This window comes from Eucalyptus grandis, chromosome 6 (genome assembly GCF_016545825.1).
Source record: "Eucalyptus grandis isolate ANBG69807.140 chromosome 6, ASM1654582v1, whole genome shotgun sequence".
Classification (NCBI taxonomy): domain Eukaryota; kingdom Viridiplantae; phylum Streptophyta; class Magnoliopsida; order Myrtales; family Myrtaceae; genus Eucalyptus; species Eucalyptus grandis.
In genome coordinates, this window is record NC_052617.1 from 53,504,595 (window position 1) to 53,631,498 (window position 126,904).

General features: G+C 39.3%; 11 protein-coding genes and 1 pseudogene across 14 annotated transcripts; 7 read left to right on the forward strand and 5 right to left on the reverse strand.

Moving 5' to 3' along the window:
* Positions 1-2,922: 2,922 nt before the first annotated feature.
* Positions 2,923-5,087, forward strand: LOC104450788 (protein PSK SIMULATOR 1-like). Its single transcript, XM_010065481.3, has 4 exons — positions 2,923-3,597; positions 3,734-3,810; positions 4,097-4,141; positions 4,231-5,087. Exons 1-4 carry the CDS (start codon positions 3,511-3,513, stop codon positions 4,778-4,780), a joined length of 759 nt encoding a protein of 252 aa, XP_010063783.3. The 5' UTR covers positions 2,923-3,510; the 3' UTR covers positions 4,781-5,087.
* Positions 5,088-9,916: 4,829 nt separating this feature from the next.
* Positions 9,917-16,490, forward strand: LOC104452287 (protein PSK SIMULATOR 1-like). The gene is made up of 11 exons (XM_039314687.1): positions 9,917-10,092; positions 10,203-10,295; positions 10,399-10,489; positions 12,009-12,105; positions 12,645-12,739; positions 13,263-13,332; positions 13,637-13,740; positions 14,944-15,060; positions 15,197-15,273; positions 15,560-15,604; positions 15,700-16,490. Exons 1-11 carry the CDS (start codon positions 9,917-9,919, stop codon positions 16,148-16,150), a joined length of 1,416 nt encoding a protein of 471 aa, XP_039170621.1. The 3' UTR covers positions 16,151-16,490.
* A 25,364-nt stretch (positions 16,491-41,854) lies between these two features.
* LOC104450795 (putative sucrose transport protein SUC6) lies at positions 41,855-45,540 on the forward strand. The gene is given in 6 exon segments (XM_010065490.3): positions 41,855-42,451; positions 43,550-44,168; positions 44,171-44,346; positions 44,703-44,766; positions 44,854-44,897; positions 45,137-45,540. Coding segments are annotated over 6 exon segments (1,656 nt in total). The 5' UTR covers positions 41,855-41,899; the 3' UTR covers positions 45,338-45,540.
* A 727-nt stretch (positions 45,541-46,267) lies between these two features.
* Positions 46,268-55,308, reverse strand: LOC104450793 (protein-tyrosine-phosphatase PTP1). The gene is given in 11 exon segments (XM_039314688.1): positions 46,268-46,489; positions 49,876-49,953; positions 50,444-50,503; positions 50,941-51,082; positions 51,171-51,319; positions 52,165-52,250; positions 52,253-52,298; positions 54,018-54,176; positions 54,258-54,340; positions 54,444-54,540; positions 54,867-55,308. Coding segments are annotated over 11 exon segments (1,323 nt in total). The 5' UTR covers positions 55,068-55,308.
* Positions 55,309-56,957: 1,649 nt separating this feature from the next.
* Positions 56,958-59,695, reverse strand: LOC104450792 (G-type lectin S-receptor-like serine/threonine-protein kinase At1g34300). The gene is given in 3 exon segments (XM_010065485.3): positions 56,958-57,700; positions 57,703-58,701; positions 58,704-59,695. Coding segments are annotated over 3 exon segments (2,409 nt in total). The 5' UTR covers positions 59,677-59,695; the 3' UTR covers positions 56,958-57,263.
* Positions 59,696-63,173: 3,478 nt separating this feature from the next.
* Positions 63,174-66,682, forward strand: LOC120294879. 3 transcript variants are annotated; one of them, XM_039315721.1, is made up of 2 exons: positions 63,174-63,329; positions 65,941-66,682. In XM_039315721.1, exon 2 carries the CDS (start codon positions 65,983-65,985, stop codon positions 66,274-66,276), a length of 294 nt encoding a protein of 97 aa, XP_039171655.1. In that variant the 5' UTR covers positions 63,174-63,329; positions 65,941-65,982; the 3' UTR covers positions 66,277-66,682. The 3 variants fall into 3 exon arrangements, with proteins under 3 accessions (XP_039171655.1, XP_039171654.1, XP_039171656.1); XM_039315720.1 differs by having other exon boundaries at positions 63,181-63,329; positions 65,893-66,682; XM_039315722.1 differs by having other exon boundaries at positions 63,188-63,329; positions 65,944-66,682.
* Positions 66,683-67,614: 932 nt separating this feature from the next.
* Positions 67,615-69,015, forward strand: LOC104450797 (ATP synthase subunit delta, chloroplastic). The gene is made up of 2 exons (XM_010065495.3): positions 67,615-68,523; positions 68,809-69,015. Exon 1 carries the CDS (start codon positions 67,759-67,761, stop codon positions 68,494-68,496), a length of 738 nt encoding a protein of 245 aa, XP_010063797.2. The 5' UTR covers positions 67,615-67,758; the 3' UTR covers positions 68,497-68,523; positions 68,809-69,015.
* A 3,515-nt stretch (positions 69,016-72,530) lies between these two features.
* Positions 72,531-77,218, forward strand: LOC104450798 (IST1 homolog). Of its 2 annotated transcripts, XM_039315524.1 has the most exons (7): positions 72,531-72,677; positions 72,825-72,936; positions 73,271-73,403; positions 73,558-73,661; positions 75,341-75,512; positions 75,604-75,744; positions 75,839-77,218. In XM_039315524.1, the coding sequence occupies exons 2-7, from the start codon at positions 72,887-72,889 to the stop codon at positions 76,931-76,933; spliced, it is 1,695 nt and encodes a 564-aa protein (XP_039171458.1). In that variant the 5' UTR covers positions 72,531-72,677; positions 72,825-72,886; the 3' UTR covers positions 76,934-77,218. The 2 variants fall into 2 exon arrangements, with proteins under 2 accessions (XP_039171458.1, XP_010063798.2); XM_010065496.3 differs by having other exon boundaries at positions 72,531-72,936.
* Positions 77,219-79,522: 2,304 nt separating this feature from the next.
* LOC104450799 (somatic embryogenesis receptor kinase 2) lies at positions 79,523-85,716 on the reverse strand. The gene is made up of 11 exons (XM_010065497.3): positions 85,171-85,716; positions 84,289-84,421; positions 84,095-84,166; positions 83,438-83,581; positions 82,421-82,492; positions 82,261-82,332; positions 82,071-82,183; positions 81,529-81,660; positions 81,100-81,441; positions 80,505-80,899; positions 79,523-80,041 (listed from the first exon to the last, which is right to left on the reverse strand). Exons 1-11 carry the CDS (start codon positions 85,241-85,243, stop codon positions 79,727-79,729), a joined length of 1,863 nt encoding a protein of 620 aa, XP_010063799.2. The 5' UTR covers positions 85,244-85,716; the 3' UTR covers positions 79,523-79,726.
* Positions 85,717-95,099: 9,383 nt separating this feature from the next.
* Positions 95,100-99,091, reverse strand: LOC104450800 (G-type lectin S-receptor-like serine/threonine-protein kinase At1g34300). The gene is made up of 2 exons (XM_039314689.1): positions 99,060-99,091; positions 95,100-98,539 (listed from the first exon to the last, which is right to left on the reverse strand). The coding sequence occupies exons 1-2, from the start codon at positions 99,089-99,091 to the stop codon at positions 95,764-95,766; spliced, it is 2,808 nt and encodes a 935-aa protein (XP_039170623.1). The 3' UTR covers positions 95,100-95,763.
* A 4,921-nt stretch (positions 99,092-104,012) lies between these two features.
* On the reverse strand, positions 104,013-105,765 carry LOC120294535 (ATP synthase subunit beta, mitochondrial-like). The gene is made up of 2 exons (XM_039314690.1): positions 105,243-105,765; positions 104,013-104,226 (listed from the first exon to the last, which is right to left on the reverse strand). Exons 1-2 carry the CDS (start codon positions 105,763-105,765, stop codon positions 104,147-104,149), a joined length of 603 nt encoding a protein of 200 aa, XP_039170624.1. The 3' UTR covers positions 104,013-104,146.
* A 6,493-nt stretch (positions 105,766-112,258) lies between these two features.
* Positions 112,259-116,286, forward strand: LOC104452288 (annotated as a pseudogene).
* The last annotated feature ends 10,618 nt before the right edge of the window (positions 116,287-126,904 follow it).

Consider the following 126,904-nt stretch of genomic DNA (forward strand, 5'->3'; position numbering starts at 1 on the left):
TGTAACCCCATACGTCAAAGAAAGAATTTCCTTGACACTCTTGCTCATCGGCTTGTTTTGGAGTCCAGGCATTTTGATTTTCAATGCGACTGGTATATCATTCTCTATGCCTTAAATGGTCTCGAGTCTTTTATATTGGTTTCTACTGTTTGTTCAATCCATCATCCTTGTTACAGTAATTCAAAATTTGCACCTTTCTTCCTCTTTACATGGGACCTGTCTAACATATTTTCAGTTGCTAGTTGAGAACTAGCACTTACTCATAATTTCGCAACTCTAATCTTGGCTTGAGCGTGGCGCGTTAGTGCTTTGATTTGAAAAGATGTATACTGGGATGCAGGAAACTATAACTCCTCGTGTTCCTCAGAGTGTGTCAAATTTAACTTTTTCCTTGTATAGTTTATTATACTCAATAAAAAAACTTGTCCTTATTGTTCACTTTGATGGTTGGAAGAGAGCCTTTCAATTCTGAGGTCATAGCTAAGGAGTCAGAGGAGGCATGTGAGAAATTTAAAGAAGAAATCACTTTGGTCAAGGGCTCCGGAAGCGGTACCTAGTTAATTCTGCTCTTTCAGCTTTTCTCTGTACTTTGTTCATGTCAATGTATTCTCAATTGCGTAGACTGACAAATTGTTTATATAGGAGGAAAAAGAAAGATTTTTCCCCAAAAAATCTCTGTATGTTCTACTCAATAAGCTTTGAACAGAAACTTCAAGAAAATTTCATCTTCTAAAGTCACAAAAAATCCTTTTCCTTGTCCAAAATCTGCTGTGGTTTTTGCAGACATAATCTCCAGATGCAAATATACTTTAGAAATAAATTGTGCTTTAGTTAGGAAAACTGCAGCGACAAGGATGATATCTCTCACAGAACTTTAACAGAAATGAGATTAAAGATAAAAATGAACTAGAGAAAACTGGTTATTAACAATATGAGACAAGCAAGCAGTTAGGCGCAGTTCACACTGTTTCAGGACTTCAGAAACCTAGCTTATAAGCATTTTGTCTTCTTACAAAAATGATAGGAACAATTGCTGATACGACATTCTTACCATTTGCTCTTACGGTGGTGGAAAGCTTGTGGATATCATCCTTTGCCTCCAAATGGAAGTTTTTAAAGCCTTTTGGTAGTGTTGGTATGCTTTTTGAAATGCAAAGATTCTCTTACCCTTAAAATCTGTCTTCTGCTGCAAAGAAGAAATACGGACAATACCAAGATGAAATCAGAATAAGATGTGCTGAAATGACTGAAATGGTGCTACTATTTTGCTGCATAAGTTTCTCTGCTTACAAATAAACTTTTGTCAAGTCCCCTGTCGTCCACCACATTTTACTTGGTTGATTATTCATCGTATCTATTTGTCCTCCTATTGATGATTAATATATTGAAGTCCATGAACGGAATACTGGTCTCTTTATTGAAACCCTTGTAACGTTTTCCATCTTTAACCATTCAGATTGTGAAAGAGAAGCAGGAGGTTCTGCCGGCAATGGCAGTAAATTGGGACCTTCTGGCCTGGCTTTGCACTATGCAAGCATTAAAACTCAAATTGATGCTATTGTGAGACCATAAATTTTTCCTATTTTGACTCTTCTGGAGTTCCTCATTTCCTAGTCTATTTTTCCCTTTCCATTTTCGTTCAATTGTGTGCATCCTAATTTGGGTTCTTGAATTAATCATGATAAAAATAAAAATAAAAACACCTGTAAGGTAGCTGTAGGATTCTTCATTACCTATCACTCCTAAGACACAAATATTGCAGTCTGCATCCATTCACTCTGGACCAGATATTTTGTGATGTGGAACGATCTGGAAAATGCAAAGACCAATTTATGCATGCATAATTTAACGACAAGTATAAAGACATAATTTGCTTACCAGTATTGTAAAGTTCTCAACCTAAATTTAACATGGACTAGAACAGGAAAGTAGCTTGAAACTTTTATGCGGTTATATACCATTAAGAAACCATTCTTAAATACACATTGATCTGTCAAGTAGGCTGACCAACCATCCAGAGATCTCTTAAGCATTGACTAGAACCTACCTGTATTAACTATAAATATGAAAAAGACATATTTGCTTGCCAGAATCCTAAAGTTTTCAACCTGAAACCAACACTGAGAAGAACAGGAAAGTGACTCGAAGCTGTTGAATCTGTCATTGAGTACATCTAATATGGTTAGTGTATACGCATCTACTTCTGCATTGGAATTTATATAGTCTCCATGTGATCTCTTGATCTTTTAGGGCCTGTTTGGTAACGTATCAAACAATGCATGATTCTGATTTTTTGTTCCCAAAATCAGTTTGGGACGAGAATTGCGTTTAATAAAAATTTTGTTCCCGGGAACAGATTGAGAAGAGAATTGAGAATAAAAAAAAAAAATGTGATTCTCTGTCCGAGAATCAAAAAAAGAATCAAAATAGTAAAAGTCTTCTTCTTCCCTTCTAACATCCCGTGATTGTCGTCCACCACCACCCGCCACTGTTCGCCGCCACCTGCTGCCGCCGTTTGTCGCCGTCCGCCGATCCGGCGAGCTTGCCAGAGGCTCGCCAGGCCAGGGCGAGGTCCGGCGAGCTCGCCGAGGCAAGCCCAACCACCGGCGAGGCTGGCCGGTGAGGCTCACCCATCTGCTGGGGAGGCTCGGTGGCAAGGTCGAGCGTCGCTGGCCAAATGAAGAAGAAGAATAGGAGAAAAGGGGAAAAAAAGAAGGAAAAAGGTAAAAAAAAAAAAAAAAAAAAAAGTATTTAAAAATTAAAAGAAATTAATTTGGAACATAATCAATTAGCACGGTATCAAACGCAATTTTATTCCAGAATAAAAAAATTTGGACAGTTACTAAATGTGTGTTTTTACTTAGAATCAGTTTTCGGGAATAAAATAAAAAATAATCATTTCTAGTCGAATCAGCTCCGGGAACAAAATCGTTACCAAACACGCTCTTAATCAATCAAACTCTTTTATTTGGAGTTTGGCCTCTGCTATAAGTGTCAACCATCTGTATGTTCTTATATTTACTCATTGTTAATTGTTGAAACGGTATGGAATATTCGTGTGATTAACAATTACTGCATAATGGTAATTAGCCTCTACAGAATAATCTGATTATCTTCCTGAAACTTGTTAAGATGATCTAATATGCTCGATTAATTTCTTTGCCCAATAAACTTCTGTTTTCTGAGTAGCATAAGAATATTGTGACTGGGAAAACTGTCAAATGGCTTGATGACATGAAGTCTATGAACACAAGGTCTTAGACATGAAGGTAGATTTTTTTTTTTTCCATGTTTACAAACCGTTAATTATCAACTCCAAGTGGCTCATATAGAATGACAATGTACTATGTACTGTTGCAAAGAAAATATTGGTGAAATAGCAAGAAAAGTGCTTGAGGAATCCATTACTGATTTCCTTTGGTGCTAAAGATGGACTTGGTATGGTCTTTTTTTGACCCATATAACTCCTATTCCAATTAGGCGGCTCATTCGGGCTCTGTAACTCCAACAATGAGAAATGAATTGTACCAAAGTCTGCCATCAGGTATAAAGTCAGCTATGTGCTTATGGTGGCGGCAAGTGCAGATTCAGGAAGAGGTGGTTAACATGTATTATGTAATCGTTTTTATAGAATGTACCTAGATATATTTATGTATATACTGCCGCGGACTATATCCTAAGCATAATGTGATTTCCTCATCTGGGGTATCCATCATGCGTGGTGTCTGCGCAGCCTACAATTCCAATTATTAAAGCTAAAATGGAGAAGACACTGTCGTGGCCTGCTCCACCTGCAGCTAACACAATCAAGTAAGTTGAGAAAGCATCTGCAAGCGTATGACAAATTGTGCTATAAACTTGAGAAATGACGTGTCTATACCATTGGTTATGTTTGAATTTGAATTGTCATCTCACACCGCTTATTTATAAAGTTTATCATGGGTTTGTACGCATGTAGTCTTCCTCCATCAAAAAATTTTAGCGCTTGGGTTGGACTTCCAATGGGAACCAGTCTTCCTCTCATACCATTGCTTTTTGAAGTTTTGATGCATGATTAACACATTACATAATTCCATTTTTCATTTGTTTGAACTAGAGCACACTATGGCTTTGCGAAACTGGGAGAATGGGCAAATATGAGGTACTTAAGCTTAGACCTTCATGTGCTCACCTTTGATGTTTTCTCGCCTTTGAACATCATCAAGATTGCCAACTGATATTCTTTTTCAGGTCCAGAGTAAACAAGAGACCCACTGGCAAGGGTGACTTCATCAGAATCAGCACTCTATATCACACTGATAAGGAGAAAACTGACCGCTACATTGTTGAACTGCTTTTCTGGCTTCACCAGCTGGTCTGCAAGAGCAGGGCAATGAACAATGGAGTTAACCGTTCACTTGATTTGACGGTTTCTTCTCTAAGCAATGAAGAGATCAGATTATCTTCTCACAGTTCGTGTAGGGATGTAAATAAGAGGGAGCTGATGCGAAGCACAAGTGAGACTCCGGAATCTGAAACAGGAAATCCCTATTCATGCTATTACCATCAACCGTGCACAGGTACTTGTGATTCTCCCACCAATACAAGTCCACGGGTTTCAGTTCTGATTCTGAAAACATTATCAATGAACCTCGGCATAGACATGATGACTGCATTGGATGTAATTGATGGAATTCACGCCCCTTGGAATTTGCGAGAAATCACCATGAGAAAAGCGATAACTACAGTTTGTACAATAATAAGTGTACATCTACCTCTTTTATACTGGGACTTGAAGTGAGATGGCGGACAGTAAGACATCATTTGGATATGTAGCGGATGCCAAAATGATATATCACATTGCCTGTTCGTCTTCTGATACGGTTAGAAGAGTATGTACGGTCTTGCAAGACCATGTGAACATCCATGTTGCATCTGACCGTAAGTGAATGTGTTGGATTCAAATAGTTATGTACGACCGTCTGCCATGCTTTGCTTTCACAGGTCGCCCGATTTGGGACAGTGTACGATCCAGGTCAACCGTTCAGGTGATGAATGTTAGGATACTAAGGTAATTACAAGTCTTGTTGTAATCTATGCCGTGATCGCCTGTGATTTCTTCCTGATCTAGTAATGCATTTTTAGTCTAAGTTCGCTTCCTATGGTCTCTGAATAATTCACTGCTCGGACATCTCATCTTCAAAAGAATCACGGGTAAGTTTTTTTGTGTCATGCTTTGAAAGATACTTTTCATTAATTGATATTTCCAGTTATGCCAACTTTTTAAAATTTAATCTAGCTGCATTATTATTATCGTTAAATATTTTCTTCTTACGTTACCATATTTAATATGTTCTACATACATTCATGTCGCAACGATAGTGGTAGTCCCATAATTTAATGTCTCAATAGAATGATAATGTTTAGAGATCATCATGAAATTTCAATGCAAAGTATCTTATAATGTGATAGAAACTATATTTTTAACTTGTCGCTATTGTAAAGATGTGTTTTCAAATAGTAATATAAGTTTGACATAAGCAATTGAAATATTGAACATCAAAAGATGATTGGAAAAAAAAAAGAATTAATGTGTCGACGAACACTATTGGATATGGTGAATGTTAATTGGTATTGTCTTGATCGCGTTACAAAACTTATCGAAATCGCCTTACTTTTCCTTCAAAGAATCCAAACACATGCTCGTTTAATGCCACTTATTGGTCAAATGACTTGTAATCTTTAGTCTCGATTCATATTGAAGTGTAATTTCTTTATTATTGGAGTTGGGCTTTATTATTAGTGATTAGTAATTTTACTGAATGTTAATCACTTTTTTTCTAAAATATATATCACATTTACAAATAAATCTTTTTTAAGTGTTCAGTTTTTTTTTTTTTTTTTCACGTGGAAGGTAATTTTTGTAATCAAATGTGAGCAACCTAAACAGTAGATTTTCATCCGTGCTCTATATAGTTGATCCAATGGTGCCCTTTGCTTTTTTGTTATTGGATGGTTGGGATTACTCACCAATAAAAATTTTGACAAGGAACCACGGAAGTCTACAATAGAAAAATGTGAAACGACTTGCCGTTTCTAACCAAAGAAAAAGAGCCGTTGCTTCTCTAAAGTCAAAATAGAAGACAACTGTTTTTTGAATTGTATCCGCCGAAGGTACAACGACGACGACCAAACCCTCAACTTCAATTTCAGCTCCTCCTCCGATCACTTCCTCAGCCGCGACGACCCCATCAACGGCGAGCATGACTACCCACTTCCCATTTCTCTTGCCGGTGGGTATCTGAAACTCGATTGCCACAATGCACAAGTCGTCATGAACAAAATTTACGAACGTGATTATGGTACAAACGTGACGAACTTCATCTATTTCCCGCTTGGATTACATGTGCGGAATCAGAGTCACCATCTCTCTTATTCAGGTGTATTAATGCTTCAAATCAAATTCAACCTCGTTAAATAGGTAGTGTTTTTATGGAAAAAAAGAAAAAAAAAATGTAGCTTTTAGACCTCAGTTGGCAGCATAGTAAAAATTAAGGCAATGACACGGATGATTCTTGAACTTCTCTATAATATTCTATGCGTGTCCTAAGCTTATTTTTTGTTTAATCTAATCACCGAATTCTCGTGTATTAATGTGGGTCGGCCTGTCTTCTTCTTCAATCAGAAAACATCTTTTCATTTCTTTTACGCGTGGAAGCCGTGTTAAAATCTAATGTCAAGTCAACATAAATTGTGATTATGTCGGCTCACGGTGGTGGATTCTTGAAAGTTGGAGGATACGGCCCGGTTCAAAAATGACTATAAGAATGTTCTTTTGAATGCAGGAAATGGGGACCATCCAAGACCTAGGAACTATCGACATTTTTTAGAAGTCTTTATATCATTTTTCAACACGGGATCAATAAGTGTCGAAAGTGTACTCTCCTAATACTTTCCGACATGTATCCGGAATTTTAACACATGATTCCGACACGCACGGGTCAATCTTTAAAAATTTCAATAAATAATGGATCAAAATATAAATATACAAAAATAATAAAATAATAAATAACAAAAAAATCTAATCTCCTCTCATTTTCTGTGACAAATAATTCACCTCCTAAATTTTTCCCCTCTTCTATTCTCATGTGATTTGACAAGCGAGTCTATAATATGTATTGTTTTTTCTTTCTCTCCAAGTTTGATGGACTATTGAAATTGAGTTGAATTTACAAATTGAAATAATTAATGATATTTGATATTTCTAATATAAATTTATTCTAGACTTTTTTTATTATTTTTATTTGTAAATTTGAACCGAATCAATTTGATTAAAGTAATCATAAAAACTAATTTATCGTATATATATAAAAATATTCATTTAATATATAACGTGTCACAACGTTTTTTTTTTTTTTTGATAAAATGTGTCACAACATTTAGAACTCTCTATTTGACAAAATAACGTGTTGGCGTGTTGTATTGTGTCATGTCGAGTGTCGCGTGTCAAATGTGGGTATTGGTATTACTTAGTCCAAGACAACCTCCCAACAATTTCCTAGACAATCGAGAGTTTGGGTGTATCAATTTCGGTTCGGGTTCCTCTTAATTTTAAAAGCTACGCGGAAGTGCTTTTGTAAGCGAGGCCAGGAGGAAGTTTCCCTCCAAGACAATCTCGTGGCCGTTTCCAGGACGACGGAGAGTCAACGGCTCTCGGTCGACTTGGAACTTAAGAAGCCAAAGTCAGGAACGAACGATCTCCCATCTCCCTCGGTTCATCCGGAGTCCCCCCGCCTCTCTACTTCCCGATGGTGTTCAAGAACTTGACGTTCATCCCCAACGATAATTACCTCAACACTCGCCCAGGCTCGCCGCCAGCCTTCACGCCATCGCCATCCGTGACTTCTCCTATTGTCTGTAGCGGTTGCGTGGGCATCATCAGTAGATTCGAGGAGCTGCAACTGTGGGATCGGTCCAGGTACAGTCCCTTCTCGGTCGTCGCTGTGAGTCCAGTCGCTAGAAACCTGGTCGTCCGTCCTAAACTCTGCTTAAAATCGTGGATTCTCTTTGGAAAGTTCACGTTTCATCTTAATTTCATGCGTCAGAGATGGAGGAGCTGTGGAGGAGGCGCAGGAGGAGAATCCCGTGGGAAGGAATGGTTCAGCGGGAAAAGCGAACCCAATTGCCGAAAAACCGGTAGAGCTTTTGGAGAGCTGTTGTTCGGATTAACATGTCCTTCATCTTTAGCGATTCATTAGCATAGCTTGGATGTCGTTGAACTTGTTCATCTTAGTTTCTGCGATGAACAAAGAAGACGAGCGTTAAAATGAATGTACATGTTGCTGATGCGTTCTCCCTGCACTTCTGGCCTTGTAATATTTCCGACAACTTGTAGCTGCTGTCCTTGCGCTTGGAGGTCTCAATATAAGTCTAATTCAAAACTGTACATATAAGTCAATCACCTTCTCCAGAATGGCTCTTCTCTTTTCTTTTCTCTACTTGTATAATTCTATCTAGGTTTTTCCCCCTAACTGTTGTGTGGTATTTTTTCCCGTAGTGATTCTGTTTTGCAGCGCGTCAAGGAGGATTTCCATAGTAAAAGCTTTCGTTTTTCAGATAAGTTTGTTGGGACTGGTCTACAAATCTCTATTTGGTATCAGAGCACCAGGATGTCTAGACGAAAATTGAGTCTCTGAGGCCCTTTCACATGTCTCCTGTTTAAATTTTATTTTCTCCCTCCAAATATGAGCCCACATTCAGCAGACGTGTAAGTTAACGGAAGCTAACTCCATGGTATAATTTCTGTTTTTTAATGCACTGCCGAACTTTAGTGACCATGAAAGTATGCTATCCGAGTGCTAAAGTGCGATCATTTCGTACAAATTCAATTGTTCATGGGACTTTCTCATGATGAAATAATTTTTTTCGCTTTGTGCTTTTGTATTAAATGTTACTAAGTTGCTTCAGAATTGCAGTCATCTGTTTGTCCACTCTTTAGACTGGCGTTTTATGAGTCAACAGATTGAACCTTGAGTTGCAGAAATCATGCTTGATCTGGAATTTTGTAATTCTAGTGTGAATTTGATCCTAGAATTCTAGTGTTCTTTCCGTGTAGTGGGATATTTAATCTTAACGATGTGTAAGAACAGAAATGGAAACTTGTTGGCCAGTGTTGGTCAGGTAGTGGCAATGTGGCGATAATTGATCTGCCTAAATTCTTGTCGTCATCATGCTTCTGCATGCCTTTACCCTCATGACCTGTCCGTTCTACTTTTTTCCCTGTAATGCAATAAATGTTGGATCTTCATCCTGCTGTCACTTAACTGAGCTTTTACCAGCTAAAAGAGAAAAGGCAAGTGAAGTAGCAAACAGGACATTGTGTCAATTTTTTTTTTATTTTTATATATTTATAATGTGTAGGGATAACCCACTTTTTTTGTTTTCTGTTAGTCCTGTTGACTGGTGCCTGAAGGCACTTCTTAAGAGCTGCTACATATAGGAAACTTGTATTTCCACAACACTGAAGTTAGTAAAAATGGAATGATTTCTTATGTTAAAGCATGAATTACATAGTGCCGGAAGATCAGCATTCTACATTTGCAAAGCACATCCTGTAGCTTAGAAAGTGCTCTAAGGGCATCCCTCAAGATTTTCTTGTGATTTTGTTGTGGACAGTCCAGGGATTATCTTTAGGTACTGATGATGTCAGGACATGGCACAGCATTTTCCTTTTAAAGATTCAAAGGACCTGTTAATTTTGTTGTTTAATATAGTTTGTTTGTCGGTAGGTCAAGGAAGTCGGCCTTATAGCCAAGGCAGTTGGAGTTCTGGATGCAATTGGTGGTACTATGACAACTTTTAACATAGACAGCAGTTTCATGTCAAGAAGTACAATGAAAGAGAAGATTATATCAGTTTTGGCCTTTGAAGGAGTGCAATGCCTCGTATCAACAGGAGTGCAAATACTATCACAAAGGGTGCCAACCTTATGCAATCCCTCTCAGAACAAAACATTATATATTTGAAAGACGAATTTCTCCCCTCAGAAGGAGTGCAATGCCTCGTATCAACAGATATGGATGAACTATTGAGAATTGCTGCTGCTGACCATAGGTAGTCCATGCAGGATTACCATTTGTTTTACCTTAAGCTACATATGGGGAAATGTGCAACTTTAAATTAGGATGTGTGGAACTTTACTATCTTGCTGTGCAATCTGACAGGGAAGAATTGCGATCTTTTAAAGAAGAGGTGGTGTGGTTAGGAAATCAATGCAAAGATCCTCAATTCTACAATTTGGACCGTTATTTCGTTAAGTAAGCAATTGAGTTGTTTTATTACTGCTTCTGCTTAAACACAGCTTTCCAGGTAATTGCCAACCTTGCACCTGCCTCTCTCTCTCTCTCTATTGTCTCACAGGATGGAGTCAACACCTCAACGAGGGACACCATCAAGGAAAGATGCATGGGTGGCAATGCTGCCATTAATGAATCTTGTTCAGTCTACATCTGTGAGTACTTCAGCTAGCCATGCATTATTACTTAGGTTAAGAGAGTGTCTGCGGCATGTCTTAGTTATTTCTTTACATTGCAAATCTGGAGTTGCACCTCATGGCAAAATTTTCTTGCTGAGAAATCACTTTCCGTATCATCTGGGTGATTTTCCAGAGCAATGTAAGGTGGACGGAGTAACCTTGTTTTGATTTTTCATCCTCTAGGAGGTTATTTCAATCAATTTTCTTTTCCCTTCTCTCGTATTTTAATCTTTCAGAGATTCTTTCAATCATATTGCTGTGTCCTTTTACCCTCTAGATGAACTTTCAGTAATTTTTCTTGTCTTCACATCATATTCGATTATTGCTATTGCGTTGTGTCAGAAATTACCACCTGTAATCAAAATGAAAAATTATGCCCTTAAAGTCTAAGTACAGCTAACCTCACCCTACCTGCCAAAGTTAATTTCCATGCATCTGGAAATTTCAATTGAGGAGGAAGGCCTTCTGGTCAAGTAGTTTGCTTACTTCTTGCGACTACTTTTGCAATCAGGGTTATCCTTGAACCTGCAGGTAGCACCCTGCTTATAAGTTCCTCAAAATATCACTTCTGTGAGGCATTATATAATGATGCTAGCAGAGATGGTACTTGGGATTCATTCAGATATTGTCAGTGTGGAAAGGCAGTACAGAAATTTAGGATCTAAGCATTCAAATACCTCAGTAATAAGTTTGGAGGTGTGTCATCAATGTGACTTGCCGCTTGCATAAATTTTCTCTCCTACAGTCTTCCAATCCAGTAAAATTATTAAGACAGGAACCATTTGCAAAGTTTTCTACACTGCATATAGAAGGCATTAATCATTAACATCAAACTTTCTGTTGGTCAAAAATGAAGGGGGAATAGAGCACTAGTTATGGATTCACCAGGAGGAGCACAACACATATTCAGAAATAAAAAGAGGTGTCTCTGGAGTCTGGACATCTTCAAAAACTGACATTAGTTAACTACAATCTCACCAACATGTAAACGCCCACCAGTGAAATTTCCTAACAAGCCTAAAATGTAGAACAAAGAGATGTAAGTAACACTTTCGTATCTAGTAACAATCTTTCACAAAATACAGCAGTCCCAAAATTATTCATTATCTCCTGTCGGTAGCAGAATGTAGTGCAAGTTTCGTCGTTTTCTTTTGAACATTCATCTGTGAAATCTAATCGTGAATTTATATTCCTGAAACGGAAATTTGAATTTGATGTAGAACAGAACCTCTAGCAGTTTACCTGTCATTATATCATTAACACTGGACATACAAGCAGTGCTGTCACCTTATTGGAAAATGTATAATGCACCCACTTTCTTTTAGTCAATTCTACTATTTAGTAAGATGGTGAATGAAAATCGTACTTACTCACGACTGAAAGAAAGAGTGCAATGAATACATTCAATGACTAGCCACTATTGTTTTTCAACCCCAGTGTGTCTGGAATGTCAGGTTATTTCATTGTAACGATTACTAGTCTTTATGAATGACAGGAGTTGTATCCCAATTTGCTTGGCTTGGACAGACTCCAGCAAGATTATGAGCATAAGCAGCAAGAACATATTAGCCTTGATGAGAAAGATAAAAACCGTGAGTTCTCAAGACATTATGTCTTGGTTACAGACTATGGTGCTTTTGTCACAGCTTCTAATTTGCTTGCATCAGTATCTCCTTGGATGGTGACCTCATATGTCAAAGATATAATTTCCTTGACACACTTGTTCATTGGCTTGTTCAGGAGTCCAGGCATTTTGATATTCAATGTGACTGGTGTATCATTCTCTGGGCCTTAAATGGTCTTGAATCATTTATATTGGTTTCTACTGCTTGCTCAATGCATCATCCTTGTAGTGATTCTAAATTTGCACCGTCTTTCCTCTTTACATGATTGGACCAGTCTAACCTATTTTTTTGTTGCTGGTTGAGAACTAGCACTTACTCATAATTTTGCAACTCTAATCTTGGGTTGAGGGAGGCATCTTAGTGCTTTGATTTGAAAATATGTATACTGGGATGGGGGAAACTGTAACTCCTCATGGTCTATAGAGTGTGTCAAATTAACTTTTTCCTTGTATAATTTATAATATTTGGTAAAAAGCTTGTCCTTATTGTTATTTGATGGGTGAAAGAGAGGCTTTCAATTCTGAGGTCAGAGCTAAGGAGTCGGTTGAGGCATGTGAGAAGTTTGAAGAAGAAATCGCTTTGGTCAAGGGCTCTGAAAGAGGTACCTAGTTAATTCTGCTCTTTCAGCTTTTCCCTAGACTTTGGTCATGTCAATATATTCTCAATTGCGTAGACTAACAAATTGTTTATATTTATGAGGAAAAAGAAAGATCTTTTCCCCGAAAGATCTCTATATTTTCTACTCAATAAGCTTCAAACAGAAACAGAAAATTTCATCTTCTAAAGTCACAAAAAATCCTTTTCCCTGTCCAATATCTACTGCGGTTTTTGCAGACTTAATTTTCAAATGATGCAACAATGCCCTAGAAAATAAATTGTGTTTTAGTTAGGAGAACTGGAGCAACAAGGATGATATTTCTTGCGGAACTTTTATGGATATGAGATCAAAGATAAAAATGAACAAGAGAAAACTGGTAAATTAATAATATGAGACAAGCTGTCAGGTGGATTTACCCATTACATTGTTTCAGGACTTGGAATGCCTAGCTTAGAAGCATTTTGTCTTCTTATCAGATATGATGGAAACAATTGCTGATACAACAGTCTTACTATTTGCTCTTAAGGTGGTGGAGAAGCTTGTGGATATTATCCTTTGCCTCCAAATGGAAGTTTCCAAAGCCTTTGGTAGTGCTGGTATGCTTTTTGAAATGCAAAGATTCTCTTCCACTTAAAATGTCTTCTGCTGCAAAGAAGAAATATGGACAATACTTAGATGAAATCAGAATAAGATGCACTGTGATGACTGAAATGGTGCTACTATTTTTCTACATAAGTTTTGGTGCTTACAAATAAACTTTGTTCCATTCCCTTGTCATCCACCACATTTTACTTGGTTCATCATTCATCATATCTATTTGTCCTCCTATTGAAGTCCAAGATAGGAATATTAATCTCTTTATCGAAACCCTTGTAATATTTTCCATCTTTAACCATTCAGATTGTGAAAGAGCAGCAGGAGATTCTGCCGGCAATGGTAGTAAATTGGGGTCTTCTGGCCTGGCTTTGCACTATGCAAGCATTATAACTCAAATTGACACTATTGTGAGTCCATAAATTTTTCCGATTTTTACTCTTCTGGAGTTCTCATTTCCTAGTCTATTTTTTCCTTTCCATTTTCGTTTAAGTGTGTGCATCATAATTTGGGTTCTTGAACTAATCATGATAAAAAAAGCACATGTATGGTAGCTGTAGGATTCTTCATTGCCTATCACTCCTAAGACACTAATATTGCAGTCTGCATCCATTCACTCTGGACCAGATATTTTGTGATGTGGAATGATCTGGAAAATGCCAAGAACAATTTATGCATGCATAATTTGACAACAAATATACAGACATCATTTGCTTATCAGAATCCTAAAGTTCTCAACCTGAATTCAACATGAACTAGAACAGGAAAGAGGCTTGAAAATTTTACGCAGTTATATACCATTAAGAAACCGCTCTTAAATACAGATTGATCTGTCAAGCAGGCTGACCAGCCATCCAAGATCTCTCAAGTATTGACTAGAACCTACCCGTATTAACTATAAATATCAAAAAGACATATTTGCTAACCACAATCCTAAAGTTTTCAACCTGAAGCCAACACTGAGAAGAACAGGAAAGTGACTCAAAGCTGTTGAATCTGTCATTGAGTACATCTAATATGGTTAGTGTATATGCATCTACTAATGCATTGGAATTAGTATAGTTCTCCGCATGATCTCTAATCAATCAGACTCTTTTTATTTGGAGTTTGGCCTCTGCTATAAGTGTCAACCATCTGTATCTTATATTTACTCAATACTGTTGATTGCTGAAACAGTGAGGAATATTCATGTGATTAACAACTATTGCATACTGGTTCTTAGCTTCTGTAGAATAATCTGATTATCTTCCTGAAACTTATTAAGATGATCTAATATGTTTAATTAATTTTTTTCCCAATAAACTTCCGTTTTCTCAGTAGCATAAGAGTACTGTGACTGGGAAAACTGTCAAATGGGTTGATGATATGAAGTCTATGATCACAAGGTCTTAGACATGAAGATAAGAATTTTTTTTTTTTCCATGTTTACAAATTGTTATTTATCAACTCCCAAGTAGCTCACATAGAATGACAATGGACTATGTATTGTTGCAAAGAAAATATTGGTGAAATAGCAAGAAAAGTGCTTGAGGAATCCATTACTGATTTCCGTTGGTGCTAAAGATGGACTTGGTACGGTCTTTCTTGACCTGTGTAACTTCTATTCCAATTAGGTTGCTCATTCGGGCTCTGTAACTCCAACAATGACAAATGAATTGTACCAAAGTCTGCCACCAGATATAAAGTCAGCTGTGAGCTTTTGGCTGCGGCAAGTTCAGATTCAGGAAGAGGTAATTAATGAGTATTATGTAATCGTTTTTACAGAATGTACCTAGATATATTTATGTATATATTTCCATAAACCAGTTCTTAAGCAGAATATGATTTCCTCATCTGGGGTAACCATCATATGTGGTGTCTGTGCAGCCTGCAATTCCAATTATTAAAGATAAAATGGAGAAGACACTGTCATGGCTTGCTCCACTTGCTGCTAACACAATCAAGTAAGTTGCGAAAACATCTGCAGGTGTATGACAAATTGTGCTATAAACTCAAGAAATGACGTGTCTTTGCCATTGGTCATTTTTGAATTTGGATTGTCATCTCACACCACTTGTTTATAAGGTTTATCACCGGTTTGTATGCATGTAGTCTTCCTCCATTGAACAATTTTAGTGCTTGGGTTGGACTTCTAGTGCGAACAATTCTGCCTCTCATACCATTTGCCTTTTGAAGTTTCGATACATGATTAACTCATATTGCATTCCATTTTTTGTTTGTTTGAACTAGAGCACACTATGGCTTTGCGAAACTGGGAGAATGGGCAAATATGAGGTACTTAAACTTAGACCTTCATGTGTTCATCTTTGATGATTTCTCGCCTTTGAACATCATGAAGATTGCCAACTGATATTCTTCTTCACTTCCAGACTAAACCAGAGACCCACTGGCAAGGGTAACTTCATCAGAATCAATACTCTTTATCATGCTGATAAGGAGAAAACTGACCCCTACATTGTTGATCTGCTGTTCTGGCTTCACCAGCTGGTCCGCAAAAGAAGGGCGATGAACAATGGAGTTACCTGTTCTCTTGATTTGACGGTTTCTTCTCTAAGCGATGGAGAGATCACATTATCTTCTCACAGTTCGCGTAGGGATGTAAATAAGAGGAAGCTGATGCGAAGCACAAGTGAGACTCTGATATCCGAAACAGGAAATCCCTATTCATGCTATTACCATCTACCGTGCGCAGGTTCTTGTGATCCTCCCACCAATACAAGTCCAGGGGTTTCAGTTCCGATTCTAAAAACATTATCGATGGACCTCGGCATAGACATGATGACTGCATTGGATGCCATCGATGGAATTCCCGCCCCTTGAAGTTTACAAGCAATCACTGTGAGAAAAGCAATAGCCACAGTTTGTACAATAATAGGTGTACGTCTACCTCTTGTATACTGGAACTTGAAGTGAGATGGTGGTCAGTAAGATATCATTTGGATATGTAGCGGATGCCAAAACGATATATCACATCGCCTGTTCGTCTTCTGATATGGTTAGAAGAGTATCTACGGTCTTGCAAGACCATGTGAACATCCGTGTTACAGCTGACCATAAGTGAATGTGTTGGATTCATATATATATGTGTACAACCGTCCGCCGTGCTTTGCTTTTTGCAGGTCCTCCAATTCGGAGACAGTGTACGATCAAGGTCAACTGTTCAGGTGATGATTGTCAAGATAGTTAATTACGAGTCTCGTTGTGATCTATGCTGTGATCACCCACGATTTCTTCCTGCTCTAGGAGCGCCTTTAGTCTAAATTCACTTCCTATGGTCTCTAAATAATTCACTGGACATCTCATCTTCAACACAATTATGGGTAAGTTTTCTGCCTCATGCTTTGTAAGATAATGGCTTCAGGCTTCTACCGTGTTGGTAGTTCTCGTGCACCTTATTCCTAGCCTCTCTTCTTTGACCTAAACAAGTTCGCTGTATAAGAAAATCTCAATTAAACCATAGGGCAGGTTTGGAACCCTCAGCCGAGTTTGTTGACTGAGTAACCTAAGCCGAAAAAGTGGAGCGACCAACTCTTATTATATGATATTATTAAAGGTCCCTAGCCTATCTATCCAACAGGCCTTGCTCGTTAGCGCTAACCTTTGATTGCAGTTTAGGCTTGACTAAGAACATAGAAAGGGCTTTTTCAGCTTACTTTGCTACAGCGGACCATTAGTAGGGTGCCTCTTTGTAGGCTTGAAGGACTTCGCACCGTGACAAGTGGTATCAGAGCCAAAGGCTAGGCCTGGCCATAGCCAAGGAGAAGAACCCGTAGGCTGGTGCCATCGAAGAGGCTCGACGGGAGTGGACTCCTTATCGTGTGGATTGCCTTGTTACACAACTGGAGGGAGAGATTTCGAGCGGTTGCTTCTCTGGAGAAAGACGGGCTGGTTATGCGAACCATGATGGAAGGCCAAGAGCAAGGGCCTAAAGTTTCGTCTCTCAGAAGCAAGGACTCGAAGAAGAAGCCTTAGGCCAATAACTACGAGCTCAAGATCAGGAGCCAAAGCGGACCGAGAAGAAAGAAGGCAGGCTTCATCTACTCCAAGCCCTTGAAGAAGTCAAGGTTTGGAACCCCAAAAAAGGAATGTAAATGGAATTAGTTTGTTTCTTCCTCAAATTGGATTAATGGATTGTCCGTCCAACTCTAAATGATAACAGAATGCGTATGTCATTAAAAGGAATTCCAATAAGGCGATAAATATAGTATACCACAAACCTTATTTCCTATATGAGGGAGGAAGCAAATTGAAGAACCCGAGGACATGGGAAAAACTCAAATTTATTATTAGCCAAGGAAAATGACTTTATATATATAACTGGTATGTCTTACTCATAGAAGGGCCAACCTTATCCCCTCAGGCACTAGGCGATCTTCTTTTTCATTTAACCCCTTGCCCTTGAAGGTGGCGAGGAAGAAAAATGCTTTGAATAGAATGCAAACGACTGACAATAGCAAGCTGCTAGTTAGGCCGCAAGGAAGAATAAATCCCCCCTGCTTGAGAATCCGCGAAAGAAGATGCCCACTTCTGTTTTTGCAGAATAAGGGCTGGTGCTGTAATATGCTAGATGTCGGTGAAAGGAAGGGAATGAAAGTTAGACATTGGTATGATCTGATCTCTTTCTTTATCATTTCATTCTGGAAATATGCTCATAAAGGACTAGCCTGAATGACCGATTCCTATTCCTACTTATAAGCTTTCGGCTAATCCTATACGACTTTTTTAGGCAAATTTGCTTTTTATTGTGAAACTAGGCTAGTCGTCCAAAATGAATTAGTCAATGCGCTAAGTAATCTCCTTGCCTACCCGCGTCAGGAGAAGGTAAAAGTCATTGCTGCCGACTCACATGCTACTTTGAATCCTTACAAGACAAGAACAGAAATCAAATTTATAGCGTCATGTGACTGAGTAACTGAACTCAATAAAAATAGAAATCTCATGATCAAGACAAACAGTTGATTGACAGGGACTCTTTTACTGGTTTGATAAAGAGAACTTACTGGACCAAAACGCCTATATAATTTTAATACTTATTGCCAAAAAGATATATATTCTTTTATTTATGGATGAAATAACCTCATCTTCAAGGTTTAAGCTTTTTTTGTATGTAATGGTTGAGGCTTATGGCGTGACCGAGGGAAAGATCTCACCGGGATAGAACTTCTTCTCGCATAAAGATTACTTGATAGATTAAGCACTTCACTTCTTTCAAAATAGGAAGAAAAGGCGTAGCTCTCTTTCTGCTGTTAGCAGAATTCGTTACTATATTCTAGCTTAGATAGCTTAGATTGAAGAGTTGTAGCTTTGCTTTATGAAATAGTCATTTTCTCGTTATTAGAGAGAAGCGGAAGCCTTAGAAGGGACATACACCGGTTACAACTGAAGAAATCTCCAAAGCGACCATTCTTAATGCAGTGTCCTGTCCATCGAGAAATGGAAGGCATCCCATTATTCGATATTGTTTCCCATCAAATTCAATCCCCGTTTCGACTTGCGTTTGAAGGAAACGTCAGCTTCCTCCCTTCCTTGCAACTCGTGGGTAGACACTTGGATCCACGCCTTCTTGAGCAGAAAGACCTGAAGGAAAAGGTCCCGTCGTGTACTTATTCGTTCTGTTTCCCTCACTAGAGCATGGGTTTACTTTGTTGTTTAGCTTAGGACACGTTCCAGAATCACCTACTGATAATGTTTATCCCTTGCTTCAGCACACATATCCTAGGTTAAAAGAAAAACAATCTCTAGGTTTTTTATTACTAAACCATATAGCAGCCTCATCTTTTAGTTTTAGATGGAGAAAGAGATTTAATCAACCCTAATGGATGCCCTCATCACTAGACAAATATCGGCTGGAAATATTACTTAATTAGTTCTAAAACTATTACATGGATGTCAATTTAACCAAAAACTTCCCAAGTTTGTCCCTAACAAATGCATATTTAGAATTGCCTCGGTTTATTTTCAAAATAAATTCGCATATTTCTTCCTTTCTTGTGAAAATTTCATTGCCAACAGTTGTCTTTTTTAAATGTTTTGCATTAATTGATAATTCATGTTAATTATTTTTCCATACTTTTTTAAATTTAACCTGGCTGTTTTATTATTATTATCATTTAATATTTTCTACTTATGTTACCATATTTAATATGTTTAGTAGACATTCATGTCACAACAATAGTTGTTAGTCCCATACTTTAACGTCGCTGCAATGATAATGTTCAGAGATCATGAATTTACATTATCATGAAATTTCAATGAAAAGCATCTTATAATGTGAGAGAAACTATACTTTAAGATATTTTTTCAAATAGTAATGTTAGTTAGACAAAAGCAATTGAAGTGTATAACGTCAAAAGATGATTAAAAAAAAGAAAAAGAATTAATGTGTTAAAGAACTCTGTTGGATACATTGAATGTTGATTGGTATTGTCTTGATCGTGTTACAAAGCTCATCGAAATCACTTTACTTTTACTCTGAAGAATCCAAACACATGCTTGTTTAATACCATTTATTCTTCCAATGAGGTGTAAACTTTAGTCTCAATTGTAATATTTGTAAAAAAGACATTTTACTTTGAGCCTTGCTAGCATAAAAGTCTATTGTGAACCACAAATTCAAAAACGGGTCTCACAACAATTTATAATTATCTGCAATTTGATTTTTTGTGATCTAGAATGGATTATTATTTTTACACTACATCAAAGACTGTCATGTAATCCCTTTTCTTTTACTTTTTAACATTCATACCCCGCCACGCGAGATGGGTGGGCCTAGCTCAGGCCCAAACAGGCTGGGCCCATCGTTATAGTTATAGACTTTGGGCTCTCATGGCGGGGGTAGTGCCCATAGGGGCGCTAAGCCATAATAAGTATTGAGCTGTCTAACCATAATAGGCTACTCCAGTTAATGTATATGATATAGCTATATGCGTTTGTCAAACACCTTACAAAATTTATAACACGTCTTTTTACAATTGAAACTGCTGCGAGATAATTGTACCAAATTACTTCTTATTAATGACAAGTACGACCCTAAACGTAGACAGCATATCATATCAATTTACGCATAAAAAAAAACATAAGGTTTCAAAATATCATACTTTAAATGAGCCATAAGTTAGTCAATCAGTCTTGTAAGTCATTTTGTTCAAGTTCATCTTGCGAAAAAATTTCTTCTTAAGTTAAGCGTGGGCGACCTCAAGCTCCACTCAGGAAAAAGCTTAAGTAGATCGAGTTTGACTACAAATTAAACTAGTTGTTAATGAGTCAAGTCCAAACTACTTACAAATAGCTTGACTTAATCTCACAGTAATCAAATAGCACATAACGATGGTTGCGAATCTCTCATGCTCCGTGCTTCTAGAGGAATGGTCAACACCGTGTTGCAATTGCGATTCTTATGCATATGAGATGGTCCACTCCCCCCTCCCCACTCTCCCTTCCCTCTCTGATCATGTAGATCTAGATAAACGATTTGGGTGTCAGCCATGGCGAGGCAGTCGCCGGCCTCTAGCCAAGGGGATGTTGACCTCGTCGGACTTTGGTATTTCTTCTTTTCCATTCCAGTTCTCTAGTTTTTTTTGTTTTTTTCACAACTTGTTAATTTTCAAGTCTGTTTTGATGAAATCTATCTAAATTTGCTAATTTATCTTCCGAACCGGGAGAGAGGATCATGTTGCTGTTATCGCTGTCACCGCCCAAAAATTGGATGAGGGAGTGGTGATGCTGCGTTTCTTCTTTTTCTTTTGTCACTCGCCATGAGGATCCGCCGTGAGATCAGCGAAGACATATTCCGATCTTAGCAGACAAGAAGGAAAGCACCGCTGCTGGAGATTCTCCTTTCCTTTCCGTTCCTCTTTCTCCTTTTGAGTTTCAACGTATGTACCATGCATGTTTCTGGAGTTCACACCGGGTGCAAGGCTCTGGTTACCCAGTTGCACAGACAGTAAAATCAATAAGACTTGATAAAAAATGAGACGGAAAATCAACCAATTTATTTCGGTTTTTAGAGTCTAAGCTAATCCCTCGAGAAAAAGTTTAAAATGAATAGATACTTTCTCAAAAGACATTGTTATAGGATCGAGTCTACTTAGCTCATTGTTTACAATTGTAATGTTAGAGGATTTCCGCACATAAATATTGCCCCACACACTCCAATTTTCCTACGTGGAACAAGGCACTCCCATTGTTCTACAAACAACTTTCTAACAATTGCATCTCGAAACGGGGCAAGGTGTGACAGGCTGACCTTGACCTAATGTTTTTATTAGTTGATTGACTAATGTACGGTCGTAGTAACGTCATTCAGGTAATTAATACTTTAACTCAGTGGCACGGTGCGATATTGTTGATTTGTTATTCGTCGTTATTCGAATCTTGTGTTTTTCAAAAGACGCGACAGCCCAAATTATTTTGTTTGTGCCGAAGGAATTGTGCTCTCACTTTCGTGACATTTACTTGCACACGGGTATCTACGGACATGACTCTTGTAGGTTCACGAGAACGCATTATCTTTCTAGTGACGCTAGACTAACAGTTACTGTTACTCTCGAGAATAACAGTGAGCGTCCGGCCATATACCACATTTAGCAAGAGGGGCAACCGAAAGTACAAGTATGGTCATTTTTGTCTTATTTTAGCCAATTTTTTCTGCTTAAAAATTTGGTTGCGACACCCATTTTAAACCAAAAAAGAAAAAGAAAATGAAAATGAGACACACCTCATATAGATATTGCTCTCTATAAGAGAACTCCTCCGACCAAAAAATGAAAGATTCTGCATGTTTTCTATAATATTTGAACTTATGAATATATATAGTTAATATATAATGCAGAATTTTATTTCATAAGATATAAGCTACAGCTACTAGAGGCAATTCTTGTTCTGGGTTCCACAGCGTGCTAAGCTCATTTCAAAATTAAATAAGCCCATGAAAGCTTGCCTACTGAAATATGCTGCAGAGTTTTACTGCATAAGATATAAGCTACAACTTCTAGAGGCAAATTCTTGCTCAGGATTCCACGCCGTGTTAAGTTAATTTCAAAATTAAATAGGCCCATTAAAGCTTGCCTACTGTAATCAATCATATCGGAATGATCAAACTAGAGCGAAGCACATTGATTATCTAGTAAATAATACAGCACATTGCAAATTTCTTATCCTATTAAATTATACATCAGGTCACTCCAATCAGTGCATGATCCGCCATTTGTGTTATGTTTGTGACAACACCGAATTTATAAAAAGTCTCCAAACAAAAAATAAATCATATGATTTATTGGACAATTACGTAAAATTCAATAGTCGGGTCAGTGGGCGATAACCTAATATACTTGCATTAGATGTGTAATTGAAGAATATGTTTTCATGTGTTTGGGAATATTTAAAAAAGAAAACTAGCACTTGAAAATTTTCGATGAATGAAAGGATGAAAATATCATTGTAAAAATTGTTTAGACATCCGCTACGTAACAAGTTTGTAGACTTCAAGTGGAAAAAAGAATTTTCAGAGAGATTACTTCCAAATAAGAGGTTTGTAGCACCAAAAACGATCGTGTAAAAGGCAGGCGCAGAATTGAGAGGGGAAACCGGACAAATAAGTGTACAAGTTTCCTCGAAGAAATTTGTGGCCAGTAGATTTCCCACCATTACTTCATCACTTCTCTTTCCTGTCAAGAGTTACCATATTGTCTTATTGCGTAGATTTTTTATTTTTTATTTTTTTTCATTTTTTGGTTTAGCGAGTTAGACAATATGTGCAAATGTTGTTGGCGCACACTATCCACCTCTCTAGGCAATCTTAAGATTGTCTTTGATCTTATGGATTTTTAGTTGAGATAAGACCAAATATGATAAGATAAGAAATTCAGGGATTTTGTTACATCACATCCACTATTTTGTAAGTCATAATAATAGAGCTGAAAACTTTCGCATCCTATACTATCACTATTTAGTATGAATGGCATATTACTATAAATAAATCTGAAAATGCACAAATAAATATCGTAAGAATCTAATCTTAAATAGCAAAGGAGCTCATTGTAGTATTTTAGAACCACAAGTTCGACTATGATAAGAAATGTACACGAGCACCAACAATATCAATGAGGTTGATCAGCCAACGAATGCTAAATTTAGTAAGAAAGAGAAAATATTATCATTCACCTTCTCCATACTAAAAAATATAGTGCTTCAACTCTCTCGCTAGTTTCATGAAGTGTCAATGTAAATCACATAACTATGGAGGAGAGGAGCATCGGTCTCTTGTTATAGGACCATAAAGTTATGGAGGAGAAGGAATTTCAACTCTCTCACTGTTTATGTGAAGCTTTAACATGAAAAAAAAAAATTACGAAGGAGTCTTGAAACTTCAATATGAACTAGGGATATGGAGGAGAATGAGACGAAGAGTGAACAAGTTTTTTTCAAAGAAATCTCATTATCCCCTCATTCTTCGAGGATCGAAAAGATCATTTTCAAGTTTGAAATTTGTTCATTTAAAATCTGGATTCTTCCACATTAATCTTATTTATTTATTCTATACTTATTCTTATTTATTTATATTATATTATTTTTAACTATTTTTTAATTTATTTTCATTTTTTATTCTTTTATATACCCTTTTATCATTCCTTGAAATAATTTTGTTAAATCATAAATTATAATAATATACCTAAGATATAGAACAAATATAAATAGTAAATTATATATATAGTATATATTGTATGAAAAAAGAAATTGATGTATATATAAATATGGATGATTAAATAAAAATTGTTCTAATTTTTTTTTAACATTTTATATTAGAATTGAAATATTATTTTTATTTTTAAAATTTATAAAGCTTGTAATTTGAAAAAAAAAAATTAAAATACCATGGATATAAGAAATGACATCCATATCTCACATCCTATGTGATATTTTTATCCATGTTACATCCCTAATATATTCGATCTTATCCTTCCTTGGGCAAAAATCAACACAAAATAGAATATGTTTATCCTACTCCGAGGCACTCCTCCGTATTAACCATGTTGATTTAGTATTTTACTCTTGAGGTCCTCTGAACAAGGCTTGAATTGAAGACTGCAAGGAGGGAAGCAAACTCTATTATCATTTTGGCCAATACTTTGTTGGTAAATTTGAAAACTTCCAAATTTTTTAAAGATCATTTTGATGTTGTCGTGTTGATTTGAACAAAATTGGGTTACTTTCATTAGATGATCATTTTAGTGGGTTTGTGATGGGCTCGAGAAATTTCGATTGGGCTCACCCAATATACTATAGTCTCAATTTCTTTCACTCTAGTTGACCGAATACGGGCAATTCTTGTTGTGGATGCACTATTGGGAGCATTCAAGACGTTTTCACATCACTGCTATATGACAATGATGTAATTGGGCATAAATTCTAAAGTAAAAAAAAAGGTTTAGTGCACTAGGTAATAACAAAAAAAGAAAATGCAACAATGTGATTGCAAAATCATTAAAAGTTTAGCGAACTCCCGATGGAGTCTATTCGAACCACATGGACTGTTTATTCTCTTCACCTTAAATATATTCGAGCAAAGCCAAACTAATCGATGATCATCTCCAACGACAGCAAAAATCCTCACACATGTTAAAAAAGGCATCATGAAAAAGAAGCACCTCAGCTTCACCACCGGACATCAATCGCTCACCCCAATTACTTCCCTTTTTTCTTGTGAAAAGATTAGGGACGGTGGGAACCCATAAGACCGAGGAGCGTCAATCTCTTATTATAGGATTGGAAAGTTACATATGAGAAAGAGTTTCGACTTTCTCACCGTTTCATGGAGTTTTGACATGAATCAAAGAATTATGAAAAAGTCTTGAAACTTTAGTATGAATTAAGGGTACAAAGAAGGAGATAAAGAGTGTAGAGTTTTTTTTTTTTTCTTTTAAATCTCATTGCCCCCTTTATTCTTCAAGAATTAGAAGATGCTTTTTCAAGTTTTTTTTTTTTTTCATTTAAAATATGAGTTCTTCTACTTTTTGCTTACTTATTTATTTTATATTTAACTCTCTTTTTAAATTTCTTTTCTTTTTAATTCTTTTATATGCCCTTCTATCATTGCTTAAAATAATTTTATTAAATCATAAATTATACTAGTATACCTAAAATGTAGAACAAATATAAATAGTAATTTATATATAGAATACATAGAATAAAACATGAGATAGGATATTTTTACTCATGTTACGTCCCTCTCACATTCAATTTTATCCTATATTGGGCAAAGATCAAACATGAGATAGGATAAATTTATCATATCCTGACTTTTATTCTAATTACCAAATGTAGTCCAAGGGTTTACTCCTCCATATCAACCAGGCTCATTTAGTACTTTACACCTAAGGTCCTCCTGACAAGGATGGAATTGAAGACCACAAGGAGAGGAGCAAACTCTTTTACCATTAAGGCCAACACTTTGTTGGTAAATTTGAAAACTTCTAAATTTTTGAAAGATCATTTTGATGTTGTTGTGTTGGTTTAAGCATAATTGGGAAATCTCATTAGACAGTCACTTAATGGATTTTGAAATTGGGTAGAGAAATTCCATTTGGGATCACCCAATTCACTACTGTTTCAATTTCTTTTTCTCTAATTGATCAGAATACAAGCAGTTCTTGTTGTGGATACACGTGGGAGCGTTTGGGACATTGTCACGTCACCATCATATGCTCATAATGTGATTGGGCATAGATTCTAAAGAAAATAAAGTTTAGTGCACTAGGTACAACAAAAAAATGCAACAATCCAATTGCGGAATCCGTTAACAGTTCAATGAAATCGCGTCGACAGGGTCTATTCAAACCGAATAGAATGTTTATTATCTTCATTTTAAATAGATCCGAGCCGAGCCAAACTAATTGATGATCGTCTCCAACAACAGCAAAATCCTCCCATGTGTTAAAAAGGCATCATGAAAAAGAAGCACCTCGGCTCCACCACTAGACATCAATTGCTTGCCTTAGCTACTTCCCTTTTTACTATGAAAAGATTAGGGACGGTGGGAACCGATAAGATTGAAGAGCATCAGTCTCTTATTATAGGACCAAAGAGTTACGGATGAGAAAGAGTTTCGACTTTCTCACCATTTCATGGAGTTTTAACATAAATCAAAGAATTACAAAAAAGTCGTGAAACTTTAGTATGAATTAAAGGTACGAAGAAGAAGGAGATAAAGAGTGTAGAGGCTTTTCTTTTTTTCTTTTCTTTTTTAAGAAATCGCCGTTGCCCCCTTTATTCTTCAAGAATTAGAAAGATGCTTTTCAAATTTTTGTTCATTTAAAATATGGGTTCTTCTACTTTATGCTTGTTTATTTATTTTATATTATCTTTAAATATCTTTTTTAAAATTATTTTCTTTTTAATTCTTTTATATGCCTTTCTATCATTGCTTAAAATAATTTTATTAAATCATAAATTATGCTAATATACCTAAAATATAACAAATATAAATAGTAATTTATATGTAGAATATACATTATAGAATAAAACACGAGATAGGATATTTTTATTCATGCTTCATTCATCTTATATTCAATTTTATCTTATATTGGACAATGATCAAACATGAGACAGAGTACATTTATCATATCCTGATTTTTGTCTTAACTACTAAACGTAGTCCAAGGGTTTATTCCTCTATATCAACCAGGTTCATTTAGTACTTTACACCCAAGGTCCTCCCAACAAGGATTGAACTGTAGACCACAAGGAGGGGAGCAAACTCTTTTACCATTTAGGCCAACACTTTGTTGGTAAATTTGAAAACTTCTAAATTTTTGAAAGATCATTTCGATGTTGTTGTATTCATTTAAACATAATTCAGAAAATTTTGATTAGACAGTCACTTAACAGATTGTGTAATCGAGTGGAGAAATTTCATTTAGGATCACCCAATTTACTAGAGTTTCAATTTTTCTTTTCTCTAGTTGACCAAAATATGGGCAATTCTTATTGTGGATACATTAATGGAAGCGTTCAGGACGTTGTCACATCGCTGTCACTCATAATGTGATTGGGCATAGATTCTAAAGAAAAGAAAGTTTTAGTGCACTAGGTACAACAATTAAAAATCCAACAATTTGATTGCGGAATCCATTAACAGTTCAACAAACTCCCGATGGGGTCAAATCTGAACCAAATAGAATGTTTAATATCTTTGATTTAAATATATCCGAGCTAAGCCAAACTAATCAATGATCAACATCAGCAAAATCCTCGCAAATGATGCGAAGGTATCATGAAAAGAAGCACCTTAGCTCCCTCTGTGGACATCAATCGGTCGGATCAGTTACTTCCTATTTTACCCGTAAGAAGATGAGGGACAGTGGGAACCGACAAAACTGAGAAGGAGCGGTTGCTGCAGTGACACTCTTCTTTCTGTGTCGAACCACATTTTCCAACGCCTCGGCAGAAAATCCTCGCCACCCAATGCCCAGCAACTTCTTCCCTTTTCCTCGTCAAGCCAAATGTCGACGAAGGCCCTGTGGATAACGTTGCATTTAGTGATCATACACGAGTCAATGCCAAGCAAATATTATTACAGTCGCTCCAAAAGAAAAATATTTAGATGCATCGAGACGCGTGTGATCCCCCATGTATTACGACCGTTGATTTTGGTTACGATCGTGCCATGATGTGGGCCGGGATGCACTGAGCTCGCGTGGTGTGCGCCCGTCGTGCTCGGGAATGGCTTTAATCGCTCGAGATAAAATTAGACTCGCTGCAATTTTCGAGCTAAGATTTGTTTACACGCTCCTATGGAATTGTATTGAATTGTATCCCCCTACGCAACAAGCCAAATACCGAGTGGTTGTATATCTCACATTTTCATGAACTGTTTGGAGTTTATAAATACGACTACAATTTAGAAGGAAAATGTTGAAGAGCATCAAAATGGCACTTGTCAAGTAAGAGCATGTTTGGTCAACTAGAGAAAAAAAGAGTTTGCTATTGAAATATTAAAAAATTAAAAGAAAAAAAATTATACAAGTTATCAAACGTGTTTCTATTCCTGAAGTAGAAATTTTTTACGGTTACCAAATGTGTTCTTATATTAAAAAATTATTCCCTGAAACAAAAAAAAAAAAAACTATTTATGTTCAAAAATTGTTCTCTAGAGCAGGAACTCTTGCTCATCGGCTTGTGTATTTCCTTGACACTCTTGCTCATAGGCTTGTGTTAGAGTCCAGGCATTTTTATTTTTGATGCCACTGGTGTATCATTCTTTATGCCTAAAATGGTCTTGAGTCTTTTATATTGGTTTCTACCGCTTGTTCAGTCCATCATCCCTGTAGTGATTCAAAATTTGCACTTTTTTGCTCTTTACATAATTGGACCGGTCTAACCTATTTTGCTAGTTGCGAACAATTTTGCAATACTAATCTTGGCTTGAGGTTGGCAGGTTAGTGCTTTGATTTGAAAAGATGTATACCGGGATTTGGGAAACTGTTATCCCTCATGTTCCTCAGAGTGTGTCGGATTTAACTTTTTCCTTGTATAGTTTATTATACTCGGTAAAAAGCTTGTCCTTATTGTTCACTTTGATGGTTGGAAGAGAGCCTTTCCATTCTGAGGTCAGACCTACGGAGTCAGAAGAGGCATGTGAAAATTTTAATGAAGAAATCACTTTGGTCAAGGGCTCTGGAAGAAGTACCTAGTTAATTCTGCTCTTTCAGCTTTTCCCTAGACTTTGTTCACGTCAATGTATTCTCAATTGCGTATACGAACAAATTGTTTATATTTAGGAGTAAAAAGAAAGATTTTTCCCGAAAATTCTCTGTATGTTCTTCTCAATAAGCTTTGAACAGAAACTTCAAGATAATTTCATCTTCTAAGGTCACAAAAAATCCTTTTCCTTGTCCAATATCTACTGCGGTTTTTGCAGACTTAATCTGCATATGATGCAAATATACTTTAGAAATAAATTGTGCTTTAGTTAGAAAACTTGCAGCGATGAGGATGACATCTCTTGCAGAACTTTAATGGAAATGAGATTAAAGATAAAAATGAACTAGAGAAAACTAGTAAATTAACAATATGAACCAAGTTGTTAGGCGGAGTTCACACTGTTTCAGGTTCGAACCCTAGCTTATAAGCATTTTGTCTTTTTAGAAATATGGTAGAAAAAATTGCCGATACAACAGTCTTACTATTTGCTCTTAAGGTGGTGAAGAAGCTTGCGGATATTATTCTTTGCCTCCAAATGGAAGTTCTTAAAGCCTTTGGTAGTGCTGGTATGCTTTTTGAAATGCAAAGATCCTGTTCTCCTTAAAATCTGTCTTCTGCTGCTAAGAAGAAATATGGACAATACCAGGATGAAATCAGAATAAGATGCACTAAGATGACTGAAATGGTGCTACTATTTTGCTGCACGAGTTTTTGTGCTAACAAATAAAATTTTATCAAGTCCCTTGTCGTCCACCACATTTTACTCGGTTGATCATTCGTGGTAGCTATCGGTCCTCCTATTGATGATTAATATATTGAAGTCCATGAACGGAATACTGGTCTCTTTATTGCCCTAGTAATGTTTTCCATCTTTAGCCATTCAGATTGGGAAAGAGCAGCAGGAGGTTCTGCCAGCAATGGTAGTAAACTGGGATCTTCTGGCCTGGCTTTGCACTATGCAAGCATTATAACTAAAATTGACACTATTGTGAATCCATAAATTTTACTGATTTTGACTCTTCTGGAGTTCTCATTTTCCAGTCTATTTTTTCCTTTCATTTTTGTTCAATTGTGTGCATCCTAATTTGGGTTCTTGATCTAATCATGATAAGAAATGCACATGTATGGTAGCTGTAGGATTCTCCATTACATATCACTCCTAAGACACTACTATTGTAGTCTGCGTCCATTAACTCTGGACCAGATATCTTGTGATGTGGAAAGATCTGAAAATGCAAAGACCAATTTATGCATGCATAATTTAACAACAAATATAAAGACATCATTTGCTTTCCAGAATCCTAAAGTTCTCGACCTGAATTCAACATGGAGTTGAACAGGAAAGTGGATTGAAACTTTTATGCAGTTATATACAATTAAGAAACCATTCTTAAATACAGATTGATCTGACGAGCAGGCTGACCAGCCATCTAAAGATATCTCAAGTATTGACTAGAGCATGCCCGTATTAACTACAAATGTGAAAAACGCATATTTCCTTACCAGAATCCTAAAGTTTTTAACCTGAAACCAACACTGAGAAAAACAGGAAAGTGACTTGAAGTTGTTGAATCTGCCATCAAGTACATCTAATATGGTTAGTGTATACGCATCTACTACTGCATTGGCATTTATATGGTTCTCCACGTGATCTCTTGAGCTTTTATTCAATCAGACTCTTTTTATTTGGAGTTTGGCCTCTGCTGGAAGTGTCTACCATCTGTATCTTCTTATATTTACTCATATTGTTAATTGTTGAAACAGCGAGGAACTTTCATGTGATTAACAACTATTGTTACTGGTACTTAGCCTCTATAGAGTAATCTGATCTTCGTGAAATTTGTTGAGATAATCTAATATGCTTAATCAACTTCTTTTCCCAATAAACTTCCGTTTTCTCAGTAGCATAAGAGTACTGTGACTGGGAAAACTGTCAAATGGCTTGATGATATGAAGTCTATGATCACAAGGCCTCAGACATGAAGATAAGATTTTTTTTTTTTTTTACCATTTTTACAAACTGTTATTTATCCACTCCACATAGCTCACATAGAATGACAATGGACTATTTACTGTTGCAAAGAAAATATTGGTGTAATAGAAAGAAAAGTGCTTGAGGAATTCATTACTGATTTCCTTTTGTGCTAAAGATGGACTTGGTATGGTCTTCTTTGACCCACGCAACTTCTATTCCAATTAGGTGGCTCGTTCAGGCTCCGTAACTCCAACAATGACAAATGAATTGTACCAAAGTCTGCCACCAGATATAAAGTCAGCTACGTTCTTTTGGCTGTGGCAAGTTCAGATTCAGGAAGAGGTGGTCAATATGTATCATGTAATCATTTTTACAGAATGTACCTAGATATATTTATGTATATATTGCTGCGGACCTGTTCTTAAGCAGAAGATGATTTCCTCATCTGGGGTATCCACCATGTTTGGTGTCTGTGCAGCCCACAATTCCAATTGTTAAAGCTAAAATGGAGAAGACACTGTTGTGGCTTGCTCCACTTGCTGCTAGCAAAATCAAGTAAGTTGAAAAAACATCTGCGGGTGAATGACAAATTGTGCTATAAACTTGAAAAATGACATGTCTTGACCATTGGTTATGTTTGAATTTGGATTGTCATCTCACACCACTTGTTTATGAGGTTTATCATGGGTTTGTATGCATGTAGTCTTCCTCCATCAAACAATTTCAGCACTTGTTTTGGACTTCTAATGCGAACAATTCTGCCTCTCATACCATTTGATCTTTGAAGTTTCGATGCATATTAACTTATTGCATAATTCCATTTTTTTATTTGTTTTAACTAGAGCACACTGGCTCTGCGAAACTGGGAGAAAGGGCAAAAATGAGGTACTTAAGCTTAGACCTTCATGTGCTCATCTTTGATGTTTTCTTGCCTTTGAACATCATCAAGATTGCCAACTGATATTCTTTTTCAGGTCCAGAGTAAACCACAGACCTACTGGCAAGGGTGACTTCATCAGAATCAATACTCTAAATCATGCTGATAAGGAGAAAAGTGACGCCTATATCGTTGAACTTCTGTTCTGGGTTCACCAGCTGGTCTGCAAGAGAAGGACAATGAACAATGGAGTTAACTGTTCACTTGATTTGACGGTTTCTTCTCTAAGCAATGAAGAGATCAGATTATCTTCTCATGGTTCTCGTAAGGATTTAAATAAGAGGAAGCTGATGCGAAGCACAAGCGAAACTCTGGAATCCGAAACAGGAAATCTCTATTCATGCTATTACCATCTACCGTGCACAGGTATTTGTGATTCTCCCACCGATACAAGTCCGGGGGTTTCAGTTCCAATTCTGAAAACATGATGTATGGACTTCAGCATAGACACGATGACTGCATTGGATGTCATTGATGGCATTCCCGCCTATTTAAGTTTACGAGCAATCACTGTGAGAAAAGCGATAACTACAGTTTGTGCAATAACGGGTGTACATCTACCTCATGTATACTGGAACCCAAAGGGAGATAGAGGACAGTAAGACATCATCTGGATATGTAGCGGATGCCAAAACAATATATCACGGTGCCTGTTCATCTTCTGATACGGTTAGAAGAGTATCTACGGTCTTGCAAAACCATGTGAACATCAATGTTGCAGCTGACCGTAAGTGAATGTGTTGGATTCATATATATATTTATGTACGACCGTCTGCCATGCTTAGCTTTTTTCCGGTTGCCCGATTTGGGGCAGTGTACGATCAAGGTCAAGTGTTCGGTTGATGATTGTCAAGATGGTTAATTGTGAGTCTCGTTGTGATCTATGCTGTGATTGCCCATGATTTCTTCCTGCTCTAGCAGCACCTTTAGTCTGAATTCGCTTCCTATGGTCTCTAAATAATTCACTGCTCGGACATCTCTTCTTCAACACAATTATAGGTAAGTTTTCCTGCCTCATGCTTTGTAAGATAATGGCTTCAGGCTTCTACCGTGTCGGTAGTTCTCGTGCACCTTAGACATACACCGGTTACAACTGAAGAAATCTCGAAAGCGACCATTCTGAATGCAGTGTCTTGTCCATCGAGAAATGGAAGGCATTTCGTGATTCGATATTGTTTCCCATTAAATTCAATCCCCGTTTCGACTTGCGTCTGAAGGAAACGTGCTTCCTCCCTTTCTTTCAACTCGCGGGTACACTTAGATCCATGCCTTGAGCAGAAAGACCTGAAGGAAGAGTCCCGTCGTGTTCTTCTCCTTTGTTTCCCTCACCAGAGCATGGGTTTACTTTGTTGTTTAGCTCACGTTCCAAATCACTAACTGACAATGTTGTATCCCTTGCTTCAAAACACATACTCTAGGTTAAAAGAAAGACAAGTCTCTAGATTTTTTTATTACTACCCTATATATCAGCCTTTTAGTTTAAGATGGAGTAAGATATTTAATCAACCCTAGTGGATGCCTTGGTCACTAGACAATAATTGACTGGAAAAATTACTTAATAAGTTCTAAAACCATTGCATGGATGTCAATTTAATCATGAACTTCCCAAGTTTGTCCTCAACAAATGCATATTTAGAATTACCTCGATTTAATTTCAAAATAAATTCACATATTTCTTCCTTTTCTTGTGAAAATTTCATTACCAACAGTCTTTTTTTAAATACCTTGCATTAATTAATATCTAACGTTAATCATCTCTCCCAACTTTTTGAATGTAATCTGGTTTTATTATTATTATCATTTAATATTTTCTATTTACGTTACCACATTTAATATGTTCAAAAGACATTCATGTGACAAAGCAAGTTGTTAGTCCCATATTTTAACATCTCTACAATGATAATGTTCAAAGATTATCATGAAATTTCAATGAAAAGCATCTTATAATGTGATAGAAACTATACTTTAAGATATGTTTTCAAATAGTAATGATAGTTAGACAAAAGCAATTGAAATATAGAACGCCAAAAGATGACAGAAAAAAAAAATAATGTGTCAAATGGACTCTATTAAAAAATATCAATTGGTATTGTCTTGATCGCGTTACAAAGCTCATCGAAATCACTTTACTTTTCCTCTAAAGAATCCAAACACACGCTAGTTTAATGCCATTTATTCGTCCGACAACATGTAAACTTTAGTCTTGATTATTATATTTGTAAAAATGACATTTTACTTTTTAACATTCATACCCCGCCACGCGTCCTTGTAAATATGGCCTTTGGGCTCTCGTGGCGCTGGTAGGGCCTACTGGGGCGCCAAGCCCATGATAAGTATTTTGCTGTCTAACCATATTACTTCTTATTACTGACGAGTACAAGCCTAAGTCCCGAAACATAGACAGTATATCATAGCAATTTACGTCCAAAAAAACATGAAGTTTCAGAATATCATACTTTCAATGATGCATAAGTCAGTCACTCGGTTTTGTAAGTCATTTTATTTGAGTTGATCTTGTGAAAAAATTTCTTCTTAACTTGAGCATGAGCAACCTCAAGCTCCACTCAAAAGAAGCTCAAGTAGCTCGAGTTCGACTTAGTTGTTACGAGTAATTAATGAGTCAAGTCCAAACTACTTGCAAATAGCCTGATTTAATTTCACAGTAATCAAGTAGCACATCGCGATGGTCGCGAATCTCTCATGCTCCATGCTTCAAGAGGAATGGCCAACACCTTGTCGCAACCGCGATTCTTACGCATGTAGATCTAGATCTACGATGTGGGTGGAAGCCCCTCTAGCCAAGGCAACGTGGACCTTGTTGGACCTTGGTTTTTCTTATTTTCCATTCCAGTTCTCTAGTTTTTTTTTCACAAACTTGTTAATTTTCAAGTCTGTTTTGATGAAATCTATCTAAATTTGCTAATTTATCTTCCGAACCGGGAGAGAGGATCATGTTGCAGTTATTGCTTTAGAGAGAGAGAGAGAAAGAGAGAGGATCATATTGCTGTTATGGCTTTCACCGCCCAAAAATTGGATGAGGGAGTAATGATGCTGCGTTTCTTCTTTTTCTTCCATGAGAATCCACCGTGAGATCAGGGAAGACACATTCCGACATTAGCAGACAACAAGGAAAGCACCGCTGCTGGAGATTCTCCTTTCCTTGCCTCTTTCTCCTTTTTTTTTCCTTCCCTTTCCTTTCCTCTTTCTCCTTTTGAGTTTCAACGTATGTACCGTGCATGTTTCTTGAGTTCACACCGGGTGCAAGGCTCTAATTATCCAGTTGCACCGACAGTAAAATCAACAAGACTTGCTAAATAAATAAAATGAGACGGAAAATCCACAAATTTATTCCGGTCTTTAGAGTCGAAGCTGATCCCACAAAAAAAGTTAAAAGTGAATAGATGCTTCCTCAAAAAACATATTATCATAGGGTCAAGCCTACTTAACTCATTCTCTACAATTGTAATGTTAGAAGATTTTCGCACATAAATATTGGCCCAAACACTCCAACTTTTCTATGCGGAACAAACACTTTCGTTTGTTTTATAAACAACTTTCTAACAATTGCATGTCGAAATGGGCAAGGTGTATGAACCCTCGATTGCCAAGCCCCTGCAGAGGGCTGACCTTGACCTAATGTTTTTATCCGTTGATCCACTAATGTACGGTCGTAGTAACGTCATTCGGGTAATTAATACTTTGACTCGGCGGCATCGTGCGATATTGTTGATTTTTGATTCGTTGCTGTTTGAATCTTGTGTTATTCAAAAGACACGACAGCCCAAATCGTTTTGTTTGTGCCGAGGGAATTGTGCTCTCACTCTCGGGACATTTATTTGCACATCTACAGACATAACTCGTGTAGGTTCACGGAAACGCATTATCTTTCTTGTGACGCTAGGCAAGTAGTCACTGTTATTCTCGAGAATAACAGTGACTGCTTATTTAGCGTCCTGCCGTATACCAAATTTAGCAAGAGGGGCAACCGAAAGTACAAGTATGGTCATTTTTGTCTTATTTTAGCCAATTTTTTCTGCTTAAAAAATTAGTTGCGATACCCATTTTAAACCAAAAAAGAAAAAGAAAAAGAAAAAGAAAATGAGACCTCATATAGATATTGCTCTCAATAAGAGAACTCCCCGACCCAAAAAAAAAAAAATATGAAAGATTCTGCTTGTTTTTATAATATTTGAATTTATAAATATATATAGTTAATATATAATGCAGAATTTCATCTCATAAGATATAAGCTACAGCTACTAGACGCAATTCTTGTTCTGGGTTCCACACCGTGCTAGGTTCATTTAAAATTAAATAGGCCCTTAAAGCTTGCCTACTGAAATATACTGCGAGTTTTATTGCATAAGATAGAAGCTATAACTTCTAGAGGCAAATTCTTGCTCAGGGTTCCACGCTGTGTTAAGTTAATTTCAAAATTAATTAGGCCTATTAAAGCTTGCCTACTGTAATCAATCATGTCGGAATGATCAAATTAGAGTAGAACACATTGATTATCTAGTGAATAATATGGCACATTCCAAATTTCTTATCTTATTAGATAATACATCTGGTCACTCCAATCAGTGTATGACCCGCCATTTGTGTTGTGTTTGTGACACCACCGAATTTATAAAAAAGTCTCCAAACAAAAAATAAATCATATGATTTATTGGACAATTACGTAAAATTCAATAGAGTTGGGTCAGTGGGTGATAAACGAATATGTAATTGAAGAATATGTTTTCATGTGTTTGGGAATATTTAAAAAGAAAACTAGCATACAAAAATTTCGATGAATGAAAGGATGAAAATATCATTGTAAAAATTGTTCAGACATTCGCTACGTAACAAGTTTGTAGACTTCAAGGGAAAAAAATAATTTTTCAGAGAGATTACTTCCAAAGAAGAGGTTTGTAGCACCAAAAACGATCATATAAAAGGAAGGTATAGAATTGAGAGGGGAAACCGGACAAATAAGTGTACAAGTTTCCTCGAAGAAATTTGCGGCCAGTAGACTTCCCACCATTATATATTAGAATTGAAATATTATTTTTATTTTATTAATTTATAAAGCTTGTTATTCAAAAAAAAAATTTACTGTGGATATAAAAAATCATATCCATATCTCACCTCCTACGTGATATTATCCATGCTACATCCCTAATATATTCAATTTTATCCTTTGTTGGGCAAAAATCAACACAAAATAGAAAATACTTATCCTACTCTGAGGCACTCCTCCATATTAACCAGGTTGATTTGGTATTTTATTCTTGAGGTCCTCTGAACAAGGCTTCAATTGAAAACCACAAGGAGGGGAGCAAACTCTATTATCATTTTGGCCAACACTTTGTTGGTAAATTTGAAAACTTCCAAAATTTTTAAAGATCATTTTCATGTTGGCATGTTGATTTGACCAGAATTGGGTTAATTTCTTTAGATGATCATTTTAGTGATTTGTGATGGGCTCGACAAATTTCGATTGGGCTCACCCAATACATTATAGTCTCAATTTCTTTCACTCTAGTTGATTGCAATACCAGGAGTTCTTGTTGTGGATGCATTATTTGGAGCATTTAAAACGTTATCACATCACCGCTATATGCCAATGATGTAATTGGGCATAAATTCTAAAGAAAAAAATGTTTAGTGCACTAGATGATTAAAAAGAAAATGCAACAATGTGATTGCGGAATCATTAAAAGTTTAGCGAACTCCCAGTGGAGTCTATTCGAACCACATGGAATGTTTATTCTCTTTAGCTTAAACATATTCGAGCAAAGCCAAACTAATCAATTGTCATCTCCAACGATAGCAAAAATCCTCACACATGTTAGATTGGCATCATGAGAACGATCACCTCAACTCCACCACCGGACATCAATCACTCACCCCAATTACCTCCCTTTTTTCCTATGAAAAGATTAGGGACAGTGCGAACCCATAAGACTGAGGAGCATTAATCTCTTATTATAGGATTGAAGAATTACATATGAGAAAGAGTTTCGACTCTCACCGTTTCATGGAGTTTTAACATAAATCAAAGAATTATGAAAATGTCTCAAAACTTTAGTATGAATTAAGGGTACGAAGAAGAAGGAGATAAAGAGTGTAGAGTTTTCTTTTCTTTTCTTTTTTTATAGAAATCTCATTGCCCCCTTTATTCTTCAAGAATTTAGAATGATGCTTTTCAAATTTTTGTTCATTTAAAATATGAGTTCTTCTACTTTATGCTTATTTATTTTATATTATCTTTAACTCTCTTTTTAAATTTCTTTTCTTTTTATATGCCCTTCTATCATTGCTTAAAATAATTTTATCAAATCATAAATTAGAGTAATATACCTAAAATGTAGAAAAAATATAAATAGTAATTTATATATAGAACACATAGAATAAAATGTGAGATAGGATATTTTTATTCATGCTACACCCTCTCATATTCAATTTTATCCTATATTGGGCAAAGATCAAACACAAGATATGGTAAATTTATCATATCCTGACTTTTATCATAACTACCAAACATAATCCTCCTCCATATCAATTGGGCTCATTTGGTACGTTACACTTGAGGTCCTCCCAACAAGGATTGAAATGAAGACCACAATGAGGGGAACAAACTCTTTTACCATTAAGGCCAACACTTTGTTGGTAAATTTGAAAACTTCTAAATTTTTTAAAGATCATTTTGATGTTGTCGTGTCGGTTTAAACATAATTGGGAAAATATCATTAGATAGTCACTTAATGAATTTTGAAATTGGGTTGAGAAATTTCATTTGGGATCACCCAATTCACTAGAGTTTCAATTTCTTTTTCAGGACATTGTCACATCACCGTCATATGCTCATGACATGATTGGGCATAGATTCTAAAGAAAAGAAAGTTTAGTGCACTAGGTAGAACAAAAAAATTCAACAATCTGATTGTGGAATCCATTAATAGTTCAACGGAATCGCACTGATGGGGTGTATTCAAACCAAATAGAATGTTTATTATCTTCCTTTTAAATAGATCTGACCTAAGCCAAACTAATTGATGATCATCTCGAACAACAGTAAAATCCTCCCGTGTGTTAAAAAGGCATCATGAAAGAGAAGCACCTTGGCTCCACCACTAGACATCAATTGCTTGCTCTAGTTACTTCCCTTTTTACCTGTGAAAAGATTAAGGACGGCGGGAACCGATAAGATTGAGGAGCATCGGTCTCTTATTATAGGACCAAAGGGTTACGGATGAGAAAGAGTTTCGACTCTCCCACCATTTTGTGGAATTTTAGCATAAATCAAAGAGTACAAAAAAGTCTTGAAACTTTAGTATGAATTAAGGGTACGAAGAAGAAGGAGATAAAGAGTGTAGAGGTTTTTTTTTTTTTTTTTTAAAAGAAAAAAGAAATCTCATTGGCCCCTTTATTCTTCAAGAATTAGAAAGATGCTTTTCAAGTTTTTGTTCATTTAAAATATTGGCTCTTCTACTTTATGCTTATTTATTTTATATTATCTTTAACTCACTTTTATAAAATTATTTTCTTTTTAATTCTTTTATATGCCCTTCTATCATTGCTTAAAATAATTTTATTAAATCATAAATTATACTAATATACCTAAAATAGAACAAATATAAATAGTAATTAATATAAAGAGTATACATTATAGAATAAAACACGAGATAGGATATTTTTATTCATGCTACGTTCCTTTTATATTCAATTTTATCTTATATTAGATAGAGATCAAACATGAGATAGAATAAATTTGTCATATCTTGATTTTTATCTTAACTACCAAACGTGTTCCAAGGGTTTACTCCTCCATATCAGCTAGGCTTATTTAGTACTTTACACTTGAGGTCCTCCCAATAAGGATTGAACTAAAGACCACAAGGAGGGGAGCAAACTCTTTTTCCATTTAGGCCAACACTTGTTAGTAAATTTGAAAACTTCTAAATTTTTGAAAGATCATTTCGATGTTGTCGTATTCGTTTAAACATAATTCAGAAAATTTTGATTAGACAGTCACTTAATAGATTTTGTAACCGGGTCAAGAAATTTCATTTAGGATCAACCAATTTACTAGAGTTTCAATTTCTTTTTCTCTAGTTGACCAGAATATGGGCAGTTCTTATTGTGGACATCCGTCATATGCTCATAATGTAATTGAGAATAAATTCTAAAGGAAAAGAAAGTTTAATGCACTAGGTACAACAGTAGAAAATCTAACAATCCGGAATCTGGTAATAGTTGAATGAAATTCTGATGTGATCAATTCCAACCGAATAAAATGTTTATTATCTTTAATGTAAATAGATCCGAGCTAAGCCAAACTAATCAACGATCAACGTCAGCAAAATCCTCACAAAGGATGAAAAGAAGCACCTCGGCTCCATCTGTGGACATCAATCGGTCGCATCAGTTACTTCCTTTTTTTACCCGTAAAAAGATGAGGGACGGTGGGAACCGACAAAACTGAGAAAGAGCGGTTGCAGTGAAACTCTTCTTTCTTTCTGTGTCGAACACGGTTTCCAACGCCTCGGGAGAAAATCCTCGCCACCCAATGCCCAGCAACTTCTCCCCCACTTTGACATTGCTCGTCAAGTCAAATGTCAACGAAGGCCCTTGTGGATAACGTCGCATTTAGTGGTCTGACCGGACGAGTCAATACCCAGCAGACATCATTACAATCCCGCCAAAAGAAAATATTTAGGTGCATCCAGACGTGCATGATCCCCGTGTGTTGCGACCGTTGATTTTGGTTACGACCGTACATGATCTAGGCCAGGATGCACTGAGCTCCAGTGTTTGTCCACAGGCTCGATAATGGATTTAATCGCTTGAGATAAAATTTTGAGTCACTGCACTCTTCGCACTGAGATTTGCTGACACGCTCTTATGGTGCGCAACAAACCATGAGTGATAATATCTCTCACATTTTTCACATACTCATTTGGAGTTTACAAATACGACTACAATTAAGGAAAATGTCAAACAACATCGTAACGGCACTTATTAAGTAACCGGTTCATAAAGCTTTGCAGTTTTCAAGAAATCAACTTTTCTTCATTATAGATAGTCAATATTTTGAAAATATAATCCGTATGTCTTATAAGTGCGTGAAGGCACTCATCGACCATCCCCCATTAGGTAATTGGTAACCCTTAATCTAAGTTCAAATATTCACATAGATGTTCTCGGAAATAATAGTGGTAGAGCTTTATATGATAACAAACGCACATAATCGCCTCATTGTCTGCTAAGTATCATACAGTTTAGGTTCCATTTGTTTCGAAAAAATTTCGCATGAACTCTACTTATTTCCTTTCTCCTTTCGAGTAAATCCATGCCACCTTGTAATCGTTCTTTGACAAAATCGACATAACAAGCGCACATTGTCGCCTCATCATCTGCTAAGCATATGATGAAGCTTAGGTTTCATGTGTTTCGAGGAAACTTCGTGTGAACTTCTACTTATTTCACTCTCTCCTTTTGACGTAAAACCATGAGTGACCCTTTAATCTGCAATGGTCAAACGCCTTCTTCTCTTTTTACCCGCTTTTGATAAGCGGAAATGGACAAGTGCATTGAAGTTCGCCCTATCTCATTATCTTATAAGGAACAGAAAATCGTATTTATGCATACCTTGGGAAGAGCGATGTTTAAAACTGGATAATAATGTGGGGCTGAGTTTTGTGAGAGAGAGAGAGAGAGGGAGAGAGAGAACTTCACTCGAGTGCTTGCGTTCATTAATGGCGTCCTCTTACACTTGGTGGAGTAGCTCTGTCGAGCATCCACACCTGGCATGGACAACATCGGATTCGGTGAGACCCCACGCGAACGGGTTTTCAAAGCCATAACCAATCTGGATAAAGCCTAAAAGCCGAAGGTGAAAGGGGATTCGAGGCCTGTAGCTGGTGGCCAACCCCCGCTCCGTCCCTCCTTGCCTCCACTATAAAACCCTCCCATGCAAACAGAGCCAGACAATGCAAAGGAGGTGAAGAAAGTGATCAAGAAAGGTTTAAACACAGTGACAGAAACACAGAAAGAGAGAGAGAGAGAGAGAATGGAGATGGACGCAGCAAACAAAGAGGAGCAGCAGCGTCAGCAGCAGCCTCGTCCCAGCCCGATGAGGAAGATGGTGACGGTGGCGGCCATCGCCGCCGGCGTGCAGTTCGGGTGGGCTCTGCAGCTGTCGCTGCTGACGCCGTACGTGCAGCTGCTCGGCATCCCGCACAAGTGGGCCGCCTTCATCTGGCTCTGCGGGCCCGTCTCCGGCATGATCGTCCAGCCCGTCGTCGGCTACCACAGCGACCGCTGCTCCTCCCGCTTCGGCCGCCGCCGCCCCTTCATCGCCGCCGGCTCCGCCCATGTCGCCCTCGCCGTCTTCCTCATCGGCTACGCGGCCGACCTGGGCCACCTCCTCGGCGACCACCACGACCGGACCTCGAAGCCCCGCGCCATCGCGGTGTTCGTCGTCGGGTTCTGGATCCTCGACGTGGCCAACAACATGTTGCAGGTGAAAATACGCCCCCTCCTTCCACATCTTCGGTCATAAGGTTTTTTCATAGGAGAGTGAAAGATAAAATCAGAAATGCGAAACGTCTGCATGACCGTATCGTAGAATATAAATACTCTTATACTTAACATTTCTTTATAAAGCGGCTTCGTTCTAAAGCGGCTTTGTTCTAAAGCGGATATCATTGTTATAAGTGCATGTGCAATTTCACGGTACATATACATAAACACTTAAATACATACACACGTGGCAACACCGTACCCGTTCGAATTTCCATTGGTAATTTATATTTTGAAGAAAATATAGGAATCCTTGTGTTCTCCGATGAAAACCAACATGGGGTGCCCTGTCTTTTCAGGAAGTGATTAATGTGGTCTGATGAATTGGGTGTGGTCCATTTCTACCCTATTACTTTTCCTTAAAGACATTGACTAAGCTCCTTTAAATAGAAAACATATGTCTTGTTTTTTTTAACAAAAAGTAATGACTTGTGTCCTGTATGTAGGGACCACTTCAGGAAATTATTATATAAATGTAAAACGAGTATTAAATTAATTATAAGCCTTTGAAATTAGTGGATCTTATATGAATTTGTACCCGTTTGAATTCAACCACTGGAGTTTGCCCACATGAGAAGATGGAGGATGAGAAGGGAGAGGTTAGGGATGACTTAGCCTGTATTTCGATCTCATGTCCTGCAATAAAATAAGACAAGTTTATAAGAATAAAAGTTAAAGTAGAATTGACTTTACCAAAAAAAAAAAAAAAATTAAAGTAGAATTGATAAAAAAAATAGTAATAATTTAGTAGTTATAGTAGTTGACTAAACAATTCCATAATTTTCCAGCATTCAACCGGCTCAAGATTATGGAGAAGATCCGAATTGGCTAAGCCATGTTTTCCTTTAAATCATTCTAATCACCACACCCCCCCCACCCAAAAGATAAACTTTTTAATGATCAGATTATTATTCAGCTTCTGCTCTTGTTAAATGTACTGAAATTCAAAATAATTGTCTTAATAAAATATACTTAACAAAGCACTTCTTAATAAGACCCTTTTTAATTATGAATTAATAGTGTTTAACCGATTTAACAGGGACCATGCCGGGCGCTCTTGGCCGACCTCTCGGCCGGGAACCAGAAGAAGACCCGGGCGGCGAACGCCTTGTACTCCTTCTTCATGGGAGTCGGCAACGTCCTCGGCTACGCCGCCGGCTCCTACACGCACCTCCACGACCTCTTCCCCTTCACCAGCACCGCCGCCTGCGACGTCTACTGCTCCAACCTCAAGTCCTGCTTCTTCATCTCCATCGCCCTCCTCCTCGGCGTCACCGCCTTCGCCCTCGCCACCGTCCACGAGACTCCCTTGTCGGAGCTCCGCAGCGACGCGGTCAGCGAGTCGGAGTGCAGCGAGCGCGAGCGCGAGCCGTTCCTAGGGGAGATACTCGGCGCGCTGCGCAGCCTGCAGAGGCCGATGTGGACGCTACTCATCGTGACATGCCTCAACTGGATCGCGTGGTTCCCTTTCCTGCTGTTCGACACGGATTGGATGGGACGGGAGATCTACGGAGGGAAGGTCAACAAGGGGCGGTTGTACGCGATGGGGGTGAGGGCCGGCTCGCTGGGATTGATGCTGAACTCCGTCGTCTCGGGGTTCATGTCGCTGGCCCTCGAGTACTTGGTGCGCGGCCCTGGCGGCGTGAAGAGGCTCTGGGGGTGGTGAATTTCCTGTTGGCTCTGTGCCTGGGCTTGACCGTTTTGGTCACCAAGCTGGCCCAGTCGGAGCGGACGTTCGCGACCGCCACGCCCGGAAATGGCGAAGCCTTGCCTCCGTCCGCGGGGATAAAGGCCGGCGCTTTGCTGCTTTTCGCAGTGCTAGGCATTCCGCTCGCCGTAAGTTATTTCACCTTTGTAATTTTTTTCATGCATTTTATATCACGATGGATCAATTGGACGAGGAATAACGATAGCATAGATAGGCAATAACTCCATAGAATCTATAATCCTTTAAAGCAAGATCTTAGACATTTCATAGGATTTCGCACTCAAACTCCTAAGAACAAAAGCTACCACAGACAACCCGGATCAAACCGGGTCAGGCGCTAAGGTCGGGTCTAACTTATTGCCCAAGCTTGCACAAATACCATTCGTAATTCATCAAGCCTAGGCTTTCTAGCTCGATAGCCCAAACATCAACGGCGCCGTTCGATCAAGCTAACCAAGGAGTCGCAATGGTTTTGAAATTGCAGGTCACTTACAGCGTTCCTTTTGCTCTGGCATCCATATTCTCCAATAGTGCCGGTGCAGGTCAAGGTACAGAGCCCCGCATGGTAACCCGACGTACTTTGGATTAAGCCGGAGTTCATGCATGATCTAATTTCATCAAATGATCAATTTCAGGGCTGTCTTTGGGGGTGCTAAATCTCGCCATCGTCGTTCCACAGGTATCATCTGTAATTTCCTAGTATCAATAGTTGGAGAATCCATGTGATGTATGTGATTAAAGAGGACTTGCGACAAAGTGGTGGTATATAGATACCATCCTCATGAAAAACTGAAATCAAACTGATTTCGTGGATACTGAACTTCTTTGGGAACTTGCTATGTTTGAATTCACTAACTGAGAACACCTTAGTTACTGCTAGGGATGATTGATTATTGATTATGTTAAGTTATTCAACAGATGGTGATATCGGTGACGAGCGGACCATTCGATGCTCTATTCGGAGGAGGCAACTTGCCAGCGTTCATCGTCGGAGCAGTTGCGGCAGCTGTGAGCGGCATTCTTGCCCTAACCCTGCTTCCATCTCCAGCTCCTGACCCCTCTCCAGCTCCTGAGCTCTCACCTTCATCCAAGCCGGCAAACGTCTCGGGCTCCAAGTGACGTTCACAATCAACTCTCTACCATCTCTCTCTCTCTCTCTCTCTCTCTCTCTCTCTCTCTCTCATGTAAAAAGGAAAAAAACTCTGGCATGATGACGACTCCTCGGCCACAAAAGGATGGCGGAAATAGCCCATTTTTGGGGCCATATCAGATGCAAGTACAAATGAAATTAGCTATGTTCCATCCACTGGAATATAGATAAACTCGTGCCTCTTTTAGAAGTCAAACAACTTTGTTCCTAGTTTTTTTTTTTTTTTTTTTTTTTTGGTCAGAAAACTTTGTTCCTAGTTGAAACCATTGTTTTGCAATGGTTTTATGTAAAAAAAACCGTTCGGCATCTTACACGGCATCTCACTCGGCTTGCTTTTAAATTTTAACCTCTGAAACTTGAGGGAGGGAAGTTAAAAAGTGGTCTGCAATGGGAATCATCTAAGGGTGAGTGATCCCCGGCAAAAGCTTTAACAAAGGCCATTAACGTCCCATCCGCAATTCCACGCCCTTGTAGATTTGTATCTTGCAAATGCGAAAATGATGACGATATGATGCAAAGAAGTCGCTCCCTTTCCGGAACATAAAAGAAGGTTTTATGAGTTTCAAATATAGTTTTCTATACTTTACCCATATAAAAAAAAAATTGATGATTTAAAAAATATTTCCCAAAGAACAATTACTTGAGATACTTAGGGCCTGCATGGTTTTTTGTTTTTCCTTAAAGAATGCAAAATTTCTATTCTTTTTGTTCCTGGGAAAAAAGAAACGCGTTTGTGTGCTTTTTCCTTTTTTCTTTTTCGTTCAGGAACACGAAATGCAAAAAAAGCTGTTTGAAACAAAAAACTTCGTTCTTGTTTCTTCAAACACAAATCAGAAACAAAAAAGGAACAAAATTGTGTTCCTTTTTTATTTCTTCGATCGTGCTCGAACAGGGCTTCCTCACCCCCCCGCGACGAGCTTCCTCCTGCGACCTGCAACAAGCGACGAGCGACGGGCGAAGAGCTTCTCCTCCGGCGACCTGCGACGAGCGACGAGCTTCTCCTCCTCCGACCTGCGACGAGCGTCTCCTGCGACGAGCGTCTCCTCCTGCGACGAGCGCCTCCTCCTGCGAGCAGAGAATTCCATCGTCTTCTCCGGCGCCTGTCTCGACAGCCGCTGCTCCTTCACCAGGTAAACGTCGTCACTGCTCCTCCTTCACTGATTGTCTTCACTTCGGCGAGAGCTCGAGTGTTAGGGCTCGCTCGAGGCAGCGCTTGCCCAGATCTGCGAGCCGCTTGCTCGAGCGACTCTCGCAGATCTGGGCGAGCGTTGCTCCCCAGATCTGCGACAGCAGCTCGTCTGCTCGCTCGAGATCTGGGCGAGCGAGCAGAGCAGCGAGCTTCGCTGCTGCTCGGGCTCGGCTCGAGCGAGCAGAGCAGCGAGCGTCGCTGCTGCTCGGGCTCGGCTCGAGCGAGCAGAGCAGCGAGCGTCGCTGCTGCTCGGGCTCGGCTCGAGCGAGCAGAGCAGCGAGCGTCGCTGCTGCTCAGGCGTCATGGTGATCCATTCATGCCTGACCAACCGTTGAACTTGCTGGGGTTCTCTTAGGTCAAGATAGTAATTGGAAGTGTCATTTTTGCGACAATTGAACACACTCTGCAGTCATGTTTGGGATATAGCATATGGTTCCATGTCCAAGTTGTTGAACTTGGGTACAACTGAGCCGGCTTTGAAGGAGAATGAGTATTGGACAAAGTTCTATGTAATGCCATGTTGAATGATGTGGAACCTTTTTGGATGCGTCTAGAAAATTGTCATGGTTGATGGCCTGAGTGCCTTCTGGGAAAAAAATGGGATGACTAAGGAATCCATAGATATCTTGACAAGCAATTCAATTCGACCTGCACCGACATAATTTATGGTTTTGATCAGTAATTTGCACACTGTTTTTCAGTTTTAGGCATTCTGAATTATTTCCTATTTGTTTAATCCTTGCATTGTTTTATGCTATCGTCATCTGCCTTCAAGCACTTGCTTTCTAGAATTCTTTAGGAGCTCTGAATAACTTTACATGTAGGTCTACACACTTTGTCATGTTTCTTGTTTACTTGCATCGACGGAATCCTTTAACAAACATTCTCCATGGATAGTTGATTCAGATGTATGATCGGTGCAACTTCGGTCATATCTCGTGAAGATGCAAGTTCTGTCTAATGTTGATGGCGAGTTGTTAACTCATATTATTATTGTTCGAATCCTTTGAAAGACCCGCTTTGCGTACTCTCGAGATGTTTCGAGTCTATGCGTTCTCCCTTCGAGCAACTCGTTTGATACCCGTGAACTTCCCTTGTAAGATGTGTTCAGCTAATATTCATATACACCATCTGGATGTTGTCTGATAAACTTGAAATTTGGGAGAGAGTGCCATTAAGATGTTAGGGTTGTCTAAAATCTTGATATCGGAGCTTAGAGGTTCTTTTGTAAACTTAACATATGGATATAGGGATTAAATGTGGCTTTTGGTTCTTCACATTTTAGAAATTGCATTCTCCTTTACCATATGGATAGCTAGGCTGCTTATAGATTGCTTAAAATAGGAAATGATGTGGCTTATTTCATGATGCTTAGGCACACGATCTCACATCATGCATCCGATTTCATTCCAAAGATACTAATGGAAAATATACACTTCGTCCTCCATCATGAAATTCCAATAAGTCTTCTTCACAAAGAGTTTAATAAAGTTGATGACCGAGTGATCGACCATGTTTATATTGTGAGGACTCCAATACCATGATTGAGATCCCATGCTATATAATACATAAATCGGCATGTGTCCTGTTGATGATAACATAACTTGTGTACAAGGTCTCACCCATATCAAGGAAAGTGAACTACAACAAGAGATGGATGTTCAGTAATAATTATAGCTCATATCTCTTGAGTCGAGCCCATTGGTTTGCTCAACTTTAATGGGTATTTGTAATTTTATTTTTTCCATTTTGGCTCCTGTGGATTGTTTTGTCAAAAGTTCAAACAGAATCCTTCCTTTTTATTAGTAGTTTTCTAATCAAGTTTGTGCATCCAATTGTTGCATTGACAGTGTCGCCTTGGACAATAACATTGACAGGAATGTTAGCGATCACCTTAGGTAGAGTCGGCTAATTTTGCATTCAATGTTGGTAACGACAATTATATCTTTGCTAATATGCTCATGGTGGTACATCTTCCTTTACTCTTACCCTAAGGTATGGCCATAGCCCCGTCACACATCCCGCATTAAGGGAAGGGGATAGATTGGTTACGCAAGATTTGCTTTTCCCTGTTTCGCATACACGGACATGATCGAGAGAAGAAAGAGGGTAAGAAGTGGCATCGAAGATATATTTGGTTCGACAAAGGCCGACGGTATAGACCAAACGTCAACTGATCATTAGTGGAAGGGAAGAAGAAGGATGAAGGGTGCAAAGTGCCGGTATCTTGCGACTGATGAGGAATTTTGAATGTCAAAAGCATCTCATGGAATGAAAAGATCCGTATTTAACGTGAGCAGAAAACGTTCTTCGCCTTTATAGTCGGTAGTATTGTATAATTGTGTTGCAATGAAGAAAATACATTTTATGTCTCGAGAAAATGTTGAAGAATGTCCTGAGTTGGAAGACAGCGTGAAATGCAAGAACTGCAAGATTCTTCAGAGTATGCACTTATAACTATGTTAAGAATGTTTGACTTTACTCACCATGAACAAAATTAAATTGATGAACATTTTATGATAATGAGAATTCAAAGTCAAGTTTACACTTTATTTAAAAAAAAAACAAACTGGAAAATTTTGGTACGAACTTAAAATATTTATTCCGTTCAAAGCAAATATGATCAAGTTTAGAATGTTTGTTTTCACTTAATATGAACAAAATTAAATTGATAAGCATTTCATGAGAATGATAATTCAATACTAAGTTCACATTTTATTAAAAAAACAATTGGAAAAAATTGGAATGTAAATTTTGCATAACCAAACGTGTTTATTCTCTTTTTCTATTCCGGAAACGTAATTTTTTTACGATTCTGCAAACGTGTTTACGTTCTTTTTCTATTCCGAAGCAGAAATTTTATACGATTCTGAAACGCATTTTTTTGTTTTAAATTGTTAAAAGGGGAATGTAAATACTTTTTCTATTTCGTTTCCCTAACAATTTTTAAAACGTAAACAAAACAAACGCCCTTAATAGATGAAAATTTGTGTCTGAATATTACAGGAATAATGAAAAGCATATTTCGTTCATTCATTTTAATTATTTTTTAAAAAATATTTTCCAAATTATCCATTTCCCACAACAACAAAAAAAAAAAAAAAAAAAAAAAAAAGCTTATGATACAATTTTATTTTTATACTTCTTTGTGACCATACCCTGAATCAAATACTCGTCACTAGTGCTAGATCACAAGCACTAAATATCACCAAATACGATGCACAGACACGGCATTTGGAGTACTTAAAATGGTCCTGACCCCTCTACTTCTGATTTTCATATCGACAACAATAAGCCATTGGCTTTGAAAGTCTGTACCTTTGGTACATTACCAGCTAAGCACGCTCCAGAGACCACTGAAGTAACAGAAGACATATGCCTTACACTATGAATATGCTGCATAATACAGTAAAATCTAACTCGCAGCAGACAATGGCACAGTAATTCTAAAATCTGCCAGGAAGTTAGTACGACATAACAATGTAGCCAACAAGTTAATTCGACTGCCTTCGAGATCACTGAGCAAGGGACCATGAGAAAGGAATGAAAATGGCTCTACTACCAGCAGATAGTGCTTTAACCGATTCACAAGATGTTGTAGAATGCGTTCTATTGTAGGAGAAAAGCAGATTGAGATCTGAACTGCCTTCAACTTCTTGAGAAACCAGCAAGCAGTTGACCATCTTCCGAGTGACTGTCTCAAAAAAGCAAAATTGATGAATTTAGACAATAAAAAAAAGTAAATATATAGTTAACAATGCTAATGAACAACAATTTGGTGAAAATCAATCTGGAAATATTCAGTAAATGCACAGTTGGTGAAAAACACAAAGTTATGACATGTACGTTATGCATACCATACCACTTTCAGCTACTTGTAGCTGACCTAGGAGATCAAATCTTCCAATTCATCAACGATAGCTTGGTAGCAGAACACATATTGCTCCTAAAATCAAAGCAATTACACAACATGATCAACCAAAATGAGACGGGGATAAAATTTGGCACATACAACACCTTCAACTGTCCAAACATAAAAAAAAAAAGGAATAAAGAAATAAAATCAGGATAAGTAGCCCTTTCTTCTTGAGAAAAACACAAGATTGCCATACAAATTAATAAGAAAATAAAGCAGAAAGATTTGATTCATGGTTGTAGTGTCAATCAGAAACAATTTCATTACTGTAGGTACTAATTGAGTGTATAAAGATTGAACAATGTCTTTACATGCTTTTTACTGTCAACTCATCACAACTTGAGCTTTGTACACAAATAGGTGTATGATAACTAATAAGAGATGAATACAAGACCTAAAGCAGGACACCAGCTTGTGTACAAAGCATAAAAGATGATAAGAGTTCAGAGTCAAGATTAATAATCTACCAGTGTTTGAACCATTCCAATTCGCTGAGACCTAAAAATGGTTATGGTATTGACTAGATCTAAGGAAGACATGTCACCAACAAGAATTCTTTGCACAGTATTGTGAATTGTGCAGTATGTTCCAGTCCTCCCTATGCCTGCACTGAGAAAGAGAAAGAAAAGGAGGAAAATTGGATCAGATAAAGGCAGCAATTGAAATTGGAGTACTCTGAATCAAACATGACCGCAACCTGCAGTGCACGACTATTGGGCCAAGACTTGGTGATATCTCATTTGTTCTCTTAAAAATTTCACGAACAGCGATTGTATCTGCCGGAACTCCATGATCAGGCCAATCAGGGTATAGAATATGAAGAACAGACATAGGTGGCTCCTCGGTCTACAACAATAAGTAATAACACCAAAGCGCAAAAGACATTAGAACCAAACCTCAAAGGAGATCGCTTCAAAAATTAGAGCAGACATACTGTTACTATGGTCCTGATAATAGCGTACCAGGGCAAACAATTGTTCATGTAAGAATTGTGCATTCCTTTCAAAGGTATCTATTTTAACAAAAATTATGAGCTTATTTGGAATGCACTTAAAAAGGTGGAGTTGCACAATAATTAAATAAGAATGATACCATGTGGCCTACTAGCCTCTATAGACCTTAAATCTGAACCAAACTCACACGATAATACTCAAGAGAATTCACAGTGGACAGACCCAAAAGCAGTCGGATATAACACACTTTTAAGTAATCTAAGACAACCACCAAACTTGGTAACATGGGCTTCTACTCAAGTGGAACGTTACAACGGTTGAAGGTCATTGGAAGCTTGGACCAAGCCCCTTTCAAAGTTACTGACTTTATGTATCCTCTGTTAATAACAAAAGGGACCCCAACCACCATCTGTTAGTTTTATGCCCAAAATTCAAAGTCATGGATAGATAACCAAAAATAAAGGGAGAAGAAGTAATCCAAGCTAAAATATTGAAATGAGATGATATCTTCCCGTGGTGATAGTAGTAAAAATTGAGCAGACTACCATTCAAAACAAAGGCTTGTGAAACAGCTGTCATAAATAGGGTATATAAGTTCAAAATGGAACTATTCTTCCAAAATTTCATCAGGATTTGAAAAAGCAATGCATTACTGGATCATAGCCTAGTCCCACTGCAGCATGACTTGATCGTCACCTCAAATTGGTTCAGCAAATTCATTCAAAAAATTTGTCCTACCTCTTTGTAATTCACCTCCAAATGACGCAACACCAATGAAGTATCAGTGTTCTTTATCCATTTAGTTGAGATACAAATATTTCCAAGTCTCTCGGACCATCTTCTGCCTGAAAATAATCTCCACATTTGACCATCTGCAAATTGATTAAAACAAAGGTACCCTATATCAGAATTATGTGATGTTAGCAAAAGCATAATACCCATCACAAGGAGATAATAAAAAGAAAGGCACATTCCATAATTTTAAACTTTCAATATGATAAGACACATGCAATAAAATTTATGAATGCCACCTGAAATATAGAATTTAGGAGTTACATGCAGAAGCCTTTCCTTTTTCTTTTTCTTTTTTTTTTCTTTGGCTAAATGAAGCCTTTCCCATTTGCCACAACATAAAGGCAATAAGTCACATATCCGAAGCAAAACTACTTTTCTTACACTTGTTAAAGAACATTTTAAGAAGTTATAAGTTGAAACTAGCTATGGTAATTATTTGTCAGTAATGTTTTCTTTCTACCATAGCATTATAATAAACACAAGCAATTATGATCATCTAGATTGCACTCCAAATCAATTAATCAACGTTCCAAATTCTTTCTTGAAAGAAATGAAGGCAAGTGCTGTTAAGGTATCCCACTTAGCTTGTCTACAAGGTTTCAATAGGCCTTACATCTATGTGATCTTCCTTCACCTATTAATTTAATCTCTTGAATCAGTTATTATAACACAGTTTCAAAGCCAGATTCCACCCTGGTTTATTTTGCGTGAGCAGGCTCTCATTTGTCAATTTCACGTATCATTTCTTCTCCGACCTGTACATAAGAGGGGTTGTTACAATATCCACATCACATCTCTACAGGATTTCAGTAGACCTTACATTCATGTAGCCTCCCTACACCTTTTAACTTAAGGTTTTAGGTCAGACATTCTAACAAGTACATCCACTAGTGAGTATGTTTGAACTAAAAGAATCTAAATCTCGCCGCACAGAAAGGTTTTTGGAATTGCACGTTCTTGAATTTAATTTCAGAACAGTCCATAACTAATAGAAAACACTAATAGATTAGAATCATTATCTCTAATTAAAATTGAATTTCTGTTGAGTAACACTCCATTGATACCCCTCCCTTGAATAATTATACTCTTTCGACTTTTCAACTCCATGATATGTCATGTATTTGCATCAATCGTTGTCAAGAGAACTTGAACCAGCTCATATGGATATCGGGTGGATGTGGGTGTGAACATTCTAAAATAGTGATGAATAAAATGGAAAATAGCGATGGTCCCTAAAGTTTGGCCCATGAGGCTTTAGTCCCTTATACTTTACTGTGCGATTTTGGTCCCTAGTTTGCATCTACTCCAGTCTTTGAGGCATAATTCAGGCATTTGACCTAAATTTCAAGTGTACTTTTGGGTCATGTTCAGACTCTCGATTATTTAGCTAGGGAAATAGGACCAAGAATGCAGAGCAATGAAAACTTACACTCTGAAGCCCGGATTTTAAAGCTCATTGGCTAAACTAAAAAATGTTCAGACTTTTTGGGACTGGAGATGCAATCTTCCTAAAATTTAAATAAAAAGTATCACTATGGCTACAAAATCAATGGGAAAAGCCAAAAAGAAGATAGATTTGCTGATTTCTGTCGTCAATCATGATTTCATTTTTCAAAAATAAAATAAACACGAACCTTGATTCTCTCTTGAAATTGCAAAAGGCATGGATAACTTTTACGGCTACTGGGTTTAAGGCCTCTTGATAGTAGACAAAACCCAGCACACATGATACACGTAAAGAACATAAGAAAAGCAATCGGTGCATAGCTAGCATAGCAAAACCAAACTACCTCGACACCTGCGGAATTAAATGTCTTGTAGCTGTCAACCAACCGAGTAAGCATAACAATTGCCGGGCAACGATGCTGGAGTATCATCTCCCAAAAGTCCTCATAGGTATGCGGCAATGGGCCTTGCGTGGCTATGAATCGACTAACATTTTCGCTCGAGGAAGCCTAAAACAAAGAGTCATAAAAATTTGAAATATGAAAAGACTGTTCAATCATTCTGATGGACTTTCCTGAACACCAACTCACCTTGATGAAGCTCGCATTAATGTAACCCCTCGCAGCAGGTCTGTAATCCTTACATGGGTTCAGAACAACTCTAGTCTTGTCATCTGAAATCAAGGCACCAGAAAGCAACATAAAAACCCAAACACGTTGCAAAGGACATGCAATAAATCCACGACCGTGTGTTCAGATCAAAGGGCTGATACTTGCATGGCACAACATCCGTATAGCGATTCTTGCTCGAATTGACGTCGTCCAGAGCGACGGTACAGCTCCTCGCCATCTCAGACGGCCTAATTCTGTTCGCCTGCCGCCATCAAATTACATGAATCGCTAAATTCTAGGAGAGCAAACGCAATAACAAGCTCAACAATCAGCTCCAGGAAATGAATAAACAGCTTCAGTTTAGCTTCTGAACATACAGCAGGACCACATTCGGAAACCAGTAAATAGTTCGACTCGACAATTTCCAGAAAGCGCATAACCTAGCCATACAAACTGGAAATCGCAACCGAAGAGTCTTTCAATTCGACACTTCTCCAAACTTCTTCATCCCAAAGCAAGAGGAATCGGACGAAACAAAACGACCGCGACGACGATCGTGACGAAAGAAAAAGGAAGTAGAAACCGAACCTGCAAGCGACCGAACTCCTGCTTCATCCTGTCGGGCATCTGGAGCTTCTCTTTGAGCGCCCGCAGCGCCTCGGCGCAGAACCTGCGCTGATCGGGCGAGAGAGCGGGCTTCGGAGGCGGATCGGGCGAGAAATCGAGACGCCTGGGCGGAGACACCGCGGCGGCGGCGGCGGCGGCGGCGGCGGCGGAGGGCTCGGCCATGGCGAGCTGCCGGCGGCGGAGGGAGCGGCGGGAGACGGAGTTCCCCAGTTGCGCGTCGTGGGAGCGGGTCCGGATCGATGCCGACGAACTTTTCCGCCCGATTCCGGGGGCTGCGGTTTTTTATGGGGCCGATTTTGTGGCGTTCGCTGATTGGCGAATGGTTTCGGATTCAGCTCCGCACGGAGGGGATTCGATTCGGTTGTTGAGATCGTGTGAGTCGGGTCTGCCGGAACTTAACCCTTCCGGCAATTATGGGTCGACGATGTCGTTTCTTCGCATTCGAGCCAGCTGGGTCATGTCGTTTTATGCGGCCTTTTCTTTAATTTTTCTAAATTTTTTAACTCTCGGCGCACTCGTTAATCATAGCCAATTTATGAAGTGACTTCCTTTTCAATGCGATGACTATGATTAACGCACGCGCGACGAGACAATGCATCGAAAACGACAAACTTTTCATGATCAGGCATTTGAACATAGTCCCCGTAAGTTTTTCCCCATTTTGAGATGTTGTTTAAGGTGATTGGTGCATGTTTATTGCTAATTTCTCAGTTTAAGGATCCATCTATCAACCGACAAAATAGTATCGAATTCTATTCTTTTATTTATAAAAAAAAAAGAAATTCCGTTTGATAATTTTTTTGTTTCTAAAAACAAATTTGTTCTTAGTAATAGATTTAAAACAAAATCAAGAAGTAGAAAAAAAAAGTTACTTATTTATTTCTAAAACAACTCCAAAATCAAGTCCATTTTCCTTTTTTTCCCTCTTTTCTTTTGTTCTTTTTTTCTTCCTTTTTTTTTCTTCCCTTCTTCCTCTTTGGCAAGTTACTGCCCTGGTTGTCACTGGCGACCAACCAAACGAGCCGACAACCTCATTGGAGCATCGTTGGTCAGCCTCGCCTAATCACTAGGGAGGCTTGGCGGACAAGGTCATTGGTCCCTTATCTAGTCGATTGCAGGCAACTAGCTAAAGAGGAAGAAGGAGAAGAATAAAAGGAAAATACAAAAAAAAAAAAGAGAGAAAATTTATAATCAAATTACTTTAAAAATTCAAAGAAATTCTAAATCACAAAAAAAAAAAATGAGATTTTAAAAATGCATTTCTATTCAAGAATATAAATTTTGGACCATTATCAAAGGCATTTAAATGTTCAAAAATTCTTCAAGAAAATATAATAAAAAAATTATTTATAAATAGAAATTGTTTTCAAAACATAATCATTACCAAATAAGTCCATAATTTTCCTTATCTAATTTTGGAGGGATTTTAATGCAAAGATCTATCTTGCTTTGTCCTTATAGACAAACCAAGGTCACACGTGAGCCTGTTTTCTTGTCGTTTTCAACTGCGGGTGTCAACGGCCAAAATTACATACAACATAGAAAGGAAATTGTACCATCCATCATGTGTAGGCAAAGAGATAATAATTTTATAGAAACTAGGATGAAGAACAACTTAGATCTAAAACTAGTATGAGAATTTGTCAAAACTTGCATCAAGCATCAAGTGGCCAGAGCCAATCTCATCGACACCACTAGACTCCCAGTCTCGAGGGGTTGAGAATCTAACCACAGGGAAGTCCGTTCTAATATTAGGTAGCAACCGTCGAATTTACACTTATACTTTCAACCCCGACTTATAACTCTGCCACCCCATTTTGCTCGAATTGAAGGGGTGGTCCAGACTAATGTTAAGTTTAAGCACGGTTGCTTTCCATCACTTAAAAGGCCGGACTCGAAACGTCGTATGTTCTATTTTTTTCCTCAACGGATCGAATTGACATACTACTCGAGTGCTCTCTTGAAGAATACGAGCAGATTGATTTATTGTAAATTGACGATTACACCCTACGCGCGAAACGAGGAAATCATCACGCGGATTCGAGACTGGTCAGTGACTCAGTCACACGTTCCCACAACAACGCCATTATTATAGTGGTTTCCCCTGGATTAGCGAGTGATTTGCGCCTAGATTAGCCCACGCTCGCGGCGAGCTGACTTCACGTCAGGACTTTACGAAAGACGGAATCATTGTTTAATACAACATGGAATCTCGATAGCATGTACACGCGGTAAGTTACCAAGTGATGCGACGCGGATCGACCGATCGGTCGTCCATGCAATTGCTGACAAAACGTCTGGTGCGAGCTGTTCCGCAGCAGTAGAGTGGTCCATCCTCACCTGCAGAGCTTTACATACTTAGAAAAAGACGAATTCTTCAGCAGATTTTGGAGACAGCGGTGGCCTCTCAACGTCCGCGACTCCCTCCAGCATCTGCACTGCTCTTCCCATCGCCGGCCTCAACGAAGGTCGCTCTTGAGTGCACCAGAAGCTCACCGCCATGACTCTTCTCACTAGGTGAAAATCCACCCCGTTCCGATCATCCTCGAGAAGCCTCATGTCCATGATTCCTCTCGCATTGCCGCCCTTCTCGTGCTCTTCCCGAGCCCATTCGGAGAACTTCCTCCCGTTCGTCTCGGCCGAGGCTTCGAAGTTCCGCTTGCCGCCCACCATCTCCAACAGCAGCAATCCGAAGCTGTAGACGTCCGACTTCAACGTCGCGGGCTGGTTGGCGAGCTGCTCGGGGGCTAAGTATCCTCTCGTCCTCTGAAGCTGGGTGAATCCGGGCCGGCGTCATCGCCGAAATTCAAAAGCTTTGTGACGCCGAAATCCGATACCCTGGCATTGTAGGTCTCGTCCAAAAGGATGTTCTCCGGCTTTATGTCGCCGTGAATGATGGGTTCTTGGCACTCCTCGTGAAGGTACCTGATTCCCTTGGCAATGCCGACGGCGATGTCGAATCTCCGATTCCAACTCAGTAGCTTGCCCGAATTTTCCTTCGCACTGAACAGAAAGCTATCAAGGGAACCGTTTTTCATGAACTCATAGACCAGTAGCCTGTTAGTCCTTTCGGAGCAAAAGCCAATCAATCTGACCAAATTCAAATGGTGGGTACAACAGATTTTCGCGACCTCAGCCCTGAACTCTTTCTCCCCCGGCTTGATTCCTTCGAGCCGCTTCACCGCAACGACAGTTCCATCTACGAGAGTCCCTTTATAGTAAATACCCAATCCTCCTCCTGCTCCTATTCTGTGCTTGAAACCATTCGTGGCTCTCCATATGTCCTTGAAACAAAATTGTACCGGCACGTTGGACGCGTACTCCAGAAGAGCATAATGCGGCCCAAACTTGGCACCATTACCACGACACAACAGCCATAATCCACCTTGGAACATAAGAAACCCGAGAAGGGAAGCCATAACGATAATAATCAAGACACTCACACGAGATCTCGAGGGATCGCTCTTGCTGTTATCTGGCGGGTTCCTGAGCACAGGTCCGCAGACCTTCACGTATGACGTGCTGGGGAGCATCAAAGCACGGTACCCGCTGAGGAAACCGAGTGATTTAGTGTAGCAGTCGCGCGTTCCATCGTTCATGGAAGTCGATGCGACGCAAGAATTGCTTCCAAGACAGTTCATCCGGCAAGACGACAGGTTAGCCGCAAAAACTTCTTGTGATCCACTCGCTTGAGTAGGGTACTGCAGGAACTGGGTATGATTCAACTCCAACATGGTGTAATTGCCAGGACAATCTCGGATTTCCACCTTCCTCTTGCACCCTTTTCTGCTATCCTTTTGTCGATTGGCTCGAAATTCCCAGATGGGCACTCACAGGAAGACTGGAATTCATGATCTCTATAGTAGCAAATCCCCATGTGTCCACAGTAACCAGGCACTTGACACTGATCAAGCACGGCTGCCCAAGTCATGGTGGTCGTTCCGCTCCCTCTGGCAGAGCTGTAAATCCTCAAATTCCCATCCACGTCCAGCCGCAGAAACCTGTATATGTCGCTTCCTTGTACATAATCGTTACTGTAAGCCATAATCGCGGGATTCTCGAGCATCGGATCGGAGACCGACAGAATCCCTATCGATTGCAGTCCTAGACTAGGCGACCTCAAATTGACAGAGAAATTCTGAACCTGTTTCGGGGTCGCGGTCTTCCACGGGTCTCCGTCGACCGACGAGTTCACGCCGCGGTTCCAGTACACGGTGGTGTCGTTCCACGTCAGGGTGAGATTGCCGGTCCTGAGAAGGGTGAACGAATGCGACCCAGATCTCAGGACCATGCCTGCTGAGAAGTTTTGACCCGGCAAGACGGTATCGGTGGGATTCCGGAACGAGGACCAGATGGAGACATCGCCCGTCTTGAGGGACAAGTCCCCGGAATCATCGAGAGATGCAGAGGAGACTCCTCGGTCGGCTGTGTTGGACTCCCAAAAGACAGCTCCGGAGCCATTGACGAGGCGAAGATTGCCCGAGGGAAGGAACTGGAGGGACCCGGCGGAGTCCACAGCCGCGCCGTGGCCTGCCGACCAGACAATGACTCCTCCGGAGTATGCGATGGCCGCGACGAACGTGGGCGGATTCGTCGCGGGTTCGGCAGGTGCGAAGCCGAGAGAGAAGGTGCTGCTCGGGGACGGCCAGGCTTGAGCTGGCTCGGATGCGCGGAGAGTGGATCCCGGCAGGATGTCTGACGAGGCAATTGCGATCGTGCAGAGAAAGAGGAGAGCTTGGAGTTGGATTTGCTTCGTATGCCCTGTTTCCATTGCTCATGTAACCTCTCCCTCCCTCTCTCCCTCCCTCTCTCCTGCGGTTCGGACGGCTATATGAAGAGAAAATATTTGGCAGGTGAAATACTTCCTCCTGTATGAATGGAAATTGGGGCCAGAGGACGGAAAGTGGGACTGGCAAAGACTTTGAACGTTGAATTCCAAAGGAGCGTTTTTCTCTTCAAAGAAAGCTCTCTCTCTTAAAGCAAGTCCTTAAACTGCTCCGTCTGGTCGGAAACAGTCCATAGACGTAAAATGTGGGCAATGTTAACCGCGGGGGACCGGACTACCCTGGGCAAGATCCACCCTGGTCAAAACAGTCCATGGACGTAAAATGATTCCCGCGATGCAAATATCTTCTTCTCCTAAAGATACTTGGGGCAGACAGGAAAATGACGAGCAGATATGGAGCGTGAATGTAGCAGATATGGACATACTATGGAACGCGGTTCTCGTTCAATGAAAGATTTGCCCCTCCGTAAACTAAACATATATGGCGAAAATCAGCGAGGAGATGGAGGAGACAGTGTAGCGCTTTTGCATATCTAATTGTCAATAATTCAATTCTCCTACTTACGTTAATCATTACTAAAATTGCGATTTAATAATCCATATGATAAATGATCATGAGACGTAAAATAATCGTATTACTAACTTTGATTTTGAGATAGAGATTTGTGTAGAATAACTACTCTCGTCAAACTCTTTAGTTGAATAGAATAGAAGTCATTGTATCGAGAGAGTGCTGCGTCTTGAATGCGCTAATTGACTTTATTGACCTAATGAAATTTTGCAAGAAAATATCAGTGGCTTTCGTGTATAATCCTATAGATTGACTTTCTCCTCTTGGAATAGGACTTCAAGGTTTTCAATGCACTTTGAAATGGGGATACATGAAGACTATAAAATAGGATTTCAAGAATTCAATCATCTTTATTGAACAATCGAACTAAGGATTGGGAAATTTTTTAGATCTCTAGGATACAAAAGGTTTGGTTAATGGTCCAAGGAAAATTTAGGGATAATTTATGAAAATTCGTGGTTGAACAACCGACTGCTATAAAAAAAAAAAATGAAGTCATTAATGAAGGCATCATTTAATATTTAGATAAAATAATCCTCCTCACACGTGGCTAGACTTTGGTCTGTGATTAATGCGTGGAAACGTATGATAGCAATGGGGGGTACGATTAATATGTGGAAACACATAATGGGTGAGATAAATAAGAGGTTTGGAAATAGTTAAAGTCACAACATTTCTGCTCAATTGCCATGTGAAATTGTGTGAACCAAAATCAAGTGCTGCAAAAAGTTTAAATTATTAGACGAATATGCGATTTAATATTTAGATACTTAATTATCAAATTCTATCTCATTTTGTGTCATGAAAAATGAATGATTTGAAAACTATTTTTTTAAATGATTGTTTGTATCATTTCAATTTATTAGTCAATGAAAATTTTTTCATTAGAGAAATTAATTTTTGTGTGAACCTTTTTTAGTATGGTGAAAATATCTTTCATTTATTTATTTATATTAGTGATATAATTAATTATTTTTTGGAAAATATTCTAAAAATATTCATTTTCAATGGAATAATTGTACCCTATTCCTCATGCCACCGCCCAAGTGTTCCAAATCCACTAGAACTGGATAAGATTATCTGGGCACACGCCACCCGCGAAGATTTATGGGATGATGGCTTTTTGCTCAATCTATCATTTATGAAAAAAGATGATATTTCACTTTATGAAATAAACATTAAATTTATGAAACATATCAGATATGCAGTACCAACAATAGTTCCTCATATTTTTAAAATTTTAAATAATCTATTTTTATTTTGGTATTTTGGAGGTCGAATCATATGTGCAGATATATGAAAATTGCTCAAAAAGGAAAAGTTCATGATGTGCGCTTAAATAGAAGTTCATTTAGAATAGATGAGGCATTTCATATTGTAGTTCTGAAATGTCGAAAAATGAATAATGAAAACAATAGATTTTCGAATTTGAAAGTGAATAGACATAAATGTTTTCGAGTTAATTGATTTAAAATTTTATTATAATCTTTTATATATTAAAGTCAAAGCGCTATTTTGTCTCACTTTTTATTCCTTTCAAAACTATCCTTCGTAAATTTATATGAGATTAAAATCATATTTCATCCACCACTCAAGCACCCATTTACTCCACTTAAAAGCATAACTATTCTCACTTATTTCATCTACTAAAAAAATACGATCCTTTTTCTTTTTTTTTGAATAGCTATCAATCTATTTTTTTTTTTTTACAATATATTCAACTTTGTGCGGGTGCCTGATACTAGTATACGTATCTAAGGCAAAACACCCTTTTTGTCTCTTTCTTAAATTTCCCATTTTACCATTATTTGCTTGTTACTTTAAGAAAAAATTACACAAATAATCCATGAACCCAATGTTTAATGCGATCCATAAATTTGTAATTTATTTAATATGTATGATTTTTTAATTTTAACTCAATATGTAATTCTTGTATTTTTAATTTGTGTCAATATAGTCCATGAACTTTTAGTACATGTTTGATTATCCGTTTTTTATGATAAACATTTTCATATAATTCATAGACTACATCGCACATATATAAAAATTTAAGGACTATATTGAACAAATTAAAAGTTTACGGATCACATTGAATATTATGCTGTAATTTACATACTACATTGAACAAAATTAAAAGTTCATAACTCATATTGCACATTGAACTAAATTTTAGGGACTATTTGTGTAATTATTCCTTTCTCTAATAGTAATTGTTAAATGAGAAAAAGGCCACAATATTTGCCCAAGAAAAAGTATGAAATGATAAGAGCAATAAGTAAATCACCTCCTTTCCACAAAAAGTGCACTCCACGAAACTCCTTAATCCCGGCGGCCACGATCATCAATTTCGTTTTCCTTAATTTTCGAATAATAAACGATTTCTTCAATTATAGAAGAAATAGTAAGATTGTTTATTTAGTGCTTGCTATGCTTTCTCGAATAAATTCACATAGTGTTAAAAAGAATTTTAAAAAAAAGAATTAGTTCCATCACGTTGTTACATAAGGCAATCGGAATAATGAGCGTGTGCATGGAAGCCACAGTCAATAAGCTCATCACCATTATTATTGAGGCGACGTGGGAAGAGACGATTGGCCAGCAGCACGATGAGATCAATCCCCCACGCCATCGTACGTGGGAACTCCTTCTCCATCCCCCGTTCTGCGCCAGAGAATCATCTCCCTCTCCTTATCCTTTTTTTCTTTAAGGCATCGACACAAATAGCCTCTCGATGTATATTTTTAATCCATAATTTTTTAATTTATTTAATATATAATGTAATCTTTAATTTTGAATAAATTAAAAAATTACCGGTTAAATTGTATTTTAGGTTAAAATTCAAAAATATTTGTGTCATTTTCTTTTATCTTTTCAATTTTTCATTTACGAGAGAAAAAGTTGAAATTGAAATATTCTCCCACGTGTTTCTGCAATTAAGTCCGATCACTAAAGAAATCGGGAGAGTTTCTCAGTTCGCAGAGCTCACTTCCGCAGATCCTCTTTCCACGACGCGTTGAATCCCCGGCGAGCGGCGGCTGACTCCCATCGAATCGAGAGGATCGCGAGCGTAAGTTCTTCCCCCGCCACCATCCCCGCTCCGGATCTCAGTCTCCGGTTCCTCGTTTCCTCCGATCATTGGCCACGTTGGGCGTTCGATCTTTCCGAAATTAAGAATTGGAATCGGAATTTTCGGGCGTGGTTTCTTCGGTTCTCGATTTTTCGCTCGCGAGACGCGCAATGCGGTCGTTTCTATGTCCGATTCGATTCTCGTCGAAGGCTTCGGCTGTTTGTTGCCTCGTTTCCGTGTTGCATCATGGGGCGTCACGGTTGCTCGCGAGGCGCGTTCTTGATTCGTGCCGGAGGCACCATGGGCACGGTCGTGCGATCCCCGATGGTTTCCTTAATTTTGGTACTCTCTGATTGTCTCAGTCCGTGAACTTTGGTAAAGATGCGAGCGATGTACCGAATGGTAGGAGAGGCCGTTCGTGCTCCCGACTGAGCCTCTTGAAAAAGGGCTACGTAGAGGGTTAGATTACAATGCTGGCATACTTAGGACGATAGAACCATTACCTGTAATTTCGAGCTTGTGGGTAAGAGTAAGATGCAGATAAATTTCGAGGGAGGACTTATGGTTGGGCCGTCCCCTTGAAGTGCATCTATCGTAGGAAGGGCGGCCTTAAAATACATTAGAATTACTGGTAGGCTTCGAAAGGTGGAAGACAGCTAGATTAGGATGGAGCCTTTGAGTGCATTGATAAGATCTTGCGTCCTCTCATCCTAATGACCAGTTTCTAGTGGTGAGTTTTACCGAGACTAGTTTCAGATGGTGCGAATTCCCGGTGTGTAACATAAATCATTTTGGATATCCATGATTTGGAAAGTACGAGTCTGAACCTCAATCCATAAGTCAATGAATATGTTTGCCTATGCCTATCAGGAATGGCCCGAATGGGAAAGCGTTTGTTGCTTTTGCTGGGTTGGCTTTGTTTTGGCTTTGTGGTGTTGAAGCTTTTAGTGAATTGAGGTTTGCTAATCTTAGAGTGTTTGAGTTGGATAATGTGCTTTTGTGTAAGCAGATGATATCGCCAAAATTTATATGTCTAGTACTGTGTGAGTAGTATTGACATGTGCCCCTCTTTTGTTTTAGCCCATGATCAAAATCTCAACTCAAAACTACACCGACTTTTAGAGGGTTCCAATTTTTCATTTTTAGTTCCTGTCAAACAATCTGCCAACCAACAAAAGCAAACAGCTTAGAAGAAGTAGAAGGGACAGTGGCAACCAACAGCCTACAGGGCTTTCTTTTTGATAACTCAAATGTTGAAACTTTACCAGGTCGTGTTTGCGATAGAACATTTCTGCCAAGCAGCAAACAAAAGATAAAAACATGGGATGCTGGTGCTGTTTAGATTATTTGAGATAAGCAAGGTTTCCAGTTCTGTCAGCTAATTGAAATCATAGGGCCGTTTTTCTTACTTTTTTGGCATGAGAAATCATAGGGCCTTGCCCATTTCAGTTCTTCTTGTGATCCTTCTCTGTCAATGCTTGAGTTGTCTAATACTCAGGGCCTTGATTCGCTGTTTAGGTGGGCAGTTACATGTATGAATGTTCAAACATTCTGACGTAGGACAATCTATTGGATAGAAATAAGATCTGGAGGTACTGTTTCTTGGCTGTGAAGAATACCATTGGACAGTTGGGGGTAAATATTGATGGATCAATTCTGAGAGTTCATCAATTTTTTAGAAAAGGTTGCTTGAAGGTATCTGAGATGGAGTAAGGTGATTTTGAGGAATAAAAGTTAAAAATCTTTAGGCTCACCCCAAAACTTCAGAATGTGCAGGGAACTTTTCTCTTGATCAAAATAATGTCATCGGACTGTGTGATCTCCAAATTAATTTCCTCATGTGTGCATGTTTTGTGATGTTGGCCTGGCTTAGCTCCCTGATTCTCATTTTCATTTTTATATTTCGACAAGATCATCATCAACATGGCAGTACATTAGGAAGTCTATTTAGCTGGGTTAATTCTTTCAAGCAAGTGGATTTTCTTATCTTAAATGATGCATGACGCAGACTAGCCCACATTAATATTACTTCTTGTTAAACTCAACATTGTTGCAGTTCTTCGATCTTCAACCTTTGCTTAGACCAAATAAGACTCTTCATTGACTGAGGGGGTTAGTCATAATTCTTTGCATGAAATGAATGAAGACATTCATAGATGTCCAAATGTGGTAGAAGGAGAAGTATTAACAGTACTCAGTGCGACTACTTTAATAGGCATTGCAATTATGCAGGAATTTAACCTTTTCATGCAATGCAATAGATAATAATATGGAACTCCAAATATCGTTTGCAGAATATGAAGAGAAGCTTTTGCTTCTAAGCATTTTAACATTTTGACATTTCATATTCCACAAACATCTGCTTGTCAGTCTTTCATTATTTCGTGTCCTCTTCTTGCTCCTAAATATAATGTCTTGACCTTTTAACATCTGGTATCCTACAAACATCTGCTTGTTAGTCTTCCATTTTCTGTGCTCTCTCTCTCTCTCTCTCTCTCTCTCTCTCCCCGTGTGTGTTTCTGTGTGCAAAAGAGTGATTTTCGTTTTTCTGCTATTTGTGCAGGAATCTTTTATCAATCTATTCTCATATCTTGACTTCTTGCTACTTCAGCAGTAATTTTTCTGGGTTTTGGTACTGCTGCAACTCCCAAGTATGAGTCTGGCATGCCTTGTGTGCCACAGTGCTGAAAGTCCATCGCATTCTTTTAGGAGTTATTCTGTTTCTAGCTCAGAAAATGATGGAAGATGCTCCGCGATTGCCAATTGCTTGGCCATGAAGCCGTCTCTTCCTTTGCCTCCGACAAGATCTGCCATATCGACATCCAAAGTGACACCTCAGCCTGCTGGAATTACTGGTCCACCACGGCTTGTACGGAGTCATGCCGTCAGAAGGGATCTCGTGAGGGATTGGAACTTCGATGAGGTTGTGACTAGGATGGAACGCTAGATACTTGGCGTCAAATTCAGTATAGCAGGTGCTCTTTATCTTGGAACTGTGTTATACTACTTATTTTCCACGTAGATTAGCTACGGATAACTAAGTGAATTTTCTGTGGGGAGGGTCTTCAGATTTGCTAGTTGTAACGTTGTGACGGAAGTAAATGCCCAACTTTATCTACATCTCTTGGCTTTCCTATCTGGATAGGTTTAATTGTGATTAATAGTATTCTATTTTCCAAAAATTGCTTATGTAGATGTCTCAGAGTAGTTGCAAGCAAGTAATTGTCATTGGGATAAAAGGATCATCCTTCATAGGAGTACTCATCTTGTGAGTATGGCAGTTTTCAAGCTAATGACGCCTAAGAATTTGCCTTGTGTATTGTATGTATTCATGAACTTGCAGTATTCTTGGATCCAATTGACCAATTGAAAGTTCAAGATGACAAATACACATCAAGCAAAAGCTTATAGATTAGCAGTGTCATCATCCCTAAAAATTTCCCTATCTTCCTCTGTTTCCCATTTGCTTCAGAGCAGTTCCTTGTGAATTCTGTGCGTATGTTTGTATGCACAACTGTGCTTTTTTGGGGTTCAAGATGGGATCGGGATATCTGTCAGATTGTATTATTGTGTTACCAATAAGCTTTTGCTTATTTTAGGTGGTATTGGACTGGTAACTTTGCTTGAGGATGTCTGGTTGATTGACAGTTCTTGGCATTGACTATTAAGTGCAACTATAAATCCCCAGGACTAGTATTCTCTGGGAAAAGGTATTAGGTACAAAACGAGCTTAAAAATTTGTTGAAAGTCGGGAAGTTTTTCAATATGTCAATGCTATTGTGATGTAATCGTACGGGCTCCATTGAGCTTGAATGTTCTGAGAACCCTTGTCGGGCGTCGAAAGTGCTCTTATTAGAACGTGTTACTTCTATGTCGATGGTTAACTGATCGAACATTTTTTTCTCTCCTCTCGAGTTATTCTCCCTGACCAGAATCCTCGGCGGCATTTTAGCCACAAGCACTGTGGCCGCCGAGGTTTGAACCATGAGCGTTGGGGTTGCTCAAAGAAAGACTGCATTTTTGGGTTCCCCCGTTCGTTCGCACCGTCACTCCGTTTTCCTGAGGCCCTGAGGAGCCAAGGCGAGAATAGACGACACAATCTCGCACTGACATTGCCGAAGCCATTTCGAATGATAGATAAAACAAACGAATGGTGGCAACTACGCAAAAGGAAAATGAAAAAAATTTATGAAGCTGAAAAAGATGGAAAATCCACTTGGCAACCCCTTATCCCACGTAGACAAAACCAGCCCTCTCTCCTCCCTCCTCCTCCACTAGAAACCCCAACAAGAGAAGATAAGATGAAATCGATTCGCTCGCTCTCTCCCTCAAATCCCCAATCCACTTCCTCCCCCTCCATCTCCATCTCCTCCTCCTCCCACGAAATCGCTCTCTCTCTTTCGCCCTCCGGACGAGCGAGCGAGCGAAAATGGCGGCTCTGCAACAGATACCCATCTCCCTCCAGTCCAAAATCCCGTCCCTGAAGACCCAATTCCTCCATAAACCCTCCAACCTCTCCTTCTCCGCCACCTTCCCCTCCCTCAAGCTCGCCCCCACCCACCTCCACCTCCGCCCCTCCTCCGCGGCATCGGGCGCCCGGATGTCCGCCACGGCGGGCGGGAGCTACGCGGCGGCCCTCGCCGACGTGGCCAAGTCGAACAACACCCTGGACGCCACGAGCGCCGACGTGGAGAAGATCGAGAAGATCTTCTCCGACGAGGGGGTGTTCAAGTTCTTCTCGAACCCGACGGTGGACCTGGAGAAGAAGCGCGGGATGGTGGACGAGATCTCGGCCTCCTCGGGGCTGCAGCCCCACACGGCCAACTTCCTCAACATCCTCATCGAGGCGAAGCGGATCGACCTCATCAAGGACATCGTGAAGGAGTTCGAGATGGTGTACAACCGGCTGACGGAGACGGAGCTGGCGCTGGTGAGCTCGGTGGTGAAGCTGGAGCCGCAGCACCTGGCGCAGATCGCTAAGCAGGTGCAGAAGCTGACCGGCGCGAAGAACGTGCGGATCAAGACGGCCATCGACCCCAGCCTCGTCGCCGGCTTCACCATCCGGTACGGCAGCTCCGGGTCCAAGCTGATCGACATGAGCGTGAAGAAGCAGCTCGAGGACATCGCCGAGCAGCTCGACCTGGGCGACATCCAGTTGGCTGTATGATGACGGCGCCGGCGCCGGCGGCCGATGGTATTTTCATTTTTCATTTTTCATTTTTTTTTTCTAGTTTTATATATTTTTCGTCGATTTTTTTTTTTTTTTCGAATATCTTGGTTCTCGAATTTTCAGTTCTTACGTAATGGGACTAATGTTTGGAAATGGAAGTGGCGTGCGCCAATTGTCCGAACGGACAAGGAGTTATTAAATACATGTCTATGTCGGTATAGTTATTTAAAATGGAGGAGATTTTATGTCTTGTATTTCACATGCCTTTTTCCGGTTTATAGCTCTAATTGCCGACGGTGTGATTACCAGGTCCGGCCTAACTCAGGAATTCAACCGAACTGGCCTAGACCTACCAGTTCAGGGGCAATTATGGTGAGAATCGGTTTAGTTACCAATTTCACGAACCTTTATTCGGTTCTAAATCCTGCTTTAGGGAAAAAGAAATACTTTTATTGTCATCGGTAATCGAACTAGAATTTTCTCCGTGAATAAATAATAGTACGATCACTTGACGAACATAAAATGGTGTTACTTTTCTATCTTTTTCTTGTGAAGAATTAATTTTTACTAAAATCGACGGTTTCACAGCTGGTGTTGGAATTGTTCGCGTCTAGTATTATCCGGGAGGTCTCTTAGTTAGTGACCAAATTTCATTATATCTATCCAATTCATGGCTCTTAACGTTCAACTCAGCCTTGTGAAAGCAATTTAACCGAAAAATCGTCGGTGAATCATCGTAAAAAGTATGAGAATGATTTGAATTTCAAGTGAGATTAGAGGCATGACATAATCCGTCATTTAATATTACGGTGAAGTTTCGCTATGGACTGGTCTATGGATTTGGGTTCCTCACTTTCTTGGTTATTGATTAGAATTTAGGCCATTTAACATCTAAGCATTGGTGCAAGAAAGATGGAGAACTTATGAAGTGGTTCCATCATCCATGTGTGCTTGCCATTCAAACTTCAAGATTGTCTTCGTCCTTCCATCTGGTTCAAAACATGCACCGCATGTGCTTCGTCCTTTCCGACCATGGACAGATGCTTCTGGTTCCGTTCTCATGTTAGATGAACGGGCTAGGTCCATCACAAGTCTGCCGACAAGGCAATGAGGCGACGCAGCAAAGTAATTATCCAAATGTCAAAATGTATCGAACCAAAAATTGCTCTCAGAATATAGAAAAATATATCATAAGTATCATAATTTTTATATGTCACTCACTTGGATGTCGTAACTTTTTCTCCAATTACTTAAATGTTATATAACTTTTCAATCGATCACTTAAATATCATAATTTTTTGAAAACATGTGTTTGTCACGTCAAACTTCCGATATTCAAGTATTCAATTGAAAATTATGGCACTCAATGAAGCGTTTTTTTGTTTTTTTAAGTAATGGTACTCAAGTGGTCGAAAAAAAAAAACTATAACATTCAAGTGAATACTGCATGAATATTATTGCACTTGTAGTGTCTTTATCTAATGTTTGTGATCCAAATCAATTTGGTACCATTGCAATGGCTGCATAACTTGGACGAAAGTTATCAGCAATTATGCGCCACATTACTCATTGAAAAGATGAGTGGTGGAACTACGTAGTCCACATGCTTATTGCCATCTATATAGACCATGTGGAGTCATGGCTAACTTGAGCTTCCCCGCAGAATTGACTCTATTTTAATTTCTGATATGTCCATGATCTCCGTATCCACAATAGAATTATGTTCATGATCCTAATCCAACCACCTCTCTTCTCGAGCACCTTTGATATATCTTAGTACATGAATCATTGCACCCCGATGCATCGGTGAATCTATGACCTGGGCTAACTGAACACTTTTGACATCTGGTTGATTTGGGATAAACTTCACATCTAGGTCCCCAGGACTACCCAAGAGTATCCATCTCTTCTTGCAAATCTTGACAGACATGGATACCCTAATGAGAGAACATTCAACCTTAATCCTAGAAAATGTCTAACTGGCTCATATTCTTAGCCAGAAATTGTTGATGCATATGCGTTTTTTATCCAAGCGACACTATCTACCCATTTTCTGCACTAACTTACGTCATCTAGGTAGACTAAGATTAGAATACGTTTACTAGATGGAGAGGACTAATAGGATACTTGATCATATGAATCGCTCTGAATCATTCCCAACTTAAGAATTGTGCTTACGGTGCTCCGAAAGATTGCTTTGAAGTATAAAAGGGCTCTTTTCTTTTCTTCTTTTCTTTTTCTCAATTTGCACGCCATGCTAGACACTAACTTTGTTGAAGACGTTCTGAGGTTCGGAGACGATTCATGTACTTCAGAATGAATGATTTGCAACAGTCTAAACTGCATTTGTCTTTGAAAACGATTTTGATGAAGTTGGCAGAGAAGCATCAATTGAACCAGAAATGGTTGAACGGTAAGAACTTGCAGTTGCCTCACCACCTAAATGAACCGACAAAACCATATGATTAATGAGAACCCAAACGCACAATTAGTTAACATGACTTGCGAGCGTCGATCGGTATTATCAAAGAATGAGTTAAAGAGCTAAATGAGCTTTAATCAGATAGATTCTCTTATTTTTTTTATTTTTTTGGGGTAACATCTTATGTTCAATAAAATTTAAGCCCTTATCTACAATTAAACTTGCGGATTCGGGAGAAATAACATTTCCATTACTTTGACGCGAGAAATTTACGAGACAAGGAATCAAGATGAGATCTTGCGAATTTTGTATTCTAGTAAAAGTCGTCCCAACCCCAGGTGAAATGGACCGATGGATCCTCCAAGAGTAAAATTTATTTGGTACCTGGGAATAGTCCCAATCACCAAATGAGACTCGCTTCAGCAATAAGATCGATTATAAAAAAGCCAAAAACCAGTTTGACTTTTGAACAAGATCCCAAGACCTTACCATGCATAACGCAATCATGGACCATTTTGCCTTATCACCGAATCAATTTTGCCGACAAAAAGTGCTTCCGCTTCGTGATTTCTTCGTCACCTAACCCACTTTAAATTCTCCGAGAACATTTTATTTTGGAGTTGCATTCCAAGCACGATATGCTTATCTATCTAATCCACCTCGGGCCCGTAAAATGTCTCCTCTTTGAAGATCAAAGACGAAATGACAATGAGGATTTGTCCTAAGTGATTGGCTGCGCTTGCATAGATGACACCGAAGCATTCAAAGGTCCATCCTCATGGAAACTCCACTCCATGCATGATAAATTTTATCTTGTTGAAAGTTTTGAGTTCTCACTTTGAGCCGTCGTTTTTTGTACCAACTTTTTTAGGTACATTAGGTTCATGAGCCATTTAACTTCCCGTAATTATCACTCTATGTGTGTAACAACGAGACATGCCATATTCCATAAATGTTAGGTCGCGAGATTGAAATCGCTTGCGAGACCAATGCATTGTCCTAGCTTTATGCCAATGAAACCTAGATCTCCACTGGACCGACTCAATGGCGTGATTAAATATTTTGAGACACCATCAACCGATATTCTTAAAGCTTAAATGGTTGGAAAAGTTGCATTGTTTTTTTTTTTTTTTTTTGGAAAAGATAATATATTGTTTTTTGGAAAAGTTGTATTGTTTAATACGTAAGTTTTCTAACTTATCCGTTCCAACCTAGCCTTGAATTAGGCAAAAGAGTGAAGCAAGGACTATGGTGCTTGGAGGGATTTAAGCATTGAATCTCCTAATGCCGTGAAAAATGATAACTGCCATTTCTATTGGTCTAACACCAAGCATAAAAATTATTGCCCAAGCTAGACGGGCATGAGCTGAATTGGGTATCCGTCACTAGATTTGCTATTCCAAGCTCGTCCAGATTTATCCTCTGGGCTGATTGAGCTTGGGCGAGCTCAATAGGCTTTCAAGCCCCCGATTAGTCCTACATCGGCTACTCCAAAATTTAGAACTCTAATCAATTTGGGTTTATTCTGATCGGATCATTTTCGACCCGATCCGACCCGTCCGTATCCCGTGGAGAAAAGAAAATAAATGAACAGCCAAATTTTCTTTCGCAGCTTCTCACAGCGACGCTGCGCTCGATAATTGATAGTGGTGTTCTACGATCCGAAAGTGCCCCCCGAAGCCTTGACGCGGCTTCCGGAGGAACCTTCTGGCCTAAGGAAACTGGCGCGCCCTGCGCGTCAATTAAGCGTCGGCAGGTTTCCATCCTTGGTCGTTCTATCGTCACCCTTCTCTCCCCCGACCCCCTTTAAGCGATCGATTTTCGCTTTCGCGTCGGCCGATACCTCTCGATTTCTGGGTATTTGTTTATAAACAGCGGCCCGTTGAAGATCTTTTTCCCGCAGTTCGTGGCGTGTCTCGACTGATCCTTTCTTCTGGGTCTCTGCGGTGATCCGGGTTCTCGGCCATGTCGATAATGGATTCTTTCTTCGCGAAGGGCTTCAAAGCCGCGAAATGGTAAAATTCGATCTCTCGGGCTGGTCCGAATTCCGTCTCCTCCTTTTGGCGTTCCTGCGTCTGGGTCACGTGTGCTGTGACGGTCTTTCGACCTTTGTTTTGTGTTTTCTTTGTTTTTCGATTAGATGGGGAGTTTGCATTTTTAGGTGGGTTGATCGGATTCTGGTTTCGGGTGATTTGGGATTCGGATGATGCCGACCTCTTTTTCTTTTCTGGCTGAATTCCTCATCTGCCCTCTGTGATGCTGAGTTTCGAGATTCTATCGGTGTGGAGACATGTCTTTGGTTTATTGATAGTTTATTAATGTTTGTACTTCGTGCTCTGTTTCTTGCAGTAAAACCCTTTTGAAATTGACCATTCCTCGGATAAAGTTGCTGAGGAACAGGAGGGAGATTCAGTTGAAGCAGATGCGCCGTGACATCGCGAAGCTGCTCGAAACCGGTCAAGAAGCTACAGCTCGTATTCGGGTATTTTCTTGTTTTGCTAAACCTGTGACTTTCAGTTACTAAACTCTTGGTCCTAATTTCGCGATATGCCTGTTGTCCATGGATGGAAAGACTTTGAAAGTTCCGTTCATACTTGAAAGTTCATTTTTTTTCCCCTATATTTGTCATTTTTCAGGTGGAGCATATCATAAGAGAAGAGAAAATGATGGCAGCTCAAGAGGTCTTAGAGCTCTTCTGTGAACTCATTTCTGTTCGCCTTCCAGTCATTGAGGCACAGAGGTTGTGATGTCAATAAATTGTGCTCTTTTTACTTTGTTGAGACTGATTAGAATGAGTGGCTAGCCTAGTTATCTCTGGACTATCTGGAGGAAGCTTCACTTGTGGTTCAATCTTTTGCTGTGTGAAAGATAACATGTAGAACAGCGATGGATGCTAAGATACTATCTAAAGTCTAACCTGTGAGAAAGTATAGTCAATGGCAATATTTCATTTAGTTACTTAAGCTTAATGAAACTTCCTGTGGTTTGGCTTGGTCATTCCTCACCTCATGCGTAGCTTGATGTGTAAGGGCGTGATGGCAATGGTTCACTATGTTAAAAAGTTCATTTAGCTAACTGGAAGGCTAGAATCAAAGTGTGCATTGCTCATTAGTAGTTCTCCAATTGAACAGTATGCCAGAGGATGTTTTTCAATATGGCTTCTGCTTGTCCCTTTTTACTTTATTTCTAAAGCCCCCTCCACACAATCCCCCACAAAAGGGGGAAAAAACTAGGGGTGTGCAACGGAAACCGCTCGAACCGGGACCGGACCGGACCGGCCGGTTTTGGGTGGTTTCCACGGTCGGCGGTCCGGTTCCCAGTTCCTAATCTTGGAACCGGCGGCCAATTGGTCCGGTTCCCGGTTCCAAGGTGGGAACTGGACCGACCGGACCGACCGGACCGGACCAATTTTTTTTATATATAATTTATATACATATAATATATAAACACATATAATATATGAATATTATATATGAAACTTATTGCAATTACAATTGCAATTGAGGTAACAATCTTCTATGTGGCCAAGAGACCACCAAAGCTTTGTTGTTACTCTTTATTTATAGAGAAAACTTACTTGTTAGTTTCATTTTCTATTCAATGTGAGACAAGGCTCTAGGAGTTCCTTGTGCTCACACTCTCTCTCTTGCTCCCCTCACTTGCAAACAACAAGGCACTTCAAGCCTCAAAGAGTCTAATATCGACTAAACATTCAAAGCATAGAAGAGAGATTGTCAATAAAACCTAAACTAAACACAACCTTTAATTAAATTGTTCATGGCTTTTATGCTTAAAATTAAGCGTGAAACACATAAACTGTGATTGATATTCACGCAAGTGAAGTGTAAATATTTTGCACGTGGCGCATGGATGTGTGAATAGTTTTATTAGAACGCCTGGGAACTAAATTGGATTGATCGGTCCGGAGCATGGTTTTTCTTTAGTGAAAAAGGAAAATGCCGATTTTGTTGGACCGGACCGGACCGGACCGGACCGGAACCGATGGTCGGGTCCGGTTCCCGGTTCCACCTTGGAATCAGACCGAACCGGGAACCGAATCACCCCTAGAAAAAACAACAAAAAAACAAAAGGCTATGTTACATGAGATATATGTATGGTCAGTATAGAATTTGAATGGACAACTCAATGCTTCGAGTCCGAAAACTCTGTATATTTTTTTCTTTTGTCTTTCCTTGTTTTAGTTGGTGGTTCACTATTAACTTTGGATCATTTAAGTGAATTTTCACTAGCCTGGATGTCAAATTTTGTAGTTAGCCTTTACATTTTCTTGTGGCTTGTTTTGTAGCTTGCCATGCTGTAGTGTTACTGTGTTAGTAGTAGCATCTATGGCCCTAACTGATCTTTTTCTTTTCTCGGCCAATAGGGCTTAACTGATCTTTGAATTTGGTCTTTTTAAAGGGAATGTCCTATTGACCTAAAAGAAGCAATATCCAGTGTGTGCTTTGCTGCCCCTAGATGTGCCGATCTACCCGAGCTGATACAGGTTCAGATGTTATTTGCGTCAAAGTATGGGAAAGAATTTGTAGCAGCTGCTAGTGAACTCATGCCAGATTGTGGCGTTAATCGACAGGTTCTTTAAACTCTCTGTTCATTTTGCTAATAACAAAGAATCTGTAGCTTTTCCAGTTGGTTAATCTTGAAATGCATATCTTTTGCTGTAGTTAATTGAGCTACTATCAGTTCGCGCCCCTTCCCCTGAAGCCAAACTCAAGCTTCTTAAAGAAATTGCTGAAGAGCATGAGTTAGAATGGGATCCTGCTGCCTCAGAATCTGAGCTTTTCAAATCCCATGAAGATTTGCTGGTGAACAGCGGTTTTCCATTTTTGTTTTTTTTTTTTTTTTTCCTGGCATTGCTTATATTAGCTTGGCGTCTCATATATAACCTCTTTATTGCAGAATGGATCTACGCAGTTTGGAAGTGGATCTAAATTACCCCTGCCTAAAGAGAAGCATGATGATTCGCTGTATTCAAGACCAGATCATGCCCTTGATGAACAGCCTGATTCTGATACAGGCTTTGAGTCATTGGATTTTCCTGAGGTTCCCCAGATTTCAGTACGGCCAAATTCAAGTGCAGTCTCTGCACCAGAGATTATTCCACCTAATCCAGTTGCTGCAAGCCCTGCCGACCACAAAGTTGGTGATGAAATTTCACAGCTCTCTGGAACTGTGGAAACTTTGTCCCTTCACAAGCATGTGGATCCCAAGGAAGTAGTGGAAGAGCATCTTATAGACCACAAAGATGAAACTGCTAAAAGTTCTGTTGATGTCAAGGAAGATAAACAGTTCCTGCCATTTATAGCTCCCCCATCACTTTCATCTGTGTCGTTCTCTGTGAGAGAATCATTCCCTGCAAGAGAAAGTGCTCCTCCATCCTCTCTTCGAAGGACAAAGAGCAACGCACAGGATGTGGATTCACAAGATGTGTTTGCAGCTGCTCAATCCTCTCTTCCAAGGACAAAGAACAACACACAGGATGTGGATTTACAAGACGTGCTTGCAGCTGCTCAAGCTGCTGCTGAAAGTGCTGAGCGTGCCGCATCTGCCGCCCGTTCTGCAGCTAGTCTCGCACAAGTCAGAATCACCGAGCTTACCAGGAAAAAATCAGCAGTCCTGGATGATTCTGATAACCCATTTTATGCAGCCACACCTGAGTCTACTAATGCTCCAACTCCTGAACTTGAACATAAAAGATCTTTGGAGAATTCTGATCAGAGGTTTGATTCAATGGACGATCAAGTGTTTCATAAAGACCTGAAGGAGTCCGGTGTGTCAAATCAGCCACCGCCTGAGGAGGTTAAGTTTGATTCTGAGGCATCAGAGTCCAGTCACAAAGTTCACGATTATAACTCTGAATATCACCAGCCTGAGAGATCCACCTCAATGGACGAACCATATTTTTCATACCCAAACTTGTTCTCTTCGCAGAGCATCAATGTCGGATCTGGTTCCCAGTCATCAGATAATTCCCGGCCCCACTATGATCCATGAGTGAATTTGTCTCTTAAAGGTTTGATGAGACATAACAATATGCTACTGTGTTGAGTTTGCTCGTTGTTGCATATTCTTTCTCATTTTAGCTTTCATCGGTCTTTTGTATAGGGAGGTATTTGAGGATTGTCTGAATTTGTTGCTGTATAATGATAGTCGATCCTTTAAACTCATCCATGCAGACTGCCAAACAGAGTGTATCGTTCGATTTCGGATCCACATGGATAGATTAATGTATTATAACTATGTTACTGCTTTACTGGACATAGAATCGCGGTTCTTCTACCAGCGTTCAGTTGTCTGACAGTTAGTACTCTATATGCCATGGCTAAAACTACATCTTATCTAATGCTTGTGAAAGGCCTTTATTAGTGTTACCAATCCTTAGCTCCCCAGTTTTTTATTTTTTTTAGAAGGGTTATTTTTGTTTCATCTCTTTTCTTATCAAAGAAGCAACGAAAGCAGACCCCCCTGATGCAAGCTCACTTGACATCAGGCGAGTTGCCGCCTGCGGAAAGAACTTAAGGAAAATTGAGCAGTATGTGGTTGTGTAATGTGTATGGCCAAAAGGAAGAAAAGGGAACAAAAAAGAAAGGGAGAATGGACCGATTGCATAGTGTAGGGCATGGCAGGGCTGATTCCTGGTAGTAACTAATGTTTAGAGGGAACTAAGGTGGTGTCACACCCCCTCCTTGCTTGAATCAGCTGCTTGCTACCTGAGTGGTGTTAGTTATGGCTGATGCTAATAGGATCTTGATCGTTACATCGATTCTTTTGACTGTCTCGGCTGAATCAACGCCAAAGATCGTTCGGTGGACTTCATTTCGCTACAAATCTGGGTATCGGTCTGAAGGGCCGTGATGAACAAAGAAACTCTTTTAAGCTCTTCTACTCCTTGATTGACGATTGCACAAGCTCTGTTCATATGCTTCATCGTGTGGATGTGCAAGCCAGGTTCATGCTTAATCGCTTTAATCGAAACTGATGTTCACCATTTCAGTTTTGCTTACCTGACTCCTTTGCATACTGACGACCCACGAGTCCCAGTAGCCTTGTACAAACACTTACAAGTTGGTGGTCCATTGTAACCATCCTAAATTTGTATATCTAAAAGCCTATTTGGTAACCATTCTATTCCCGAAAATCATTTTTATTAAGAAATGATTTTTTTTATTCTATTTCTTGGACGAATTTCTAAGCATTTGAAAGTGTTTGATAATTTTTCAAAATTTCTATTTCCGGAATAGAATTACATTTGGCATCACCTTTAAAATTTCTAATTCAAACTATTTTATTTAATTTTTAATAATTTTATAATCTTTTTTTCTTTCTTTTTCTTCAAACTTTGGCTGATCACCAGCCACGGGATGATCGGCGATCGGCCAGATGAAGGCTAACGACCTTGTCAAAGCATTACCGACCCCTAGCGAGGCCGCTCGTCGTCAGTCAAGCCTCATTGTGGCCCAACAAAGTTGGGCCTCGGTGATGGTTGGGCAAGCTTAGCTTTACCAGATCTAGGCGACGTCAACCTACCTAGCCAAGGCTCACTTGGCCACCGACAAGCTCACCGAATCTCACTCTAGCCTAGCGAGCTTATCAGACCTCATCCAATTGGTCGCCAACAACCGGCAACGGTGGACGATGACAGCAATGGAAGAAGAAGCGAGAAGAGAAAAGAAATTTGAATTGGCTTAATTTTGAAATTGTTCTTGAAAACAAAAAAGTAACATTTGTTTAATTTTATTTTAAATCTATTATCGAGAATAAAAAATTTACCAAAAAAATATCTATTTTTATTATGCTCCCAAGAACAGATGGATAAAATCGGGTACTATTTGATTGATTGCCCAACAGACGCTGAGATGTCATCCTAGAAACCCAAAATTGGATTACACGATCTTTTCCTGGCGTCATTAGAGAACCAGAGGGGTTATCCCACTTGCCAGCTGATTCACCAAATGGTAGGAAGAAAGTTCCACCCACAGCTTAAAAACTTTAATACCAATTATGGTTAACCATGTGACAGCACGGAAGTTCATATCTTTTGCCCGATTAATGATGGGGCGCAGTCGACCCGGAGTTCAAAAAGTCGTCAACATCAAAATTTTTAGATACTTCGTCCAATCCATTTATGTGTCGATGACATTTCTTCATCCCTTTGAGATATAAATTTGTACGACAATCCACACTTCAGAGCTGGGAAACAGCGTTGGCATGGGATGATATCGTCCTAAATCGTGGTCCGCAACATCCTAGAATCCGGGAAGCCACTTTCCTGCAAAGTTTTCTTGAAGAAATGCTTACGGATTGTCCCAATGAGGGACCCCTTCTGAACCAAAATTCTGGCCAAAACAGGTTGAAGAAGCTATTTGCTTTTACAAATCCAAGTCAGGCAGCATTGCTAGCCACGTTCGACCACAAAATATGATATGACACCAGAAACATTGCCCAGTTCTAAGTGCGATTATAAGTACAAATTAGGACCATCTCTCTAAGCTTACCATGCCATCCCACCCATGAAAATATGGGAGTTCGACTAGTCTCCCAAGTGGCAAAACCGCTCGTGTAGATCACAATCACATCAGCAGATTAGCAGCAGATGAGATGATGCAAATGCACCTCAAACAAGATAAGCTCATATGCACAAGTTTGTAATGAATACAACGCCCCTGGGCTTACACAGACAAATCAGCACATGGTTGTTAAGCAGGTAAAAGAAAAACTTTCAAACTAAGAAAAAAATAATAATAAAGTAGTAAGTAATTTGCCTTCTTTACTTGAACTATGCATGGGTCACCTTGGACCAGACAACTCAACCGCATGTAGATTCTCCGTTGAGTCGATGATCCAGTCAGAACTAGGATGTGGAGCCAAATCCACTTCCTGACGAAGGACTTCCACCTTTTGCCACTCGTCCCACTTCTCGGCCAAGCCATCGCCTTCGAGCATTCTTACCACTTCAGACATCTTGGGACGGTCGCCAGGAGAGCCTTGAGTGCATAGAAGAGCAACCTGGATTAGTTGTTCCACCTCCGATTCCACGTAATTGTTCTGGAGATCAGGATCGACCAGCATCTCTAACTTCTTCTCTTTGAGAAGTCCTTTCACCTGGAAGGATCATCAAACTTTTAAGGATGGGAGGCTGAAAAAAGACAGCAGAAACTAAACAAAAGACATGGCTCAATGTTACTTGTGTACCCTTCATGGGAAATGGCCAACACAAATCGAAATCAGTATCTTTTGTTAGTTCATCTGTATACAGAAAAACATATTCCTAATCTATTTATATTCCTTACAGAAAAAAGGAAAGAGAAAATTCCCTGTGGCTCCACATAACCAGTCAACTAATTAAAGAAGCTGATATAACAGTCATAAAGATCTGGCTTATTCAAGGAGTGCAGCTAACTTTAACTTCCACAGATCCTTTGAAGTTGCAAAAATAGGATATCTCTCTCAAACGGGATGGTTACTAAGGAAAATTTCAATATTGAAAATTGAAACAGAAAGATTATAACAATGTTGGCCCAATGAAAAAAGATAATCAAGGAAAGTACAGATATCCAACACATACCCAATCAAGCAACATGACATCATCATCATTTGCAAGTCGAGCAAGATCAAATGCCCTCTGCCCTGTGATCAGCTCAAGAAGCATGATACCATATCCAAAGACATCAGTTTTCTCTGAAGACTTCCCTGTAGAGAGGTATTCTGGAGCTATATGCCCTATAGTTCCACGGACTGCAGTTGTAACATGGGTGTCCTTGTAGTCCATAAGTTTAGCTAACCCAAAGTCACCTACTACAGCCTCAAACTCCTCATCCAGCAAGATATTAGCAGCCTTTACATCACGATGGATGATTTTAGGGTCGCAGTGATCATGTAAATATGAAAGGCCCCTTGCAGATCCCAATGCTATTCGCTTACGAGTTTTCCAATCAAGAGGTGGCTGAGATGGAGGCCGTTCTACAAAGAAACAAACAAAAGTAATATTGACATTGTTCAAGTTGTCCAATTAACTGCAGCCTGTGATAACAATGCATACTAAGGTTATAAATGCAAGACTGCAGAGAAGGCACTCCCCGACAACACCATATATTCTGAAGGTCTACAGGGAAAAAAACTTTAAACCCTTAGATCTTTTAAGAACGTTGTATGAATGCTACCTCTTAAACACGATGCGACGCTTCCGTTAGCCATGTAGGGATAAACAAGAAGTCTCTCGGTAGGAGTCATGCAAAACCCACGTAACCGCAGAAGATTACGATGGACTGCCATACTAATCATCTCTACTTCTGTTTGAAACTGCAACTCTCCCCCAGGCGTGCGCTCTTCTTTCAGCCGTTTTACAGCCACAAGAGAACCATCAGCTAGACGTCCTTTGTAAACCTTACCAAATCCACCACGGCCTAGGATGTTCTTGTTACTAAAACTATCTGTTGCAACTTGCAGTTCTCGCAGTGAAAATCTTTTTAGTTGTCCTAAATGGACTTCTGGATCCTCTTCAGCTGTTAAAATAAAAATTCAGAGGCAAGTAATGAGAACCCTGCTCATCCATTTAAAGGAAAATAATGACCTCCTTCCGAATCACTAACCCGGTACATCAAAGAAAAATTCTTGGGGCTTCCTTCGGCGCCACCATGCAAAGGCAATTGCTGGGGCGGCGAAGAGTAAGGCAGCACCTGCAGCAACTCCCCCAGCAATTGCTCCAGTGGCACTGTTCCCTCCTGCAGCATTCTAAGAATATGAGTATAACCATTCAAAGCATGTATATCTCATTAAGCAATGCCAAACAAATGAAAATTCCCAAATGATATAATCAAGAATCATATCCAAGATGAACCTATGATTCCATTGTTGAATTCAAGACTTCAAATAAGGTACATCAAACAATAGTGAGGACCTATCCGGTATTAAACTAATGGTAAGAAGATTAGTCAGAGAAGGAACAAATTATTACACAAAAATTCATAAGGCAGTTAAATGGGTAACTTTGCACCAGTAAATTGGTCCACTGTAGCTCTGAGAGATGCCAACTATACTATTACGGGAATATTCATGGCAAGCTGCATCTATACAAATGAAAATGGCTTCATGATTTGAGAGAAATTTGAAGAACCAATAACAGGACAATCACCTGGAGAAGAAACTGGTGGCGGTTGTACAAATGGAGGAGGAGGCGAGAATGGTGGAGAACCCGGACAAGGGTGCCCCGTGACCGGCCCACATAAGTTCAAATTATTGGCGAAACTGCATAAACAAAATCAAGTTCAAAATGGATCTTAAATAATCCTTATAACAGCTCAAATCAAATTTCATTCAGTAACCTGATAGGAGTGAATAAGGAGAAAGAACCATTATCTGGAACTTCTCCTGACAGATGGTTATTTGATAGATCCCTGCAAAGAGTCGTAAAAGAAGCATTATTCTTTAGCGCATGTCAAGCATTCTTCGCGCTACTGATTCACAAGTATTAGGATCACTTACAGCACTTGCAGGGTAGAGATATTAGTCAAAGACATCGGAATTGGACCTGTCAGGCTGTTGTTGTTAAGCCGCCTATCATTTCACAAATGTTTTCTCAGCACATTGTTAAATCCAGAAAAAGAAACCTTTTAAATAAATAAAAAAGAGAAAAGAATAACAGATCATTGGATCCAGGATGTGCTCCTCGTTTAGAAAGCATTAAAGCCAAAAAACCAGTTATCACATAGTCCACATGCTTGGAGCGGACTAAGCAACCAAGGAGAATTTAAGAATGCATTCTGCAGTTCAATGACTTTTCACGATTCAATTTTCAAGTAATGATGTGCAATCTTCAGAAACACCACTAGTTCTACTCAAAGAGAATAAAACAAGTACCAATTTCCACTTTCCTTTCCTGATGCCTCGCTATGGTTATCTTAAAGATCAGCAAACAGTTATAAAAGTATATAAGAAAATGTAAAGCTGCGACAGCAACTTCCCTCATGGAGATAGGTGGAACTGAGCGTTGGGTCAAATGAAAATCCTTCTCATTTTATTAGCAGCAAGAGGAAAACTGTAAAGCACAGTCTTGCATCGATCAAAGTTCATACTAAAGTTCTGACAAATCTCTTGCTAGAAAGGGTTGCCATAGCTAATATACATATATGCCTTGTTGAACCTAATATCTTAGCTTTAGAGTGACTCCTACATGGAATCTGAGCCAAATTTCAATTCCTTCATCCCCCTTCAAAATATCCATTCTGCTTGCATGCTGATTTTACCCGAGATAGCTTAAACTTTCAGATTCTAATCATTTAACAGGCATTAACTTCCTTAATGAACAACAGAAATTTCTTTTCATCACCTACCAATTCAATCCTCTGATTGTCCAGCGGCATATAAAACAAAATTCAATAAGAATAAAAGACAAGTTAACAAGAGCAAAAGCACAAAAATTAAAGCGCCAAGACTTAGAAGCTAATAATTTATTGTTGCTTCTATACTTCAGAAAATTGTGGGGAGAAGATGAAAACTCACAAGAAGCGCAGCTTCGATAGCTTGCCCAATGTATCTGGGATGGGACCAGTAAAACCGTTCATATAAAGATCCAAACTCACCAAGCTGGTCAAATTACCAAGGTCACTAGGAATAGGTCCACTCAAATTATTACTGTAGAGTTCCCTGTCAAAAGCAAATTGGATTAGTGATCAGAAGTCTATGAAGTATCTAGGCAGCACAAGTACAAAAGGCAGTGAAGTGCAAATGCAAGAGTTTTAACTGAGACTCTTGCCCTTGACAACATCAAAACCCAAGCCCAAATGCTTTCAGACTAAAATTTCTTTTTGCTACTTGTGACAAGCATCTAGTCTATAAGAAAGTTTGCAATTATACAAGTAACAACCACCAAATTATTGCTTATACAGGAAATTTATCTCAAGAAAATCCTTTTAATCAACTCATATTATGTTTCAGTTGTATGATGACCTACAGAAACCAAATAGAGGTAATTGTATACATCAACAGCATGCTAAATTGGCAGTCAACAACTTGGCAAAAATAGCAAGAAGTGAAAAAACTCAAACAAATTGATGAAAAAAGAAGCTCCTAACAAATTTTTTTTTTTTTAAATTTTATCACGGCTGTATGAACTTCAGGTGTAAAATTTAGTCTTTTCAAGGCTCAAACAAAACTCACAAGTACTGCAAATTCTTAAGAAGACCGAGCTGAGGGACTAGCTGACCAGATAAAGCTGCATTTCCAAGATCACTGTCAAAATGAATAAACCTCATCAATAACTTCCCACAGGATAAAGCTTTAAAAAATTACTCCACCGGTATGTATGACAAAGCCATATGAAAAGAGAAAAGGTAAATTAGGAGAGAACATACACTCTTATAACACTATTTTCATTGTTACATGTCACGTGAAACCATGTGCAAGGGTTGACAAGGGTGGGATCCCAACTTTGCAAGACATTGCTGGGATCGGCTAAGCTTGACCTCAGGCTATGCAAAGCGTCACCTGCCAATTGAATGTCAGACAGTCACCATTAGCATGAAAAATGTACTTTTTTTTCCACAAGAGGGAGTTTCCTTTCCAATTTCCAAGATCACTGTAATGAAAAGTGGGCAGTTCACAGTTACCCAAGGAAGAGGGCACCATGCACTGTGAAGCGACTAGCATACCAAACCTCTCAAAGGCAATAAGATTACTCCAGAAAACAACTTCTGCATTACTTGCACTAGTTCATGAATCATGTCAACCTGAAACTGGCAGTGGCTGGCCTGATACAACTTTTGGACACAACAAGACCTCAAATTATCCCCCGAACATGCAACCGGCATCATAAAGAGAAAGCATTCCGTGATAGCATTGCTTCAAGTAGTCCTTTAGACATTACCAAAAGTACTTCAACTAAATGAGGGCGACGAAATTGCACTAAACAGAGACTATCAAGCCAGCAAACTCGTCCATATTCCCCCTAAAGTCCACGATTAAAAGGTTACTCAAGGGAAAAACTAAGCAAGATTTCCAGAAAAGCATAAGCACAGGTATCACAGTCTTGGAGGAATATCCTCAACAGTGACCACAAAAGTCTGTTCACTCATTCGCAAACCTCCAAATCTCAGGAGGCGCAAGATTGAAAAAAAAGATAAAAGTAAAAAAGAAAAAGAAAAGCCACATACATTATCACAAACGAACCCAGAAGAACAAGAAAAAGATCAAAGGTTTGCCGAAGCACAAAAGATCGAACTCAAAAAGCAGCCAACCTTCCATGTTGGCGTGCGCCACCCATGAGGAGCAAAGCACCAAGAAGAGCGAAATGCAAAACTCCCTCCCCATTTTCCCAGAACTAACACCGGAGCAGCGATCTTGCCAGATCCAAGAACCAAACCCGCGTCCAACACACCATCACCAAGAACCACCCCGCCAGGAAGCTCCACCCGCCAACCCAAATCTCCGCCGGCGGTGGGGGGGGAATCACTCAGCGCGGACCACCCACCGTCGGAAAGCCGAGAACCCACGAGAATCCCCAGGCGGAACTTCGATCCAGAAGCATCACATTACAGGCCAAAAGCACTGCCGAGAGGAGGGGGCCAAAAAGTGAGGGGGGGGGGGCCAAGACTGAAAATTTACTGGAGAAATCCCAGAAAAATCGCGTTTTTTCCGCTTTCCATTTCGAATGAGCCCAACCCCTTTTCGATCCCTCGCTCCCTCTCTTCTCCCCGTGCAACTTTTTCGCCTGCGCGATGAGTGTTCTTGTGGGGAAGAGGGTCTCTCTCTCTCTCTCTCTCTCTCTCTCTCTGCCTCCCGGTGTGCTGTGTTGTTATCTTTTGTTTTTAAGAACCCTTTTTCTCTCTCTACTCTACTCTACTCTCTCTTTTTTTTTTTTTTTTTTTTTTGAGTGAGTGTGCTGAAGGCGTGCTGTGGAAGAGGGAGAGAGAGAGAGAGAGAGGCTGCCCGAGCGGGCGGGGGGGCGCTGCCCGCTGCCCGGACGCAGTCAAAACGCGCCCCCCCTCCCGCTATATCGTGGAAAGTGACGTGACCGGGAGATAAACCCCGTTTTCGGTCAAGCGGTGGGCGGGCCCCACCGGGCGCCATGTCAGATTCGGCCCGAAAACAAATTTACATCTCTCTCTCTCTCTCCCTTTCGCATTTCGTATCCCATCTCTCTCTCTCTCTCTCTCGCTCGCCATAAATTCCTCTCCCCCCCGTTTTTGGCTTTTCTTAGGAGCCATACCCACCCACCCACCCATCCATGTCACTCCCAAAATTGATCTCTTGTACACATCTTATATATACATATACGTGTGTGCACACACATATATATGAAACATTGGAGATTTTCAGTTCGGAAATTGAAAGCCCCACATTATTATCTCACCGAGAAGGCCATTTATACAAATGAAATGTTCGAAGTTAACCGGTTTATGAATAATGTGAGGCATTCCGTGACAATTCAATTAACTCGATCGTTGCATTTCTTGTGCTCATGATAGTTGATGAATATGAATTAAATTTGAAAAAAAAAGTTCAGGAAACTTAGGAATTGAAGTGCTGTTTTTCATGATGTCCTTATGAGTCTTTTATTAGGTTATTCTTAGTTCTAGTTTAACTTGTATATTCTGGGTTATATACAATTGCATCTTCTCACAAAAGCATCCCGTTGTGGCATCAGATTACGAAGTCAAAACCCTACATCGAAATTAAAAAAATACAAAACGGAGATGAAGAAATCGGAGAAACGTAGATTGAAGCAAGGCGCTGCCAAAAAACTTTCCTTTAAGATAGGACTTATTTTTGGAATACAAATACCTCTATAAAGAAACATTTTATTGTTCCACTTCAAAGCACCTTTTTTGGAACAAAATTATTCACATATAGTCTTTGCTCCCTCTCGTGCAACATAAACAGTATTTCGCTTGACGGTCAATTGGGTTAATTTGACTAACTTATTGTTTTTTTTTTACTCCTCCGCCGAAATCATGTGTACATAAATACAACTTTCAAATATAAAAATCAATCATAGATCGTCTCATTAGTTAATATTAAATTCACCAAAATCCTCCGCTTTTTTACTACTAATAATTTCACATGAATAATACGCACCCACTTAAGAGATACAAATAATATGATTTCTTAATTCAATGCATGCTTAGAGGTGGATTTTGCCTTGAACCTTTAGATTAAATAAACTAGAAGATTTTCATTCACGCTATACATGAGTTCATAGCACTATCAATTACTAACACTTCTAATGAAGCCTATAACTTATTATATAGATATCGATCGAGTTTTAAGCTTTTCATAATTTTGTCAATTTAATTATAAACATTTGCACAAAATTTCAACGAGGTCATTCTTGTCAATTTTTTGCTAGAAATTGCTAACACGGCGACGCGGAGTTTCGGTGAAAATTAGTCAAAATGACTATATTGAAATTTCACGCAAGGTTTACCTAATCAAGAGTGTTTATTCAAAATCGCTTGGTCACTCCAGTTTATAAGCCGTGAGCACTATTTTGATCGAAAATCCAGCCTATCCCGTTATCAATTGAAAATGCAATGACCGGACGTGGGACTCCATCATTTGTGCTGATACCCACTATTCCCGCAACCCACAATGCACCCGAATGCAACCCACGTCCTACATTTCTTGAATGGTCCATGATAGAGTCAACCTTTATACTCTCAAAACATGATCATGAAAGAAACAATAAGAGGCTTTGACCGACACCATTATAATAGAGTAGGAATTTATTCAGATCATCTCTATAAACCAGCAAGAGTCTTCTTCTCTCCCATGATTATCTGCAGGCACTTGATTGGTACCTAAGTGTAATGAATCACAGCATCTTTCTTACTCATATTAACGCGTGACCCTAAACCTTAAATCCTCCACAGTGTTGTTTCGTAGCAAAAAAGAAGAAGAAGTAATCAGTCATCAGAAGAGGCGTCACAATTCATGGAGTACAACTTCGGAAATTCTAAGCTTACCTTATGATTTTACTCGTCAAAATAACAAGAATAAAGGTGATATGCCATGAAAAGATGATGTAACGCGTACTCGTCTCTTAAAAGACCAAGCAAGATAGCACCACCAAGCTCATATAAGAAACCATTAATTGAGGAAATGGATGAATTCGGTCAAATCATCTCCCGTGTGCCATGAGCATTTACTATCAAGATATTACTTATACTCTTTGTTAATTTTCTCCGTCTTGAAACATACAGGATAGATCAAATTCGCTATGTCCTTGGTACTACCACAAACCTCGGCCCTTTGTTGTTAGAGGCAAAGGACGAGACAACCTCGTTCACGAAAGGATGTTTCGCCAATTTCTTGTTCCTAATTAGAAAAAGGGCATAGAGGACGAATATTGGGCACCTTTAGACTTAGGAGGACGAGAATGACAACGAGTTTTGCATTTTTGAAATCGAATTTATTCCCTTCTTTTGCTTTGGTCAAAGGTTCTCGCTTTTTGTCGGTACGAAACCTGAACGACTTTTGTTACACAAAGGAATTCGATGACTCGAAATCCCTCTCAAAGTTCCTCAGCCAATGGAGAATCTTTCGGTTGTCCCTTTATAGAAGATGTATGGCTCTGCGACAGAGAATCTCGTTCTCTCTATTGGATTTTCAGTTTCAAACGAATTTGCGTTTTTATACTCATATTTCTTTTCCTTGTTTTTCTCATATCAGCAAACATCTTCTTAAGCATTTCGTGCATATTATTGTATGTAAGTTCATAATATACCTCATTTTCATCTAAACCCACTTCTGCCACGAAACAAATATTTGCTTAGTTTGTATCCTGATGACTAGATTCACATCCCGAGTCACTCTTTGCTTTTAAAGTTTTCTTCCTCTTCCATTGTTTACACACAAAAATTATCAATTCTTTATAATCAACATGAAGTCAATTTGGTTGATTATGGAGCTTGATGGTGAGATCGATATAGCAATGGACGAGTAATGTGACAGTCACCTATGGTTATATAATGCAATTATTGACATATGGTAAGACTGATAGATGACTATGAATAATGATTATTGATGATTATAAAATATAGCTATCAACACACGATGGTGAATGATCGACTAACATTTTGATTCAATGATGAAACCAAGATGGTCAATGTCATAGTGAATTTGGCTAAGTGCTAGAACCTAGATGTAGGGAAATGAAAAAAAAAAAAAAAAGGAGATAAAGTGAGGGAAAATTGTCCAAAAAGTCTTAAACCTTTTCATTTTTTGGCAATTGAGTTCAACCAGCCAATTTTGGCTGGAATTTGCTGATATGGATGTCAGCGATGCCACGTGGCATTGCTTGCACTAACTTAGACAAATTTTAATAATATTTCAATATTTTTGATCTTCTTCTTCCTCATTAAGTTTTTAAATTTTTTGAGAATGAATATATTCAAAGTACTAAAACTTATCATGAAAGTGCAATTGAGTTCTAAAAATTTCAAAAAATATCATTAAGTTCTTTCGTTAACTCCATCTAACTTAGTTATTGATGTGACTTTTTTTTTGTGGTTATTTTCTCTTTTTTACGTGGCGTGAACGTAACTAAAGCATGAAGCTTAATGCTAAAAAAAATGTTGTGCTGGTCTGAATTTGATATTTTAACCCACATTTTATTTTAATTAGATTAATGACTAAGCCAAATTAAAAGGAAAAAAATGCAAGCAAGGGGCCTTGCTACCGATGCCAGCCCTTGCCAAGATCTGGCCGCTCCCACTTGTGGTCAACCAGGGTTGTTAGCCACTGGCTAGGGCCTCGTAGTGAGAGTTGCTTGATTTTTCCTTTTTTATTTTATTCTTTCAAAATTTAGCTTATTTTTTATTTTAATTTAAATAAAACTTGGGTTTAAAAAAAAATTGGACCAAAACAACATCATTTTTGCCACTTCAAGTTTTAGCCACATCATGCTACATAAGGGTGAGAATGATCCAAGTGGGTGGTTTCCACCTTAGATTCGAGAACAACTCATTAGAAACTGGTTCTGAAAAATTGAAATCGGAAACTACCTATTAGATCAATGGATCCACTTGGGAACTAAACCACCTAGGTGGGTTTATGGAACCAGTCCAACCAAGTTTCACGCACTCAGTACAACATTTTCCAGTGAGCCAAATTAAAGCAAAAAAAAAATTCTTCCCTATCCTTAATTAAAAGACTAATAAAAAGATTGGACTCATATTAAAAGTTGAGAGTTAATGGGCATTGAGCTTGAGAGTCAAGGTCATGAGTGAGAGATACAAAGACAACTCAAACAAGGCTAGAGTGAAAAAAAGGCAAGCACTTAGTTAATGGATGTTGAGCATCACATTGAGGAATTTAGGGTTTTTATTTTTCTTAAATTTTTTGGTTGGAAATTTTTCTTAAAATTTGGATATATATTTATATATTATCGATCTAATCTGGATGAGTAGGCGGGCAATTCAGCACCTAAAATTGAAAATTGATTAATACCCACAGGTTTCCGAGCGATTCTCGGTTCTTTTGCACACCTCTAATTTTACAAATGAGAAAAATATTAAAAAAAACTATATCGGCATGTTCTGTTAGTCAAGTTGGACCCAAAGCTAACAGAAATACTTGACTGCACCAGCTTGACAAATTTTAAGATTTGATTGTACTTTTGAAAATTTTAAAAATATAATTATACATTTGGGATAATTTTTAGCATTTTTAGTGCATTTATCCCTATTTTTTCTTTTACCAACATTGGTATTTCTTTGTTTTGCTTGTTAAGATTTAATTGCATATTCATGACACTTTTTAGGATTTTCAGTATACTTATCTTTTTTTTTTTTTTTACTAATGTTGGCATTTTCTCGTCATGCTCTTCTTCAGATGAAGTTTTATCGACGATAAAAGCAATAAACATTTTATCTTTCTTATTTTCTTTTTCATTGTCGAGTTCTACCGCCTAAGCCACCGTTTCCCTACTAGTTCCTACAAAACCATCGGCTAAATCCCATGGCTTCTTTTTCATTATGCCCAGGGAGGAGAGCCCACTCATAATGTCGGCGAACCGAGGGTGACTTGCCCTTTCTCCCGCCTTCATCTGGAACGATTCATATTGCTCAACAATGCGTACATCTTTGTTTCTCGCATAGGACCCGTTCCTTCATAAGCGGGCTCCAAGCGATCTCGAATCTCCCGAACTATGGCACAAGGACCCCGTTTGATTCAGTTTTTCCAAGGAACTTTAGGAAAAATATAAAGTATTTGGTTAGTGTTTTAGGGATCTCATTGGCAAATGTCAGCATTGGGAAGGCTGAAACCTAGGCGAGATTGCCTGAGTTTTAGGGATCTCAAATCTCGTTACCTGAGGTTGACCTAGGTGGTGATCGAGGTCGAGCAACCCAGGCGAGGTTGCCACTTGGGTCGCTAGACCCAGGTGGTGCTCGAGGTGGCACGACTTCAGGCCGCCTCGCCTGAGGTCGGGCAATCGGAGGTGAGGCTATCCCTAGGGTTGAGCTTTGCCGGATTAATTTTGATTTAAAAAATTTAATAAAGCCTTTTTGCAAATGCAGGTTTTACCAAACAACATTTAAGTCAAAGTTATATTCCAATGCACTTTAGAGTTACAATTTCTTGAATATGATAGCATTTCGGAAAATTTCTTTAGCTCGAAGGTATATGCATTTTCTCAAACTCATATTTCTCCAAGCCGAACTAAATGGGATCAAGATGAGACTCTATTAGACCGAGCAGGAGAGAGGGCAATACGTTAAAAATGGAATAGCTTTAGCATTTAAAGTAAATCATCTCGTTTGCTCTTTTTGTGAAATCTCGTGTTTGAGAGATGGGAAGTTGAATTTAACACCTCGACAGTATAGTGCCATAAATATCATAGATATAATACCCATTTCCTTAGTTTAGGTTGATGTCACTTGCTAAGCAAAAGGACAAGCCAGTAAAACATTATGTTTGGAAATTAATTTAGCTTCCATCTGTATGGTGTCATCATCAAAACACGGTGCACTTTGTCTAATCTTCATGTCTCGGCCACTCCCGCATCCCTTAGTCTCTCGAGTTTGTCTCGTTCCTGTTCTTACATGTGCTGGCCTCGGACGTGCCCCTTTTATTGCATCGTCCAGTCAATATCTCATCGAAAGGCGCCATTTTTATCCATGAAAATTTAATAAAAGCTTTTAATGTCATCGCCAGCCCAACTTGTCCCTTTGCCGATTTCCATTCTCAGATAACATGATTGCAGTTATTGATGTTGGCGTTGACGAGTCCCCCACTTAAGTCCACGATCAGGATTGAAAAAGGACGGCGAAACGAGCTTGTTATCGTTGCTCATCTTGAAAATACTCATATCTTAAATAACGCGATAATTCACAATTTATTTCTTCTCCTTAAATTTGTTCTATGGATGACCTACATCGTAACTCGCTATGAATGGCGATTATCACCACAAGATTTACGCAAGAAATTGAAATGTTTGATCGGTAGACTAAGCGGTTGGAAACCGCCTAATTTTCATTGCCAAAGGTCACCAATGAAAAGCATAGAATCCTTTCGTTTTCGAAGGTGGGGGCAACCATTGGCATGTCCAGTTCCTCACACACGTGCGTTTCAGTGTCCCCAGGAGTCAAATCCTGATAGTTAGGTATAAATAAATACAACGAAAAAGGGTGTATGTCAAATTCAATACCAATCAAACCAGCATTTTTGGTTTACCCTTTTTATTTTCATTTGTAAATATTTAAACTATTTATTGTTTAGTTTATAAGAGTATTCGGTAGTAACATGCCGAAACTTTTCCTTAGATTCAGTTTGTTTCGTAAAAAAAGAACGATTTGAATAACATATTTCTAAAAATGTTCATTTATAATGTTAGAAAAAATTAATCAATAAAAAATATTTTCATCTTTGATAATTAATTATGTATAAAATTCATTCATTTTTATAAGTAATACAAAAAATAATTCTTAGAAAATTTCTTTATATCCATTTTTGTTCCCGTTTGTATTAAATTATGGATATATGAGAATGCTAGGAGACAATTTAGTAGGTACTGTCCGGGCTAGTCACCCCAAAGCCATTGGGCACTCTCTGCTATTTCGGCCACTGTACAAGAGATATTTCTATTGACGGGAGGCTCTTGTGTCATTGCCCTAGAGGTCCAATCTCAAACTAATTGGGAAAATTCATTTATCTTTTCGAAATAAAAATAAATAAATAAAAGAGAGAGAGAGAAGGAAGAAGAAAAAAAATTAAGGGAATAAAAATGCCAACGAGTCACAATCCTCATACATTGGTGGAGGGACCCAATTGAAAAGTTAATGGCCTTTTGCAATGATGGGAAGTACCACAAATGTGGAAAGTGGCATTTCTTGGGTCAAAGGAACTTTATGCATGTGCACCAATCTTGCCGGGCTACATCGCCTGCGCACTGTGTTGACTGGAGTCCCCTTTTGTGCGGTGGGGGAATGAAAAGTGGGCTTTGATTTTCTAGAAGAATTATAGCGTTTGGTGTGTATTTTCACTTGCATTTTTGATATAGATTATTCCCTTTTTTTTCTCCTCTCTAGTCCCTCGTGGTCGGTTTTGGCACAAGATTAGCCCCCCTGACATCGGGCATTCTTTCATTTTGGTCCCTGGCGATCGAAAACAGATGGGGAGCACATCAAGCTCATCACTTTCTTTCTTTTTATCCATTGAATTTTGCCCCCTGAAGAGTAGAATATTGCATCAACAAAAGCTACCATTAGAATGCAACTGATGTCTCTTTCCACAACGGTCCAAGGAACAGTACGAGGGGCGACAGACAAGGTGACAAAACCAGAAACAGTTCGGTTGCAATAGCTGTGAACCTAGTACATGATGGATGGATGACTCGGATATCCTTCACGACCTGTCCCATCAAGAGAGCCCAAAACAAAAATGCAACTATAGATGCCATTTTCATGTCGTAGCTGGGGGGAAACCATGGACCTATTTAGCAATTTCTCAGGGAAGTATCAGCTTGGCTTATGGAGCGTATCGATGGATTGCAGAGTAAGCCCTTCAGATTTAACCTTGTCCTGCACAATCACAAATCGTCGCCAACTCAAAGACGAGCAAATACTGCAGAATCGATTTAGGTATTGGACGATGCCCAGTTGAACCCTTCCTTAACCCTCTGGAACTGTTTTCTGAGATCAATGGCATACAAAAGCATGCTAACTTGATCCCAGAGGGTCCGTTTTAAAGTGAAGAAACCTGTTGTAAGAGATGATCCATGTAGACAACCTTCGTTCTCCTCCGAGCAAGGTTTAGCAAGCCTCCTAAATTCTCTCTTTGATCCAACTAAACGAATACAAAGAAGAAACCAGCAAAGCTGCAGTGCTAGAACTTGGATTATAATGCATTTTTATTTTTACTTTTTTTTTATGGTATGCTCAAAATGAATGCAATCGATTAAGGTAGCACTAATATTAGCAGCCCTAATCATGCTAATTCAACGCAAAAACTAAAAAGAAAACTACATAACCTCGACAAAATTGTGCCGAACAAACCATTTGAAGTTTGAAGATTACCAAAGCAACCCCATATATAGTCTAAGAGAAAGTAGTTACTAGTCAAAGTATAGTAGACTACAGTACGAGTTATAAAAGCATTGAAAAGCAATTTTCCTGGAGCCATCTCACGCGTTTGAATGGCATGAGATTGCATCATCTTACTGAAGATCAGGAGTCATCAAAGAACTGGAGGAAAAGGCTCGGCATAAAACAGAACATCTTTCATTTGCTCTACGAAGCATCTAACAGGATCAAAGAAAACACAGCCCTATCAGACATTATCAGATGACGACTTGACATCCATGTCATCGCGTGTTCTCATCATAAGCAAAATGACACGAGCATGCATCCAGATTGAAGCAGGCCTAAACGGTTCACAAGATAGACTCACGTATAACTGTATACGCAACACCAGGTATGTGAGGGAGGGACAACAGTTGGTTTATGGCAACAGGTTGTCAATCGTGTAGAAAACCAATGACCACATGTAAAATTAAGCGTGAATGCAACGGCGACATCCAAAGAATTACCAATATTGTGGAAAAAAAGGATAAATTGACAGCTGTGGTCTTATGGCCAATTATAACAATCAAGATGATATGATCGAAGAACAGTCAAGTTACACCATTAAAAAGAAACAATGAATAGCAGCGCAAACATTTTAGAACTAATAAAATTTATGGATCATATATTTAAAAGAAATTTCTGGTCCTGATCCAACAGCGTTACATGAGATCAACTAACATCACATTGGATAGGCAGCAGCAACTAGCCTTTGCCTAATTGTAACTAGAAAGGAAATCGAATTATCAAGTATCTACTCAACACAGTACCCTCTATTTACCTGAAAAAAGGCACACTCCTATGGTTTTCTTTAATAAATAGAGCGACTGTAATGAGCATTTCTGGTGCTGTTGTGTTTCTACTCATTTCATTATTCTGCAGCAGTTTTAGTGTCAATCTGCGAAACACTTCCATTAGCACTTTTCTTACCAAAGCTGCTTCCTGCTGCAAGTTCCCAACATCCTCCTTTTGAGTAACAGCGCTTCCCTTTAAAATCTTCTTCAGCACAGGGCTATCATAGTGGCCCTTCACCATCTGAGACTATGGCCTTTTGGGAAGAAACAAATGCCCAAATGTTTTATAGCTATCAATGTGGAATACACAGTTCCAGGTGATGAAGAAAATATACATACACAAGACTTAAGATGCTCATCCACCCACAGCCAGCTTTGCTGGTATAACAAGACATTTTACAAATAGGCAGTGTACAGCTAATATACAGATTGGATATAAATTCCTTCCAGAGCTCACTCCATCTTATAAAAATTATCACATGCTATGAGTGCTTCGCTTTGAATCTGAGTTAGGATTGGATGATGATGCCTTTTCTACATTTCTGCCTGAAGCAACAGGCGAAACTCCAGAAGTTTGGTGAGATGAAGATGAAAGAGGAGGAGCTGAAGGTGCCAATGTCGAGAGTGCGCTAATATTACTACTGACATTGATGCTGCTTCCACCATGGGACCCATCAACTGCTGCCTTCGGAGGAGGTGGCCTCTCAATCTCCATAATCCCTTCAAGCATCTGCACAATTTTCCCCATAGTTGGCCTATGCGATGGGTGTTCCTGGATGCACCAGAAACTAATCTGGATTGCTCTCATTACTTGCTCCATGTTTAAATCTTGATCAGCGCCAAACAGCCTCTTGTCTATAATGTTCTCAGCATTGCTCTTCTCAAACTCCTCATAAGCCCAAATGGAGAATTTCTTATTGTTGGTTTCCATGGAAACATAAAAATTCCTCCTCCCACTCACTATTTCCAACAAGACCATCCCATAACTGTAGACATCTGACTTGGAAGTTATCGGGAGATTTGCAAGCCACTCAGGTGCCAAATACCCTCTTGTGCCTCTCACGCTTGTCAAGGTGCGGTACCGGTGATCCTTCGCGTTTATGAGCTTTGCAAGGCCGAAATCCGACACTTTAGCATTGTGATTTTCATCTAAAAGAATATTCTCAGGTTTTATGTCGCAATGAACAATGCAGTCTCGACATTCCTCATGAAGATATGTGATTCCCCTTGCAGTCCCAAGGGCAATATTAAACCGTTGCTCCCAATTCAAAAACTTCCCCGAATTTTGTTCACTAGTAAAGAGGAAATCATCCAGAGAACCATTTTTCATGAACTCATAGACTAAGAGCCTGTGACGTCCCTCCGAGCAAAAGCCGATCAACCGCACCAAATTCAAATGGTGCGTGCTACTTATGGTTGCCACCTCCATCCTGAATTGCTTCTCCCCTTGTTCAATTCCCTCTAGCTGCTTAACTGCGACGACTGTTCTATTAGTAAGGACTCCTCTATAAACAGCCCCAAATCCTCCGGCACCCAGTTTCTCCTTGAACCCTTTGGTTGCTCTTTGAAGCTCTTTGTATGTGAACTGGACTGGAGCCCCGGAGGCATATTCGAGGAGTGTATACTGAGATGACAATCCGCCAAACTTGGTACTATTTCTAAAACACGACCACCACAGACCACCCTCCAAGAGGATTAAACCAAGAACTGTAGCCAAAATCACAACCACTACCACCCAAGCATGAAGTCTCCATCCCTTGTTTTTGCCGGTTCCTTCCAGAGACGATGGGTTCGGAACTACTGGGCCACAAACTTTGACATACGACGTGCTCGGCAGCGATGGATTCTCATAACCGCTGACAAAATCCACAGTTTTCAAGTAACAAAGCCCTGTCCCATCGGACAATGAAGTTGAAGCCACACAAGAACCACTCACAAGGCAATTCAACCTACATGCCGATATACCCACAAAGAAAACTTGTGAGGACACCTCAGGCGCGTAGGTCAAGAACGAAGCATGATCTAGTTCCAACATCGTCGCACTCCCCGGACAATCCTCTATGTTTACTTTCCTTTTACACCCTTTTCTGCTATCTTTCGGATCGATCGGCTCAAAATTCTGGCTCGGGCACCCGCACGTCGCGCTCGAGTTGTCGTAACTGCAAATGCCCAGATTCCCGCAGAACCCATAGACCTTACACTGATCAAGAGCTTCCCACCTCGAGGTCGTAGTCCTACTATTCCTCGCCGAGCTATAAATCCTCAAATTCCCATCAGAATCCAACCTCAGAAACCTCAAAATATCGCTCCCTTCCGCGTAATCACTACTGTAAACTACGATTGCATTACTAGTCAAAGAAGGGGAAGATATGGACAGAATCCCTGTAGACTGCAATACCAGGGTGGGATCTGTCAGATTCGCCTGGGTCGACGAATTCACCCCTTGATTCCAATACTGAATACTATTATTCCACCAGAGGGACAAATTCCCCATGCTCGAGATATTAAAGGAGTAGAGCCCACTACGCAGGGTCTGACCGACCGTGAAATTCTGCGAGGGGACGATCGTATCCGTCGGGTGATCGAACGACGACCAGACCGAAGCCGTGTTGTTCCCGAGCACCAGGTTGCCGGAATCATCAAGAGCAGCCGAGGTCACCCCCTTGCCGGCCGTGTTGGACTGCCACACGGTGGAGCCCGACCCGTTGACGAGCCGGAGGTTGCCGTCGGAGAGGAACTGGAGAGACCCGGAGGAGTCGACGGTGGAGACGGTGGACCAGACGGCGGCGGCGGGGCCCCCGCCGCCGTAGGTGATGGCGGCGACGAAGGCGGAAGGGTCGGCGGGGGCGGCGACGAAGCCGAGGGCGAAGGTCTGGTTGGGGGACAGCCAGGACCGGTTGAGGTTGGAGGCGGAGAGGGTCGAGCCGGGGGAGACCTGGGCAGAGACCGACGACGGACGGAGGAAGAGGAGCGGGAGGAGCAGGAAGAGGAGGAGGGGAAACTGAGCCGCGGCGGCGGCGGCGGCGGCGGGGAGGACATCGGTCGCCGCGCTCCGGTCATCGGACGGGGCGGCGGAGGAGCATGCGCAAGTGGTGCTCTCGTTGGTGGGCTGCGGGTCGTCTCTGCTCTTCTGCGGCTTCTGCGGAAGGGAAGACAGTGGACGAGGTAAGACGGGCGGACAGGGGAAGGACGTGGTCCAACTTCGTCCGCCCCGGCTGTCACGGCACGAGAAAAGTCCACCGGCGACTTTTCTATTGCTTTCTTTGTTTTGTTTCTTAATTTTCTTTTTTGTCCTTTTTTTTACCTAAAAATGATTAGATAAATTGAACTTTGTATTTCATTAGATTAAAGTTGGTCTTGCAACTATTTATTTAAGCATTGGTCAGGTCTCATATGTGTCGTATTGCTCCGTCAAATTTGGGGATTCGAATTTGAGTTGAATGATTTCTTATGAGTATTTAATATTCGAAGATTTGAATTCCCTTAATAATGAAAAAAAGTGTATCATGCTTGAATCTGACTGGATTTTAAGGGAAAATCTCAAATAAGGACCCAAAGCTGAAATTTATTTTCTCAAATAAGACCCAAAATAGTCGTTGTCCCAAATAAGGATGCGAGTGCTAATAAGTCCAATAAGGGCCCCACCAAATGGCGAGCGTGTAATATTTCCATGGCCGGAGTATGGGCAATTTTGTCCACAAAAATATTAATAGAATTTGACAAACCCTAAAAACAAACCCCCAAACTCTTCACGTCTTTTGACCTAAAAACCTCTTCACGTTCTCCTTTCTTCTTCTCTTCATCTTCTCCGTTCTTTGTCCTCTTTTGCTTGGAGCACTGAAATTTTCTGTTAATGGAACACGAATTGAAACACAAAACAAAATCCCTACCTTCGTTTCTTCACATCTTCTTCTTTTTTTTCTGTCTTCGTTTCTTTCCAACGAAGAAAAAAATCTCGAGTAAAGCCACCTTTTTGTTATTGAGACACTCATGTGTAACACAAGGATCTCGATTCTTCATTATCCTTTCCTAGTTTTGCCATACACTTTGATTCACACTCCAGTTTCGTTCAAATTGGTGCAATCGATCCTTCGTTCGTTCAAAGTGGTTGTAACTTGTCGAAGCAACATGTCGACAGGGCGCGGCATGTGGTGGAATATCACACAGATGGCAGCGAGGATGGTGATGGTAGGACGAATTCTTTTGTTTTATGGTGTTCTTTTTGCTTGTTTTGTTGGATTTCTGAGTTTATGTCTCTTTTGTCCGACAAAATGCATATGAGTTGTGTCCACGATGGATTTCTAATTAGATATTACTGCTGTTGGGGTCCTACATGTTGCGATGGTGGTCCCTGTTTTGCGATTTTTTTATACTCTCTTTTTGTCTTTTTCTGGTTTATATTTTGTCGTTGATGGTTGGAACTCACGGCCTATCATGGAATTTAAAAGCCCACATAGATTCTCATAGGGAAAGTAGATAGACATTTAAAAAAAAAGCTATAATTACTCTGATATGGGTACTCTTATAGAAAGTATTTAGAGGACGAAATTTGGTGGAAAAACGTTGAGACAAAATCAATTTGAGTCTATGTGCGCATGAGTTTACCGTTAGAGCATGAGGGCATCTTGTTTCCAATAATTTTTGTGCGCACTACTTATTAGGAACTAGAGGTGTCTTGTTTTCTGCATTTTTTGTGCACTGGATGTAACTTCTAAAGCAGCAATTTGTTAGATTACTTGTTAGAAGTTCCTTCTTCTCAAGTTATTAATATGAAGACTATTTAATCTTTGTGTCAAGATGCATTGCAATTAAGTCTTCTTTATAGGATTGTGTTTTCAGCCTTGTTTGTTGAACGAGAAAGAGAGAATTCGACAAAAGTTGAGTCGACTAAACTTAGTAGTCGTTTCCATAATTTTCAAGCCGATAACATATGAGCCTAAGAAATGCTTTGAATGGGATCAGTTTTCTTTTCCTTATGGTATATATCTCTAAGTTTGGTTCTCGGGTCACCATGGTTGGCTCGCCTAGGGAGAAATTTATGGCAACATCGAAAACATTTTAACTCCATAATGCACAATATTTTGACAAACGGTATCCAATAAAAGAGTGGTATATAGTCACTAGTGTGCCTAGTTTTCTTTCATTAATCAAAGCATGGTACAATTTTATTGCAATTGTTTACTATTTTTGTTTTGTTTTTTTTCCCGGTGTACGTTTTGCATGGAAATATATTGACTTTATTTTTGCTTCATTTTGCACCAGTTGAGGGATGTGAAGAACTAAACTATTCAATATATGACGGTGGGTATGATGGCGTTGCTAGAGAAGATGGGTTCGCCTTTGTTGATCTTGATGAGTTATACATGAGAAATGTAAGTTGTGCTAACAGTGATGGTTCAATGGAGAGGGATATGGAGGTTGGAGACATCAGTCAGTATGTAGATGTGTTAGCTGACAATGTAGATTTCTTGAATATGAATGGCGAAAATGAGTATACACATCCCGAGTTTAATGCTGAGGTTGATATGGAAAATCCTGTCTTCAAGTTAGGAATGTGCTTTAGCAATGCTGAGGAGTTTAGAAAGGCCGTTAGGAACCATGCCATAAAAAATGGGAGAAAGGTGAGGTTTGTTAAGAATACACCTAATAAATTGAGGGCAGTGTGTTCTGATGGTTGTGATTGGCTTATATATGCTTCCAAAGTGCAAAGGGAGCATACTTTACAAGTCAAAACCTTTAACTCCATACATACATGTAATAGAGCTCTACATGTTCCTCAAATAAGCACTAAATGGTTGGCAAACAAGTACTGTGATAGGTTGAGAAACAATCCTACATGGCCAGGTGCTTCAATGAAAAAACAATGGAGTCTCGAGAATGTTTTAAAGTTGTCGAGGACAATGGTTTATAGAGCTAGGGCAACGGCAATGAGTATGATTACTGGGAATGAGGAAGAGCAATTTCGGATGCTTAGGAGCTATTGTCAAGCACTTCTTGATGCCAACCCGGGATCCACGTGTATAATCAAAACCGAGCAATATCAAGACCAATACAAGTTTAAGGCAGTCTATATTTGTCTGGATGCATTAAGGAGGGGCTTTGTAGAAGGATGTAGGCGCTTTGTAGGTTTTGATGGTTGCCATTTGTCATCAGGCTACAGGGGTATACTTCTAGCAATGGTGGGCATAGATGGCAACAATCAAATGTATCCTTTGCATGGGCAGTTGTCGGACAAGAAACATATAAGACATGGCATTGGTTTATTAGTTTGATTATAGAAGACTTGGGGATTACCGACCCTGAAAATTCAAAGTACTGGACTTTCTTATGTGACAAACAGAAGGGATTGGTGCAAGCACTAGCAAATCTAATGCCTGAAGCGGAACATAGATTTTGCTTAAGGCATCTTTATGAAAACTTCAAGCTACATCACAGAGGGGTAGAACTTAAAAAGCTCCTTTGGAAGGCTGCCATGGCGACTAGAGTATGTGATTTTGACTTGGCAATGGAAGAGCTGAAGGCAATTAATAAGAAAGCTTATGAATGGTTGTCTCAAAGGCCTCCTGCAATGGAGCAAGTCCTACTTCAGGACAAGCTCAAAATGTGATATTTCATTGAATAATTGGTGTGAAAGTTTCAACAAAAGCATCATTGACGCAAGGGACAAACCTATCATCACAATGCTTGAAGCTATAAGAGTGCAGCTCATGGAAAGAATTCATAAGCAAAGAGATGGGATGGCTAAGTACACTGGTATGATATGTCCTAATATCCAAAAGATATTAGATCTTCAAAAACAATTTTCAGCATCATGGATTCCTAGCTGGAATGGGGAGGATGAATTTGAATTGAGTGGCCCATATGGTGACAAGAGAGTTGTTAATATTAGACATAGATCTTGTAGTTGTAGAAGATGGGACATCAAAGTGGAATCCCTTGCTGTCATGCTGTGGCAGCTCTTATATACATGAGAGAAGATCCTGAAAATGGGTTCACACAAGTTTTAGTAAGGAAACGTTCATGCAAACTTATAGCCATGTTGTGCATGTTGTAGATTCTATGGACACATGGCCTGCTAGAGAGCCATTACTCCCACTGATGTGCCCAAGCAAGTTGGCGTAAAGAAGAAACAAAGAACAAAATCAGTGAATGAAACAACTGATAAAAATTTGAAGACAAGAAAGAAGAAAGTTGTGCAAGAGCCCGAGGAACAAAATTGAAGAGACAAAATACTACAATCACTTGTGGGAAATGTGGCGACATAGGCCATAACAGTATCATTGCAATAATCCATCAATAGTATCGATGACAAAGAAAGAACGACAACGGTAGCATCGGCATCTTCAGCCCTTGTAGCATCTTCAGCTCCTTTAGCCCCATTAGAATCACAACCTGAGATAGTTGAATTTCTTGCTTCAACTTTTGGTAACATCTCAAGCTCGTCAACATCTATAGGAAGGACAAAGATGCAAGTATCCATTTACCCTTGACTTTGTCCTAGAAGTGTTCTTATTTGCACCTTACTTCTTTTGACTAATTAATTTATTTTTTGATTCAATCGTAGGTAAAGAGGAGGATGTAAGGATCTCAACTTGAAAGCAAAGTGGTAGACGAGCAATTTTTTTTTGGAGAAACGCAGGACCAACAACACAATTTCTCTTCTTGTTAGTTGATGTGGATGGGTCTATTTTGGTCTATTAGGGAGCATTTTAAAGTATAAATATGTATAGGTCTACTTCGTTAGGAAGATTTCTTTCGTGGGATATTTATTTTTTCCATCATATAGGGGGGCCGTGTTTCATGGTCTTCAAGGAGGACCACACATCTTGTAGTCTCGTGGTTGATGTATCTAAGTTTTACGTTCCTAATATCTATTATGCTTTTACCCTTTGCTGCATATCTATCTATTTGATAGAATTATGGAATCTATTGATATCATTTGACTCCATTTAGCGCGCGCTGGAAACACGACTTCCTTGTTGCTTGAACTTTGGCTAAACTGGGTTCCCAAACTCAAATTGAAGTAATACCCCTGGCTATGTTTTTCCAAGTTAGAAATACCATTATGTTCTTAGAGAATAAGTCGAAGCTCATTAGTCCAACTCAAATTGAAGTAATACCCCTGGCTATGTTTTTCCAAGTTAGAAATACCATTATGTTCTTAGAGAATAAGTCGAAGCTCATTAGTCCAACTCAAATTGAAGTAATACCCCTGGCTATGTTTTTCCAAGTTAGAAACACCATTATGTTCTTAGAGAATAAGTCGAAGCTCATTAGTCCATGGACGCGCCCGCCCACCGAACTTGATCTCGTTAATGGCCATTTAGACATCACGTCCAAGCTTTAGACAACATAATTTTGCACCTTTTTCATTTTTTTTCGTACATCCCTTGCATCATGTATGAAATCAAAGCCTTGCATGATAATCATTTAATTGTAGAATATAGACTATGTCACTAGACTGGGCTGTTTTGGGGAATCTTTTGATATTAGTGCTTCATCGCCTTATCATATAAGACTCATCACCGTAGCGAAATAAACTTCTCTGTCCATTGAAGCCCAAGGAAATGCGGGTGTACAACTTGAGTTTCTCGGTTAACATGTTCTCATGGTGCAATAAGGAAAGAGAGAATTACAAATTTCCATCTTTACAGTATCCTTTTAGTTTCACATAGGGAGATCACGATACGACTTTCTTGACATCGAAATTTGTATCTCGCAGCAGCACTTCTACATCATAATTGATTTTGTACCACACTAATCCATGATTTGTCCCTCTATTCTTGTACTTCATTGCCATTTTCTCGAACTCGATTGTAGGAAATTGCTTTGCATACTACTCAACATCGTGGCGAAGTTTAGGACCCAGTTGTAGCAATCTTTGATTGAAAGTGAGGGGAAGACCTCATTGTGGCCAAGAAGTCCTTCAACTTTGTTCCTGCTAGACAAATTTTTTTAACATCAAATAAAGAAAGCGTGAACAAAAAAGAGGAAGCAGTAGAGAAAAAGCATTAAGCATGCTTGAATGCAAGAGGTGATTTGAACCATCTATAATTGGCAAACAAAAAAATGAATTTGGTAGAATCATTCATCTTTGGTTATGACCTTGATTTTCACTACCCAACTGATGACAGCATCAAAGAACTCACTACTTCCACAAAGTCCTCTTCGACAAGAAAGCAACAAGATGGACAAATTTATAAGTAACCAACATAAAAACCCTGAATATGAAAGCACAATCTAGTCCACAAGAAGCCTCTACCATCAGGAGCCATGGCGGATGCATCTCGTGCAACATAGCAATATGAACAGATTCCGTCACAATTTCAATTCCGTCACAATTTCAACTCTGGAACCATCAATTCCTTACAGAGATTTGAAAGCAAAAAAGAGGGATAAATTGATTCCTATTTTTGATGGGTTAACGGTAGTACAATTAAAGTGCCTACATTACCTACAAGTAAAGGGTAGATGAACTATAAGATTTGCGTAAGTTCTTCAAGGTATATCTAGCAGACTCGTAGAAAGGAGAGAATGTGAAGTTTTTGCATTACCTTTTTCTTCAAGTTTACTAGAACCGAATGACTTCAGTCCCCCAGAAACAAGTTCAATAAAAAAAGGAAACAGAGGTAAGAAAGTAATACAGAGTATTTCACAAACATCTCAATCTCGAGCACAATTCGAATCCACCCAAGACAGAGGACATCTCCATCTCATCTCAAGTACCCACATCTCGAGCATAATTCGAATCCACTTTCACGGACCCAACCATGAGAGAAAGAACATCTCCATCTCGAGTATCCACATCTCGGGCGCAATTCGAATCCACTTCCACGGACTCAACCATGAGACAAAGAACATCTCCATCTCGAGTACCCACATCTTGGGCACAATTCAAATCCACTTCCACGAACCCAACTGAGAGAGAGATAGAGAGAAAAGGAGGGCACGTACCTTTGGAACTCAGGGAGCCAGTACTGAGCACGCGCTGACCACGCACCAGCCCTTCGGTTCCGTCCATGGCGATGGTCCTCACCATGTTCTCGCCCAGGTGTTGGGCCACCTCCAACACGAGCCTGATCGAGTTGTCGAACACCTCCAGGGCCGTCAAGATCGGGGGCAAGCCCTTGTCGAACCGCACGTCGACCACGGCGCTGATCACCTGGCACACCTGCTCGATCGCGCCGGGGCCGGTGAACTCATCGGTGATCCTACCCTTCCCGGCGCCCTTGGCCGCGGCGACGGGGAGGAGGGGGATGCGGCGGCGGCGGCGGAGGTGGAGTAGTGGGCAGTGCGGGTGAGGAGGTAGCCGTGGGGGAGGGGCGGTGGTGGTAGTGGTGGTGGCGGGGGCGGAGGAGGGGGTGAAGAAGGGGGCGGATTTGGGGTTGGAGGAGGAGGTGGGCCGCGACGGCGATCGGCGGAGGCCGGCGGAGCGGAGGAGGGTCGGCAGGAGCCGGCGCGAAGACGGCGACGCCATGAAGGAGGGGTGGGGGTTGAGAGTGAGAAGGGAGGAGTGAGAAGAGTACGAAGGGTTTTGTTTTTTAGGGTTTGTCAAATTCTATCAATACTTTTTGTGGACAAAATTGCCCATGCTCCGGCAACCGGAAATACCACACGCTCACCGGCCGGCGGGTTCGGGTCCTATTTGAGACTTATTAAACTTCCAGATCCTTATTTGGACAACGACTACTTTTGCCTTTATTTGAAAATGAAATTTCACTTTGGTCCTTATTTGAAATTTTCCCTGATTTTAATGATCATTCGCTGAAGGTCAAGCGGCTTGACCATTCAACCACTATGACTTTGCGAATCATAGAGAATACTAGGTTTTGGCAAACAAGCTGTGCTTCATTAATTGAAGAAAATATTAGGTTTTAGCAAACAAGCTGGGCTTCTAAAAAAGCATTTCTTGTTTTAACTTACAAGTGCCTACATGCCTTATTTTCTCAATTGGTATAGTATTTTCTTTTCTTGCTAACGGTAATGCCCACTAGTTTTTTTATATCTAAGTGATTTCGAGATTTAGACGAGAATTCAAATGAAACCTTTTAAGAACTTACTTAAGTTAGAAAAGTCATTATGATTAGGAAACCATGGTCACTATCATTGATAATCTTTTGAGTTTTCTCTCTTTAATAGCGAATCAAGCTTGAACAAAAGGGTTTTTAAGGCTTACAGCCGGACCATGCCCCTTTGAACATTCTCCTCCACGCTATGCTTGGGAAATGAGGGGAAATGAGGAATGGAAATTTAGACGGAAAGTGAACAAATATTACATTTAAAAAAAAAATTAGTATTTCTTTTGAATTTTTTCCCCTTCTACACCCAAAACGAAGCTTTACAAGTTCAACACAAGTCGATCGAGGCCCTTAGCCATTAAAGGCATGTATGATAATCCTTTTATTTCTTTATTTTTCTATCTTTATCTTCTCGGGAATAGATTTGAAATATAAATTTGTTTGATAACATAATTATATTTTTCTATTTTCGAGGTGAATTTTGTGCATAGAGATAGATTTATAATAGAAATGATAAATAAATTTTTATATTTTTCCATTTCTAGAAAATAAATAAAAATTAGAGCTTTTTCTGATTGCTCGCTCCCGCTCTTTCGCATGTGATCCCCATGAGAAGACTACCCTTCTTCTCGTGCCCAAGACTCTCCTTGTCCCAGACCCCTAAATTGGCCCCCACCTCTTCTGATCCCTTCGCCTTCGCCCATTCCACCGGCGGCTATTACGGGTCTGCATGATAACATTTCCATTTCTCCCAATTTCTGTTCTTCTATTTTTCGAAACAAAAAAAGAATGTAAACTGTTGATAAAAATTTTGTTCCTAACAATTTATCTATTTTTTGTTCACAGAATAATTTTGGAACATAAATAAGAAAAAAAAATAACATTTTATTCCCGGGAACAATTTCTAGAATAAGTCAATTTTCTTTTTTATTTTTCTTTTGTTCCTTTCTCTTACTGTGGCCACCTCCAATCGCCCAGAGCCACCGCCGACCACTGCCTGCCGCTGCCCACCGCTTGCTGCCGACCGCCCGGTGCCGCGCTCCAGTCATTGGACAGGGCGGCGAAGGAGCATGCAAAGTGGTGCTTTCGTTGGTGGGCTGCGGGTCGTCTCTGCGGCTTCTGCGGCTTTTGCGGAAGGGAAGACAATGGACGAGGAAAGACGGGCGGACAGGGGAAGGACGTGGTCCAACTTTGGCTTGGTGTTCGGTCCGCCTCGGCTGTCGCGGTCTATTGCATTCTTTATTTTGTTTCTTAATTTTGTTTTTTGTTCTTGTTTTTTGTTTTTTTAAATTTTACCTGCAAATGATTAGATAAATTGAACTTTGTATTTCATTAGATTAAAGTTGGTCTTGCAACTATTTATTTAAGCATTGGCCAGGTGTCATATGTGTCGTATTGCTCCGTAAAATTTTGGGAGTCGAATTTGAGTTGAATGATTTCTTATGAATATTTAATATTTGAAGACTTGGATTTCCTTAATAATGAAAAAAAATGTATTATGCTTGAATCTGATTATATTTTAATAATGGTTTGTTGAAGGTCAAGCGCCTTGACCATTCAACCACCATGACTTAGCGAATTGTAGAGAATACTAGGTTTTTGACAAACAAGCTGTGCTTCATTAATTGAAGAAAATATTAGGTTTTAGCAAACAAGCTGTGCTTCATTGACTGTTTAGTTACATGTGCAACCTCACCGTGGATTAGAAGTCAGAGCTCCCAAAGGTGTCCTCTGTGTTTTGTCTGTTTGTTTATAGTGACGGTGGATTCTATGGAAGCATTCATTGTTTTAACTTACGAGTGCCTGCATGCCTTATTCTCTCAATTGGTATAGTATTTTTTTTTTCTTGCTAACGGTAAGCCCACTAGTTATTTTATATCTAGGTGATTTCGAGATTCAGATGAGAATTCAAACGAAACATTTTAAGAACTTACTTAAGTTAGAAAAGTCATTATGATTAGGAAGTCACGGTCACTATCATCGATAATCTTTTGAATTTTCTCTCTTTAATAGCGAATCAAGCTCGAACAAAAGGGTTTTTAAGGCTTACAGCCGGACCATGCCCCTTTGAACTTTCTCCTCCACGCTATGCTTGGGAAACGAGGGGAAGTGAGGAATGAAAATTTAGACGGAAAGTGAACAAATATTTACATTTTTCGTCATCTGCACTTCTCCAAGCTCCGCTTTGCCACCAACTCGCCAAGCCTTGCTACTCCTCATCCTGGTGCTGCCCCCTCCGCGACGAGGGCATCGTCATCTTCTAGCGCAAGTTTATGCACAAGATCGGCATGGCCTGCCGGGGCCACCTAATTAACATCGCAAAGCCACTTGGTGCCTTCGCCTCTCCGGCGACAACATCTACTTGGTCTATGAGTTTGTTGACGGCGCTAGCCTCTCCGGTCGCATGTGGAACCCTTTAATGCCCAATTTCACTGTCCTCCGGACTTTGATATTAAGGATGCAAATTGCCGCCTATGTTGCGCACGGCCTCAATTACGTTCACAGCAACACCGACTTTGATATGATCCTTGTCCATAACCACATCAAGAGTAACGGCATTGTGATGACGGAGTCATCATTTGAAGCCAAGATCTGCCACTTTGGGACTGCTTAGCTGTGCGACCAGGTGGATGAGAACGATGTGATTTTTGAGAGCAGGTGGGTTTGGCAAGGGCCTCGACAAGATCAAGGAGGAGGGGTTGGAAATTTTATGTTGTTATCAAATGATTTTTTTATTCTGGAAACAAAAATTCTGTTTTGTTATCCAACACGATTAAATGTTTAGAAACTCGTCTAGGAAATAGAAAAAGAAAAATATATTTCTAGCTATAAATTCTTCTTAGGAACAGGATGATTATCATTTGCGATCTAAGTATTTGGCCTTTTAGAATGCGAAGAGTTTTCAAATTCCTTTTTTTTAATAGATATTTTAGAATGTGTTTTTTTTTTTTATAATGAAATTGATCAAGATTTCTCGCAATTATTTTCGAGTTTGCTATAAAGAAAAAGCTATCTCAAAATTGTTTTTATTATTTTTTTGTTTTTAATTTAAACCTCATTTTGTAATCTTATATCCTGAAATTACTAGAGCGCATAAATTCAGTTAGATCTAAGCGTTGCCTTAAAATTCACACAATTGCACCACTTCTTTTAACTATTTTCCCTTCTTTTTTTCTCGTTCTTTAATTTTGTAAATGTACCGTATTTTCATTGCACTTTTTATATTTAAATATTAATAGAATAACGTGTCTCTTCGTTTATATTAATTAATTGATATTTATTTAACTATATAATTTGAGACAAAAATTCCAAATAAGGATTCAAGCTATTTTTTCAAATAAGGATTTGAAATAGACATTGTTTCACATAAAGACTAAAAGTTGCTAGCTCAATCTCAAAATTAAGGACCTCAGCTTGCTAGCCAAGCCAAATGTTCTCTGGTTGGTGAGCAACATTTCAAGCGACTAGAACTTATGATGCCTTTATTTATTTGAAACTTACTTGATGTTTGTTTCTCAAGAATTTGTGGTGTGGTCTTGTTGCTGGGAGAGTTGAGCACGACTCATTATGCCTTTGTTTTGCTGCTCGATCAAATGAATGTGATGCATTCGGCGAAATGCTTAGTGGCATGATTAAAAAACCGAAAACATGTCAACATAGATTGCTTGTTTTCAATTGATTTGTTAAGAATTTAGATCTGATTCCAGTCACGTTTTGTTGTATTCGAATCCACATGTCGATTTTTTCTGGTGTTTTCATTGTCTGTTTTGCATATTTCTCATGACGTTTCTATGATACTCACTACATAGGAAATGGTTGAGATCAATGTCATGCTTATGGATTCTCTGGAAACATGATGGTTTCCTTTTGCATCTTCATCTCGGGATTATGTTAGTATGTCGTGGTCATAGGTTAACATTCGAAAAATGGTAATAGCCAGAGTTGAAGGCTGCTGGCCATGTTCTTGTGATCGGTGATGATCGGAGGTTGACGATGACGATAAAAATGGCACTTACAAAATCATATCCACTGTTAATGCTAGCCACGTCGAGTCTAATTTCTTATTTAGTGGTTTGTCCGAGTTTTCCCGACCATAAACCTTCCGATCATCGCATCCGAACATCGAATAGCACGAATTTCTAGTTCCTGTTGAGCCATTGACCTTCATTTTTTCTGTTATTCCCTAAAAGAACATGTTAAATTGAAGTACCGAATCTCGCCATCACGGAAGTTTCAGTTGTCTACATTCGCTTTATCGTTTGAAGCCTTGCTCAATGCACAAGGACGAAGAGAGGATTACAAGTGTTTATGAGAATGCGAAGGGGAAATGTAAAACTATATTGAACATCTAATGGGCCCCGCCCAAGGGCCCAAATATTTGGGCCCGATATCTGCATTAGCCAACTTCAAGTGCTCAATTTTCAGCCCAGACCGATGATGACCAACTACGAGCGAGATAGGATGATTCTGAACTCTTGGAGCTCCAGTGAAGCTTCTCCCTGCTTGGCACGATCACTTGGTGAGCTCGATGGTCGATTTAATTTATGTGGGTTCATTGAATTTAGCAGATTTTCTCGTGGGTCCCTCGTCAATCGATCAAATGGTCCGTATCCTTTGTCTTTTGGTATTTTTTTTTTTTTTTTTTGGGCCATCTTTACGGTTCATTTTGCGCTCGAATCATCGGAGTCGAGGCGTAGACAATGAATGCGTGCACGGGCTCCAGGTGTAATGGAATGCCGGGGCTTTTCTTTTTTTCTTTTTGTGGGATATTCGAAGAGATGGGCATTCTTGAAATGCAGTAAATGGTTGGGCATGCCGGCATTGAGGCAGATGGGAATTGGAAGTTGCGGAGCGTGATATCTTAGGGATGCCATCGCTAGTTTGGCTTCAGTTTTTTGCACATAATGTCGTCTAGTTGTTACAAGCTCACCAACTCCTCCGTGGTTTGTCCTCGATCCATAAACCTACTAGGGGAGGTGGGGTATACCACTCAAATATCATGTCGTGACATCTTAAATTAACTCACTCAATTATTGTTCGCTTTGCTCTATCCCATTTCGAGTTTCGCGATTTTGTCTTTTGGCATACATGCAGACATTTCCCGAGAAGGTTAATTATTCTAGTAGGTCCAAAGTAAAGTTTGCCGTTATATCAAAAGGTGCATTCATAGTTAATTTTAGTATTCACATAGATATTTTAGAATCGTTCTCTTCTCTTCTCGTTTGATGCACAATTTGGTCCATTTCTACTCCATTTGCCATCCTTGATGGAAGCCGCTCCTTATCTAGGCCTTTTGGAGGCCGCAATCACCTCCATATTGAACTGGATCCTTAAAAATCAACTATTGGAAAAGCTCATCCTGCTTCGGTGCTTCCATCCGTAGCTCCAGGCCAGTGATGTGAAGCTTGCAAAGTCAAAGATATCCACGTCAGTCTACACGTCATCCGGCAACACACTACGGATTGATCTCGGTCGCATCCATTTACTCTGGTCACCTGGCTCTCTAATAGGTGTGGTTGGCTATGGTTATGGAAAGACATTGTTGCCAGGACACAAGGTTGGTGTTGGTGCGAGGAATTACAAGTTTTCGTTTACGATGTTTATGCATGTGTATCAAATTCGATTCATAACTAATCAATCGGGATTATGGCATAGTCAATGCTGCTACGTAGAACCAGGCTTGAATAGAACCTAGACCAAGTAAGAGGATAAACAATAATTCTTCCTATGCGGATATTTGTGGATTCAAAAGGGGTTAATGGGTCCCGCAAGCTGCAGCTGCACTCCTCTTCTTCCACATTCTTCTAGGTGTAAAAAGTTTGCTTAGGAAATAGAGACGAGCACTATAAATACACAATGACCCGAGTAGTTTCGACATCGAAGTCACGAGACAGAGAGAGAGAGAGGACCTCCATCGCACTTGAGTTGAGAAGGCAAAGAAACAAAACTGAAATGGGGTCGCAGGAAAGTATTATGATGTTACTTTGCTTGGTTCTTGAGAGTAGAGAGCTCCTCTGCAATGCTCAAGGCAAGGTCCACTATTACGATTTCGTAGCAAGACTCTTTATCGTTCACCTTTCTTTTAGCTTTTATTTTAACAGTTTTTTAGCCTCAAATCATAATCAAGAGATGCCACATTTTTTAAAGCTCTTTTAGATAAAAGATGATTTTTTTTTTTCTGAAAAAGATGTCATATCTGTAGAGATGGTGTGTATAGACTATTGTAATCTACTTAATCAATCCGAACACTCAAAATACACGTGGCATATTCAAATAGGACAATGACGAAAGTAAAATGATTGATTCATCAAGTTGATTCAAAAAGAGATTTGATATGCTTTTGTTGTGTGTTCATATGATTCGTCGGTTGGCTTCGTCACATCGCTTTTCAAATGAATTTTGTACTTTCATGTCTATATTTATGGATAGATCAGTCTATCATAAGATTTTGGCTTTTCGTAACTGTTTCAATATCTTAAGTTTTAAATTTTCAATGATGTCCCAAGAAAATCTCTCAAAAATTCATTTAGAGCAGCTATTATTCCAAAACTTTCAGAAGTTTTGCTCCATATTGAAGACTCTTTATTTGGCAAACCTAGGGTCGTCAACACGTCATTGGGGTAAAAAAAAAATCTATTCAATACTATACTAACGAATATTATTTATAAAATTAGTAAAAAACTCTCAGTTTAGTGTCTTAATATAATTATCGGAATAAGCCAAAACCCAACTTGGAATTCAAATTGACAACTTTTCTTCCATAGTGCCTTTCAATCTCAAATGGTCAAGTCACATGAAAACCCATGTTGCTAAAAAGGGGAAATGAATAATTTTCATAAAAAGGAGAAGTGCCGCTTTCTGTCCAATTTGTTGTTCCAAGTTTGATTCCTAAAAAACTTAAGACATATTTTTCATGGACTAATGAAAATGGTAGAAAAAGAAATTCGAATGTGGAGTAGTTTGGATTCATTTGCAGACGTATATTACTATATCTGTTAAACCCTAATCGGTTGAACTATGGGATGAAAACATGTAGCTGAAGGAGGCCAACTTCGCGAGGCCATGTAGAACGAAGAGCGTGTTGACAGTCAATGGCAGCTTTCCTGGGCCGGAGATTCGAGTTCACAAGGGAGACACCGTCTTTGTCAATGTTCGCAACCGTGGAGAATACGGCATCACCATTCATTGGTACGTGAAATTGACTTATTCGATTCTACCAACCTGCGAATCAATCACACACGGAACCATTCATGGAAATTTTCTTTGGACAGTCAAACTAATTGATCATGGATGACATAATCACTTTTGATCTATTTCTTCTCTGTCATCTTGGTCCAGATCAGGTGACCTGACTTTTGTATTTTGAGATTGATTCTAACATTAGCCCGTGAAGTAATTGCTCATCTATTGTCATATTCGTCTCAAATTTTCACGGTTATTTCATCACATAGAAAGATCTAGCACATTCTTGTGTGATTAATATCAATTTTAGGTAGGATCCACTTGGTTTGAGGGTTTGTCAATGATGAAATTACATGTATATGTTGCACTCAGGATTATTTTTATTGACCGTTAAAGAAACTGTCACTATTTGTTCTCGAAATGGAGTTTTGATGTCCAGCTACATTGGCTTGATCAAGGGTTTTGTATGGGTCATCCACCGAGACTCCCCACGAGGAAAACCAAACAGATCAAACAGCCAGCACATAATTGTCGAATGGGACCTGGTTAAGTGTTAGCTGTGACTGCAAATGGGTGAATTTATTTACCGCTATTAAAGGTTGCTTCTCTCTAACTTCGTTTACCAGGCATGGAGTCAGGGAACCGAGAAATCCGTGGTCCGATGGACTAGAAAACATCAGAGTACCCTATCCAGCACAGAACTGGCTTTCTGCAGTAAATCAATTTTACGACCGATGAAGAAAGATTGTGGTGGCATGCTTACAGTGACTGGTCACAAGCCACTGTCCACGATGCCATCATCATTTTACAGCTATTGGTACCTCTTATCCGTATCCCAGGCCTCATGCTGAAGATACCATAGTTCTTGGTATACCCCTTTTACCTTGTTCTTTCATAACTTAGTCTATCTCTACCACAGTAGTTAACACTCAAATCCAGGTTTAAGCCACGAGTAAATAGTCATGGTACTTCGGGGCACACTTTCATTTGGGTCCCCTGAATTTCAATTTTTTGTCCTCCAGTCGATTCTCGAGCGAATTATCGATAGAAAATTTAGTGTTCTGGTTGATAGAAACTGAAGTTCAGTGACCCTAAAATACATCGATGACCCACCAAGCAAGTCACCTTGCTCAATTTTCACTTTCTTATGATTTTTTCTTCGATGGAATGGCGAAGACATAACACATTTACAATCAATGGATGTTGGCAGCATCATGGTTCAAAGGCGATGTTATGGCTATAATCGAGGAGGCCATCGCAACTGGTGGGGATCCTAATACATCGGATGCTTTTACAAACAATGGCCAACCTGGAGATCTCTATAATTGTTCTAGCAGTAAGAAATTATTGTCTATTGATTTCTCCAGGAGTATTAAAAGTGTTTACTAATTTCATACTGACTGCAAATGGATTTACATAGCTAGTCCTTTTCTTCATTTGTAGATAGCATGTTTCGTCTAATGGTCAATTATGGTAAGACATAGCTCCTTCGAATAGTTAATGTTGTGATGAACGAAGAGATGTTTTTGGGGATTGCGAACCACAGTCTTACGGTTGTTGGGATGGATGCTGCACAGTTGAAGCCCATAAAGACTAGCTACATTATGATCACTCCGGGGCAGACGATGGATGTCCTACCGACGGCGAACTAGGAGCAAAGCCACTATTACAAGGCCGGAAGCCCGTTTGCCGATACCACGGCCTCATTTGACAACACCACAACCACAGCGATTCTTCAATACAGAGGCAACTACACACCCCTGCCGTTTCCTTTTTTCGGGCGCTACCAGCCTAGAACGACAAGTACGCTGCCATGAACTTCACAGTCCGGTTCCGGAGCCTGGCAAGCGGAGCTCATCCGGTCAATGTCCTGAAGGAGATCAACAAGAGGATTTTCATTACCGTCTCCGTGAATCAGATAAATTGCTGTAATGCATCGTGTGCAGGACCAAATGGGAATAGACTAGCTGCAAGCTTGAACAACATAAGTTTCCAGACACCAAAGATGGACATACTTCAAGCCTACTACTGGTGTTGACTAACTTGATTAGGGCTAATTGTGCTTGTCTTTTGAGAATAACTACTCAACCATCTTTCTGGTAATTAGTTGATAATTATTGTATTGGATTATCGAGCAGGAGCTTGCCTGGAGTTTACAATGCTACCTTCCCGGACAAACCACATACTTCTTCAATTTCACAGAAGATGTCAGCAACATCTCGCTGTACCCATATCTGGATACGACGGTGAAGATGATAGATTACTGTGCCGCCGTTGAAATCATATTCCAAGGGACTAACCTTGGCGCTCCTGAGAACCATCCGAGGCACCATCACGGCTACAGCTTCTACGTGGTCGGGATGGGATGGGGGAATTTCGACAATAATACCGATCTGAAGACGTATAACCTCGTCGACCCACCTAAGGTGAACACGTTCGGAGTTCCTAAAAGTGGACGGCTTATGATTAGATTCATCGCGGACAATCCTGGTAAGCTCACGATCCTTTCGATAATACTATCCATAAGATCTCCGTCTTGTATTTTCGTGCATTGACGTTGTCTGTTCGTACCGATTGGTGCGGCTATAACGTGAGGAATTGAATTCGCAGGCGTATGGTTCCAACACTGTCATCTGGAAAGACATACGACCTGGGGGATGGACACCGTGCTCGTCGTGAACAACGGCAACACCGTGGTGATCTGCACGTGGCTGCCGCCTCAATATATGCCTCCTTTTATCAACGCCCCTTTTGATTTCCCTGTAAATTTAACAGCAAAAGAACGCCCAAAGTGCTAAAACTTGACACAAAGATATACTTGCCAAAACTTACGAAATGGATATTTAAGTGCCACTTTTTATGAAAATTAGGATACTTGAGTGTCACATCCGGCGAATCCCGTCGGAAATTCTATGTGGCAATTTTTTTTATTAATTTTCTCGCTTATGTGGCTTGTCGGAAGGCTAACTCAGCAAAAACATACACAAAAATAACGTCATTTTTGTATAATTCGAATTTTAATATAAAAATTAATTTAATTAAATTTAAAACAAATTAATTAATTTAAAAAAAAAAAAACAGGAGGTGGGGAGGAAGAGGAGGCGGCCGGCGGCTGAGGGCTCAACTCTTGCCGCCGCGCCGCCTCCCCACCATCGTCGAAAAGGTGGGGGAGCGTTGGTCGGGCCGTCAAGCCATGGTCGGGGCTCGGTGACCCTAGCTAACGGTGGTGAGGGCTAACGACCCTCACCGGATCTTGGGAAGTGGCGGCGGCCCTTGGCCTAGTCGCGAGGGCCGGCAACCCTCGCCGGATCTGGGGAGGGCATGCAAGCCCTCGTCATTGGTCACCGGGGTTGCTGGGCCCTAGCTAGGGCTCGACGGCTCGGCCTAGACTCGGCGACCTCGACCGACCCTCCCCACCTTTCCAGCGACGGGCCGCCGACTTCCTCCCTCCCCCTCCCCCTCCCCCTCCCCCTCCTTTTTTAATAAATAAATTAAATATATAAATTAACTAATAAATTTGTTTTTAATTTAATTCAATTAATTATTATTTTAATTATTTACTACGTCAACATAAAAAAGACGTCGTTTTGGCACGTTTAGTCACATTAGCATATAAAACGACGTTGTTTTGCATTAAGCTCGTTGGAAAATTGTCATATCAGCGTTTTGGCTGGATTTTCTTGCCGTTGGCACCTAATTGATCAATTTTGCTTCAATTTTGATACTTAAATGTCATTTTCATAACTTTTGGCACTTAAGTGTCCCTTTATGCCAATTTTTAGCGCTCCAAGTGTCCTAGTGTCAAATTTAATCCCTATTAAGTTTATCATGCATTCAGTATGGTTAAGAGGGTGTTCTCCTCTTTGCGATGTCACTAGGATTTTCTTGGGAATTGATGGTTGCTTAAATACAGCTCTCCATGGTCTCATTGTGAAATTTGCTTACTATAAAGCCTAATTTCCTGGATTTTTAAACAAGCAAGACTCACGAGAGCCACTAGATTGAGCACCGGTGATGTCGTATCAGGTCAAATCTGGGTAATGGATTGGTGGGTAGCCCTGGACCAATGGTAGGTAGGCCCAACTACCACACTACACGTATAGGCGCAAACCCCTTGTTACCGTTCGTGGGACTCTCATCCACATACGACTCTCACAGACTCCTAAATCTATGCCGAGCCTTTTCTTTAACCTCAGTCGACCCTCGACAAACCATGGACTGGGCTGATCCTGATGTAGTTTTAGCTGCATCTTGTCTGGACCACCGGTTGGCAATCGGATAATGAATGGGGCTATGTCCTCCGTCGGTTCATCGCCATTTCTGGTCGACGGGTAATTAAGATTGAGCAGCAACTTATGCTACTACATAGACCAGGATTCTGTACTTTCGAAAGGTAAATTAAAGCCTCACTGTATTGTGCCTCCTTATCGTTAGCATAGTTATTTATATGATACACCTTTGTTATGAGATCAAAGTAATTTGAACAACGTTTTCCCCTTCTTTTTTACGATTTCACTCTTTTCTTGTCAGTAGATAGGAGATTTCATTAAAAATGAAGCTTAAAATGGAATCCACAAAACGTCGCAGTCGGCTGCCAAAACCCTGTCACAGGAACTACAAACAAAATACCATTTTGCTACCACCATAAAGGAAAAAGAATGTTTAAAAAAAGGTCATAAACTTATTATATGTTGATCAATTCAATTCTAAACTTTTTAATTCAGTCAATTGAGACATAATTTGTTTACGAAGACAAACAATCATTGCTTACTAAAATAAATTAACTAAAAATATTCTTATCATCCACAAAAAAATAAGATATAAATTATTGTCGATAATGAAAATAAATTTCATTATCTAATTATTTTAAGCAATATAAATAATTACTTTTAGAGAAATATTCCCTAATAATATAAATATTTTCATATGAAGTGTGCCGCTTCCTTGAAACATGTCCTTTTTCAATATTCAAAAAAATTTAATAGGCACTTTTTACCATTTTTAGTGATTTTAGCTAGCGTTGCTCATGCACCAAGAGTTCAACATGCATGTGGCCGTACCTAATAGTCTTGAACTCGTTACCCGTACCATGCATGGATCTGGAAACGTCCACAAAAGTGTTAAGATATGAAATCTTTTTCGATATTATTTTTTGAATATGAAATCTTTTTGATATCTTTTTAAATTTCATATTAGCATACCAACTATAGATAAGTTGGTATTCCATAATTCTTGGTCTGTCAAAGATTGTATTTTTTATTCTCTTTATAAGCATGTACAATCTGTAAATTAAGTAATATGAAAAATCATTCATAAAATTGTGAGCTCTTTTAGGAAGATCCTTCAATATCTATGGTATTAATATTGGGATAAATTTCAAAAAGGACTTGAAGTACATTCATTTTCTTAAATAAAAGCTTAAACAATATTTCAAATAATGACTGACCTTGCTAGTGGTTGGTTGGCTAAATATTCCGACCGATCAAAGATATTTTTGTCAAAAGACAACTTTAATTTTATTTATTTTTATTTTTCCTTTCTCTATTCTTTTATTTTTTTCTTTAGTCTTTTTGGTGATCCTTGCCTAGATCTAGTGAGATGACCCTAGCCTAGATTTGCCAAGGGTCAGCCCTCTCTTGTGGATTTAAAGGCGGCCTTAGCCAGGTGAGGCCATCCCTTGCTAGCTGTTGGCAACGGCCTCGCTTATGGCCAATGAGGGCAGCCTCGCCTAGGGCAAGGGCGACCCTTGTTCAGCTCTCTTTGGGCATCGCTGGTGATTGGGACTAGCCATCAATGAAGAAGAAAGAGAAAACCAAAAAAAAAAAAAAAAAAAAAAACAAAAAAACAAAAGAATGAAAGGAATTAAGAAAGAAAGAAATTCAAAAAGGTAAATAATAAAAATGTCATCGATCAATTGAAAAGCTAATGCCTTCTTTAAAATCAATATAACCACTTCAAATCCTTAATTGAAATAAAATTCACTTAGGGTTCTTATATAAGAAAATGATGGGACTTCAGGTTTTTATTTGAAACAAAGGTTTATTTTAAGCCTTTATTTGAGAATATGAGGGTACTTTAGGCCCTTGTTTGAAACTTTTCTTTAATATTTTTATCATACCTCAAAATGCCCTCATATATGTGTGTGTGTGTGTGAGAGAGAGAGAGAGAGAGTTATGAAGGAGCGAGCCGTTTCTGTACCTGACGTAGTTCGATATCAGTGACAGAGTAGGGATTGAAACGCGAGGGGGCAAAATGGGTCCTTCTCTATGCGAGCTCCGATGGCTTCTTACTCTGCTGGGTGCATTGTTGTTGCTCCTCCCTCTGGCTCAAGGCGAGGACCATTACTACACCTTCGTCGTAAGTTTGGACGTTTCGCTTGTTCTTTACTCGTCCTTTTTGCAGCTTGTTTTCGGTGTGATCATTGTCATTTGTTCTGCTTTTGTCTATTGGGGATGTTTAATGATGTTTGTGCGCGTGTGTAGCTGAGAGAGACCAACTTCACGAGGCTGTGCACAATGAAGAAGAGCATGTTGACGGTGAACGACAGCTTTCTGGGGCCGGCATTGTCCGTCCGTACGGGAGACACGGCCTACGTGAATGTCACCAGTGAAAGGTACTATGGAGTATCAATCTCTCTTGCGCGTGCGCGCACACAGAGAAACATAATATATATTATTTTATCGAATATGGAAAATCAGGCCTTGTTCTGTTTTACAAGTCAAATGCAAATGTGTTGAGAGCTTGGTGGTACAAGGATTTCTCTTTGGTCTAGTGTGCTAAGTATTATGATGAACATGTAAATTATCTTAGAGAACTTTCACATCGAAAAAATTGATGTGGTATTGAGTAATTTATATATCATAGTTGGCAATAACTCATTGACTTAAGCTTTCGAGAGAAGATGAGTTCAATTGGATATATTGATGGGTTCAGACTTGAACTCTCTTATGACGATCCTTTCGAATGAAAGTATTGGATTTTTACTACGCTTATAACAATAACCATGTGAGTGTTGCAGTATAGCAACGTAGGCCTGATGACAAACTTCATGGTTTGGTCCAAAAAAAGAGAGAGGATGAAGTTCAACGTCAGAGATGTCATGGTTTGGTCCAAAAAATGTGATAGAGGATGAAGGTCAACATTAGAGATTTAACAAAAAATAAATTGATAGAGAACGATACTTAAATTGATGGGTCTAACTCAAATTTTTCATGGGCTAGAGTAAATACCGTGAGGAAAAGTTTAATTGATCTTGAAGGTAAAGCAGTCGATTATAGTTCTTCAATATTTCAATGCATAATCATGATTATTGTCTTTAGAGCATAACTCGACTCATTTTTCATAATAGTGGATTTGTATGTGATTATTTATCTTATCCTTCTATCATAAAACTTCTCGGCTCTATCTGATTTTATCCATTTCCCTTCTTAGGATTTTCACCCCTTATCTGTTTTTCGTTAAACATTTCTCCCTTGTCTAACACAGATGTGTATCTAATCTTCTCCCCCTTTTTGGTATAATAAACAAAGCAATAAAGAAGTGAGTGAGAGAAACAAACGGGGACCATTTGCATGTGCGTAATATTTAAAGAAACAAAGCTATTGATATTGAAGGAAAATAAATTTATAGTTACTAAATTAAAAGGTTTAGAACTAAATTGACACCAATAAAATGTTTAAACTAAATTTGAAAAAAATGCAATAAATTTAAGACTTTTTCTAAACTTTGCTCAACAAATGAGTGAAGTGATGCGAAGACAAACCCTACAATCCCCAAACACAAAAAAAATGAAATTCACTACTCGCAGAAATAGCATGACCATTTCCAGTAAATTTGTTGTTTGTGGACAGACTTGTTCAATACCTGCTCCGATGAAGCAATCCTTGAGATTAAAGGGTTTGAGAATGTAAGATTTTTAGAAAGCTTTTAGGATGATAGAGGAGTTAGGATAAGACTACATCACATTTGAATCGATGGAGTATCACTTAGGGGTAAGCAAAAAGAACCGTATGGACCGGCCGGTTTAGGCGATTCTCGAAGGCATCGGGTCCCTTCAGGTTTCCTAAAAATGAAATTGATGAATTTCTATTTGGTTTACAGTTTCAAGTGTGGAATGCCCCCGAACTACTTGGACCGGACCTTTAAAAAAAAAAAAAAAATTATTTCTTAAAAATTTGTAAAAAAAGCCTAATTTATTTCTCATTTTAGACTTCACTCATGTATGCAGACATGCACGAGTCACATGACTCCTATTTCACTCATGCACCTGAGTAAGATGACTAGAACAAATCAAAACATAATGGAAGTTTCTCATTTCAACCAAATTTTGCCATAAATTGAAAAATTTTCTGTAAAACCCACACATGTAACTCATTGATTGTAGAAAGATCCTTGATAGTCGGGAACATCTTCATTTTCATCTTGAACATTAACCTCATATAAAAAATACTGAACATGCTATTGATTTCATAATCCACTTGGGAACCAAACTGAATTGGTTAGCTCAGTTCTTGGGGCAGTAGTTCGATTAGCAGTTCTTGGGTGAGAACCGGATCGCTCAGGAAATGATCACCCCTAATATCACTAGGTAATGTTGGCAAATGTTGATGAAAATTTCAGTTAAGTGGGGAAGTTCATAACGTTCTAAAATCTCACATTTGACGGGATTGGCTTTGTAAATGGTTCATAACTATGAAATATTGTCAAATGGCCACCTTTAAATGAGGAGATTGTAACATCCCAAAATTCCAAATTGGATGGAAGAGCCCTTGTAAAGTGATTCATAAATAAAACCCGTCGCCAAATGGTCAACTTCATATACGGTTACTTGAAAGCGTTCCTCTTCGAGGCTTTTGCTCCAGTGAATCGAGTCGGATCACTGCAATGTCATTCTCATTCTTGTCCTAATGAACGCGGACATTCTTGGAGTGTCTTCACCTGCAAAATCAACTTGAAATTGACACGGGAGAAGGTTTCTGGTATAATCATTCACTGTGACATGAAATTGACTCTAGATATAACAAATCATTTCGCCGTTAGAAAAGGCCGGCCTCTCCAATTAATTTAATTACTTGCGCATGGTGATACTTCACTGAATTCGCCATGACATCTCTCTCAAAAACGTAAGCAACAGGATTCATACGAAGAACCCCGCCCTTTCGGAGAAGACAGCTTTCTCAAAAACCATTAAAAAAAGAAGAAGACGAAATGGCTTCTCATGTTTGACACAACAATCACAAGTGTCTCGTCATGCTAAGCCAAAGACAATCAATGCAAAAAGAAGACTAATCATGCCCGTCTTCTCTCTCACGCGATGACTCGGGAGCGAAATCCATTTTGCGGAGGTCTGCTCAACATTCGACAGATTCATACAATCGAAGATGTCTCTTCTGTGTTCTCCAAATGAACTCAGCATTCGGTTTCGTTGTTTCGTTAAAGAGGAAACAGGTCATCACGGGCCAAAAGCTGACATTAGTTTATACCGAAAAACTAGGTCATATGATGTCCCGATCCAGCATTTAATTATGCGAAGTCGGCAAGTGCAGTAGTGGTGCCCTCTCGTTCAATCTGTTGTGCACGCGACGGCTTCGATTTCGGGGGCCCAAATGGTCTCCCAGCTTTAAAAGAAGCACGTGAATTTCATATCAGCGGTTAACACGACATCAGTCTTGCGTAGTTTACTGTATTCAAATGGCATACGACTGACAGTTCTTTTACGTCATTAATTGGTAATCTCTTTCGTGTCATCTCCTTCCAATTGCTTTTGTGTTCGCAAGAGTTCTTGAAGGTCCAAAAGTTTGATTCCGAGTTGTTGCTTCTCTGTCTAACTTCAATCTGATCAAGTAACCCGCTTATCGTTTTCGGCTTCATAGTCAACCCAACAATGGAAATTAAGGGTGCATAGAATTAAGGCGAGGTTTCCTTAATCAACAGCTGATGAACATGTGTTAAACACATCCGTGTGAGGAATTCCTTCGGCAAGTGGAATGAGTGACAATCAGGATCAAGTGAAACGCCATCAACTTCGCACGAGTCCGTGCTTGGATAAAATTCCCTCCACATTCTTCTATGCACTTGAGGAATTACTAATTATGGTAAAATTCGTGAATCAATGATCCAAATCAATACCAAGAGTAGGTTAGCCTACTGGGTATAGCAAAACCAGCTCAATTTCTCAATGATATGACGTTCATTTGTATCCTCTTCACATCACCCTCACGGAAAATTAAATTGCACGAGCCACGTATGGTTGATGACTTTTGATGGAATTCAACCGCGCATGCATACCATCACGCTAAATCACTTTCGAACTTGGCCGGAATCACGACATTTTACCAGTGGGTTGTAGGGACCGGTATATCTCATGCCATGATTCTTTTGAAAAGAATTGACAAGTCCATATAGAGAAGACCAAAGGCACAACCTGATATGAACGACCACTATTCTGACCACACAAAACCGTGTGAGGAATTCCTTCGGCAAGTGGAACGAGTGACAATCAGGATCAAGTGAAACGCCATCGAGTTCGCACGAGTCCGTGCTTGAATAAATTTCCCTCCATATTCTTCTATGCACTTGAGGAATTACTAATTATGGTAACATTCGTGAATCAATGATCCAAATCAATACCAAGAGTAGGTTAGCCTACTGGGGATAGCAAAACCAGCTCAATTTCTCAATGAAACGACGTTCATTTGTATCCTCTTCACATCACCCGCGCAGAAAATTAAATTGCACGAGCCACGTATGGTTGATGACTTTTGATGGAATTCAACCGCGCATGCATACTATCACGCTAAATCACTTTCGAACTTGGCCGGAATCACGACATTTTCTTTTCACAAGTATTTACCAGTGGGTTGTAGGGACTGGTATATCTCATGCCATGATTCTTTTGAAAAGAATTGACAAGTCCATATAGAGAAGACCAAAGGCACAACCTGATGTGAACGACCACTATTCTGACCACATAAAACCGCACAATGCGTCTTTCCCCGAGAAAGCTTATCGCGTCCTCATGCTTGAGAGGAACCTGCCTAGCTACCTAGCTACCTAAGGAGTAGATAATGGATTGAGAGCACGCTTAAGCTTGACAAAATCTTGCAGTCATCTTGAAAATCATTAAGGCCCCAGTGGAATCTCTCTTTGCCTCTATAAGAACATCAGACAGAACGTTCTCTTGCGTAATGTCCAGGGACAATTTTATCACGGGACATATCTAAATTAACTCATTTCGAGATACTATTCCGCTTTGACTTGTTTCATTTTGAATCTTACGGTTTTGTCTTTTAACATATAGGTATTTTCTCAAAAAGTCACCCATTTTAATAATGTTTTAGCTTGAACATGCTTAACTTTGTGGTTCTAAGGCAAAGCTTGTCATTACGTTAAAAAGTATTTCCATGAGTTAATAATAATTTTCACATATATCCCCAAATCACCATCCTCTCATTTGGTGTACAGTTCGGTTCATTTCTGGCCCATTTGCCATCCTAAAAGCCTGCCATAACCTACTTCTTGTCCAAACCTTTGGGTCCCAACAACCACTCCCGCTTTCGTCCGACTAGATTGTTACAAGAATACTAAAATGTAGCAAATGTTCGAGTGAGACTTTTATGCAACAAAAATGCAATTTCATTACAAATATTATATTTAATCCATATCACTTTTGAACTCGAAGAAAATATATCACCATCTACCTAAAAACGCCTAAAACCAAACTAGGAAGGTAACTCAAACTATCAAATTTGCAATCTTATCAAATAAATGAGAAACAACATCAGTAAAATGCTACATCAATTACAGATTGGTCAAACCGAGCTTACTTACTAAGAAAACTACTCCTACATGCTAACAAAACTCTCTTCCAAAATAGATGCTCAAAGCTATTTGCATGAAACTTTAGATATTAAGACATTTTTCATTTGAGAGTGTTGGACATTTGAAGTGTCAAAATTTGGCATGGGAGGATACTTAAATGTCCAAAATTAGGAAAATGACACTTAAGCGCCCGAAGTTAGGAAAGTGACACTTAAGTGCCCAAACTTAGAAAAGTGACACTTAAGTGCCAAAATCGGAACAAAATGGATCAGTTAAGTAGCAACGGCAAAAAAATCACGTCAAAATGCTGACGTGGCTATTTTTCGACGAGGCAAGTGCAAAACGATGTTGTTTTGCATGTTAACGTGTCTAGACAAATGCAAAAATAATGTTATTTTGCTGTTGATTTGGGTAAATAATTAACATAATAATTAATTAATTTAATACCATTTAAATATTCCTTCATGCCAACTTTTGGCAATTAGGATGTACTTTTGCTTTTGTCTCACGTATTGTCTGCTTTGTCCCATCCCACTTCAAGCTTCACAATTTTTTCATTTGGCACACAATCAAAAACTTTCCTAGGAGATCACCTATCTTAATAGTTTTCTAGCCTAAGCATGCTTAACTATGGAGTTTCATAGCAAAACTTGTCGTTACGTCAAAAAATGCTTCCGTGAGTTTATTCTAATTTTCACATATATTTTCCGGACTCGCGTTCCCCTTATTCGATATATAATTCCATTCATTTCTGCTCCTTTTACCATCCTAGAAGTTTGCCAAGAGCCGTTTTTTGTCTAGAACCTCAAACCTAGGAAAGCACTTCCCACTATCATTGGACCAAGTTGTTACAAGATCATTAAATAGTAAATGCTAGATCCAAATTTTTATGTGACAAAAATACAATTTCATAACTCATTATGTATTTAATCCATATTACTTTTGAAATATGAGTGCACAAAGTAAAAGAAGAGATAGCATTACTTACCTTGATATACCTAAAACCAAACTACGAAGATTACTTGAATAATTGAACTTGCAATCCTATCAAATAAGCATGAAACAACATCAAAATCGAGGAAAATGCTACCTCAATTACAAATCGACTAAATTGAACTTACTGACTTACAAAATGACTATAAAGCTTCAGATATTCCCTAGATTAACTTACTCGAAGTATTGTCTACTTTAACCCCTTCCATTATGAGCCTTACGGTTTTGTTTTGCGTGTATAGGCAAGCAATTTTCTAGGATGTCATCCATCCTTGTAGTGCTTGAGCCTAAGCATGCTCAATTTTGGAGTTCCTTAGTAAAGTTTGCTATTATATCAAAAGGCGCATCTGTAAGTTTATTCTAGTTCACACACACACACACACATCTTCTAGAATTGCTTGACACACACACACACACACACACACACACACACACACACACACACACAATTCACAATTGCTTTCATTGTTTCTATATATAGTATACAATTGCTTTCATTGTTTCGATGTATAGTATGTTTCATTCGTACCCCCTTCATCATCCTAGAATCTTGCCAAGAGCCGCTTCTTATCCAGGTCCTTTGACCTTGACGATCACTCCATG

What these genes read in the sequence shown, in the direction of transcription:
- LOC104450799 (XM_010065497.3), bottom strand. Translation starts at nt 85,243, where the DNA reads ATGGGGAGGGAGTTTTGCATTTCGCTCTTCTTGGTGCTTTGCTCCTCA. An exon ending in GGCGCACGCCAACATGGAAG is followed by an intron (nt 84,422 to 85,170) that starts GTTGGCTGCTTT and finishes TTCAATTGGCAG; the next exon opens with GTGACGCTTTGCATAGCCTG. An exon ending in CTATCGAAGCTGCGCTTCTT is followed by an intron (nt 82,493 to 83,437) that starts GTGAGTTTTCAT and finishes GTGAAATGATAG; the next exon opens with GCGGCTTAACAACAACAGCC.
- LOC104450798 (XM_010065496.3), top strand. Translation starts at nt 72,887, where the DNA reads ATGTCGATAATGGATTCTTTCTTCGCGAAGGGCTTCAAAGCCGCGAAA. An exon ending in GGCTTCAAAGCCGCGAAATG is followed by an intron (nt 72,937 to 73,270) that starts GTAAAATTCGAT and finishes TGTTTCTTGCAG; the next exon opens with TAAAACCCTTTTGAAATTGA. An exon ending in AAGCTACAGCTCGTATTCGG is followed by an intron (nt 73,404 to 73,557) that starts GTATTTTCTTGT and finishes GTCATTTTTCAG; the next exon opens with GTGGAGCATATCATAAGAGA.
- LOC104450797 (XM_010065495.3), top strand. Translation starts at nt 67,759, where the DNA reads ATGGCGGCTCTGCAACAGATACCCATCTCCCTCCAGTCCAAAATCCCG.
- LOC104450800 (XM_039314689.1), bottom strand. Translation starts at nt 99,091, where the DNA reads ATGAAGAGAAGAAGAAAGGAGAACGTGAAGAG. An exon ending in AGAAAGGAGAACGTGAAGAG is followed by an intron (nt 98,540 to 99,059) that starts GTTTTTAGGTCA and finishes AGAAAGCAATAG; the next exon opens with AAAAGTCGCCGGTGGACTTT.
- LOC120294535 (XM_039314690.1), bottom strand. Translation starts at nt 105,765, where the DNA reads ATGGCGTCGCCGTCTTCGCGCCGGCTCCTGCCGACCCTCCTCCGCTCC. An exon ending in TGGCTCCCTGAGTTCCAAAG is followed by an intron (nt 104,227 to 105,242) that starts GTACGTGCCCTC and finishes TTTGTCTAGCAG; the next exon opens with GAACAAAGTTGAAGGACTTC.
- LOC120294879 (XM_039315721.1), top strand. Translation starts at nt 65,983, where the DNA reads ATGAGTCTGGCATGCCTTGTGTGCCACAGTGCTGAAAGTCCATCGCAT.
- LOC104450788 (XM_010065481.3), top strand. Translation starts at nt 3,511, where the DNA reads ATGAGAAATGAATTGTACCAAAGTCTGCCATCAGGTATAAAGTCAGCT. An exon ending in AAGTGCAGATTCAGGAAGAG is followed by an intron (nt 3,598 to 3,733) that starts GTGGTTAACATG and finishes GTGTCTGCGCAG; the next exon opens with CCTACAATTCCAATTATTAA. An exon ending in GGAGAATGGGCAAATATGAG is followed by an intron (nt 4,142 to 4,230) that starts GTACTTAAGCTT and finishes ATTCTTTTTCAG; the next exon opens with GTCCAGAGTAAACAAGAGAC.
- LOC104452287 (XM_039314687.1), top strand. Translation starts at nt 9,917, where the DNA reads ATGCCTCGTATCAACAGGAGTGCAAATACTATCACAAAGGGTGCCAAC. An exon ending in ATTGCTGCTGCTGACCATAG is followed by an intron (nt 10,093 to 10,202) that starts GTAGTCCATGCA and finishes GCAATCTGACAG; the next exon opens with GGAAGAATTGCGATCTTTTA. An exon ending in GGAGAATGGGCAAATATGAG is followed by an intron (nt 15,605 to 15,699) that starts GTACTTAAACTT and finishes CTTCACTTCCAG; the next exon opens with ACTAAACCAGAGACCCACTG.